Genomic DNA, 132,792 nt, shown 5'->3' with positions numbered 1-132,792 from the left:
ATAACCAAAACAGATTAGGAAAGCAAATTAAACGATTAAAAACGATTATCATTCCAAAAACCTGTTATTTAACTGTGACTGTACAGAGAATAAAATAATTTAAATGAGTTAAAGCGACGCCACAAAGTTTGTGACTCCCCCCTCCCCCTTGTCACATTTTCGTGACCCCCCCCCCCCCCTCCTAAACGTGTGACGTAATTAATGGATGACCCCTTAGTGGCGACTGTGCGATAATCGTCTTATTGCCCTTGAACCCTTTCAACGTCACGCCTATCGTGTGCGGCGCGTCATCCTGAACCTTGTCGCAATGCACGAAGGTTGATATTGGGCTGCAGCCGCGAGGGTTAGTTGACGTCTTTGGCGGTCAAAGGTTCAAAATTATAAGGTTCACAATTGGTCAGTAGAGTATGTTGTTACTAACCTGCAATAATATTTTACAGTCGCCGTCAGATATATCTGAGCGGCCGAAGTGCTCAAAAATACCTGAACACGCCTCTATTGTCAAGGAGCTAGAGTGCGTGTTCAGATATGAACACCTAGGCCGCTCCGATATATTTGATGGGGACTGTACAACGAAGGTACAGATATTTTTGCGGGCTTCGTTGTGTAATATGCTATTGAAGGTACTAGGAGGTCAGATGTTAAGGGCGTACTAAACCGTTAATGTTGTCCAGCTAATGTATTGTACCTAATAAACACGGCAATAACAATCTGTTTTATTATTTCTCTGTACCCTGTGTATAATTGATAGACTGGCCACGCTAACTATGCACAACTTGGCAATACCTAAGAATGGGTTGGAAGGTCAGATGGCAGTCGCTTTCGTAAAAACTAGTGCCCACGTCAATTCTTGGGATTGATCCCAGGCTCCCATGAGCCGAGGCAAAATGCCGGGACAACGCGAGGAAGACGATGATGGCATTAAATTTTTTCTAATTTTTTTATTTAAATTTCAGGCTCAAATTATACAAACAAAAGAATATTGACCAGGTTCGATTCCCGGTTATTTATTTAAGCTTTATTGCACAATATTTGAAGGTACAAAAGGCGGACCTAATGCCTTAAGGCATTCTCTACCAGTCAACCAATGGGTATAGGTGGGTATGGGTTATGTATGAAAGTTTAAAAATGTCATAATTATAAAATCAAAAATCGACGCCATGGTTCCTAAGAACAGATTTCGCTATCTCATAGTTTCTGACCTCCATACTGACCCATTTGGATTGATCATCCTGTATATTCATGTTACACAGACACATTTTGTAGACGAAGGTCTTGATACTCTTGATTGTGTAATTTAGGTACCCATGAACGACTTTTCCCGTTGTGTAACGAAAATTAATCTCATAATAATATGATTAAATTTCGTTACACAATTAAATTTTCACCTCAGCAGTGAGAGAAACCAAGGAGTGAAACAAAGGAGCTTTTTAATTTAGTGAAGGCCATGAACTGCCACTTCATACTTTAATTACAAGTTTTTTTTTTCCTGAATTAATCTCTGTAATTCGAAATAAATTTTAAACTTTAATATGTTCTCACTACTGAGGTAAAAATTATGTGTGCAACACGAGAGCAAAGTTATTTTACATCTCGTGTTTTTGAGTCCCTCGCTACGCTTAAGATTCTAACTTAGAATCACTCGCTTCGCTCATGATTCAATTATATAATCTTTCGCTTTCTCGGGACTCGAAATAAACACTCGCAAGAAAAACCAACTTTCCTCTCTTGTTGCACAAATAACTATTCATTGCTAAAAAATTAAAGCATTTATTATTTTTTTTTAAGAAAAACACTATTAACCTTCTCGACGCATTGTCAAACACAAAAGCTGTCACTCGGACGCCACACCACCGTAGTGTCAAACCTGAAATTGAACTTTATGCGAATGCACATAGGTCTATGTTGCTCTGTGGTCTGTGGCGGATTAATCGGTCTTTGGCGTTAGACCTGCGCTGCCGATATATCGGTCATTGGCGTCCAAAAGTCTATTTTGCCATCAAATAAAGGATGGATGGAAGGTTTGTCCGGTATATAATAAAAGTCCTTCATAATAACTGATCTCTTTACTCAATACATCCTCATTAAATAATGTACACACTCGTGTTCTAAGTCTAGTTGCGGGCGGCGATGGCGGCCAGGTCGGCGATGCAGCGGTCCAGGGTCGCCTTCTCCTGGTCGGGGGTGATGGCCTGCAAGGATATAACATTTGGATTAAGTATACACTCGGTTAGGTTATTTTTAAACCAGGGACTTTATTCTTTTATTATGAGCCTCATTGTACCTTTTTAATACTTTTAAATGATCCTAAGTGACCGTATACACGAGCGCTTTTTCAACGCGCGTTAAAAAAGAGCTTGAATCTGCCCGCACGCTAAATTCGATTTAAAGACCAAGGCTTAAAGTTGAAAATCCAACAGCGCTTTTTAGCGCTACCGCCATCGTGTGAATAAATACTCATGTTTCCATTTGTGTCATTCAAACGCGCGTTGAAAAAGCGCTCGTGAGAATGAGGCCTAAGTCGAAAGACTAATGGAGTTATCTATAAACGCGTTACTGGCCTAAATTAGCTATGAATCGTTTGTCTTTATCTGTCATTTTGACTTATGTATTTGTAAGAAAGGGATAAAACGTAATTTAACTAAATCAGACCCGTAAAGTTTTATGAATAAGGTGGTAACGCGCTGAATCAAAACGTCTGATGCAAAAATGCTCTCAATACAAAAGTTATGGCCTCTTCAAACGTCCCGATAATCGCATGCGATTTGCGATACATTGCGGCATTTGATCGATCGATTAAACTCGTTGCTCCTACAGTATGGCAAAAAAGAGTAGAAATTAAAAAGTGGCAACACTGTAGTGTCGTTCCTTTCAAATCAATCTAAGTAAAGCGGGACGACACTACAGTGTTGGCGCTTTTTAATTTCTACTCTGTTTTGCCAGACTGTACTTACGAGTAGCCAGCAATGAGGGCTACCGCGTTTAATTTCGCCGCTAGGGGCGCTAGTGTAGATGGAGGTATTTCAAAATGTCAAATGCATAGAAGTTTGGGGGGTTTCAAGCTTTTTTATCGGGAATTTTCACTCCTTATCCATAATTGTGGTAAATCTTTGTCCATCTTTGATTAATCATGGTAAACAATAGATATAACTCAATAAATGTTAGTGGTTTAAAAAAAGTGCCTAATAAAATATATGCAATATTAAACAGGTTGAAAAAATGACACATTTAGACGTTAAAATACCTTTGTATATATTAGAACATACTGATTTTATATAAATAAACATAGAAGAATTTTGAGATCTGTTTTTCTGGACATACATCTACAATGGCGCCAACTGGTGAGTGGTGAGCACAAAAACGGTAGCCCTCATTGTCTAAAACGCCAACATGCCATTTGTTGATTACCTATTAAGATGTTAGTCATGACACAGAATATATAATAGTACTAGGTACAGAAGGTTCACTCTCTAATAAAACGCGTCTATTACGACAGATATGACCGCTAGGTGGCGCAAGCACGAGCACGCGTCCGTTCCGTAGCGGTGCGCGGCAACCACTATGGCTAGACACCAAAATTGGTGTGGGCCGCATGTACTTGTAGCGACGCGACGAAATCGTGGAGTGAGACACGCCTGTTCATGATTATAGAAGTACCTTGGTAACGTTGCTTACGATCCAGTCAACCATGTGTTTCTGCGCCAGACGCCTCTCCACGTTGGACTTCTCCAGCTGATAGTCCAGACGACGTTTCACCTGGAATATTTAATATTATGAATGAATGAATGAATTATTCACAATGAACATATGGTAACATAAGATCTTAATTTATATACATTGTTTCCCATTATACATTCAGTCAAGATAGACATGTGAAAATATTTGTCAGTGATATATATATGTCACTCAGTCTGATAAAATTTGAATTAAATACAACTACACGATTAATTACAATTTGCCGCAAATATTTATAATAGTACATAATTAATTTAATAAGAAAATAATAGAGTGATGATGTTAGTTATCAACTGCAGATGTCATATTTGAAAGAAGTGACCAAGTCTTGAATAAAACAAATCTAAATCTATACAGTGTCCCAGAAGAACCACGGCACAATGACACCTAAGTACGTCAACTTAAGAGGAACCTAACCAGCCTAACATGACCCCAGTAAAAGTTGCACGGTTTTCGAGTTATTACCAAAAAAAAAGTTTTTGGCAAAAATTTTTTTTTTTTTTTTATGTATTTTTGGTACAAGCTATTAACGCTGACTGTACTTTTTTTCACAAAGGCAACTAATACTCATCGAGACAATTCTATAAAACCCCAAACACAATTAGGTTTTGTTTTATCACAGAGTTCCTATGACCACCTCCTGTCTCCATCATCAGATCAGCTCGATGGTACCATAATATTGCATTGTCACCCGACTTACATGCGTACGCAAATTTTCAGCTTCATCGGAAACCGGGAAGATGGTTAAGTTAATTACCTTAGATTCCATTACATAGTTACATACAGGTCGAGCTAATAAAAGCGTGTTAAAAAAAAGGCTCGTTTTCAGAAAACGCCATTCACGAGATCAGATGATAAACTGCTATACAATGAAGCTAAACTAGCAGCTAAACGCGCAGTTGCTCAAGCCAAAGCGTCTCCCAATCAGACTTTATACGACAGCCTCGAGAAAGCTAGTCAGGACTATGAAATATACAAAATGGCCGAAACAACGTCTATCCTCTTCCAAGGATTTTAAACTAGCGCACTGTTAAGCCTTATTCTCCTCGGCGATGGCCTTCTCTACTCAATGATGAACTCAGGGATGAAACTGTAGGCCACCTCAAGGTGAGGATGCCTTATAACATTTAAAACTTTCGCGTTTTGAACACATTTAAAATAGGGTCTATCGCGAATTTATTTTGTTACCTTTATTTACCGACGTTGCCACGCGACCATGACCAGTGAAACCTGTGTCGAAACGTCGGTAAATAAAGGTAACAAAATAAATTCGCGATAGACCCGATTTTAATGGGATTTAATATGAGGATGCCTTAACCGTCAGTGCCATATTCTTCAATATGGTCGCTGATACTAATGCAAAAGCTTTGGTAGCATAGCGGTAAAAGCGTGCGTCTTTCAATCTGAAGGGTTCAAACCAATGAGTTTTTCAAAACTTATACACGAAATATCATTTGATATTTACCAGTCGCTTTTCGGTGAAGGAAAACATCGTGAGGAAACCAGACTAATAACAATAAAAGGCCTAGTTTCCACTGGGTTGGAAGGTCAGATGGCAGTCACTTCCGTAAAAACTAGGGCTTATGCCAATTCTTGGGATCAGATGCCAAGCAGATGAGTCGTGGCAAAAACCCGGGACAGTGCTAGGAAGACGATGATGATTCGACCGGTCTGGCCTAGTTGGTAGTGACCCTGCCTGTGAAGCCGATGGTCCTGGGTTCGAATCCCGGTAAGGGCATTTATTTGTGTGATGAGCAGTTATTTGTTCCTGAGTCATGGGTGTTTTCTATGCATTTAAGTATTTATATATTATATATATCGTTGTCTGAGTACCCATAACACAAGCCTCCTTTGGCTTACCATGGGACTTAGAATGTCCTATAATATTTATTTATTTATTATTTATACTAGTGATACTGTACCTCGGAGTAGGCCTTCATGAGGCGCTCCCTGTAGGCTGCCTCCAGCTGAAGCAGCACATTCTCCTTCTTGGCTTGAACAAGTAGTTCCTGGCCCTCGGCGCGCCACTGGGCCTTCTTCTCCTCGGCAATGGCCTTCTCCAGGGACTCGATGGTCTGTGCTCGGCCCTCGTTCCAGTTTGACTCTATCGCCTGGAAAAATATTGTTTATGGCAATTGGAAACACATTTTTAGGATTCCGTACCCAAAGGGTAAAAACGGGACTCTATTACTAAGACTCTGCTGTCCGCTGTATCTCATGAACCGTGATAGCTATCAAACAGTTGAAATTTTCAAAGATGATGTACTTCTGTTGCCGCTATAACAACAAATAAGTACTAAAAAGTACGGAACCCTCGGTGGGCGAGTTCGAAAAGACCAATCGCTTGATTGTAAGCCAATACCGTCGCCCACGGACACCTGCAAGCCTACCGCGAAAACCGAAATTCGCAAATTGTGGGGATCTTTCTCTTTCACTCTCATAAAAACGTAATTAGAGTGACAGAGAAAAATGGTATAGCCCAGACGCGACGCAATTTTCTTGTAGGTTTGAAAGTCGTATTAGTCCGGATATAGGTGACATTTCATTTCACAGTTTGTGATGTTTTGTGTATTGTTATTATATTACTATTTTTCCACGGTTACTCGTCAAAACAACACGTCGTTGCTATTGAAAGAACATATCTATTACTACATTTACATTCTGCCCCTGCCGCTGCCTGCAATAATTCCCTAAATACTGCTGCAGCAGGATCGAGTTCGAGTGTGTGTTTACATACTGCCCTACCACTCACTTCTCAGTTGGGTTTCGGCAATGGCTGACGTCTCTCTCCTCCAGGCGCTCAGCGAGTACTGAGCGACGGACGGAGCAGAATGTGAACACGCCCTGCCGCTCGCGCTGCCTCAAACCGCCATTTTGGGGAGCGCCGGGCAGCGCGAGTGGCAATGGCAGTGGCATGAGAGGTACACACTCGTCCTGCTCACTTCGGCTGAATGTAAATGCGGCATTTCATATACAGTTTTTTTTTTTTTTAATCTTTATTAGAAAAAGGGTTTTTTCACAAATGAAAATGTCACCCTTATTGTGACATAGCAAGACAAATCAACTCTTATTATCTACGCTTAATACCTAAGTTAACAATTTCATATATTTTCATCGCCTTTTTTGATTGCGGGTTGGCCAAAATGAAGTTAACTTCACCTTCACCTTCATATACAGTTAAAGTAACTTACATCAACTTCCTTGTCCAAGTAAGCTCCAATAGAGGGTCCGAACTTCTTGGCAGCGACATAGACCATGACCACCAGAGATAGACCACTGTAGTACTCGTGTTCCATGACGTAGATCTCCTTGCTGCAGAGATATGTGGCCAGGCCGACGCCGAAGGTGTAGGGGCCGGTCACGCCAGTCTTTGAGTGGAATAATTGGAACCTGGAATAATATATTAGATTATGTAGTTGGAGTTAAGTTTTCAGGTCATAAAAAAACGAATTTCTCTACCATTGAGCTTATGGTGACCCAAAGAATAGGAATAACTACAGTAGTAACCATTTTCCCCCTTATTCATAAAACTTTACAAGCCTCAATTAGTTAATTTGTGTTTTATCTCTTTAGTCAAAATTACAGACAAATACAAACGATTAATAGCTAATTGAGGCTGCATGCATGTTTATAAATAATGCAATTTATCATGCACACCCAGAAGGAAAAGAAAAAACAAAAAGGAAAAGTCAAGCAAAGTTGTCAAAAAAATACATAATTTCAAAACTTGAATATGGCATTATACTTTGGGACACAGGTCAGCGAGCCATGGTTATTGAAGTACAATTGCAGCTCTTTAGAAAACTGAACATAAAAACAGAAACTGATAATATTTACTACTTTTAGTTATTTGACTTTGAGCCAGAGAACTCAAGGGTTTTTAAGAATTAAGAATGGTGCAAATAAAGAGCAAGGATAATTTTAGACTATTGAGCCAAGAACGAATACTAACCATTCCTCAGGGATGAATCCAAGGCGCACCTTGCCGGGCTCGCCACGGACAGGCCTGGGGAAGTTCTTCTCATCCCGTACGCCGGAAACGTCGGTGGCTGCGCTGCGGGCCACCAGCGCGGTGGACGCGGACTGTCGGGACGCCGCTGCAATTAGAAAAACATACGTTTACTTATTTGAGCTTTATTGAATTATGTTTAAAATTTGCAGCCTAATACATAATGAATTGATACACTAAGAGTCCCCGGCAAGCTCGGCCGAACTACACCTTTTCATACAAACTTTGCACATACAATGACATGAGGTATATTTAGGTCTGTAATTAGTTTAAATAACTCCAGTTTATAAAACAAACGAAATAGAGCAAAAATAAGTTTTTTATGAAAAAATTAAATTACTTGTATTTTTTTAACTATGGTATCTGAAGCTACATAAACTAATTACAGACATAAATATACCTTATCCTATTGTAAGTACAAAGTTTTAGAGCAATCTAGCTAGTTCTTTTAAAATGAGAGTGGAACTACGTTTGTATGGAGAACCGAGCTTGCTGGGGACCCTTAAAGCACAGACTTTTTTTTTTTTGATTGTGACATCCACTATCTCTACTACTATTATTGGCAAGTCAACTGTTTAGTCTAGCAATAATTAATTTATCAATTTGAAGACACTCAAATGTATGTGTGGTGTATGGATTCTAGTAATGGTTTAATGGCATTCATAATGATTATATTAATTTATACATAGCAGCGCGTGTACGTTATTTTGTATGAGGTTAAATACAGTTGAAGGAGACTTATAAGAATACAACCCTCGGTTGGGCATATAAGTAAGGTATAACCTATACATATAATTGTACTTAATTAACGACGTCGAAAACATTTCCCACCCAAGAACTACGGTAAAATGTCGCAAAATCAACCGAAGTGACTTTAAAAATCTCCGTTAAATAAGAATAAACAGGTAAAACCGATCGTCAATTGTCAAATCGGTGATTACATAAACGTCGTAACTTAGGGTTAAGGTTAAAATCATAGTTTCTTTTTATTACAAGGCGTGTCCAGAAATATATAATTGAAATGTACATACCTGAACGCAAAGCTACGCGTGATAGCATATTTAATAGCGTATTTATAAATTAATTTACAATTTTCGACAGTCCACCACGAAAAAGTACTTTGCGCTAGTGTTGCGAATTCATCGACATATCATGAGACAAGTGACAGGTCAAATAAGTGTGTGGGTATCGATAAATTTGTGTTTGGATTAAAGTATCAAATTTTATTTATCTTTTATCAATAATTTACTTTTTTTTCTATGCTTTTCTTTCCTACCTAAAAAAGTATAAATTTTATTCCATCGTTAGTATCAGACACAGTATAGTAGTTAGACATGAAACCTAGCGACCAGGGGTTAGAGAAAGACATATTCATGTATTGACAGGTTAATGTATAGCAGCATAATCCTTTTTCTCTTTCACTCTTATAAATTTCGGTATTTCGCCATCGCCTCCTACCTATGCCGCCATAACCCGACCATGAAAAAAAACCCGGTCGGTGATAAGGACAAAGCATGGCACTATTTTCTCTTTCCTCTTATAGGAATCGCAATAAGACTATCTTTTTCTATCAAAGAGTGTCAGGCCCTTGGTTAGTATCGATTACTTTGATAATCAAATCGACACGATACATCAAGAATATCGAGATATGAGATATCCGATTTAGGGCTTGTTGGAAATTTTTAATGTTTTATTTATTATTATGTACTTGGCACCACTTGGCACTCACTATTTTATATCTGAAAATCTTATTAACTCTTCTTGGAGCAGGGAGTTTAATTGGTGTTATTCGCAATCCAGCGACCTACTTTCAATATTTTGTTTGTTGGTCATATTTTGCTTTTATTGATCTGTTAGTTGGCTTATCAAACCGCATGTTCGCAGTTCGCTTTACGTGCAAATTATTTCTTTCAAACGCAAGATAGGCTTAGTCGCGACAACTTCGAAGCATAAAGTAATAAAGCATATTAGTGAAATGGCCAGTGTTCAGTCTATTTGGAAAAAAATGGTTAGTTTCTATAGCTTTTATGAAATTTTGAGCATTAAGATCCCATAATAAAAATATTGACATCGTTATCATTTCATTCATGATAATATGAACTAAGTGATAACAGTCTAGTTCTATTCTTTGGTTTCTAGTTGCTACTTATGCTTACTGCCTTTGGGCCATATTAAGTAATAGGCCAATAGCGACATAGACCAATAACGAATTTAAACGCGAATTAGTCAGACTACGTTTTAGGCACACCCGGACAGAAGGAAAAATTATAATCATAATATTAAGACCTAATTGTAACGTATTCTGGCAAATAAACATTTCTATTATAAAAAAAAAACACTGACCTTTGATGAGTGGCTCGGAGACAACATTGATATCTTGTGGGATCATATCCATAAGGCGGGCAATGTCAGTGGCCAGCATGTGGTCAACAACTTCTACTAGCTCGGGCTTGAGAGGGTGGAACTTTGTGAAATCGTAATTGGCTAGTTTGCTGCATCTTCTTAATATCTGTGAAGTCCGTGTCGAAGTTTGTGTCAATCGGGCAGCATTACCAGTTCCATAAGTTTCACTCACCACAACTGGAGGAGCCGGACTTCGATGCAAAGCCAATGACACTGCTCGTGGGATAATACTCAACCAGCAAGACGACATTCATAAAGTACCTGCTGGAGCGAGAGTTCCCTGGCATTCGCATTGGGCCCGAGCCCACCACAGACCGCTTCATCGCCGTCATGTACAAAGAGAAGGAAGGCGTGATCCGCGGCGGCAACACACTCGTCGTTGGCCTGAAGAAACAGTTCCGACCTCTCAAGCCCGAGCTACTAGAAGTAGTCAGCATTTGATCAACAACTTCTAGTAGCTCGGGCGTGAGAGGGCGGAACTTTATGAAGTCGTAATTGGATAGAGTTTCCTGCATCTTCTTAATATCGGGGAAGTCACCCGGTGAGATCCGCTGCTCACACTGGATGCTGTCATACAACTGTCCCAAGTTTTTGATTGAGTTCCTTCTTATAAATATACTGAATTAACCTTATAAAAATTATAAACATAATAATAAAGGGAAACATTTTTTCCATGACAAATACAATAAAAACAAGAAGAACGAAATTTGAATTCAAGAACCAAAGATTTTGCTTTTACTCTTAATTTATTCTATAAATCATAAAAAATATGCAAACCTTGAGGGCCCTCCACACTCGTGTGCGGATCACTCAGTTCGCAAATCAGCGAAATCGACTCCACACTCGCGTTGATTTTTGATTGATGATTAATGTTTTTTTTCTATTCCTGAACGTAATCGATCAATGTTTTGTTTCTAAACGAATCACTAACGTCAAGTGAATATTTATGTTGACGTTTTCTGATAAGGATAATTTATAATTTGGATTATCTTATCTTGTTGCTATTTTCTAAATAAATGCGGAATATTTATCCCTAAAATGGGAATATTTACATCCTGCTGTAAACCTCAAGCGGCAGACGTCTTGACTCCAGATGCAGTAAGTTAAATGCGGTTACTTTGTACTTTTTAGTCTATGCGATCGATTGCAAAACATTGGTGGGTTCAATAAGTTTGGCCTGGCTAAACATTCCAAAGAAGTTCCAAATACCTAACATTATTTCATTAGAATAGGTTCCCGGGTAATGAAATAAGTTTTTAAATGATGAGGTTACAGTCATTTATTTGTTGGATGTACAACTTATAGTGAAACTTAAAAACTCGTTATTGGTTTCTGAGTTTCACTATAAGTTGTACATCGTCATTCGCTCTAATGAGTCATTAAGATTCATCATAATTGGATTATTATTACTTTTATTACGTTTTATTACGTTTCGCACTTTATTCCTCAAAAGAGTAATACTATACTCAAATTAATAAAAAAAAAAAAAAGGAACTTATTCTTAGTCTTTGAATCTTCTTCATTATGATCCCTAATTTATTCTACATAATATTACTTATCTTAATGTACTGTACTAGGATACCAGACGCCGCCAGCTGGTGGAGGCGGCCGAGAAGCGACGACAGGAGGAGGCCTCCCGCGGAGTCAAGGACCCTGAGAAGGTGAAGCGCATGCAGCAGCGGTCTGAGGAGATGGAGAGACGAGAGGCTGAACTGGCTAAGGAGGGAGGATCCAACCTCAAGGTTTGTTAATTTCTACGTGACATTTTTTAAGAATTTTTAAAACATTGAATGTGTATGTTGGGGTTAAAAATAATATTTTTTAACTAACACAAATAAAATTAAGTAAGTCACTTCTGTATAGTCTCTTGTTATGACTCTGGCAGAGTTCCATAATTACTATAACTATGAAACATTGTCATAACGTGGGAAAAAGTATATGTATAGTATATATAAGAGTAAATTTTCATTTTTTCCATATTTCAAAGCTCCCATATAACGTAGTGGCAATGACGGATAGGAACCAGTGACTGTCACTTTTGTTTTTTATCCAAAAAAATAAGGGTGTGAAACAAATTTATGTATATGGCAACATTAAGAGATCATGGTTATATTAAGATATCGGTTTCTGATCCTCGTGTTCTTGGATAAAAGATGAAAGTGTCCGTCTGGTTATTGGTGCCACTATGTTACCCAAATATTCAGGAAAAAGGCAAATTTTAACTTCTCCCCCATTTTTCACAACTAACTTCAAACTCGTGTCTCTTAACTTCAAACTTGTTTAAATCCATCTGTCAGATTGTGCAATCTTCGTATTAAGAAAAGGTGATAGGGTAGATATTCGCTGAGAGGGTCGAATGGGTTTACCCAAGTTTGAAGTTAAGCAAAAGTATGACACATAGGACATAAAAAAATTAACTGTCTCTTTATGTTATAATGTCACTATTTCCCTAGACTTTTTTATTTACTCCAACATTTTCCTACAGTGGACGACAGGGTGAGGTCCGGAGCAAGGCGGAAGTAGTCAGGGCAGTAAGCCCGATCCGCCTGTACCCATTTCCAAAGAAGAGAAATATAGATACAAGAACTAAGGCCCCCCGCTGTATGTTACATTATATCTCTCTGTGGACTTAATATAAGTGAATTTAAACTGTTGTGAGACATACTAACATTAATAATTTCACGGTTTAGACTCACTTGTTTTAGTCACTCGCGCGACATGTTTCGGAGAGGCCTAGGTCTCCTTTCTCAAGCACTAATAGTGCGAGCAGCGTTAACTACACGTACGCAATACACGGTCGTCGTGAACGCTGCTCGCACTATTAGTGCTTGAGAAAGGAGACCTAGGCCTCTCCGAAACATGTCGCGCAAGTGAGTCTAAACCGTGAAATTATTTAATGTAAAGATATGTGTGATGTTGCTAATTTATTTTTGTTATTAGTGTTACAGTTGGCGCCCAACAGAGGTTTTTAATGTCATAACGAATTTTGTTTTGGCGCCTAAATTAATAAGCTAAATGAACAATTTTTTAAGTATAATTTTAAAGTATTATGTTTGACTTAAATTTACACAAAAATGCTATTGTATTTACTTCATCGAATATAGGTATTATTTTATTATTAAGAAATGTATAGTTGATTTATAATTAATGTGAAAAGTAATTGTATATACAATGAATGAGTTTTAATTGACCGAAACATGTTTAAGTTCAATAGATATTCAGTATTTTATGTCTTACTAAAATAAAATATGTAATATATTTTCATAAGAAATTTTATGGCAGAGCCTATTATATCAAAAAATAATTCTTGTGTAATTTTGCCCACGAAACGCTCGTTTCCCTTACATACTATAGTCAGATCCTCAAACCCATTCCATTAACTACGGAAATTTGGGACATTTCCTATGAAAAAGGACCTTATTGTCGATGGCGTTTACGCCGCACAGCGTCGCGCGGCATTGTTTTAATATCGGAGCATCGTTATTATTGGCGTAAGCGCCATCGACAATAAGATCCCTATTTATAGAAAATACCAAATTTGCGGATTAAAATTAAGTGTATCAGCCGTACTTGCTTGTACTTTATTACATTAAAGTCTTACACAATTGGATAAGTTTTTATGCACATGGCTGCTGATTTGCCGTCGGAAAGTTTCCAAAATTGCTAAATGTCCACGGAGTTTTTTCGGAAACTTCTTAATTTTGATAAGATCGAAATATTCCATTCCCAAAATGAAAGTTGCCTTTGTGTCCTGTAAAATTTTCTTGAGATTTCCGACAACTTTTCCAACTTTTTGGAAAGATTCAGTAACTTTCATACCCGTACACATGATACACACGGTTGTTATACAAGGTGTAACAAATATAGTGGAGATCCGTTTGACGTAAAACATTTTTGGCTGGACGACCTGCCCCATAGAAAAAAAAAATTTTTTTCGCGAGAAAAACATTTTCAACTTTTTCCTAATCAGAATACGATACCGAATATCTCCTTAAACGGATCATCACTATTTTTGTTACACCTTGTACGGTAAAACGGGGTGGCTTTAGGAAAATTTGAGGTTACTTTGATAGTTTTAAAATGGCTACAAAATTACCATTATTCATTATTTACTGAAACTGTTTCGTGTAACTAGTTAGATTAATATATATTGATGGGCACCTACTGTAAAAAATCCTGCATAAAAATATATTACGGCTTAAAAACTGAAATTTCAAAGTCGCCCCTACATTTCAAAGCCACCCCGCTTTACGATATTTAGCTTGCAAAAAAAATTGGAATGAGAGTAGTTAGCTAATTAAAAATATTTGAAGCTTGTTTTTTTAAAGTGTTTTTTTTTGCATGTAGCAATATTGCTTAGTGTGTTGTTATTAAAAATTGTAAACGAATATGATTGTATTTAAATGTGCTATTTAATCTTTGTATGTCTTTGTACATGAATGTATTTTTGTAACCCACTTACATAAACTATTATAATAAATGTTATATTATAATATTCTAGTCTTTTCAGATTCGTAGGATAGTTCCCAATTATCTTTTAAGAGTCCCCGGCAAGCTCGGCCGAATTTCACCTTCCCATACAAACGGAGTTTCGTTCTCATTTATCTTAATACTTCATAGCTTAACGTCCAATTCATATAAAAGCCAGTAAAATGCACATATCTAATAGAGTTGGCATATGACAATAACGGGTTTTGGCTGAATACGAAAGTTACGGTCTTGGACAGAGATTTGGCAAGGGCTGAGAAGATTATCATTCAGTTCGGTGCCAGCTTTGGGACCTGGGCTATAACCGCGAAAATCGAAGTTCGCAAATTGCGGGCATTTTTCTCTGTCACTCTAATTACGCCTGCATTGGAAAAAAAAAGAGAAAGATTCCCGCAATTTGCGAATTTCGGTTTTCGCGGTAGCTACTTAGACTTGGTTTTTATTTTGGTACGGTCTATATATTTTTCTTTTCAGGAGAAACTACAGAAGGAAGTACTTACAATAATAGCAAATAAGATACTGTTCAAAACATGTGCACCTACCTTCTAAAATAAACGTTTTTTACGCGTCCCAGCCCCAGTAGCATTTATACGTCATTATGACGTCAGCGACGACATTATGACGTAATAATGCCGTCATTAAGACGTCGCTGACGTCATTTTGATACCTGGGAGAGCACCTTAAATATATTTATAAATATTAAGGGGGTGTTGTTTTTATTTACACGAAACATATACTTATAGTGCGACATAAAAAAAGGAGAAATTAAATAAAATGGAACAAAAAATATCCATACTAAATTGCTGCTATGTTTTGGTATGTATAATTGTATATATGGTGGCGCCCTCAATTATTTTCTACAACTAGAAGCCTCAAACGCGTCACGCCGCCGCCAGCGCCAGCAACCATCTACCGCACGCCCCCGGCTGCCGACCTCTTCGACGACCTCGTTGCGGTCTTAAGCAGCCCGGACGGACCTGGAAGCCCCAAACATACATAACAACAGGGCCATACGAGCCCGCACAGAAGCCAGCCCACTTTTTGGGCCTCAAGAGACCCGTCCGTTGTAACGGGCGGCGCATAGAAACCGCCACCCCAGTAGCATTTACACGTCATTATGACGTCAGCGACGTCATTATGACGTAATAATGCCGTCATTATGACGTCGCTGACGTCATTTTGCTACCTGGGCAAAAATCCTAGAAAGGATGGAAAGGCAATTCGCCCCTCCATCGGAGGTGCGAAAGAAGCAACGATGGCTATTTTCTACAATTTGTTGTCGGACTATAAGATCCGGATGTTATTCCCAAATGGAGCTTGTCTCTATTTTAAGTTCTTCCTAAATTATTTTTAATCACGATATAATTTCGTTTTTTACGAATTCGCGTGGAACACTATAGATCGTGTCATTCACGAAGACACGTGCCTTGACTCGTATTGTCATGTTATTAAAGGCTAGATTTGATAAATCTGCGCGTTAATATCTTAAAATTACTCAACTATTTGCCGAATTCTTTATAATCATATAATCTCGTTTTACTACGAACTGTGCGTGTTTTATCCTAATTATCTTACTCGAAAATTATCACACAATAGTCTATTAGGTATCTTTAATCCAAAAAATATTAATATACCTACCTTTTAAAATCTCGTATCTTATATCACCGTAAAATCGACCTTGTGTTTATGTGAGAAGGTTGAATTTGGATTAAAATGAAACCCATCATACGTCCTCGCACGAGTTATCTCCAGATTAGCCTACTTACTGACACATTGGGGCTCTAGTTTACATTTTCTGATATCATTAGATTATCAAGACGGGTGTGTAGAAGACTTATTGATTGAATTAATGCAAATAATTTGTGTTTCATTTACTTAGTAATAAATGAATACTAAAATTATAAAGCAAAATCAGTGATTTTATGTGGTTTAAACAAATAAATTTTGAACATTTTAGGGGTACCAAACTGAACAGAACGCGTAGGAAGAAGAACATTCTACAAATTGTGTTTTAACTTATAAGTTAAGTTATGGAGAGTTCTAGTTTGTTGCCAGGAGGTAAGGGTTTAAGTTGTATCTAATGTCACACGTGTTGTAAAACTGTTGTTTGTTTGGCGGGCGGTCAACGCAACTTTAAATAATAGTAGATTTTTAACCAAGGGTTTAAAGTACTCCAAGATTCAAAAATACACGTGCTAATAAAATGAACTTATAAGTCTCTGCTCGTCACTGTCCCAATATCTACAAATCAGGGACGTTGCGGATGCCGATTTTTTGACATCCGCGGAGGCGGATGCGGATGTCGAGATTAGGCACATAAAAAAAGTCAAATATTACACTTTAGTAATTTAAAAAAAAAACGAAACTTTTAGTCTTTGAACAAGAATATAGGTGCCCCACTATCGCATTATACTAAAGTCCAAATAAATAAAGTCCAAATAAAGTCCAAATAAAGTCAAAATTAAACTTTTCACTTCTTGTCGCTGTCCGTCATAGGCTTAAAGTGCTCGAACGAGGAATCAGAAAAACGAAACGAGATTCCTATTGGCTAATGACGAAATTATCTAGCACTTACGCCGCCGCTGAGACGTTCCCGTACCTACCTGTTCCACATCCCACATCCGCATCCGCATCGATTTTATGTGGATGCGGATGTTGAAAATAATGCGGAAGTTCCGCGGTTGCGGATGCGGATGCGAATATTCGCAACATCCCTGCTACAAATTGTAGAAAATGTGTGAAAAAGTTTAAAGATGACATGTGGAATTGTAGACTACAATTCTACATGTCATCTTTAAACTTTTTTTTCTTTAAACTAAATTAGAATAATAAGCCATCCATTGACAATACAGGAAACAGCATAGTGTCATCTACTGGGCATTAGTATATCGAGCACTAGGACGTTTACCTTATTACGTTAATCTGCTGTTGAAATAATAAGGTATAAATAAACATCTGTTATAGTCGTTCGATTTGTAGCTGGCCCCGAACGGCTAATCCTTTGTCTATTGTTAAGTAAAACCGCACGTGCTACTACCTGTGGCCTATTTATTAAATCGCGCACGAAGGGTTCCGTACCATTACGCAAAATAACGGCAAAAAATCACGTTAGTTTTATGGGAGCCCCACTTAAATATTTATTTTATTCTGTTTTTAGTATTTGTTGTTATAGCGGCAACAGAAATATAGTTGGTCAAGCAAATCTTGTCAGTAAATAAGAACAACAAAACTATACTCATCCTTTTCTTTTGGGTGCTAGTACTTTTAGTGTAAGACAAAGATAGTATGATTCCCTCTGTCTATGTTTGAAATGAGACAGTCCTTTGACAAACTATACATCATCTGTGAAAATTTCAACTGTCTAGCTATCAGGGTTCCTGAGATACAGCCTGGCGACAGACGGACAGACAGACAGACAAACAGACAGCGTAGTCTTAGTAATAGGGTCCCGTTTTTGGCCTTTGGGTATGGAACCCTAAAAAAGGGTCGTATAATTCTAAATATTCTAATTGGCACCTGAGCGCGGGCTAGTCCAACGCTCAAAAAACTAGTGTAGGTGCACTCTCCAATAACGCGCCTTTGTTACGCATCTCGATAACACATTTTAGCCTGGTTCTATAGCTTTCGACTCGCCGGCACTCAGTAGCCGTGGAGGGACCACACACAGCGTCGCAGAATATTTTACCATTAATTAATTTTGAATCTTATTCCAATTACCATAGAGTCGTAATTCAATGGCCCAACCTTTCAGTGGCCGTTAAGCAGCACGTGCGGTTTTACTTAACAATAGACAAAGGATTAGCCGTTCGGGGCCAGCTACAAATCGAACGACTACACTTCACAGTTGCTCCACAAAAGTTATCTGCGGTGTGGATGCACCTTTAATCATAATACGAAATCTCATTGATTGCATGAAATACATAGAAATACATTGATAATGCTTTCTTATCAATTTATGAATGCATTAGTCACTACTATTCCGGTAATTGCGAATGTTTAGTAGGTGATAAAATCTGTATTATTTATGCGGAAATGTCATGAACGAGTGACACATTTGACACATAGAGTCAGATCAAGATAACTCTGCTTCGGTTTTATTGCACACGTGCAAGTGATATTTTAAACGTCAAACTGCTATGGAATTATGCCGTATATTTGCACGTCTATGCTATAAAATTCCTGCAGACTTATCCTTGGTCTTACTTGTGTCAAATCTAAAGCTAGGAAATCTAAAGCTAATTTTAACGCAGCACATTTACAGGCGGGAAACAATTTTACAGTACATATGGTGCTACTTTCTCGCACTAGTGCGTAAAGAGCACTTTTCGTGCATATGTCGAAAGTTTAAAGGGCCATATGTAACTGTAAAACGTTGTACGATACACGTGCGAATAGGTAATTCGCAACTCGTGTCGATTTAAAACACTCCCTGCGGTCGTGTTTTAATTTATCGCCACTCGTTTCGAATTTCCTCTTTTCCGCACGTGTATCGTAAATAACTATTTCAGTACTTGAGACTCAAATAAGTAAAACGGGATATTTATACCAGTCGTTAACTTTTATTGTATTGTCTACAGAAGTGACCTTTTTTAAAATGTGTTTGACCCTTTTGTAAGATTGTCCCCAAATAAAAAAAAATGCTTTCTTGTGCCACCAATAAGCCAATAACTATATGACGACCGGTCTGGCCTAGTGGGTATATAGTGATCCTGCATATGAAGCCGATGGTTCTGGGTTCAAATCCCGGTATGGGCATTTATTTGTGCGATGAGCATTTATTTGTTCCTGAATCTTGGATGCTTTCTATTATATGTATTTATGTATTTGTATATTATATATATATCTTTGTCTGAGTACCCGCAACACAAACCTTATAGAGCTTACCGTAGGACTTAGTCAATTTGTGTAAAAATGTCCTATAATATTTATTTATTTATCATTTTTATTTTATATTTGTTTTGGATTGCCAGTTCGCGAGCATGTACGAAAGTATTTCAACCCAGAGGGCTTCGACCCGTTGGCGTTTCGAGACATGGCCAAACTGGCGTTATTGGCACTGCTGCTGTCAGAGCTGGTGGTCTACATATTCCTGCAGCAGAGCGCTGACCTTGGAGAGCTGCCCCACAATATTACAGGTAACTTGGGTAGAGTCAAACCAAGCAAACTGCATGGCGTTTGCAATGAAAAAGTGGCAGGTTATCATGTAAGCTCAAATTAAATTACTATGAAAATATGACGTTTGGCACCATGTTTCGAATAAAGTGGAGTCCAGATAGGACGATCAAATCGACCGATTTGTTCAGAAATGAAATTGGCCGTCAATCTCCAATTTAATCACCAATTATAGATTTATGGTGATATTTTTGAGCCCTCTAAGTTAAAAAAATAATATGTAATATCGGTCATAATCGGCGAACCAAATTGGCGTTTGCGTCCGCACGGCCTGATTTGATCGGACAATTTAATCAGATTGGCGAAAAATTGTCCCATCTGGAAAGCACTTAACACAAATTGAAAATTTTAGAACACAAAAGAGATCTGCAATTGTCATTTACTGGTAAAAAGTGGCTGAATTTTGGGAACTTTCCAAAGTGCGCCATTTTCACATGGAAAAATGTTTCAGTCAAAGTTTATTCGCAAAAAATATTGTACAATAGGTGATAAAGTAATCATTCCAGTAGAAAAACATAGGTATTTTGCTTCAAAATAGCATGCAAAGTAATATTACAACTATACGATTAAAATTTGTATTAGAAACTTTTAAAAATGACCATAAAAATTAATACAAGAAATTTTCTCTTATCGCTTTCCCTTATACACTGTTCAATTAGCATTCACACTGTAAATGTTTTTAAATGTTGGATGGACTTAAATTGTTGAGCCATTTAGGGTTCACTTTACATTGGAGATGTCATAACGTTAGTATTGACAACCAAATTAGCTTGAACCGTAAATGGGTCAACAATTTAAGTCTGTAACAGTAACTAAGTTCCGAAAGCGAGTTTATCTTTACCTTCTAGATGCCATTATAATCGGCATATCCCTGCTGGAGTTCCTCGTGGTCCCGATAATCAGTGGGCTGGGCTCGGAGAGGAGAAAGAGCGTGCTAGTAGGATGGACCATCGCCGCTCTGGTAGTTACGGTACCTCTGTTCGCGTTGCCCAACCCGGATACTACTGTCGATGAGGGTAAGTAATATTTACCTTTTAGTCTTGTTGTTGATGTTGTTGTTGTTGTTGTGTTGTTGTTGTTGTTGTTTGTGTTGTTGGAGCTCTTGGTTGTTTCACCGGATGGTCTCATCGGAAGATCAGTGCTGGAAGGCGCCAGCAGCATGCTGAGATGCGACCATTTCGTGGCACTTTCTCCTTTTTATATGTTTTTCTGTTCTGTATATTTTTTTCTGTGCTGTGTTTGTGCGTACGAATAAATTATTTCTATTTAAATAAATATTATAGGGACATTCTTACACAAATTAGCTAAGTCCCACTGTAAGTATAATATGCAAATACTTATGAATGCATAGAAAATATTTGTTTCTATTATTTAGGTACAGGTACAACGTTAGGTACCTACACGACTAGAAGCGTTGTTAGCCTAGCGGTAAGTCTGACTTTCATTCCGGAGGTCGCGGGTTTTTCATAACGCGATATATAGATCATTATTTGATACTTGTATTTACCAGTCGCTTTTCGATGAAGGAACACATCGTGAGGAAACCGGTCTAATTCTTATAAGGCCTAGTTCCCCTCTGGGTTTGACGTTCAATACCGTACGGTACATGCTGAAAATATTTACATTGCAAGCTAAAATTAGAGTTATTTTCCGAAATTCAACAGTCAGTAAGCACGGACGCGCGTAAACCCCTTTTCTTTGTGGTTGCAGGTCTTTGCACAACCGCAGTTCCACTAGCTCCTCGGTCTTTCGCCACGGGTGTCTCCACGAAGGCTGCCTTCCGTCTGTCCATACTGCTCATATGTGGGGTTGTGAGCGCGCTCGGAAGAGCGGCCTTCTTTACGCATGGACTTGCGTATTTAGACGAACACAATCCTTCGTATAATCTGCATATGCATGTTGGTAGGTTATCCGACGGCACATCAATTTTAGACCTTACTTATCCGTTGGTGATATGAGTGTAACATTTGTAATACCATTTATCAATTTACTTGCCCTTAATTTCTCAGGCCTCTTCATCCTCTACCGCGTGCTAGTATACATCCTCGGCAGCTGCATGAGAACCATGACCTTGGACATGCCGTGGCTGCAGATCCTGATCATCGTCATCAAGTACCTGCTCACGCTGCTCCGACTGTACAGGTATCCTGAGGCTGTTCCGATGCCGGAAAAACAACGTCGAAGTGACAAAGGTACTACTACTTCGTGCTGTAGGTATACGTTGTAAGCAGCAACATAAGAAGCTTTGGAAACCTAATATGGAGAATCAGATGATAATTTCAAATCATAAATATTTAATAACCTTCATTTAGATTTGATTTGAAATGTTTACAGTTAATATTTTACGCGCGTTTGTGTGTTGAAAACTGTATGTGTTTTACTCGGTAGCAAAGATTGTTTAACCTTTGTGCCTCGGAAAACGCTTAAGATTAAAGAATTTTTCGCTTGTTGGGTATAAATAGTTAATCAACAACTTTTCCCCCTTGTAAAGCCAAAACACTGCCCATAGCTTTGTGAGCATTTTCTTCTGACTACAAATAAAATAAAACCAAGCTGTTATATTTTCAGGTCTATTTCGTAGCATGAGTCGCGTTCTTGGCAGCGGAGTGGGACTTCTGCAAATCCTGGCGATGGCCTTACTGGCAGCTGCTTGGCGGGGCTTCGGGCTGCATGAAGCAGCCTTTGTTCAGGTACAAGCAGTGGCGTAACTAGGGGGGGGCAGAGGGGGCAAGTGCCCCGAGTGCCATCCAAGGGGGGGCGCCAAAATGGGCAAAAGGCAGCAGCAGGGAAACTTTTGCCAGTCGTCATGGGCGCAAATTTGGTGACTGCCCCGGGCCCCATATCCTCTAGCTACGCCCCTGGGTACAAGTCTTGGACTAGCCAGTTTATACTTTTTTAAGTGTATTACGGAGAGTGGATTGCGTCGCCTTCTTTCTCGTTCCCTCACTGCTGAGGATCGCGGCCACATACAATTTGTCTCCATTTTGTGCGGTTATAAACCATGTGAACGGCACGGTCCAGACTGCCGACACCCGGCCTCTTCATAGCGTTCGACCATCTCATATACTGTGTAGTATTTTTTCCCAATTAAAATACTAATAACTAAACTAATTATTGCAGGTGAAATACTACGTGCGACCGGACAACGATTCACAAATGGGGATGATGAATATGAATGTTAAATTGATATCCGTCGTATTAGGAGTTATTGTAAGTTCTCTTTCAGTACGAAATGTCTGTTTTAACTTGAAAACATTGGTAGTTTACGGAAAAAAAGTAAATTTGTAATAGTTTCAATAGTCTTTATTTATTTAAACTTTATTGTACAAAATATATACAACAATGTACAAATGGCGGACTTAATGCCAAATGCCAGGACAAATTGTATTGTCTTTCGGTCAAACCAACATCATTTATTTTAAGGAATTATCAGTTCTATCCGGTTGCTAGGCGCTTTCAGCTGAGAGGGACAGGGAAAAGTATACGTAATTTCACTGTCGCTCTTAACAGCAAGATAGCAATGCAGATAGACAGTGTCTGGCGCCGGATAGACTGGACATGATGATAGCCCCTTAACCTTTTCGACGCCGTGTCCAACACAAAAACTGTCATCCAGACGCCACCGAAGTGTCAAAACTGAAATTGAACTTTATGCATATGCACGTAGGTCTTGCTCTGTGGTCTATGACCTATTAATCTGTCTTTGGCGTTGAACCTAATACTATGGAAGGTATAGAAAGGATCGCAATCTCTTATGGCAGAATTGTTGTAAAAGTGACCGCGTTAAGCTTTAAATAATAGTTCCTAATCTCTCCGGTGGCGCTAGTTAGGCTCTGGGACATGAGTATAACATGAACCATATAAGGCAACAAATAACCCAACCAAATTACGTAGGTTGTTTTTGGTAGTATTTCGGTGTATGGTGGCGCCGCCTAATTACTGTTTTTTGATGGACGCTTTTCATACATAGAGATTTGGCTCCTTTATACAGTCTCCATGCCTAATACGGTGCGTCATCCGTCATTGGCGTCCAAAAGGTTGTCTTCTTACTTATTTAATGATTGGTCCTTCGAACCGGATCGTAATTATAATTATGTACAGTTACATCTATTCGTCAGTATACAAATTTATTAGCAGGAGGGATCACGTATCTCTAGCTGACTGTACAATGTTCATTTAAGCTACTAACAGACGGGAGTACGTCTGTTAAGGATGCAGCTATAAGCGAGAAAGAGATATGCTGGCCGGACCATGGTCTCGGTTCGGTACACCCGTCTGTTATAGCTTTAATACAAAACACACAATAAAACATAATGAGTCGACTACACAAAAATAAATATACCATAGAAGACGCAAATGCATCTACTTCGCGTGTCCGAACCCCGAACAAGCGTCGAGGTTGACCGTCGCTCTTTACAGTCCACGCGCGTCAGTTGTTGCAGCCGGACGTCCGTGTAAACTTAAAAAATGCTTCGTTGCATGATAAATAACTGCAACAGCCCAAAAATTGCGAGCACCCAAAGGCAAGAACATAATATTTCCTATCACAAATAAGTAATTTTAAAATTATATGTGCAATTCTCAACCAAAAGGGTAATTATTGTCGGTCGTCAATAAGGCGCTATTTCCATATAGCTTCAATTTGAAATCAACCTCATCGACAGGCGACAATGTGGTACCTTTTGGTTGAAAACGTCACATATTAGGAGTAAATTTTGTATGAAAAAGTCGGCACGCTTGGTTTCAATACAAATCGTGGTATTTGCGTCATCTAGCGTATATATATATATATATATATTAAATCTGTGGTCGACTACTTTCAGCTAGCTGGATACATTTACACCGCGCCAGTCATGCAGAAGTTTAATCGTAAAGCAGCACTCGCCAGCGCCGCAAGGATGAGTTTCCTGGCCACCGTGTTATACGTCGTGATGACGGCGTTGCTGAGCTGCAATCGGAGTGGGATTGGAGGCTTGAACGACCTTAATTATACTCAGCCTGCTTGTGGACGAAGCTGCGGGTAGGTTTAGCTCTTGCTATCAAAAATATCTAAAGCATTGGTGGGTCAAACACAAAACTGTGTTCATCCGGTAGACATACCCAAAACTCAAAAGTTAAGGACTATAAAGATTAATGTTACTCCTTTTATTTGAATAAGTATCTCCACAAGCTGTTAACTATTCTGTTAGAAGTATTAGAACAAATTAAATTATTTACAGAAAATACTTTAATTGTAAAATGTAGAAACACTACTATATAAACTGAAATAAATGTCATATACTAAGAAAAATTACCAAGGCCTCCAGTGCCCCAGGCTGGAATCGAACCAGCGTCCTCTGCGAACAGGCACCTGCCGCGATAGCAGAGGATGCTGGTTCGATTCCAGCCTGGGGCACTGGAGGCCTTGGTCATTTTTTTTTAGTATATGACATTTATTTCTGTTAACTATTGTCCACGGGAGAGTAAACTGTACAGTTCGGACGAACACACAAGTTTTCTCTCCTGTGGACAATTATAATAGTTCAGCTTGTGATATGTGGCTAAATAAACCTTTTTTTTTAGTTGCGATAGACCATGGATGGAGTTTACTCCCATCTGCGTCTCTGAGCAGATGACGACGTATTTCTCTCCTTGCCACGCCGGCTGTGCTACAGCTGATACAGTTAATAGTATTGGGTAAATTATTTACTTTACCATAGTAACAACGGTTGCTTTTTTTAATTTCTAAAACTATATTTACTTACCGAGCACATTAGCACTTGCAACTCCGGGCCCTATACGCCTAACGCTAATATGGGGAAGTTGTCGTTCATAGTACAAAAAATATCGGATCCAAAATTGAACCTTGGGGAACGCCTCATCCTATATAAATTATATATGATTCACCGTTTCGCATTTATTTTCTATGTATTTAAATTGCAGAAATTATTTTCTATTTCTTAAATATGATTGATATGATACATTAATATTCGCCTTGCTGATATGCTGAAATGGGGCGCTCTAAGCGGCTCAGACGCCTAATCCGACTCCTCAATCAATGGAACATGCTATCTTGCCCAGCGTGCCCGCATGCCTGCTCTGAGCAGGATCTCCGTGATGCAACGGACAGGGCGATAAATGTCGCTACCTTTTGATCCCGCACAGTTTGAAAGTCTGAAACCATCGACACGAGAAGAAGCAGATATAATATTAACTTGCTGTTCAGGGTGTATTCGAACTGCTCATGCGCGCCGGGCGGGCGCGTCACCAGAGGCGCGTGCGATGACGGCTCTTGTGCCAGCATGTACAATTTACACCAAATGTTATACGTGGTGGTTTGCTTGGCCAGCAGTAAGTTCATTGACCGACTTCTTTACTTAAGTGCCGCCGCTGGCTTGCACGGGTGCACGGAGCGTCGGATCGCCTATTGAAAAATAGTAAGAGACGATAACTGGCGCCGACGCGTGCGACGGATTTTACCCGCGATGGTACCCGCTCGCTTGCACGCTCCGTCCCGTGCACCTGCGCAAGACAGCGGAGATTCATGTTTCCTTAGTTCTGAATGTCCCGTATTATTTAACCTATTATCTTTTAGTTTAAGTTGTTTCTTCGAGACTTGGGTTTTAATTTTCTCCGAGTTGTAACCTAGAAGGCGTACCAATAGAAGTGAAAATGCCTTTCTACTAAGCGCGATGACTTGACAGTATGTACCTCGACAATGGCAATGACAAATAAGCTTGCTATAATATAGCTTGTCAGACATTTCACAAGGCACACTGTGCAATTAATGTACTGAGAATGTTCGATGCTGGATCTTCATGTAATCTTCAACTATTCTTAAGCAAAGGTGACCCTTAATTACAATTGTTCTTCAGCTCTGGCGTTCATATGGCAGACTACCGTGTTGTTGGAGACAGTGGACAAGCGTGACGTCGCGACGGCGGTAGGCGTCGCGTCAAGCGTGGTGTCACTCGTCGCCTTCGTGGGGGCCCATGGGTTCTACATGGGGATTAGCTGTAAGTACAACCAGATTGGTAGAGTGGCAGATCTTATCTTTTTGCAAAAAGTTTCACGTAAGGAAAACTGTGTCATCAATGGTACCATTTTTACGTTGGAAAATTGAAGCGTACCACCCCTCCCCTGTGCGCGGTGATGTGATTATATCAGACTACTCATTAAACACCAGCGTTACCATCATGTGGTGTGTATGGCACGCTGCCGGATCTATTTGCGAATGCAACCGCGGGATCCTTGGTATCATGCCCATTATTGGTAGGTACCTACTATCAAGCCAAATGACATCATGTTCGGTAGCACCTCCCCAGCAATTCGTAAAACAAAATAATAGGATTACCCTTAATGATATATTGAAATATTATCTATCCCCAATGAGAAGTTGTGCTAAATCTCTTACCCCGTAGATTTGTTTCTCCACTGAGAAAATCCCACTAGGTATATCTGAAGGTACCACATACCTATTGGCAGTCCCACTTTATTCTGATTTCTTTCCAGTGTTCACTTGCGCGTTCACCCGCGGTTCCAAGTGTCTCCTCCAGAACGATCAGTTCGCACCCTGGGTGGGGTACTCCAGCGCGGTGCTAGCTGGTCTGGCTTTCATACTCACCATAATTTCCTGCGTCATACTGAGAAGACAGAAAGAGCCGAAAGACGGAGACGTGAACCTTGGATAGTGTATAGAAACTTTTAATTATAAATCCTGGGTTTACTCCAGCGCGGTGCTAGCTGGTCTGGCTTTCATACTCACCATAATTTCCTGCGTCATACTGAGAAGACAGAAAGAGCCGAAAGACGGAGGCGTGAACCTTGGATAGTGTATAGAAACTTTTAATTATAAATCCTGGGTTTACTCCAGCGCGGTGCTAGCTGGTCTGGCTTTCATACTCACCATAATTTCCTGCGTCATACTGAGAAGACAGAAAGAGCCGAAGGACGGAGACGTGAACCTTGGATAGTGTATAGAAACTTTTAATTATAAATCCTGGGTTGACTCCAGCGCGGTGCTAGCTGGTCTGGCTTTCATACTTACCATAATTTCCTGCGTCATACTGAGAAGACAGAAAGAGCCGAAGGACGGAGACGTGAACCTTGGATAGTGTATAGAAACTTTTAATTATAAATCCTGGGTTTACTCCAGCGCGGTGCTAGCTGGTCTGGCGTTCATACTCACCATAATCTCTTGCGTCATACTGAGAAGACAGAAAGAGCCGAAGGACGGAGACGTGAACCATGGATAGTGTATTGAAACTTTTAATTATAAATCCTGGGTTTACTCCAGCGCGGTGCTAGCTGGTCTGGCGTTCATACTCACCATAATCTCTTGCGTCATACTGAGAAGACAGAAAGAGCCGAAGGACGGAGACGTGAACCTTGGATAGTGTATAGAAACTTTTAATTATAAATCCTGGGTTTACTCCAGCGCGGTGCTAGCTGGTCTGGCTTTCATACTCACCATAATCTCTTGCGTCATACTGAGAAGACAGAAAGAGCCGAAGGACGGAGACGTGAACCATGGATAGTGTATAGAAACTTTTAATTATAAATCCTGGGTTTACTCCAGCGCGGTGCTAGCTGGTCTGGCTTTCATACTCACCATAATTTCCTGCGTCATACTGAGAAGACAGAAAGAGCCGAAGGACGGAGACGTGAACCTTGGATAGTGTATAGAAACTTTTAATTATAAATCCTGGGTTTACTCCAGCGCGGTGCTAGCTGGTCTGGCTTTCATACTCACCATAATCTCTTGCGTCATACTGAGAAGACAGAAAGAGCCGAAGGACGGAGACGTGAACCTTGGATAGTGTATAGAAACTTTTAATTATAAATCCTGGGTTTACTCCAGTGCGGTGCTAGCTGGTCTGACTTTCATACTCACCATAATCTCTTGCGTCATGCTGAGGAGACAGAAGGTGCCAAGGAAAAAGACGTGAACCTTGGATAGTGTATAGAAACTTAATTATAAATGAAGCAAATAATGGGGTTGGCCGGTCAAAGTATTTTACAGATGGCGCCAGCATAGGTTTATTTACCCGTCAAACCTACGGATAGTGTTAAGTTATAGCATGTTAAGACAAATCTGAAACTTATTCTGGCGCCAACTATAAAAACCTTTGAGAGTTGCCAACCATGGGGTTGGAGCATTGCGGCCTATAAAAGGAACAGGAAAAGAGCATATACGTTTCTCGAAATAGTAGATTTTGTATGATACAATTTGTGTGGGTAGTTATTAAGGAATTATCGAATAAATCACATTTTAAGCTTTGTCCTTATTTACCCCAGCCATCCCCATTCACCCCGGTTGACGATATAACTGAAAAAACCGGCCAAGTGCGAGTCAGACTCGCGTTCCAATGGTTCCGTACATTACACAATTTTTAACAATGTACCTATTTTTTATGTGAAACTATGGAATGTTGTGAAACGTAGGGAACTGTCAGACATACATTTTTACATTTTATTGCACAAAAGACAAGTTTTACAAGATGACAATTTATTACTACTAATATACTAATTACTAAGCTATTTATAATAAACCTTTCACTATCTAAATATTAAATCAAGTAGTACCTGTAGGAAATGTATAACAATATATAATATTTTGGTAATGGAAATATAAAATGAGAAAATTGCCAAACTTTACTGACGCCTACCATGACTAAATAAAACGCTCGCTGCGTTTCGTTTACCTATTTTGACTTTTGACAATCACCTGATTGTGTCACTGTCTGCTGTCAAGTGTCAAAAATCGTCGCGAAATTCGCGAAGCGCGCTCCGCGGTCCGCTCGGCGTGTTCGAACTGATAAAACACTCGTGTTTTTTAATATCCAGTGATAATGGCAGAAACGGAAGATATAAATAAGAAGGTAACTAACTACATAATACATGTTTATGATTACGTTCGTTGATAAGGCGTAATAACAGCGGCATTTATCTACTGTAACCTTGCCTCTGCTTAGAGGTCAACACTTGACGATTAGGCGCTCGGATCGGACACAAGCTATTCTTAAAACATAAATAAACAATTAAGCTGCAATTACTTGACTGATGCAGCGTCTTAGCATTGCTATTAGCTGAATGATATAGCGTTTTTATTACGATTATAGGCACATACCGGTTGTAAAGGAGTTTTAAAGTATACTTCGCTACAAAAAATAGCAGTTTTCTGTAAAGAGGCTTGGTTTTATAAGGGCTCGGTCACCTCATTTAAATTGACCATTTTGGAGCAAATAAGTTTCTCATTCATGTTCTTAAAATCTATAAGGAAAACATGCAGATTTTTGTGATTAAAATCATAAAAAAATAATAAAGCTTAAGTATAAGTAGGTATTTAATAATGAAAACTAATTACAAATTTGTTTAATGTCATGCAACTCAGTTTGCCTCTTGGCAAAGGCCTCCTCCATGAGATATCTACCCATTTTAGCTTTTCTATGTTTACTTATGATTTACAAATATATAAGTCAAAATGACAGATAAAGACAAACCATTCATACCTAATTCTGGCTTGTAATGCGTTAATAACATTTTAAACTCTTGCGTTTTGAACACATATTAATTATACAAACGGGTCTACCGCAATTTAATTTCATTGTTTTTACCTTCCGACATTTCAGCTGAGTTGCACCAGCTGTGGTCGCGGAAAGACTGACGTCCCAGCAAAATGCCAACGGGGATCTAAGTAAACAACACTAAACTACTCGGAATTAGTTTATAAAAAGAAACCCCGCGAATTGATTGTCGCGGTAGACACATTCGTATAATTCAATATTTGTAATGCGTTTATGAACAACGACATAACACAATAAGATCATGTAAATATATTTTTGGAACTTTGGCTGGTAATGATATTTAAACTTGACCGTACCTGCTCTATAAACAACTCAAAAATTACCTATTCAACACGTTCACTGTGGTTGGGTGTCTAAAGACCTCTTGCAAAGTATGGTTAATTACGAGCTACATTTTTTTTTTCCTATTCTCACTAAGTTTAGCAAGGTGGATTCTGCCAATGTCGAGGTGTGTAGACTTTTGACTTGTGAGACGAGAATGTTCGGTTAAATTTTGATCTTGTGGAAGGATAGGCTGGGAACCTACAACAAACAGACAAACACACAGATATTATGGACATCACAGACAAACAAATGACATGACACAATTCACATAGTACCAACATTAATGAAAAAGAGCGGAAGGCGGATGACACTGTTATGGCAAGCAACATAGCAGATGAAATGGAGGAAAAAACGTAGAAATGTGTTTTTACGAGCTACATTAATTACCACAGCAAATATATTGACACTGATAGTTTTGATTGGTTATTTCATTCAGTGTCTGGACTTTGCACCTTATTAAGTACTACATAAGGTTCACATTGAGTGAAATAAACAAACCATTGAATTAGTCCGACATTTCTAAAACTGCTATTGTTATTGGCTTGATTCACTCATTAATTGCATCTTCCAGGCTAATGACAACCGGCTGAGACCTGCGGTAAGACCTAACAGCCTTTTTAGCATGCTGGTAGACTAACTTATAGTTGTAACTTAGACAACCGGCTGAGACCTGCAGTAAGACCTAACAGCCTTTTTAACATGCTGGTAGACTAAGTTATAGTTATAACTTTATAGTTACATATTGGTAGCCTAACTTATAGTTATAACTTAGACAACCGGCTGAGACCTGCGGTAAGACCAAACAGCCTTTTTAGCATGCTGGTAGACTAACTTATATTATAACTTTATAGTTACATATTGGTAGACTAACTTATAATTATAACTTATAACTTTATATTAACCACCATTCATTCATACTCTACGTAGTGACTTTATAGGTCATACTGAACAACTTTTATTATGAGAGCAATGCCGAAATCGCGAAAAAAAATTGGCTGTTTCATACATTCCGGATTTTCCGGCTGATGTGATGCCGCTGATTTCTTTGTGACAGCCGAAAGTTTTTCGCGATTTCGGCATTAGTCCCATAATAAAAGTTGTTGAGTATGACCTATAAAGTCACTACGCAGAGTTTGAGCGGTGGTTAAAATTTCACCCTGTATAGATAGTCTGGCAAACCAATTTTGTCAGTAGGAAAAAAAGCGCGAAATTCAAATTTTGTATTGAAGACCCTTCGCGCCTACATTTTACAATTTGCTGTCTTTTTCTACTGCCGGTAATGGCTTGCCAATCTATAGTTACATATTGTGAAGATCTGGCGCATGAAACCATACTTTTAAGTTTTGGATCTTAAAGACATTTCACTCACTTTTCACATAAAAAATACATTGTTTGAACTGTGTAATGTACTGAACCTTTGGAACGCGAGTCCGACCCGCACTTAGCCGGTTTTCTTATTATTAAAACAAAAAAATCAAAAACACGATATCCGCGTTCCTAAGCACGCTTATCCATTCGCTCACGCTTAAACTCAGTGAGAGTGAGATAAGAACACGAAGTCACGAAGAGTGAGATTTCATGAGCGTAGCTAGAGGATATGGCGCCCGGGGCAGTCACCAAATTTGCGCCCCCTGACGACTGACAAAAGTTTCCCTGCTGCTGCCTTTTGCCCATTTTGCCCCCCCGTTGGATGGCTCCCGGGGCACTTGCCCCCTCTTCCCCCCCCTAGTTACACCACTGAGAGTGAGATAGTGCTACGTTATATTATGGCAAATAAATAATTAATACCTAGTTAGATAACGTCACAATAATACCTACTTAATGCCTACTCTTACACGTGTCTATTGCAAATGGTTTACGCCGTTTTACTTCTACGCCATAGATAAAAAAATATATGATTTCTTATAACTAAATACAGTTTCACATACCTGTCACCTATTAATTTACTCACAGAAAATATTATAAGGTTATTATTGCATTCCGTGAATTTAATCATAGGTTTTTACTGAACATCTTTTACTATACAACTAGAAAGCAAACTTTTTTTTATTAAAAATTTTGGTTGGCAGTGGGATACGTCATTACCAAACAAAAATAGAGATGACTGGATCGGTCGTGAGGGGTGGGGGGAAATGACCGAACGGGATAGTCTTATGTATCTTTTTTTTTTCATACCACGTCGGTGGCAATCAAGGCATCAAGCATACGGCCCGCCTGATGGTAAGCAGTTACCGTAGCCTGTGGACGCCTGCAACACCGGAGATATTACACGCGCGTTGCCGACCCTAACACTCCTCTCCCTCGTTGAGCTCTGGCAACCTTACTTACCGGCAGGAACACAACACTATGAGTAGGGTATAGTGTTATTTGGCTGCGGTTTTCTGTAAGGTGGAGGTACTTCCCCAGTTGGGCTCTGCTCTAGATCTGGAATGACATCCGCTGTCCTGTGCCCTACCACACAAAGCGAGATGTCATTCACAGTGCCCATACCTCTCTTTAGTGCCCATACCTCTCTTTCAGTAAGAGCAGAGAAAGCGCTGTTATTGTTTGTCCTTGTCACAGTCTCACATTTTTTTTAATTCCCCACCGTAAATTTAGTATGGTTTATAGTGGGCTACAAATCTTCTCGACCAATCATATTGTCGCATTGCGTATGTTTTGTCCCTCACGGGAGTCACGGGCACACGCGTATAGCTGATCTATGTAATGCTAGGTCTATGTGACCAAAGGTGGAAAAAATGTTAACTAGTTCGCTTTCGGATGAAGGAAGCGCCTGGCGCAGGGATTGGATACCGGTATTTTTTGTATGGGAACGAAAACGGTATTTTTTCGTTACTTGTTAATTTATTTATTTCATTTCTAATTGGGCAATCTGATTGGAGTATAAAATGAGTGTGTAGTCTCTCTTACGAAAATCGTTTTTTCCAGATCGCAATTTTTGCCTTTCGCAATTTTTACCATTTTATTTTTTCTCAATAGCTTCCTATCCCGAAAGCATTTCTAACCAATCGCATATTTTCCCATTAATTTTATTTTCCAGTAGGTACTTAGCTTATTTTCCTGTTACGTTTTAGTTCGTTGGGTGGATGACATTCAGAAAATTGCGGGTCCCTTTTGGATTTTGGATGGCGTACTCGAAGAGAGGCCTATGCTAAGCTATGGGCGATAAAGCAGTGGCTGATATGATGATGATCAGATGAGTGGGATATGGAAGCACTCATTATACCCTGACGAAGTCGTAGGCAGAAGTTAGTATTACTATCATCCATAATTCTCTAAATACTCATATCATTTTTACTGGTCAGAGACCTATGATAGCTTATCTACTCCAGTATCGGTTCGTCCTCTACGGCGCCATCATTATTGCGGCAGTTATTGTCCTGACAGTTGGCGCATAGACTAGACGTCTCCCGCCATAACTTTTAGTGCGTTTCGTTTCTGCTCGTGAATATGGATATACTTAGTAAGGTGCGTTTTTTTTTACGTTAAATTAGACTTTTTTTATTTTTATTTAATTACGAATGAATCGGTATCGCGGACGTATATTAATAATCCTGAAATGTGTTTCTTAAGTGGATTAATTGAAAATAATAAATGATGTTGATGGCCAATATCGACATTATTAACGAACTTTAATCAGAACTTTAATATAAGTTTTAGTACTAGGAATATTCTTCTATTTTCATTTTCCCGCGCAAATATCAAGTGATATTTATAGGAATGATAGGTATCTTGTAAATCCAAAATTCCAAATTCTAAACTATGAGGTAAATTTACTCCAAATCCATTCAGTATTTGCGCTATTAAATACTAAAAATGTCTTTAAACTTTAAATGCTACATATATCATTATATGTCGCTCCTAAGCAGTTTATGTCGCTCTTGGAGTCTTCGTAAAATATAAAGATAAGGTCATTAACATTCTGGTACAGACAAGTGCTATGTGATAACCTGGTGATAACCTTTACGTCACTGACGGCCAAAAGTCCAATTCTAAGTACAATTTTTTTTTTTTTTACAGCTGATCTCAGTAATAGACTAAAGCACTGTTCCATTCATTTATATGCCGACGCAAGTTTACTTATCGTTTGACCCACAAGAGACAGCACAGGCAGTAGAACCTAGCTACTGGCTAGTATCCGGCCACGAAATCGCGCGGCGGAGGCAGCGGCGAGCGGCGGCCATAGGTGGAAACGAAAGGTCAGATAGCTGTGTCTCGCTCCAAACTATGGCCGCTGCTCGCCGCTGCCGCCGCCGCGCGATGTCGTGGCCGGGCCGTAATGTCGGCGCTTCGTAACTGATAGCACAGGATTCGGCCTTGGTCCAATCAAAACAAATCATCTGTGTGCTCACTGCATTCAAATTTGACCTCTATGCTTTAGGCATTAGGTCGTACGTAGAGAAATATGCGGTCAAATAACTACGCGTGTCTTTTGGAGCAATTAGTTTTGGGTTATCTTAGACGAGGCCGTTCGATTTTCCGGCTAATGATGATTTAAATAAATAAAGAATGTAGATAGTAGGTTATATAAACTGTATAAAACCGTAATAATACTTACGCTAGAGTTTAACTGTGTAATTTATAGTTTTATTTAGTTATTTTAAAATAAATCTACATATTTCTGTAAAAAACAATATCCCGCATACATATCAATGTGGTTCAGTAAGGGGGTGGACTGAAAATCAGCGCGCTGGCGCAGCATATGCTGAGCCCGTTCCTTTTGTCGCGCATGCTAATTGTTAATGTTATTTTTAAACATATTCCTGTAATCTCTCTTTTTTTGTGTGGCAATAAATGTTTTCTTATTCTTATATTCAAATATAAATATAGTTAAATACAGGATGGACTGTCAGTTAACATTTTTTTTTATAATCTGGTTTTTATGGAGGCTTTGGACACTCTAGGTGAACATGTCAGCCTCATGGGTGCTATCATAGTTCCCTACTCAAGGGAGAGGTCAATAAAGTGGTGAACACTGATTGCTTTGTCCGGTATAGGCTCTGGCAGACCAACAATTGATCTGTCCATTGTGCATGGAGCCCAGACTACCAAAAATTATTTTTCTCAAGTCCGAATTCCGGACGCATTTCAACAACACGTGAGACAAGTCATCAGTCTTCTGACAGTTTGCACACAGTGGTGACGATTTAACACCCATCATGCACAGACAGTTAACATTTAAAATTACATTTTGAATAACAAAACATTTGCACAGGAAAAAACATTTATTTGTACCTAATGAAAGTAGACAAAATTGATATTTTTCAAAGCAATAGGTAAAATCCAAAACGTGACCGTTTCTCTTTCTGGCCCTCTTGGAATGCAACCTGAACTGAAAATTTTCGTTACTGCCTAAAAACATTAATTTGATTATTTTTTGCATTTCATCGCATTTTTTTCTTCAATGGATTTAGCTTTTCACTTTTATATTCATACATTTAATTTTTAACCTTATTTATATGTAGTGAAAACTTAGTGTTTGACAGCCTAATTAGGGTATTTGACTCTATTTAAAATAAATGATTTTACACAATGCATGAAATAAAGCACCAGAAAATTAAAGTTATTTATTTATTTATAAGATTAATTTACTGATTACTTTAATTTGTTTAGATAATATGTATGTACAGAATAACTAATAGTACTACCGCCTTTATTTCTGATGTTTCGACACATGTTTCACTGGACTGGACCACGAGGTCGGCCCGGGTATAAATAATATGTTTTAATACTTTTAATATGTGTTGAAAACTTGAAAGTTTTAAATGTTAGATAAATGCAAGTTATCACTTAATCAGTAAATTTAATTTTATTAACATACATAACAAATTACATATCTAAGCATAAAAAAAAATTAAGTGATAAAGGTAACAAAATAAATTTGCGATAGACCCGGGTATAAATAATAAATATGTTTCAATACACTTGTCTAGTTTCAATTCTGCCATTGTTGTGTACAAGCTAATAGACATCTAACCCTGGTGTGATTGTGATTAGTTGGATTACCTTATCAGTTTAGATTTAGGAGATAAAAATGAGTAAAAAAGCAATATACAAGATATGTCAATCCCTGCTATATAATATCATAAATGCGAAAGTAACTTTATCTGTGCGTCTGTTATATCTTCACACTTATATACGCCTGAAATAAACGATATATTATTTATTTATTTATATCGATTTAATAAAAAAATTGTATGGACTAAGTTCGAGTCCTGGAAAAGTAAATATATGGGATAATTTTTTGATTCGGTCAAGTTATGAACTCTTAAATTTTTGTTTTAAATTATGCGCGCGCTTTTTCATCTCAAAGCATAGAATTACCTGCAAGAAAAGAAATGCTAGATGTGGTGATGTAAATTGTAAATGATTCAGCAAGCCGTTTTTAAATTGCACAAGGTTTTCTGTACTAATATAACCATTATCAGATTTTAGGGTTCCGTACCCAAAGGGGAAAAACGGGACCCTATTACTAAGACTCCGCTGTCCGTCTGTCCGTCCGTCTGTCCGTCTGTCTGTCTGTCACCAGGCTGTATCTCATGAACCGTGATAGCTAGACAGTTGAAATTTTCACAGATCATGTATTTCTGTTGCCGCTATAACAACAAATACTAAAAACAGAATAAAATAAATATTTAAGTGGGGCTCCCATACAACAAACGTGATTTTTTTTGCCTTTTTTTGCGCAATGGTACGGAACCCTTCGTGCGCGAGCCCGACTCGCACTTGGCCGGTTATTATGACAATTTTGGGTCGTCGAAGACGGAAGAACACACAAAAATTGCTGATGAAAAAATCTGCATTATCATTCCGTCAATTTCAGAATAGTTACTGCTGTTTACTTAAATGATCGTTATCTGTATCAAATGGTTTTTTTATACTACGTCGGTGGCAAACAAGCATACGGCCCGCCTGATGTTAAGCAACCCCCGTAGCCTATGTACGCCTGCAATTCCAGAGGAGCACATGCGCGTTGCCGACCCTAACACCGCACCCTCGTTGAGCTAAATGCATCCTTTAAATTGCACACGGTTGACTTTATGACAATTATTATGACAATTATGGATCATTGAAATGAAAAAGACACAAATTTTGTAAGCTGATTAAAAAAGTCTTCTTTATCTCTGCTGCTGTTTTGTTTACTTTGATCTTTACTTTATCTTTATCCTTATTTATCACATTTAGCATTTATCAATGTATCAGACAAGGGGGTCCCTTTGTTTGACATAATTATTGAAAGTCATAATGTAATGATTGTCATATAATCAGTAGTCATAATTCTGAAACCGTTAACTTTTCAGGATTTTCCTCAGGTTATCCTATAGATAGGTTAGGTTAGGTTTGTTTTATGGCTATCCTGAAAAGTTACGCGTTTCTGAGAAAAACCAAATTATGACTAACGAAAATGTGGACAAACAATACATTATGACTTAAAACTATATGGGAAACAATATAGACCCATCAGACAAGATGTGGATGATATGACAGTGACGCAACAGCGGTGTCAGCATGGTTGCATTTTTATCACCTGTCACTATGCCTGTCACTTTCGCACTTACATACTTGTTAGAACGTGACAGGCATGGTGACAGGCGATAAAAATGCTACCGTGCTAAGCCCGCTTTTATTTGGTTCCGTTTTCAAGGTTTGAGGTAATTGGTGTGGCCGCGTTTACACCGTTCCCGGCCTGACATTAAAGTGTAGTGTACATTTGAATAAATACCTATTATAAGACACTCTTACACAAATCAACCTGTTACATCCAATAGTTAACTCAATTAGGCTTGTGTTGTTGACAGGGTGGAAAAAAATAATGGGGCCTGGAGGGAAAGTGCCTAAAAACCATAAGTTAGCACATTTTACTTAAAGGAAACATTCTTTTATTTTTAAAAAGAAACTTTGTTTGAAAGGGTATAAACACCTCACAATTAATCCAATTGTCATCAGGTCAGGACCCGATGATGATCCTGAAAATCTCGACGGGAAATTTCGACTTAAAGTGTAATATGTATCACGATTATGAAAATAGTGCTGCTCTGCTGCTTCAAGATTGGCAATTATCGAATAATAAGAACACGGTATAATATATTATGCAAGATCAAATTAAGCATTCGTAAAGTAGACGAATAGTGTTCACGACAAACGATTTTATCGAGTTACCCTTCCACTTAAACTTAGGTAGGTCAGACTTTACATTATTTTTTTAATAAAATTCGCAATAATATTCGTAGCCCGAAAAAATGCTGTTAACAGATTTTCATTAGATATTATTGCGTCACGGCCACACCCACATTACACCTGCATAAATAAAACAATAAGTTACATACTCGTACCAAAGAGGATATAATAGGATAAAGCGGTACTGTCATAGTAAATTTTGTGACCACAAAAAATTCACTGCCATCTATCGACACACTTTAAAACTAAAGATGAAGATTTATAAAAATACGATAAAACGCATTTAAATATGGAAAAAAGATTTTTATTATTTGCTATAATTATTTTTATATGATTTTGACCCATGTTCTTTCACTGATACGCGTTAAAATTGTTAAATAACAAACGAAACCGTCAACGCCCTCTATACGAGAGTAGGCGAAAGGTAGTGGCGCCATCCAGGGCTCGGAACCGGTATTTTTAAAAAACCCCGAAATAGCCCAATATTTTGAATTTTTTTATGCTCATTACGTAGGACTGAATATTTAGAAAACAATTTTGCATTATTAAAACGTCCCATTAAAAATGAAATTATAAACAAAAGAACGAAAAAGAACGTAATAATACCGGTATTTTTGTATGGAGCAAATACCGGTTTCCGACCCCTGGCGCCATCTGATCGAGAATCAAATTTTCGTGATTTTCGAGGCACGTTTTTTACTTAGACTGTATCCATCTATTACGGAGTTATATCTATCTTTGCTCGTACATAAATAAGAATACAGTTACGGTGTGACAGACGCCTGTGATACCAAACAGCGATCATACAAACTTATAAAGAAATTGTCGAGAACCTTATATCTAATCAATTATAAAGCTTATCTTCGCTTGTCGCAGCTACGATCTTTGCTGGTAGGGCTATCAGTATTAGTTCAACGTTCAGTCATCGCCAGGATATATAGAGGCGCACTTGTTTTTAGGACATAGTTAACTTAATTTTTTTTTTTGATTGAGTGTTTTGACCTTTTGAGATAATGCCGGGAGAAACTGAATTAGTGAGATCTCTGGTTAGTAATTATTTTATAAACATCAAATTGTCGATAAATATAAAAAAAGACACGTGGATACAATATTTAGTTGTGATTTGAAGATATGTTTTGTAAAATTTTCTTACGCAACATCGTACTCGTAAAATACGTTGTTTATGTTAATTTTACAGTTTAATATTTACACAATTTCGCATAATGAAGTACATTTTGTATCTAGATGTTTTATGTCTAAACGTTGTGGTTTCTTCTTAATATTTGGTGTTTCTGTGTGTGTATCTTTGTGCATGAGTGATAATAATAAAGGCTTCTCTTAATAATCGATTTTGTTAAACGCTGTTACTAAAATAAGCGTTCCAATCAAGGTAGGTATGTAAGTTTTAAATTGATATTCCAGATGATTTATAAAAAAAAAACACTCGGTAATACTAGACTTAAATTGACCGGGATATAGACCGTGATTACCTTTTGTATTATTTATGAGCTTCCGATATTTCGACGCAGTTATATGCATCATGTTCACAGGTGACTGAAGATAGCGGGTAGGTGTCAAAGTTGTGTAGACAGCGCTCGGTCTACCCTCATTCGCTGTCTAGCTGAGCGCTGACTACACAACTTTGACACCCACCCACTATCTTCAGCCACCCGTGAACATGATGCATATAACTGCGTCGAAATATCGGGAGCTCATAAACTATACAAAAGGTAATCACGGTCTATATCCCGGTTAATATAAGTCTAGTGAAACTAACCGTGAATCATTCAAAACTCACTCGGTAATAGTAACTCTTTTTAGCAACGTCAAATGATTGGCCACATTGGCCAGACAATCGAAAAACATGTAGTCACAAGTTTTTTTAATTTATTTCTACATGCCTTTTTAATGTGTTTTCAGATACCCTTAATCACGTGCACATATATTTATTGTATTGTATTGTATTCATTTAATTCAAGCAACATGGCTCATAACTGCACCCACCTTGACATTTTATCTGTTTGGCCCTATGGTTGAATGGTGGAGGATGCCACGAGGCATTAAGTCCGCCATTTGTACTTTTTTTTGAGGTGCAATAAAGTTTAAAATAAATACTTGTTTACTATATGTTAGACGTGAGTTTATTCAGATGTTAGCGATGAGGCAAACCTGATTATGATTAGTATCATAGAGTAACTTATACTAGAGCGGTACTGTCATAGTAAATTTTGTAACCCCAGTAAATTCACTGCCATCTGTTGACACTCTTTAAAACTAAAAATAAATATTTATAAAAATACGATAAAATGTATTTAAATATGGATAAATGTTTTTTTTTTATTTTCATTAATTATTTTTATGATTTTGACCCATTTTCTTTCACTGATATGCGTTAAAATTATAAATAACAAACGAAACCGTCAACGCCCTCTATACGAGTGTAGGCCAAAACTAGTGGCGCCCTCTGATCGAGAATCAAATTTTCGTGATTTTCGAGGCACGTTTTTTCCTTAGACTGTATCCATCTATTACGGAGTTATATCTATCTTTGTTAGTATTAAGGCGGTTCCCTGAGCCAGAAGGCGAAAAATCTCCTCATATGATCATGTTTTTCTAAGAGGCGTTGATATTCGTAGACGTGGAAAAAATATATGTAGTTCTTGACTATATTATCTTTAACAACATAGCTACACGAATACACGAATTATGACACTTCGCTCGATACAATTAATTCCCAAAGTAACCTCTCACTCGGACTTTTAATCCAGCTTTACTCGGTTATTTATTATGTGATACTATAAACAAAAAAAGAAGAAAAAACAATCTTAACTTAAATAGTAATTTCATAGCTTTCGAATTTCGATATTGTAAGGTAACGTTTTTAAAATAAATAAAAATCGACAAAATTCGATCAAAATTGACACTTGGCGCGCATGATCTTTCCCGTTCTTTCTTGCGAAATGTGACAGTGACAGCGGCAAACCGATGGAACGGCCTTAAGTTAACCCGCAGATATTGACGATATGGAGTATTTGATCATAAGCGAGAAACAGGAAATATGACGTATTTATTTATTCATGATATTCACGATAAATTACGTAGTTAGTTATACCTATTACATATTCTGCATAAAAAATACAGTTCAAGGTTTCCGTAGGTATAATGTAAATTTCTGTAAATTTGTATGGACGTGGGGTACCTTTTCTCTGCAGCTGACTGTACAGTCACAGTCAATCATATATATTAGAGCGGCCAAGGTGTTCACAAACATCTGAACAACAAAGCCTCTTTTATCAAGACGTTAAAGCGCATTTTTGAGCACCCCGACCGCTCCTATACACGGTGTTTCATGACCCACTGAAAACCTAAAAACAGTTTATTCAGAATCGATAGGAGAATCGATTGCGCTATATTTTAATGGGGGTAATTTTTTATTATTATTATTTTTACATGCTCAGTCTACAAGCATAGAGTAACTTATACTAGAGCGGTACTGTCATAGTAAATTTTGTAACCCCAGTAAATTCACTGCCATCTGTCGATACACTTTAAAACTAAAAATAAATATTTATAAAAATACGATAAAATGTATTTAAATATGGATAAATGATTTTTTTTATTTGCATTAATTATTTTTATGATTTTGACCCATGTTCTTTCACTGATATGCGTTAAAATTATTAAATAACAAACGAAACCGTCAACGCCAGTACGACAGTAAGCCAAAACTAGTAGCGCCCTCTAAACGAGAATCAAATTTTCTTGATTTTCGAGGCACGTTTTTTCCTTAGACTGTATACATCTATTACGGAGTTATATCTATCTTTGCTACAAGTTTGTAATGCAACAATATCATTAACTAGCATTTGACACGTTATTTGTCAATGAGCAACACCCTTAACTGGCCATTGGTAAAGCTTATCTCGTTGTAGTAAGGTATGCAAATGGTCAGTTAACACTGTTAACTTAACAGTGTTTACGATGGTAACTAGCAATTGTTTGATGTCATTAAAACGACGAAGTATCTTGTGTAGAATTACCAGTCGAATAAAATTGTTAAGAAAACTAAACAATAAATATTTTTTTTAATATTTATCGGATTAAAGAATCAATACTCAAGAGTGTAAAAGAAAAAAAATCTGTTGGGGTGTCTCTGGTTTTCTGTGCCTCAAGTAACACCGTATACATTGTAACATTTGTAACTAATGAGAGTGAGTGACCTCTTGTTTTGCCGAAAAACTTTTCATGGAATTGCTAGACTTATATTGACCGGGATATAGACCGTGATTACCTTTTGTTTTATATCGGGAGCTCACAAATAATACAAAAGGTAATCACGGTCTATATCCCGGTCAATATAAGTCTAGTGAAACTAACCGTGAATCATTCAAAACTCTTTTCATGGAATTGGTCGAAAACGTAATTCGAACTATTAAGTTTTTAGCGAATAAAAAAAAGTAAGTGCTTATACTGCTTATATTTTTTTATTTTTTTATTCCCTGACGGTAAATTTACAAAACGGTTTACAAAAGACATTTAAGACACTTAGCTTATATATACTTTGTTGTTATTGAATATCAAAAGAAATATCTATATCTAAAGGTAATCTCTCCCATAAATAATCGAGAAAAACATAGGTAGGTATAGCTTTTCTGGTGTTGGCGCGTGCCACGGCGCGTGCGGCGCTCACACACAAACGACCGCTAGCACAAAAGAGACAATGGCATTTGTTTAACAGATTACCGTTTTAAACGTAAAAAATATTTGAGATGAAGACTATAGCTATTGCTTACCTCTTTCGTACTATTAATTGTAGTTACGTGACGGTTAAAGTCGTCGTCAATAGAACTTGCAAACAGTGTAAACAAATATGACAGATTTTGTTAGCGTTTGACACATAACCTAACATATTTAGGAAGGTTATTTTCGCTGAAATATTAATAATTAACATTTAATTTAACAAAAAAATTATATAAATAAAATATTTAAGTATATAGACTGTTGATAAGGTCATAGTAAGAGCGAGATTACGAAGTAATGAGAGTAAAACGGTTTGTTTACATTGTTCGCAATTTACGTCGTTCTATTGACGACGACTTTAGTCGTATATCGTCCTTGCTACAATTTCAAACCCTACTCAGTCGACATAAGTGACATAACATATACGTAATATTTTATTACTACGAGTACTAACGGCATAACTGATCATTGATAGACTTTGTGTCTTAGGAGTTAGGATCTAGAATGGTTAGTGGAGTTTTAACGATGGTACGAACGACCTTCGGACATCGTTATTTATTCCCGAGCGGAATTGTAAACGTCATCCAGCGAGTCAATATAGCACAAGTATATGAGTCATTTTAATAAAGGTTAAAGTAGTCAATGGGCGATTTTATTTTCGTCACTTTTGATAAAATTTGATGAATAGATACATGAAGTAATAGGTAATAGTTCCCTATTCAGTAAAATATAAAAGCAATTTACCCATATGCTTTTAAAAATATTTCTCTCACGAAACCGTATGTAATTTTCGTGAATCACTGCAACAATCACTGCCGCCGCACGCCATTACTTTTGAACAATAATGCTTACAAATTACTAGTGCAACATTACAAATTAAAAAATGGCGACTATCTATTACAATCCTTTCAAGCTATAAAATTAATGCACTGTTTTGTACCTACAGTTTTTTATTGTTTAGGTAATGCCACACAAAATTCCGACAAGGTAGGTATATACTTACTCCACGAAAAATATTTATTAAAAATTTACTTTTCTTGAGAATGAGCAAAATTGTAAATACTTAGGTAGTTACTGAATTTATATTTTGTTCGAAGGACACCAGTTAGATTTAAAATGTACTTTTTATTTTGTAACTTTTGGTGACCTAAGCAAAGTTTGTCCTATACTGTTCACAAATTAAAAATTTCCTAACGGATTCGAATCCAGGACTTCGTAGCTATGGTCATCCATTTGGAAGGCTTGCGCGGAGCCGAAGCCAACAATCCAATAGGGGCCTCCTTTTGACACTTTAGTAAGGGAAGGAGTGGGGGTTTACACCGAGCGGATGCTGCCCTTGCCCGTGTCATGGGACGCACGCAGAGGCAGCACCCGCCGGGGTGTAAGGACTATTGGGAGTTGATAGAATCTAAAATGTACTAGGCTATTGGATTAAAGCAATTAATAAATCTTATTATTGTTAAGTTAATTTGTCATTATCGTGTTTACAGATCCGCAGTCACCAGCGAACCCCATCAGGCTCTCGCGACTTCAAAGAGGCAACCAAACGAGATGCCCTCGCACGTGTAGAAGTGGAACTAGAGAGGTTACTGGCAACATTACCCGAGGCCCGTAGACCGCTGGTCGTTAAGGAGTTCCAGGGGTTCAAGAATCTCTTCAGCCGATTCCTTGCTGAACGTAAGTGAGGCAGACATATCTCTCTCCCTTGCTCTTAAAGCTAGTGGAACTAGAGAGGTTACTGGCAACATTACTCGAGGCCCGCAGGCCGCTGGTCGTTAAGGAGTTCCAGGGGTTCAAAAATCTCTTCAGCCGGTTCCTTGCTGAACGTAAGTTAGACAGACATATCTCTCTCCCTTGCTCTTCAAGCTAGTGGAACTAGAGAGGTTACTGGCAACATTACTCGAGGCCCGCAGGCCGCTGGTCGTTAAGTAGTTCCAGGGGTTCAAGAATCTCTTCAGCCGGTTCCTTGCTGAACGTAAGATAGACAGATTAGCTCTCTTCCTTAAGCCCTCGCACAAGTATAAGTGGAACTAAAGAGATTACTGGCCACAATACCTGCATCCCGCTGACCGGAACCTCGGAAGGGAGTTCATTTCACAGCCGGAGCGTCCGCGGGAGGAAATTCCTCTTAAACCGCACAGTACGCGACCATTTAGATTCTAGGGTGTGAGGATGAACACCCTGCCGACGGCGAGCGGTGCGGTGATAGAAAGCGGCCGTTGGCATCATGTCAACCAATTCTTCAGAGCACATCAGCCCATTGTACAAGCGGTAGAAGACACACAAGGAGGCAAAGTCTCTCCTTTGACTTAAAGTAAATACTTACAAATTATTATGTCTCATTACAGAGGGCCCATCAGTAACATGGGAAAAGATCGAGAAACTCCCAGAGGGCGCTGTCATCGACTACGGCTCCCTCGAGACCCCAACCACAGACAACATTCACCACATGTTGGACAAGCTGGTGGTGGTCAAGTTAAATGGTGGTCTTGGGACCTCTATGGGTTGTAAGGGACCAAAGTCTGTAATACAAGTCAGGAATGAGTTGACCTTCCTGGATTTGACTGTGCAGCAGATTGAGGTTAGTATTTTTAACAACAGCAGGAATTTAAGAAAAGAAAATGCTTTCGCAGATTCCTTGGAAGAAACTAACAAGTAATAGAGGTGGCATACCTATTAAAGTTAATCAATATCTTTCTTCTTCTTCGTTGCACTCTTTACAGAGTGGTCGTGGCCATTATGTAATCTTTTGAGCGACTCGCTTAACATATACGTCGCCATACCTCCCGTAGAGCTGCTTTCCTGATTCACTTACTGTGGCCGACACACTGGCTTTGATTTGGTCGGTCCGAGATGGATGGATGGGATGGAATGAGATATTGGCGATCTTCCCCTACCCCTGACACCTCCCACTCTTCCTTGCACAACCAGAAGTTCTATGGATGTCCCGTCTCGCCGAGACACGTGTCCAAAGAAGTTGAGGATCCGAGTTTTGACCGTAGAAAGCAAACGCTCTTTTATGCCTAATTAAGTATCTTAACAAGCCTTAAAAAGCCTTCAGTCACCCGTTGACCACGAACGCTGTAAAGAGTTCGAAACGTCGGGATGTATTATAAATTCAATATACGCGATATAATCCGTTTTCATAGTTTTATTTCATAAGCCTTAAAAAGTTCAAAGTTCTAAACGACTTTTTGACGTTATCATTAGGACCTGACTGCCATCTGACATTCAAACCCAAAAAGAAATCTAGGTCTTATTATGACTAGTCCAATTTTCTCGTGTTGTTTTCCTTCACCGAAAAGCGACTTGTAAAGTTTCGAGAACACATTGGCACAGGGCGGACAAGCTATACATCAAAAATCACTTGCGTTTCTATGTGTGAAAACGGCCGTCAATCTGCTGTCGCGGGGCAAGGTAATTCGATTCGGGGCGGGTCGGGGTGAGACATTGGTGCCAGCCCAGGTTCGAACCTCCAGTAAGAAGGTCGCACACCTCACTGCTAGGCTACAATGCACATATATGTGACGTGTGTGTGTCTTTTGTATTCCAGCACCTGAACAAAACCTACAAATGCAACGTACCCCTCGTCCTCATGAACTCTTTCAACACCGACGAAGACACTCAGAAGGTCATTCGCAAATACAAGGGCTTAAAACTGGACATACACACATTCAACCAATCTTGTCATCCGCGTATCAACCGGGAGTCTTTGCTGCCAGTGGCTAAGGATGGTCTTGTACATAATGATATTGAAGCGTAAGTGTATTGTTATAAGGTTGCTTTTACGTTGGGTTTGACACTCGACATCATTCAACGACTTAGACATTAGCGTGATGCAGGTTCTCAACGATATTGAAACGTAATGGTATAGTTATAAAATCTATTTTGCATTGATTAGTGATCACACAGAAAGTCACCCTGAACTAATTGCCACTCGCTTGCATAGCAGGCTAATGTATAATGCACGCCTTGCGCAGGCATGTTGTATGATATTAATATACTTAGCTTAAACAATTTTAGTTAGTTAAAACAGTTTAAGAACAATGTCCAACTATTAGCTTTTCGCCTTCGATGTAGGTTTGTTAGTTACCTTTCGTGCCTCAGAGCGGAAATAGAAGCCCCGCGATAGCGGGGCTTCGTCGACTTTAAGGCAGATAGGACCCTAAGTTGGGAAGCGCTAAGGCTTGAAGTTGGATATACACACATTGAACCAATGCCCTCCACGTATTAACCGGGAGTGTCTTCTGCCAGTGGCAAAGGTTGCTTTCAAATTAGTACTGGCACTCGACATCATTCAATGACGTAGAGACGGCGTGCTGTCGGCGTGTTCCAAGCGATATTCAAGCGTAAGTTTATTGTTGTAAGGTTGCTTTTAGATTGGTCTCGACATAAAACACAGTGCTACAGGTTCCAATCGAAATCGAAGCGAAAGGATAAGGTAATAATGTCTAGTCTGCATTGATTTGTGAAGTGATTATAAAAAAACAAGTGCAAAATGCAAATACAATAAGGGCATAAGGGACGAGTCTCTTCTACCAGTGGCTAAAAATGGACATGTTCATAATGATATTCAAGCGTCAGTATATTGTTATAAGTTTGATTTTAGCTCCTCCACATCTAACTGCGTCATCTAGAGATACTATCGTACCGCTGGGCTTTCAACGATATTGAAGCGGAGGGGTATAGTATAGTAATAAAGTCGTCAACGCCAACTTTGCTTCGTGGCATGGGAAAAAAGCTTAGTTTATATTGTTCCTGTCTGTCGCATCAAGTAATTTAAAACCCTAGGACATTGCAATAGTGTCCAGTTTAGATTGACCACTAACCTTTTTTTTAGCTGGTACCCACCCGGTCACGGCGATTTCTACGAGTCCTTCCATAACTCCGGCCTTCTCCAGAAGTTCATCAAAGAAGGCCGTACCTACTGCTTCATCAGTAACATTGACAATTTGGGCGCCACTGTCGACCTCAACATTCTAAACTTGCTCCTCAACCCGAATCAACAGTCTATCAACGAGTTCGTTATGGAGGTAATGATAGTTTGTAAAAGGCACCTATGCTTCATCTGTTCAAATTTCAGATTCAGATATTTATTTATAAAATTAAGTATTTTACATGTCAATTGTAATTGTCTAATATTGACAATCTGGACACCACTGTCGACCTCAACATACTCAACCCAAACGAAGTCTTATCACCGTCACTTTTCTTCCGGGTCACCATTCATTCTTAAACACATTTTTTCAGGTCACCGACAAAACCAGAGCGGACGTCAAGGGAGGCACCCTCATCCAATACGAGGACAAATTGCGCCTCCTCGAAATCGCCCAAGTGCCCAAAGAGCACGTCGACGATTTCAAATCCGTCAGCCAGTTCAAATTCTTCAACACCAACAACTTATGGGCCAAACTCGACGCCATACAAAGAGTGGTCGAACAAGGCTCTCTTAACATGGAAATTATAGTCAATAACAAGCATTTAGGCGATGGCATAAACGTTATTCAACTTGAAACCGCTGTAGGCGCTGCCATGAAATGCTTTGAAGGAGGAATAGGCGTGAACGTACCTAGATCTAGATTTTTACCAGTCAAAAAGACGTCAGATTTGCTGCTAGTCATGTCTAACTTATACAGTCTTTCGCATGGTTCTTTAGTTATGTCTGAGCAGAGGATGTTCCCGTCTACGCCGCTTGTGAAGTTGGGAGACAACCATTTCGCGAAAGTGAAGGAGTATTTGAACAGGTTCGCGACGATACCTGATCTGATTGAGTTGGATCATTTGACGGTGTCTGGGGATGTTACTTTTGGAAGAGGAGTTTCTTTGAAGGTTGGTAGTACGTTTTTATTTGTGTGCTTATTTACGGAGCTTTATACGAGTATCCCTTACTAATATTATAAATGCGAAAATAACTGTCTGTCTGTTACCTCTTCACACTTACACTGCTGTTCTGAATTTCTGATTTAGATGAAATTTGGTATGGAGATAGTTTGAGACTCGTAAAAGAATAACTTACTTATTTACTTACTTCGCTGGCTCAGCGACCCGAAGTGGATCTTGGCCTCCGATACTAGATTTCGCCATTCGTTTCTATCCTGTGAGATCCGACGCCATTCAGCCGCTTGAATGTCACAGTGGTCTTTCTGGACCTCATAAAAAAAAGGATAAAATCTAACCAATGAGGATATAATAAGATAGAGCGGTACTGTCATAGTAAATTTTGTAACCACTGTAAATTCACTGCCATCTATCGACATACTTTAAAACTAAAAATGAAGATTTATAAAAATACGTTAAAATGTATTTAAATATGAATAAATGATTTTTTTATTTGCATTAATTATTTTTATATGATGTTGACCCATTTTCTTTCACTGGTATGCGTCTAAATTATAAATAACAAACGAGACAGTCAACGCCCTCTATACGAGAGTTGGCCAAAACTAGTGGCGCCATCTGATCGAGAATCAAATTTTCGTGATTTTCGAGGCATGTTTTTTCCTTAGACTGTATCCATCTATTACGGAGTTATATCTATCTTTGATCTAACTAATCTGATGATGGAGCCAGAAGATTAGTGGCTCATTGACGGCAGTCAGTACTGCCTTTTCTATACTATTTATCTATTATACACGGTGGCTAGCACTAACTGCATTCCCGTTGCCAGGGAGGTTTTGGGATTATACTGAGCAACTTTTACTATGGGACCAACCACGAAGTCGCAAAAAAAAAATTACCCTTCATTAGAAAATGGTCCAGCCAAAATGTATGAAACAGCCAAATTTTTTTTCGCGATTTCGTGGTTGGTCCCATAGTAAAAGTTGCTCAGTATAATTCCAAAACCGTATATACATCGTCGTTTAGTACTTACAACACAAGCCTTATTAAGCTCACTGTGGATTTGTGTAAGAATCTCCCACAATATTTATTTATTTATATGTTTCCTTACATCTTTTTTTTCAGGGCACGGTGATCATAATAGCGAACCACGGCGACCGTATCGACATACCATCCGGAGCTGTTCTTGAGAACAAGATCGTCTCTGGCAACCTTCGCATCCTGGACCACTAACTTATCGTACACACCTACTTTCCAAGACCAGAGACCAGTTAATGATATAAACTGTAGGTAACTTACAAGCATCGATATTTTGGAAAACAAAATCATCTGCAATCTGCGCATCCTAGACCAGTAAATGTTCGTATTTTTGCAACACTACTGACCAAAAGAAAAGTAATATGGATTATACTGTCAAGCCTTAAAGTACGTCTAGATATGTGCCATTTTCAACCAAAAGGGTACTTATTGTCCGCTTGTCAGTAAGGCGCTATTTCCATATAACTTTAATTAGAAATCAACCTTATCGACAAGCGACAATGTGGTACCTTTTGATAGAAAACGTCACATATGGCGAATGTACTGTGAACACCTCACCAAGGTTCAATAATTGCTTGCATTAAAACGATATGAAGCGCGGCTGCAGTGCGCGAACGATTTTCGAATAGCGTTAGCGGCATATTCGTTAGATCTGGACGCACTTTTAACTTTTTCGACCTTTTTTTATAACGCTAGTACATACTTAAAGCTTATGTAATGCAAGTAAGGATAATACCGTGTGTTATTTCAAACATTTGTTATAATAATTTTAAATTGTTGTATGTTTTAACTGAATAAGAACTTTGTTATACAATATTCATTTGGGGCGTTACATTTGCTTCCAAATGTGGTATATATATGTTTTTTTAGTCTCGACAGTATGTAAACACGGTCTTATCTCTTGTAGTAATATATTCCACATAACTATTAATGTGTTAGAAATTATTTAATATGTTTAAATACGATATACTTCATGTTTACAACTAGTCTACCTATAGGTGGGTGAATCAACTTTTTCTTGTCACTCGTTGCCATGGTTACGTTCTCCTGGGTCACTCTTAAAACCCCGATTTTATGGTAATTAAAATAACCAAACATGTATTTATAAATATAAGGCCTTTCCACTGAGCTACCACTAATAAGCACGTTTGTGGATCGTCATACAACATTCCGTCTAACAAACTGTGTCCCCTGGCTGACGGGACACAATAACAACAAGAAATAGTTGATTCACCCAGGTAACTAACTACGAAATCATGTGGATTCTGAATTATGTTAAGTGTTAAGTATTTATATAATATATCAATTATTTATATGAATTCTTTCTAATATTTGCTCAGTAAAACGGTATTTTGCAAGTTAGATTGGTATTTGATTATGTACCCCATATTTATGCTGATATAAATAGTATTTATACATATAATTTCAGACATAAGGTATTGCTGCTCTAAAATCGGTCAATGAAAAATCCAGGATACCTTATGTTGTAGAGAATAAGATACTTTTTTGTTGTTTATCTTTATTTTAAAGTCGATCTAATCGCATTATATTCTAAGCTTGCATAATATCTAATATCTATTGTAGTTATTGTAAATTGCCAAAAATAAATTTATTTTGCACGTTTTTATTAGCATTGTCAATTTTTACAATTTTCATCACAATAGTTTTAAACAAATGCTGTAGGTATTTATGGCTTGTGGAACGGGTCAGCAATGTTATTATGTTATTTTATTTTTATACTTATTTGTATTTGATATTAGCATTGTGTCATCAATTGTTCAATTGTTTTAGTAAACTGTAAAAAAAAAAGTTCGTTTAATATTTCCTTCCGATAGACATTCTAGCTCTCTCTCTGATAGGTCACTAGATGGCGTTATGTTTAAGCGGATCTCAAAACGAGAAACGTTACAACTAGAGATGTGTTGTCGTTATTATGATACTTGTCTCTGAATCAAAGTGGGATAATAGGTTAGTAAGAAAAATATAAATTATTTATATAGGGAAAGTTTTTCATATAATGTGTAAGTAATGAAATTAATATTGGATTGTTTTGCTATTATTTAAATTTATTTCTGACGATCACAATGTAGATTCTTATAAATTGACATTAATGTAATTTGTACTGTAATCATATGTTGTGAAATAAACATATCTAATCTAATCTATAAACTTAAAAATTACAATTCAAGACATTTGACATTCAGGACGAACGTAGTTTACAAAGTTGAGCAAAATTCCCTACTTTTATACCTATTGTCCTAAAATTCGCCGGAAAGGGAATTGGCGCGTGCGAGATTATGACGACCGGTCTGGCCTAGTGGGTAGTGACCCTGCCTGTGAAGCCGAAGGTCCTGGGTTCGAATCCCGGTAAAGGCATTTATTTGTGTGATGAACACAAATATTTGTTCCTAAGTCATGGATGTTTTCTATGTAATAAGTATGTATATCGTCGCCTAGTAGCCATAGTACAAGCTTTGCTTAGTTTGGGGCTAGGTTGATCTATGTAAGATGTCCCCTTATTAAAAAAAAGGAGCATGGGCGAATAATAATGATAACAGACATCATTTTATGTCAAAATATGTTTAAATTGGCCTCCTAAGCCACGAAATTATTTTCCGCTATGATATTGATCGAGCCAAACGACTTGTCAACAAACTTAGCGCTCCGGAGGCGGCAGAGAAGCCCGCGCTCAGAAGTGCCATAGACCAGAGAAACGGGAAGTGGAACAGGCAGCCTCCGTTAGCCGTGTATGCGCAGCTTAAGTCTGCAAAAAAAAGTTATTTAATGAGTTGGTCCCCCTCTGCCGAAACTCTTATGACCTATGGTCATACACATTGTATGGACTGACGTTTATGTGACATGGCTATTTTTACGTTACGTATACCTACGTGCCCCTCCCCCGCAAAAATCGGCAGACTGTTTTGTACAGAAAATTACAGAGAAGACGTCTCCATATTATATACTCAAAGCTTCAAGCGGTCCGTCTATGGCGGGCCTTATTGCCGACAGCACGGTGACACCGAAGCGTCGACTGCTTGAAGCTGTCGGCACTGACTGCTAGCAGTCCGTGTGGGGCCCGCCTAAGCGTCCCAGGTAGCAAAGTGACGTCAGCGACGTCAAGACTTAATTATGGCGAAATAATAGGTTTTATTTACATACAAGATATATACAGTGGTACTACGTAAACGAAATTAATAACTAGCTTAAATCTAAGATAGGCCCTTGAGGCATTGTACCAAGGATGCTGGCGGCATTTCCCTGCTGTATCGCAATGCTGATACGTTGTGCGAGAAAGTCGCCAGCTCTTCGGTCAGCAGTTACGTCAACCAGACGCTTCGCGATATCTGCAAACATGGCGTCATAATGACGTCGCTGACGTCTTAATGACGTATAAATGCTGTTAGGGGTTAAGCGTGTTGCTGTTGCTGTTGAAAAGGAACTGGTAGCATTACTCACGGCTGATCAGCATGTAAAGCATATATCCTGGTATGTGTGACAGGAGAGCTGTGACCGCGAACGACGTCCCCAGGGCCACGGCTTTGTCGTCTGTCAGCACGGAGCGGACGATCACCATACCCTGCATCAGGAGGGCGGCTCCTGTAATGTCAGATGGGGTCCCTTTGTTTGACATAATTATTGAAAGTCATAATGTAATGATTGTCATAGTAGTTCTGAAGCCGTTAACTTTTCAGGATTTTCCTCAAGTTATCCTATAGATAGGTTAGGTTAGCCAAGCCAAGGGTCTTGGGCTCGGTGCATGCTTATTGTGAATGGTGCTCTTCTTAATTCCATACGGTAGGTGAGAGAGAGGAGATTGAGTCCTTACCTGCCATGGACAGCACCAGCGCGAACAGCAACTGGTATATGTTGAAGACAAGCCCGCAGTCGGCAAGAGAGCACGCCCCGCGTGCCGCGCGGCCGCCACCGCACGAACACTCGGAGAACAATCTGTATGGAAGATCAACTTTTCATACCACGACGGAAACGCCACAAAATCAAATTAAATCAAAATGGCACTCATTAATTTTGTATTTTTTCATAAATTTTGTACTATGTCTACCCACAATCACGAGTTCTTTCGATCCTAATGGAATAAAACATGTTCCAAAGTTTTTTTCCTATTGTGTTACCATTTCCTCATATAGGTACTTTGTAGTAGTATTAGTAGTAGTAATAATCACTTTATTGTACACAACACAGGTTTACAAAAATAAATTACAGTAATGGAAGTACAAAGGCGAACTTATCCCTATAGGGGATCTCTTCCAGCTAACCTTCGAGTAGATGAGTGGAAAACTATAGCCAGGTCAGATAGACAAACCCGCTTTGTATGGCGGTAACAAAAAGAAAAGTTTCAAAAATGTATGGAAATTTTGGGTCACTTTTTTCTCCTATAAGGATGAAAAGGGCTCGTGATCCTGACTAGAAGTAACACGAAAGAGGCAAAAAAGGTCACATAAAAAAATGGCAAAAAAAGAAACGCTCACCAAGAGGAGTAAAAGAGAATCTTCAAAATACCCGAAGTTAAGGCATACTAGAGCTTAATTTCTGGATTGTGACTACCTACACAAACACAGCACACAACTGATCCTGATAAAATGTTAAAATTTAACAAAATGAGCCGATAAGCGAGGAAATACAACAATGTTAAATTTTGCAAGTTCTTACAAAAATCCGTTGAGATCCTCCACCTCTTTGCAGCCGGCGAGGCATGGGGAGAAGTACGTGGTGGTGGTGTTGATCGTGCACACCGGGCTGAAGCCGTAGCTGTCGGCTGAACACCTGCGAAATACACTTAGTTAGGACAGGGCTTTCTTGAACACACTGGATAGGGTTCTCGTAAGGCTTGCCCAAGCCACAGAATAAGTAATAGTATTATCATACCGAACAGCCGCGCACCGCCCCGCCCTGATTCGAATTACCTCGCCCCGCGACAGCAGATTGACGACCTTTTGCTGACCGTCACTAGGCGGTTTTCTGTGCTGACCGCTCAGGCCGCGTAGCCAACATGCCAATCGCTTACGCTCCGTAGCGATCGAAACGCAACTGTCACTGTCGCACTAATATGGAAGAGTGATAGAGAGAAACAAAGCGTTTCGTTGTCGAAGCGATAGCGATTGTCAACTTGGCTAGGCCGGCTGTACTGTTTAGCAACTTACACAATGACGCATGCCGTTTGCCGTTCACACATAGACGCAAGTAATTTTTGATGTAGGTCCCTGTGCCCAAGCTTAAAAATACCCTTAGATTTCTCGAGTGATCCCAGGTAGCAGTGACGTCAGCGACGTCATAATTATTATGGCGTCATAATAACGTCGCTGACGTCATTATGACGTATAAATGCTGTTAGAGACATACCCGCATTGCATGCTGCACACCGGCAGCCCGTACTCCGCATTGCTCCCGGCTATGTCGCCAATGTTGCAGACCAGCAGGCTGATGACTACCAAGGGCACAGCGGTTGCTATCGCCACGATACCGCCGACGCGCGCCGACGTCGTTGCCTTCACGCCGTCGCTCCGGCGGCCGGAGAAACGGGTGCGGAATATCTGGAAGCGTAGACACGTATTGACATACCCAAGACTTACCATACTATCAGTAAAACAAGCACTTACTTGGTGGTCCACCGTGTCAAAGGATTTAGAACGCGCTCAATTAAATCTCTCTCTAAATCCACAGACAACCCGACAGACGGTCCTGGCGCATGAGAACGAGGAGAGCCGACCACAAATAATGGAATAAAGGCAAAGATAAAGAGGAAGAAGACTATCAGTAAACCAAACTGAGGACCGAGGTCATATCACTATCTCTCACACTCTTGCCATGATCACGTATGCGTAAGTGAGAATTTTTTACGACTCAGTCGTCAGTTTGCGGATAGTATAAAATTAATAGTAATAGTATTTAATTAAAGCACACTTAAAGGAAACAGTGCTATTGGTTGACAGCAAACATGATAATGACCGCGTGGTAAAAATAGAATTCATCTTGAAAATTCAACAGATAATCTACATTGAAAAATTACTATCTATTAGTAATAAGGCGTTATTTTGCAAACAAAAAATATTTATATTACGTAAATATGGATGAAAAACCTCTGCAGTATAGAGGTGTGTGTATTGCAGCTACATCATCAACATACAACAAAAAAAACGTTAAATTAGCTGCTGATCAGCATGCGAATGAACTTACCATGACGAAAAAAACGATGACCAAAGTTCGGAAAATGTTGGTGACTTGGCGCGAAGCGCGTGGATCCTGTCGCTTGGTCTCAATGTGGAATTGAGCCTGAAAATATATTGATTTATTTTAGCTTACTTGAACGGTCGTCCAGAAATCATGTGATCGTTTAAAGGCGGGGTGGGGGTAAGAAAAATATCACGAATGATCACGATGGGGGAGGGGGGTCACGGGTAATTTTATTTTCAAAGCGGGAAAGTCAAAAAACAATTATTAAAAGTGCTATATACCTACATTACTCATGCTTTTCAACCACTGTCACAATTTGCGGGAGCTATGAGACGTTTTTCCTCAATGATCCGAAAACAACGGGCAAACTAAATAATTTATTTCGTGATAAACTTACATAATAGCATTACAAGGCCTATGGTTGACTGGTAGAGAATGCCTATAATGGCATTAAGTCCGCCTGTTTTACATTTGTTATGTGCAATAAAGTTTAAAATAAATAAATAAATAAATTGGCTCGCCTCAGCATAATGCCGACCTAAGTGTCAGCGCTCTACTCTGTTTTCTTCACTTTTTTGTTATGTAGCAGCAAACTAAGTGCCAAGCTCTGTGCTGTGTTTGTGAAATAGCGAGAGAACGATGACGATATTTTTATACAAGAAAAAATGGTTAGCACACCTCGACAAAGTCGTCATCAAATCGCACGAAGCCGAACACAGCGGCGGAGAGGAAGGCGAGCGCGACACTCTGGACCACAACAATCTTGTTGCGGAGCACGCGGCCCAGTGTTGAAAAGAATTCTGAAATGAGTTGACAGGGATCTTATTAACACATTATATAACATTTATTCTGGATTACATATTCTGCCCAAGGTCCGTTTTCTCACATTGCCTGTTTTAATTCGCATGGTTTTTGCCATTTTATTTTGTGAGTTCATGATAAGACAGTATTGACACGTAACCCTTGTAGTAAATATCATCATCATCATTAACTTAAGAGTTATTCTCTTGTCGGTGGAGTATCTTCCAGCTTTCCCTATCCTGCGCCAGCTCTTAGTGTAAGGCCTGAGTGGACGCTCGAAGCGGAGCGTTCGGCGGGGCGTGCAGCGTGGCGTCGGGCTCACAAGTGATTTGAGCAGCGTGCACTGAGGCCGCTCTTATACGTTTGCATTTGTTTAACATGCATGCCGCACGCCCTGCCCTGCTGCACGCCCAACTTGAGAGTCCACTCAGGCCTTACACTTTTGATACGACACGACCCCTACTTTTTCTTTCACTTAATCTAAAAAGCTGCGTCTGGGTTTTCCTCTACCCCGCTTGCTTCCTATCCGCCCCGCCAGGATAGTTTTAATGAAGTAGTCATGTCGTATTAAGTGTCCAATCATTTTCCCGCGTAGTAAATATACCACCAGCTAACCGACAAATTCTTTCTCTAGAATTCTTCCCACGTATAATTAATAACCCAAAAATTCTACAGGATATGTCAAAATCAATGTCGTTGTCCTAAACAATAGGGAATATTACGCGAAACACTGCGTAGGCCCCCCTACGGCCAGGGCGCCACTACCACAATCTGAGGGTCTATCGTGAATTAAGAAAATTTCTTTATCTAACATCTCTGTCACTCTTGCATATTCGAGCGATAAAGAGGCAGATGGCGAATTTCCGGATTCGCGTTTCCCGGTAGGTCCTCTGTAAGCAAACCGCCATGGAGACTGTATAAAGGAGCCAAATCTCTATGTATGAAAAGTGTCCATCAAAAAACAGTAATTAGGCGGCGCCACCATACACCGAAATACTACCAAAAACAACCTACGTAATTTGGTCAGGTTATTTGTTGCCTTATATGGTTCATGTTATACTCATGTCCCAGAGCCTAACTAGCGCCACCGGAGAGATTAGGAACTATTATTTAAAGCTTAACGCGGTCACTTTTACAACAATTCTGCCATAAGAGATTGCGATCCTTTCTATACCATCCATACAAACCGCCTTGATGCATCAATGTCATATTTTATTATCTCTGAAAACTTGTCAAAAACCTAATTAATGTCATTACCGGGTCTAACGCGATTAAATTTCATTATTTTACCTTTTGAAAAATTTCAACAGGGAAGACGGGTACAAATTATCGTCAACTTGGGGACCAGTGATTCAGATGTTCAAGGGATCTATCTTCGGACCAGTGCGCGGATATTGTTATTGCTGCGTGTCGTGCCGTGGACAATAAACATTAACAGAAACGGGTGATAAAATTAACTAATGTCGGGTAGTTTAGTGTTGTTTACCAATACCTCAATTGTCATTTGCTGGGACGTAAGTCTTCCGTGACCACAGCTAGTGCAACCTAGTTGAAACGTCGGAAAAAAGGTAAAATAATGAAATTTAATCGCTAATGCATAAGCTACTAAAGTTACTCTATGGTTTACTAAAAAGACTCTGGTGGCAGAACATTGCAGTAATGTCCCCTATTGATATTCCTATATAAACGAGTAATACTGTAGCAATTGGCATGCAGCAGTTTGCAGTTAGCATAGTATAAACAGGGCAAAGTATGTAACCTTCATACGAACGCACCGCGCGCGACTTGTATGTGTGCGCCATAGGTATCTATGCGTCGCAGCACACACTCAAAATTTCTACTGGCGCACTGAGAAACGGGTCCATGGTATAATAATATCAAGATTCTCTTCCGAGACTCGCGAACCACGTGACTGACAGAAGCCATCATGCTGTTCACAGGTTCACGATGACGTAGGCTGTCAGTCACGTGGTTCGCGAGTCTCGGAAGAGAGTACCAGGCGGAGTATATTATTATACGATTTAACGGGTCGAGATTTTGCTTGAGTGTGCGTGCGGCGACGCATAGATACTATGGCGCACACATACTTCAGTTAGCTTACCTTTGCTGACCATTTCACCGTCAGCCCCCTTATCCTGAACCTTGCGTCTCGGGAACAGAGTCAACAGTATGGCGAACATGATCATCAGCATACAGAGGGTGAGGTGAGAGTGCCACCAATCGTCTCGAGTGGCTGACGGGGTCAGCCAGTTGACGCCGTTCAAGCCCAGGGAGAGGCGGATTGTGATCAGTATTCCTGGGAAGCAAATAGATATTTTGATCTATGCTAGGAAGGAATACTTATATTGGTCAGCAATAAAGAAGATTAGTATTGTATTGTGTAGTACTTTAGGTGTTAGTTTGTTAATCCTACCGGCTGCGCCAGTAAAGTATTGGGAAATCCATACTAATATTATAAATGCGAAAGTCTGTCTGTCTGTCTGTCTTTCTGCCTGTGTGTTCCCTCTTCACGCTTAAACCGCTTAATCGATTTATATGATTTGGCATAGAGATACGAGTAGTTTGAGTCCCGGAGAAGGACAAAGAATAGTTTCATCCCAAAAATTATCCCATAAGAGGGTCGAAAGCCGGGTGGAATTGAAATAATTAACGAAGTGCCTGATAATTTGTGTACATAAGCAATTAAGAATATGCTCAAATTACATGATTGCTATAACACTTTATCCAGGCGCTATTCTTACTCTAGCTGTGGTTACTAAGGCCAAGCAGACAAAGTCGCGGGCAAAAGCTAGTGCATAATAAAACTACGATAGCTTGATTGTATACTGCTTTATTATTTTGTTGCATGATCATAATCTACCAACATAATAAATGCTGACAGACTAGGATTGTACAATTGAACTTATGGGTTTTTGAATTAGGTAGACTATGGTAGGGTAAATCAGGTAAGCTGGTTGGTGTAGATATAGGTACCAACATCGCAGTTTAATATCTGCTACATTTAATGGAATATCCAGAATAATATTGTACCTATTTAAAATATTAGGCAACCTAGAACCACATCAAGTTTAACTCACGTGGTACCTACTTGCTCTGTGAAATGAACGCTACATTAGGTTAAATTATTCCTCACGCAAAATAGGCACATTGGATGTCGATTTGCGGAAAATGCCCAGCAAAACTAACAAACTAGGTTAAATTACTAGTAAAAAGAAAAAGAAGGCAACGAGAAGCATGTTATATAACTAACCAGAACAAGAATAAATAAAGAACCGTACGGGTATTTCCCATATTTGGTTTTCTATAACGCGTGATCCATGATGAAGTGTCAGATGCCTCGACCCGATCCCGGGCCGTTGTAACGTGAGTCATTCTTTAAGCAATGTCAAAGCAGGGGCGTAGCTAGAGGATATGGCGCCCGGGGCAGTCACCAAATTTGCGCCCCCTGACGACTGACAAAAGTTTCCCTGCTGCTGTCTTTTACCCATTTTGGCGCCCCCCCTTGGATGGCGCCCGGGGCACTTCCCCCCCCCCCCCCCCCCCCTAGTTACGCCACTGTGTCAAAGTCAGTTTGTTTTGTTAAAAATACCCGCTCACCGTAATGATACGCTCCATGCTGAGGCTCATGATCGTCCACATAAACGAAGCCATGCGCGAACAGACTCAGACGCGCGAGGACGCAGAAGGCAGCAGTCATGCACAGCATGGCGACGCGAGGGACCCAGGGATCGTCTTCGGGGTTTCCAATGGTTTTGTAGTACGATGATATTTCCTCGCCGCCACATAGCTCTGTATAGAAGAATTAATATTAAAACCGCCTTTCTAGCTGTTCAAGCAACAGTTGATTCCTCGCCTACGTGTTAGTGCGTGCTACGTCCTACGTGCTAGTGTTTGACAGACTAGTTGTATACAGTTATAGAGCCCGTTTGTCACCACCAAGATTGAAGGTAATTTCAGATATTTGACGTGATGCCAAATAGCTGGAGATGGTTAAGACTGGAGAAGATTTAGCTCCTTAAATATCTTGAAATCAACAATTGCAGTCTATGTTCACTTCACCTTTGTTACTTTCGAAAGAATGCAAAAGGAAATCTGAGGTTTCTTATAACGGAAGGACAACATGTAAATAACGGCAGACATCCATCAAATTTCTGCATGCATCTAAAGGATGACTCACGTTAGACCGGGCCGTGTCCGGGCCGGAGCTTTCGGCGCTTACTTTTCTATGAAATGACAGGTGATCACGTGATGCTTTCCATAGAAAACGAAGCGCCGGAAGCTCCGGCCCGGACACGGTCCGGTCTAACGTGAGTCATCCTTAATCCCGTCAATCCGTAAACGTACTTTTTACTGAGATGAGTTAAACCATCGCAGATATAATATCAAAGATCAAGTAAAGATTAAAGATGAGGATTGCTCAATAGAAAAACATTAAACAACTTACCCACAGTGGAGTCAGGAGTGCCTTTAAAAGGAAAGGCTAGCACGAGCAAGCCGGCTGCAGCGGTCGCTGTGAGCCAAAAAGACAGGGCAAAGTTCTTCCTGGCTTGGCCACACCAAGCGATGAGCGCGCCAAAGCCGAACTCTACTAAGCCAGCGCCGATGGTTACCCAGTCTGAAAATACATCACTATGACTTCTTCTTCCTCGCGTTATCCCGGCATTTTGCCACGGCTCATGGGAGCCTGGGGTCCGCTTGACAACTAATCCTAAGAGTTGGCGTAGGCACTAGTTTTTACGAAAGCGACTGCCATCTGACCTTCTAACCCAGAAGGAACTAGGCCTTGTTAGGATTAGTCCGGTTTCCTCACGATGTTTTCCTTCACCGAAAAGCGTCTGGTAAATATCAAATGATATTTCGTACAAAAGTTCCGAAAAACTCATTGGTACGAGCCACGGTACGAGCCGGTGACGCGACCTCCGGATTGAAAGACGCTCTAACCGCTAGGCCACCAGCGCTTCACTACATATATTTAGTATAAAACAAAGTCGCTTCCTGCTGTCTGGATGGATGTCAGTCCCTATGTATGCTTAGATCTTTAAAACTACGCAACGGATGTTGATGCGGTTTTCTTTAATAGATAGAGTGATTCAAGAGGAAGGTTTATATGTATAATACATCAGCATTGCACCCGTGCGAAGCCGGGGCGGGTCGCTAGTAGATAAATAATTCAAGCATAGAGTAACTTATACTAGAGCGATACTGTCATAGTAAATTTTGTAACCCCAGTAAATTCACTGCCATCTGTCGACACACTTTAAAACTAAAAATAAATATTTATAAAAATACGATAAAATGTATTTAAATATGGATAAATGATTTTTTTTATTTGCATTAATTATTTTTATGATTTTGACCCATGTTCTTACACTGATATGCGTTAAAATTATAAATAACAAACGAAACCGTCAACGCCCTCATACGAGTGTAGGCCAAAACTAGTGGCGCCCTCTGATCGAGAATCAAATTTTCGTGATTTTCGAGGCACGTTTTTTCCTTAGACTGTATCCATCTATTACGGAGTTATATCTATCTTTGATTCAAGGAAATGTTTGTTCTAGAATGGAAAATGTGCTTTAGTCAAGTCTCCGCGCAGAGCGTTGTGTAAGTACGTTTTATTAATTTCGATCTTGCACTAATCAATGAGGATTCAAGGGTCTCGGTCGCGGTCTTCACATTGAATGCGCATCCGCACGCCGCTTGCGAGCGGGACATCGTGACGTGACATACGTGCAGCGCTGTGTGCGGTTTATTGTTCGGATTAAATAATCCCTGTCGCTTCTTTCCTACGCCCTACACGAGTACACGACAACATTTCCATCTTTACCACAGATGGTTGGCAGTCCTCAACTGTGCGTTTCTCCAAAAACGTCCTGCCTCGCACAGCTAAACTTTGGAAGAACTGCGGAATTCCCGGGCCGATACAACCTTAAAACCTTCAAAAAAAGAGCTTACTTCCATCCTAAAGGCCGGCAACGCAATCACAACCCCTGTGGTGTTGCGGGTGTCTATGAACGACGTTAATCGCTTACCATCAGGCTATTATATATTCGTCTGCTCGTTTACCTCCCATATCATAAAAACCGGCCAAGTGCGAGTCGTACTCGCGCATGAAGGGTTCCGTACCATTACGGAAAAAAACAGCAAAAAAATCACGTTTGTTGTATGGGAGCCCTATTTAAATATTTATATTATTCTGTTTTTAGTATTTGTTGTTATAGCGGCAACAGAAATACATCATCTGTGAAAATTGCAAATGTCTAGCTATCACCGTTCATGAGATACAGCCTGGTGACAGACAGACGGACAGTGGAGTCTTAGTAATAGGGTCCCGTTTTTACCCTTTGGGTACGGAAAATGAACCTTTCAGGAGCTGCCTTACCATGAGTACTCTCCGGCACATGGCCCAAGGCAGCCTCTCTTTTGAGCAACAGCGTGACATTGGTGTCCAGAAGCACAAGGATCAGCAAGGTACCCTGGAGACACAGGCCGAAAAACGGTGTCGTCAGGATGTATGTGCTGAGTAGGTGCCTTAGCTTGAGTAGCTGCTGCGGGACACCTGCAATTAGGGAATCTTTGAAAGAAATAAAATCCTGATTTAAACTTAACTTTTATTAACACATATACAGGGTGTCCTTAGCCATTGGACAAAGTCGAAATGTACATATGCATTAGGGTATTTAGAATCAGTATACCAAGCAAGTATCATAACAACCGGTGTAGCGGTTAAGAAGAAATTAACAAATTACGATTTTTTACTTTGGAGCAGCCTGTATGTGTAGCTCCTGAGGTAAGTAATAAATAGTATGAAACCTTCTTGATTATCTTTTTTATTTATGACATTAATAAGATTCTGATTTTAGACAAATGTCATCATTGCCGCACATTTTCGAACAAGTTGTCAAAAACACTGCCAATGATTAATACAGTATGTTTCATTTTGTTGTCGATCATTGGAATTAATTTTGTTAGAAATTTTATTTTTTTATCTTTTGTTCTAATTTAAAAAATATTAACGTTAGAGCATTCCTGAGAAGTAACCCTACGTGGGATTTCAGGGTTTGTCCAATGGCTAAGGTCATCCTGTATACGTACGCAGTTTTTTTGCGGAAATATTTGACGTGCAATGGTATTCTAATAAAATCAGGTAATTCAGGGTTAAAGTAGCGTATTTACTTAGATAGGTAAGTATCACGTGTTTGATAAACGGATTTTAGCTAATAAATAATAATTAGTTTTATATATTATTATCTTGTCACCGGGGGCAATTACCACGTGTTTCGTTGTGATATATGTAGTATGAATATATAATACGTAGCATCTACGTACGATTATGCTAAATAATACGGTGCATGTAAAATAAAACTATGAAAACGGATTATATCGCGTATATTGAATTTATAATACATCCCGACGTTTCACTCCCACACCCGTTGACCACGAACGCTGTAAAGTCAAACGCTGTGAAGGCTGTAAACGTCGGGATGTATTATAAATTCAATATACGCGATATAATCCGTTTTCATAATTTTATTTCATGAGTAACTATCGCGGTAACCGAAGACAATATTACGGTGCATGTAGCTGGAGTACCTAGGTCTAGGAGGATATAACCAAACGGAGCCGCCACGTCTGTAATTTGCTGTACAAAAAAGTCTGCCAATTTTTGCGGGGGAGGGGAACGTCAAATGTATACGTAACGTCAAAATAGCCATGTCAGATAAACGTCAGTCCATACATTGTGTATGACCATTGGCCGACTATTTTGCGATGCCTGTTAATGGCTACTCCGTTTGGTTATATCCTCCTAGACCTAAGTAAAAAACCGGACAAGTGCGAGTTGGACTCGCCCACCGTGGGTTCCGTACTCAACAGAAATACATATTCTGTGAAAATAAACTGTCTAGCTATCACAGTTCATAAGATACAGCCTGGTGACAGACAGACAGACGGACGGACGGAGTCTTAGTACCGAGGAGTTTTTACCCTTTGGGTACGGAACCCTAAAAAGTAATAGTAGAGTACTCTCTAGTACCTAAAATTAAGAACTCAGTTAGCCCTGCCAGTTTCTTAATTTAGGTACTTCTTGCATGTACTATGTTTTTGCCATGAATGAATCATTTATATGTGGTATTTTCTATAAAAAGGGACCTTATTGTCGATGGCGGTTACGCCATTAATAACGATGCTTCGATATAAATACATGCCGCGCGACGCTGTGCGGCGTAAGCGCCATCGACAATAAGGTCCTTTTTCATAGAAAATGCCCCATATTTCTATTTCTAAGACACGAGCTACATGGGCAAGGAGTACCTAATATAGTAATTATAGATACTCCTAATAAGGGGCGTAGCTAGAGGATATGGCGCCAGGGGCAGTCACCAAATTTGCGCCCCCTGACGACTGACAAAAGTTTCCCTGCTGCTGCCTTTTGCCCATTTTGGCGCCCCTCTTGGATGGCGCCCGGGGCACTTGCCCCCTCTGCCCCCCCCCCCTAGTTACGCCACTGCTCCTAATCTAACTGTTAATAGACAAGTTAAGTCCCCACGTCCCCAAATTTCACCTTCCCATACAAACGATTTTAAAACTATACGTGATGGATAATTGTAATGAAACGTTGCACATACAATGACGAGGTATATATAATATCTAGTCCTGTAATTAGTTTATATACCTCCAGTTTATAAAACAAACGAAATAAAGCAAAAACAAGTTTTGTATGAAAAACTTAAATTCGCTGTATTTTTTTAACTATGATATTCGAAGCTTAATTAACAATTATAGCTAACGTGTTGTTTTACAATTTTTCCATACAAAAGGTATAGTTTAGTGCTTCATAGAAAAAAATACACAAGTCGTAGGACAGTGATATTTAGCTCAAATATTTATTTTGGAAACACCCAACTACCTATCGTATCGAACATGCGGTCGTCATTTTCAGCTAAAAGCGCACAAGAAAAATGCCGTTAGGTTTTTTGGCCCGACTGGTGAAATTAGCCTATATCCTCCAAAAACATCAGGGAAAGTTACGAGTAGGTATGTGTATGTAAAACTGCTTTTCTTGGGATTACTTTGGACCTTTTGCTTTGTGTGTGTTAAAGGGCCCACTGACTATCAGTTCGCCGGACGATATCGGCCTGTCACGTAGAACAAAAATTTGACAGTTCCGAACAAATGACAGGCCGATATCGTCCGGCGAACTGATAGTCTGTGGGCCCCTTTAAGGATGAAGGTCCAGGCCCAGGCCGGGGCGTCCGACACTTCAGTTTTCTATAGAAAGCGTCACGTGATCAGCGTCACCTGTCATAGAAAAATAAGAGGCGGGCGCCCCGGCCCGGGCCCGGATCGTTGTAGCGTAAGTCATCCTTTATTTGTTTCACTAACTTTATAAACAAAGTAGATAACATTGTTCTACTTACCAGAAGTAACTGCCATAATAACCTAAAATGAACACCCCACTTCACTAGTTACAATCTAATTCCTATTTCACACTAGATTTTATCTAGTGTGGATAGAATTTACTTGTATACTACACATGAAAACTGTCACCGATCAAAACACATTCGTTTCCATGGACTTGCGTCGATGAAATGAGTATCGCTTATCACCATATCGGGAGATAGTGTCGATCGCTAACTAAATGTATGTTTCCGGGAAGTTTGTTTGTATTTTACACATTTTTACACACTTTTATTTAGCTTGACCCCGTATATCAAAATATTTAGATCAGTACGGTTTCACTCACTATTACCCCCCCCCCCGCCCCCCCGACACTTTTATTTAGCTTGACCCCGTATATCCAAACTATATTTGAACATATGTGTGCGTCAAATCTTAAATCTTGTAACTTAATTTTGAACTACTTGCCGGTGTCTGATTCAGTTGAAATTTGGAGTACATCCGTAATTCTGATGGCAATGCAATAATATGGGGCATTTTCTATGAAAAGGGACCTTATTGTCGATGGCACTTACGCCGCACAGCGTCGCGCGGCATTGTATTTATATCGGAGCATCGTTTATGGCGTAAGCGCCATCGACAATAAGGTCCCTTTTTATAGAAAATACCACATATGCTAACATGGAGCTGATCTGATGATGCAGTCGGAAGGCACCAAACGGAACTCTTCGATGGAAAAACACAAACACATCAAGTTTTCATTAGAAAGGTCTCAAGAAGTTCTTGATAGCAATAAGTCACAAAAAGAAAATTGACAGTAACTTCACAAACTCTAACTAATAAGGTTATATGGACAAACATCCTCTTAAAACCTTATAACAGAGGGAAAATGCTCACTTGCTACAACTCACTTCCATATTTCTATAATCTTACCAGGGGGCCTAGCCAAGGTGCCAATATTGCGCTACGACAACGAAACGCTATCTGTCTCTCTATCACTTTTCCATATTAGTGCTATAGCGTTTCGTTGCCATTATGGCTAGGCCCCCTGCTGCTACCTGATGCAAGTTTTATTCGACACATGAATAAGAAAGTATACATTTTCACATCACCAATTCGAAAAAGGGCTTTTTCTTCCCTGCTAGGAGGGATCAAAGTAACACAGTTCTGTTCTAGGACTCTGTTTTTACATTTTTTTGCGTATTATTTTTTTAGTTTAAATAATATTTTTAAACATTATAATTACCTCATAGGTGATGTGAAAAGCAATATGTGTCACATGGTAGCAAAATTATTTCCATCTTGGGCGTAAAACACTTGAATCCCTCACTAAGCTCAGGATTCTACTTTAGAATCCCTCGCTACTCTCGGGATTCTATTATAGAATCCTTCGCTTCGTTAGGATTCAATTGTACGCCCTCGCCGTAAATATGTCATTTTGCTCCCTTGTGACACAATCTACTATTAAATTAAATAAATTAAATTAAATATATCTTTATTTCAGACCCACAAGTCCATATATGGTTAGTTACATTAACTTAAAAGCTATGTTAGTTACCTACACTAAGTTTTTTTTTTGTATGCCTTAACAATGGAATGCGATCTATTTTATAAATTTAAAAACAAACATACATATGAATTATTATTATACTAACCGCAAGCATGATGATTAGTACAGAACTAAATAAAATTGTTTGTGAATAGGTAAAACGAGGAAATCTATTTTGAACAACACATTGATTTGATCGGTATGTGAGAAGATAAGATTATGGAACAATAAGAAGGTGCTTATAAATCAAAATACGGCCTTGTTTATAATATTAACTTTATTCTCACTGAGTGCATAAACAAAAATCCTGCTTTTATAAAAAAAAAACATTAATTAAAGCTTAATTTATATGCTTACTTAAAATAAATTATGGTACATAAAAAGAAATATAGTTATAATTTACAACAAACAACTAACGTATTGATTTACAATCAAATACTGCACAGAAATATTAATCTTTGATCTTATATTGTGAATAAAACTTAAAACATTTAAACATTTTTAATTTTTTATTTTCGCCGTGGCGAGGTGGCCTAGGGGTTCATAGCATTAGCCGCGATAGTTAAAGACGCCGGTTCGAATCCGGCCGTCATCACTGGAGGGCTTCGTCACTTTTTCTTTAATATATGACATCTATTACAGTTTAAAACATTTAAAAGGTATGAAGTAAATGATAGCATTTCTATTTTTATGTGTTGTACAGTCGCCATTAGATATATCGGAGCAGCCGAGGTGTTCACAATATCTGAACACGCACTTTAACGCCCTGACAATAGAGGCGTGTTCAGATATTTGTGAGCACCTTAGCCGCTCCGATATATCTGATGGCGACTGTACAAACAGCAACACCCTTAACTGTCGATCGGTGGACCTTATGCCTTTAGTAATAAGGTTTATGAACTGTCAGTTAACAGTGTGGGCGATGATATTAAATAATGGCCTTAATCTAATTGTGAGATTCCTCTTCACAAGTAATGAATCACAAGTTTAATAATATTATACATACACTCATGTGCACGACTCATAAAAAAAAACATATCTATTGTAACAACATGAGTGAGACTTGTTTGCTTAGCTTTTTTTCGTACCCCGGGAAGCGTGACGGGGGAACAGTCGGAGGTCGGGGGCTGTCAATTTGATTATCTATGATATTATTGACATTAAGGGACGATCGTTTTATACATAAAATCGAGGAAAGCACTATTAACAATCTATCTATCATAAGTTCATATACTTCCTTCAATACATAACTATTAAATTCAGCTTACACACCATACTACGTAGCAATTGTTGTGTCCAAATTGACATTATAGTTTACACTCATACATACATATTAACATAATTCTAAGCCATTTAGTTTTCGACTAACAGCGAGTAAAGGATAATGTATAAAGGGGCCTGAAAACCAGCGTTGTAGTAAATACACTGCAACATTATGCTGAGGCAAGCTCCTATTTAACACGCATGAATATTTCTCTCTTATATCTACAACTCAATTTCTTAGTTTTTAAGTCTAAATTTAAGGTTTATCTGTAAATAATGTATTACGCTGTCTGCCACTTTATGTGATGTTAAATAAAAATGTTCTATGTCTATGTCTAACAATCTAGTTTTTTAATAGCCTTCCCTATTCCGCCCTTTGTGAAGACACTTTACAAACATACCCACCCAACCTCTCTGCAGATGTAGCTCTTTACTTTCTGGTCAAAAATGTATCCCGAAAATATTCAACGAGTGTATATAGTTAATATTGCTAATTTCTACTTCCTATCAGCTCAATTATTCGCTACAGTCTCTTCTATCCAGGGCACGAAGTTGGTGACCCTAGTGTAAACGCCAGGGAAACCAGCCTCAGCACATTTCTTGCCGTAGGACACCACGCCGATCTGGTAGAAGAATGTGGTTCGAGTCTCGCTGTTGTACTGGAAAAGGAGAAGATTAGTTTTGTATTCATGGAGCGAAGATAAGTTAATGAAAAACTTATTTTTCATTTGTTGTTTTAAAAGGTGTGCAGAAAATGATACGTGTCTGTACTAGAGCATTTTACGTTCGAAGTACGATTTAAAAAAAAAAATTACGATTAGCAATTGAAATTTGAGTTTAAATGGATTTGTTGTACAATTTCCATTCTGATATTTGACTCTCCATTCCACTCACTCACTCACTGCGTTCGAGCGCCAAAATACCTCGGCAGAAATGAATGCCTTTCATCCCTTGGTTAACAATCTACTAAGTATATTCAGGTTCAGAAAAACTCAGTACTCTTCTTGATAACACACAGAAAGTTTGCGTAATTTACAAAAGATTGACTATACTTTGTCTTCTTTAAATGTGGATGCATGAAAAGTCACACGAAGCGGACTTTTTTGCAATTTGGCATCGTAGAAAAATATCTTTGTAGGTACTAGTCAGAGTAATTAAAGTGGTAGTTACAATAGGCTGCATGAGCGGCCCCCCACTGTCCCCCTGGCATGCATCCTTCCCCCCTTTCTTGAAGCCGGCACACAGCACCCGCTGGTCAATCACTTGCGCCTTATACGCTGAGTATGCTTGTACGCAGAAGTCGTTGCTGACTACTGGCAGTTGGAGCACTTGGAGGTGCGTGGCGGATGGGCCGCCTGAAAAAAAATTGTTGATAGATGTATGACAACTAATAAATTAACACATCAAAATCCAAAATTAGAGTAAAAACTAGCTAAATCTGTTTTTCCGGGGCTTTCAGGGGTTCGTACCCAAAGGGTAAAAACGGGATCCTATTACTAAGACTCCGCTGTCTGTCTGTCTGTCTGTCCGTCTGTCACTAGAACCGTGATAGCTAGACAGTTGAAATTTTCACAGATGATGTATTTCTGTTGCCGGCTATAACAACAAATACTAAAAACAGAATAAAATAAATATTTACGCCCTCATACCACAAACGTGATTTTTTTTTGCCGTTTTTTGCGTCATGGTACGGAACGGAACCTTTCGTGCGCAAGTCCGACTCGCACTTTGCCGGTTTTTTCGATTTAATCATATTTGAGAAGGAGTGAAAAAAGATCAGATTTATACCATAACGTATTTATTTCATTGTCAAGGTAACTTTACTTGCCTATTCCAGTTTACTAGACTTATATTGACCGGGATATAGACCGTGATTACCTTTTGTATCCACCCACCCGCTATCTTCAGTCACCCGTGAACATGATGCATGTAACTGCGTCGAAATATCGGGAGCTCACAAATAATACAAAAGGTAATCACGGTCTATATCCCGGTCAATATAAGTCTAGTGAAACTAACCGTGAATCATTCAAAACTCTTATTCTAGTTTATTCTAGATAGTAAGTGACCTAGTGGACATTAATGAAAGGAGCACTTTAAGTACTTAAGAATACATAATTACTATAATTAGATAGAGTGATAACATTTAGACAAAGGTTAAGGTTAATACTTGTATTTAACGATAAATCATTCTCGAATGTGTTTAAGTATTGAAGCACTAATAAGTATTAAACTAGTAGTATTTAATGGGGTCCCTTTGTTTGACATAATTATTGAAAGTTATAATGTAATGATTGACTGATTGTCATATTATCATTATTCATAATTCTGAAACGGCTAACTTTTCAGGAATTTCCTCAGGTTATCCTATAGATAGGTTAGGTTAGGTTAGGTTAGGTTTGTTTTATGGCAATCCTGAAAAGTTACGCGTTTCTGAGAATAACCAAATTATGACTAACGAAAATGTGGACAAACAATACATTATGATTTAAAACAATATGGGAAACAATAGAGACCCGTATTTAATATACAACACAACACGGTAACGGAAGCTCTACCAAAACATTCGTGCTATCAAGTAAAAGGTAAAACGTTTTAAAAGCCCCATCCGACCCGACTACCTATGTGCTTAAATTTTCCGTATCAGTCAAATAGTAGTCATTTTCATCCACTTCCGACCCATAAAGAAAATCATTCATCAATCATTTCATGAATCCATACTAATATTATAAATGCGAAAGTCTGTCTGTCTATCTGTGTGTTCCCTCTTCACGCTTAAACCGCTGAATCGATTTAGATAAAATTTGGCATAGAGATAGGTTGAGTCCCTGAGAAGGACATAGGATAGTTTTTATCCCGAAAATCATCCCTTAAGAAAGTAAAAAGCGGGGTGGAATTGAGATAATTAATGAAGTGTCTGCTAATTTGTGTGCATAATATGCTGAAATTGAATAATTGCTATAAGACTTTCTCCAGGCGCTATTCTTACTCTTGCTGGGGTTACTAAGTCCATGCAGACGAAGTTGCGGGCAAAAGCTAGTTAAAAATAAAATCTAAAATCCTATACACTGACTGCTAAAATCTTTTGAATTAAAACGGAATTTAAGAATAAGTATTTGTCCTGACCCTTGGGGTTAAAAGCAAAATAAAGGGTTATTAATTAAGGGTTTTTCTTTATTAATACTCACGGAATTCCGTGTCACCCCAGCCGGCGATGAGTGGCGTGTAGTTCTCATAGCTGCGCGAGCGCAGGTCGCCGCTGCGCGGGATGCAGATAGGCTGGATCAAATCTGAAACAAGTGGCAGACAGTTGGAAAGTTAAGTTCTTCGTTTAGTTCACGTTAACAAATCAGTGTTTATAAATCTGACTACTAACTGTGCCGCTAAAGCTAAATACCTTTCTTTAGAGCATTTTGGGTCAGAACAATGGGACTTACTTAGATACTTTAGGTAGCCTCATGTGCAGTGTGTGCAAGTGGAAAAATTACTGCCTTGGGTGAGACTTGAACTCACGGCCTCTGGATTGATACTCCAGCGCTCTGCCAACTGAGCCACCAAGACCTCATCCATAGTCAGCAAATCTTCCCACTATATGGGTCTAGGGGGTCTTGATGGCTCAGTTGGCAGAGCGCTGGAGTATCGATCCAGAGGCCGTGAGTTCAAGTCTCACCCAAGGCAGTAATTTTTCCACTTTTAAATTTATTCTAAGCTTGAAATAGAGGAAACAACAAAACACATTCTCTGGACTGCAAGCAGGTAGAATTACTTATATAGGAAAACCTTGCTAGGTTGTGTGGAGGAGGGGGTAGTTCTTTTAGTACCTGGTTTTTGACGCAGAATAGGCACAATGATTGTTGATTTGCGGAAAATGCCCAGTATAACTAACTAATTATGGCTCTTACTTGTAAACTGCACGTTGCGAGATAGAACGAGGATGCCGATGTCGTTGGTAAAGGACTTGGGGCTGTACTCCTGGTGTTTGATGAGGGTCTTGATGAGCACGTCCACGGGAGTCGCTCCCTCGTCGTCGCGGGCGAGGTCCAGCTCTCCCAGACGGACAAGGTAGCTGGGAATAAAAGAGATAGAATTGAGTAGGTATATGCATATGTCACCATAAATACCCGTTTAAAGTGAAAACGCGTAAGGCCTCGGTGAAAACTGGGTTTAACTGGGTTTTTTAGTAAAAAAATAGTTTTCGCATAGTCGGTGTCGGTGAAACTGAAAACTTTTGACTAAAGGATGACTCACGTTAGACCGGGCCGTGTCCGGGCCGGAGCTTCCGGCGCTTCGTTTTCTATGGAAAGCATCACGTGATCACCTGTCATGTCATAGAAAAGTAAGCGCCGGAAGCTCCGGCCCGGACACGGCCCGGTCTAACGTGAGTTATCCTTAATGGTTCAAAAAATATTGTGACGTGACCACGAGTCATGTTATGGGCATTATGGTCCATAGGTGGATTGTCTGTGTGCACAAAAAATTGACTCGAACAATTTTCTTTAATTATTCTTAAAACTGAATAAGTATTCATAGACGTGTGGTGAGGGCATGAGGGACTGCCATTTTTGTAATATTACTTATGTCCTTCCATAGGCTGGTACTTTATGGATGTGTGTGTGTCGGTTCTGTTACGTAACCAGCCACTTAACATATACGAACAAATAACCGTGTGCACCGTGTATTTACATATAAACCGGTCGAAGAATCTGCCGACGGGCCTTGGAGAGACAATAAAATTATATTATTTATTGTTGTACTTTTATGGTTTTGCAACAGAAGCTAGACTAGATTTCAACACGGTCCCCGGCAAGCTCGGCCGAATTGCACCTTCCCATATAAACGTAGTTCCGCTCTCATTTTAAAACTACGTGTTGGATTGTAATGAAACTTTGCACATACAATGACATGAGGTATATCTAGGTCTGTAACTAGTTTATATAGCTCCACACTCCAAACGAAATAGAGCAAAAACAAGTTTCGTATGAAAAACTTAAATTCGATGTATTCTTTTAACTATGGTATCTGAAGCTACATAAACTAATTACAGACATAGATATACCTTATCCTATTGTAAGTACAAAGTTTCAGAGCAATCTAGCTAGCAGTTTTAAAATGAGAGCGGAACTAAATTTGTATGTAGAAGCTTGCTACCCTTAATTCAAAACAATCCATGAAGGGAGGCAAACCCTTAACAACATCACAGATTAATAAATAGTAACATACCGCGTTAATGTTATCTTCATTAAATTTAATGTAACTGTACGGTCCGTACAAGGATTAACATTTCGCGCGTCAGCGCTTTCCGTCACTTAGCCTTAAACTGTATCATTATCAATAAATAGTTATTCCGGATTACTATCATTTCAAGACTGTACGAGGGGCACCCCATACAGCAACATTAGTTCCGGTTTATCCTTTCTGAATAAATCTATATGAAACTGATGCATTCGATATTATTCAATCTCACGCGAACCATAATTACTGTATCTCATTTAATGCCATTCATCACTAGAATCATTACATTTTATAATTTGACGGAACTGGAAAATTCCTTTATGACGATTTTTATTTGGTATTTAAGTTGTAATTTATACCCACCGTACTGCTTCCGTTTGCCCTTCAGAAGAAACGATTTGTAATACAATCACAATTGCAACTTATATCTAACATATGGTGAGGTAAATTGTTGTATACGTGCAGTGCAAAATTTTATTATTATTATAGATTACTGACTGAACAATGACTACACACTTATAAAACAATGTCGCTTTCCGCTCTGATCCGCTCCGCATGCTTAGATCTTTAAAACTAGGGATAGGATTTTGATGCGGTTTATTTTAATAGATAGAGTGATTCAAGAGGAAGGTTTATATGTATAATTTGTAAAGGTTTTGTGTAAATTTGTTGAACTACCTGTGCGAAGACGGGGCGGGTCGTTAGTATCCTATAAATACGTGAACTATCTGCTAATATGGGTTGTTTTGTCTTGGTCTCCATTACATTTTTCCTGAAAGTTTTAAGATATCAGTTCACCTGTCATCTACCGCGTAAATATCTTCTCTTTTCGGTGGTAATCATTAGTAAGTAATATTGTACATTTTATTGTAAATTTTGCTAAAATTTTAGACAATAATACAAATTTTTTACAGCCCGTTCAGCCGCTCGCCCACGGCGACTTTTTGTAGCGATGCTGTCGCGCGTTTTCGAAACGCGCGATGGCATCGGTACTACCGCGTGCTAGTCGCATTTCCAACGCGCTACAGAAGCGATGCCAACGCGCTACAGCATCGCTAGTAACACGCTACACACCACGCTACAGCATTGCTACTAACGCGCTACAGAATCACTACTAACGCGCGTTAGTCGTGCAACGCGCTACAGAAGCGATGCCAATACGCTACTAACGCGCTACAGGGTCTCTATTGTTTGACATAATTATTGAAAGTCATGATTGCCATATTATCATTAGTCATAATTTGGTTTTTCTCAGAAACGCGTAACTTTTCAGGATTGCCATAAAACAAACCTAACCTAACCTATCTATAGGATAACCCGAGGAAAATCCTGAAAAGTTAACGGTTTCAGAATTATGATTAATGATAATATGACAATCATTACATTATGACTTTCAATAATTATGTCAAACAATAAGTGATGGTCCCTTCCACCGCGCTACAGCATCGCGACTCTATCGATGCAAACGCGCAAACCTACCTACGGTTTTAGGTTTTTTTTAAACCAAACTAACTTTATATTTCAGTCGAAGGTTCATAGAAGTTCATGTTGAAAAGTAATAAGCCAATAAGTCATAGTTTTTGCATTTGGATTCATTCTCCGTGAATACACAATGGAGCTGTTTACATGCTAATGAGGCTTATTACGAAATCGCGGCAATTTTTTTCAAAAGTTGCGTATTTTATTAGTCACTGCGATGAACTCCGAATGACAAGCAACATTATTCGTTAGGTGCTAGTTCACAAGGTTGAATGTTTAACAAATTGATAAGTTTCGCTTTAGTACCCGTGGAAAATACTTCTAATAATAAAGTGATGTGTATATTTAATATTTATATAAATTCCTAAAAATAGACAAGAATTAGCTGCTTGTGACGTAGGTATTATGCTGTAATAAATTATATGATGATTCACACGTTTTTTACCTGTACATGTGTATTGAGCGATTTGAGCGAAAATGAAAAATAAACCCTGCCAAGTGCGCGTCGGGCCGCGCATAAAGGATGACTCACGTTAGACCGGGACGTGTCCGGGCCGGAGCTTCCGGCTCTTACTTTTCTATGACATGACAGGTGATCACGTGATGCTTTCCATAGAAAACGAAGCGCCGGAAGCTCCGGCCCGGACACGGCCCGGTCTAACGTGAGTCATCCTTAATGGAGGGGTTCCGTCTTCGTACGATATAAAAAGCCATACCAGCAAAAGGGTGTATATTTCCCTCACTAACGTCTTTATAATTTAAAAATAATATTTTTGGGAAAAGCATTCGGACTAGGTATATATTATTTATATGTTCATAATGGCGTCCATTTTCCTCCATTCTATACCTAATTTATAGGTATTTTTAAAGAGTTTGTTTTTAAAACGCGGTTTGACTCGTCTAGAATTGCAAGAGTCCATGTTGCATTTTAATTGCATACCATCAGGCGGGTCGTATTATTTACCACTCCACATACACAAAAAAAATACGGACAAGTGCGAGTGGGGCTCGCCCACCGAGGGTTCCGTACTTTTTAGTATTTGTTGTTGTAGCGGCAACAGAAATACATCAGCTAAAATTTCAACTGTCTAGCTATCACGGTTTATGAGCTACAGCCTGGTGACAGACAGACAGACAGACGGACAGCGGTCTTAGTAATAGGGTCCCGTTTTTACCCTTTGGGTACGGAACCCTAAAAAACACTTACAGATCATTTTCCCTGGCGGTCTTGGTATAGGGTCCTGTTTTTACCCTTTGGGTACGGAACCCTAAAAAACACTTACAGATCATTTTCCCTGGTGTGTATGCAATGGGCAGCAGTTAGAACGTGGCGGGAAGATATGAGCGATCCTCCGCAGAGCCAGCGTGCGCCGGCGCCGGCACGCCGCTCCTTGTAACCCAGCAGCGCCATCCAGGGGAAGTCACCTGGAACAAGAGAAGTGTCGAGGTGCTCAATGGTCAGAAAACATACATTAAAACCGGCTAAGTGGGGGTCGGACTCGCGCACGAAGGGTTCCGTACCATTACGGAAAAAAACAGCAAAAAAATCACGTTTATTGTATGGGAGCCCTATTATTCTATTTTTAGTATTCGTTGTTATAGCGGCACCAGAAATACATCATCTGTGAAAATTTCAATTGTCTAGCTATCACGGTTCATGAGATACAGCCTGGTGACAGACAGACAGACAGACGGACGGCCAGACGGACAGACGGACAGCGGAGTCTTAGTAATAGGGTCCCGTTTTTACCCTTTGAGTACGGAACTCTAAAAACTGATCATCGGCAGATTTGGGTAATAAGAGTTAATAAGAGTTATAATAAGTGTTCCAACCACACCAGGGGCCCGGTGTATAAAACCTTGTAACTATATGTCACAGAATAAGTAATAGTATTATCATACAGAACGTCCACGCACCGCCCCACCCTGTCTCGAATTACTTCGCCCCGCGACAGCAGATTGACGGCCGTTTGCCGGCCGCTCAGTACTATTTTTAAACAACTTACACTATGACGCATGCCGCGTGTACAGACGTCCCGTTCACACATAGAAACGCAAGTGATTTTTGATGTATAGCGTGTCCACCCTGTGACTATGTAGTAAACTGAAATAGATGTCATATACAAAAGAGTGACCAAGGACTCCAGTGCCCAGGGCTAGGATTGAACTAGCATCTTCTGCATTCGCGGCATATGCCTCAACCACTAGGCCACCCGAGTCATGGCGGTATGTGTCGATTTTTCACCTCTTTATACATTCTCTTCATCTTCATTTTACTTACCCAACTAAACAGCCGGGCTAGCAGATGATTGGCGCTAGAGTATCTCGCCGAGACATAGACTACCCGTCCTTCTTTAATTCTTACAGTTAGTAAAAGACGGGTAGTCTGTCTCGCGGCGAGATACTGCTGCGCCAATCATGTGCTCGGCCTACCGGAATGCCTCTAACAACTCTACTGATAGCACACCTCTGGTAACGACACAGCTTCTAACTGCGGTTCTAGTTCCTTCGACTTCTCGTCCATCTCCCACCATTAACTTACCAACTTTCTGAAGGATGTCTCAATACACTCTACCGAGGCCATAGTAAAGCCTAATTCTGATTAGTTCTATAGGTTCTTCAGGTTTATGGTCAATTGGTCAACCACAAACTTACCCAACTTAGCAGGAATGCCTCTAACAACTTTACTGAAGGACGCATTGCTGACTCCGCACACCTCTGGTAACGACACAGCTTCTAACTGCTGTTCTAGTTCCTTCGACTTCTCGTCCAGCTCCCACCATTAACTTACCAACTTTCTGAAGGATGTCTCAATACATTCTACTGTGGCCATATTAAAGCCTGATTCTAATTAGTTCTATAGGTTCTTTAGGTTTATGGTCAACTAGCTTTTGCCCGCGACTTCGTCTGCGTGGACTTAGTAACCCCAGCCAGGGACCGGCCCGCTATCCCTTATCGGGGTTTTATAAGGGTATTTCATAAGGCTTAACTCACCATACCCTTTGCCAGGCGAAACCCTTTGTTTTGCTTTTAAAAACCCTTATATAAAACTACCACATTTGAGTAATCGGTAGCCCAAATACCCTTACAAAACCCTTATCATCCGCTCACCAACACCTTGCATATTGCTTATAAGGGTTAGCCTTATAAAGGGCTTCCCTTTTAGCATATAAGCGTGCTAATTTAAGTCATCTACCTTGTTCATAAAGCACACATTACTTCGAATCCGAGCGATCGTCGGCGGCGACGGCGGCGTTCTTTGACTAGGCACGTATTTTCTTTCCTTTTCATACACTACCGTAGATATATACTAATCCTGTCTCGTTCACGCAAAGGGAAACCTTTATAAAAAGCGCTTAAGGATAAGGGTAACCCTTATTAAGAGCTAGCCTTATTTTTGGTTAGCTTTTCGGTAAGGGTTAGTCAAAGGTAAGGGTATGAATGGGCTTGCAGTTCAAAAGGGAAAGTCTTACAATGTGTTAGCCGTGTTCAAGTGTCGCCCATTGAAAGGGTTTTATCGCGGAAAGGGTTGTCCGGTCCCTGACCCCAGCTAGAGTAAGAATAGCGCCTGGAGAAAGTCTTATAGCAATCATTCAATTTGAGCATAATATGCACACAAATATTAGGCAACTCATTAATTATCTCAATTCCACCATGATTCCACCCCGCTTTTCACCCTCTTAAGGGATGATTTTCGGGATAAAAACTATCCTATGTCCTTCCCCGGGACTCAAACTATCTCTATGCCAAATTTCCACTAAATCGGTTCAGCGGTTTAAGCGTGAAGAGGTAACACACAGACAGACAGACAGACAGACAGACAGACAGACTTTCGCATTTATAATATTAGTATGGAGTATGGATTGGTCAACCACAAACTTACCCAACTTAGCAGGTATGCCGCCAACAACCCTACTGAAGGACGCATTGCTGACTCCGCACACCGGGGCCTCTGGTAACGACCCGGCTTCAAGCTGTGGCTCTAGCTCCTTAGGCTCCGGACCTGGAGTAGGCTCTGTCGCCTGGGTGGGCGCCGGAGTAGGCTCGGTGTGGGGAAGAGTGGGGGGTAGACCAGTGGGGATGCCAGGGCGAGGGCAGCAGACCTGCGGAAAAAAAATGTCATAGACCATCATTCCTATTTAGGGTTCAATAAAATATCTGATCACGGTCGATTTAATGATAATTATTTCTATAAATTGAGTATTCTCAGAAAAAAAATAGAATTGCATACGCACTCCTAGTTCTAGACTAGGTACGAGTTTTAATATATAAAAGACGGATATTAATAACATCAAAACTTGTTAGTACGTAGTATCCATATGTCTCCCACGACTTTTATGGACAATTTCGAGATGATACGCGGGCGTCTCTTCCCCCGGGCTGGGGAAGCCCATTGAGGAGGGGGGTGGTATGTGGGACTCGCTTCTCCCAAGGCTCCCTCTGCTAGACAGAGGGAGAGGAGGAGAATACCCACTAACATCCCCTGCGGCGTTTCCGTCACCTGCCGTTGACGGGAGGCGCCATGTGATCGCTAGCATTCTAACCACGACGCCTCCCTATACCTTTTTTTTTGTGACAGAGTGGTAAAATGCGTTACGCATTCCCCCGGCCTGGGGAGCCATTGGGGGATATGTGGGACTCCCTCCTGCAGCCATCCTCTCCTAAAGAGAGGAGGAGAGGAGGTATACCCACTAAAAGTCACTCCGGCGTCACCCGTCTTACCGTGTTGAAGGAGCCATCGGATGCCTGAGATTCTACCGTGACTCCTTCCGGCGGCCCTGGCTTATCTTGCGCCAGAGTACCCACACCGATGGACAGGAGAGTCAGGGACCCATACCTACCTCAAGATATGTGCCATCACTTAATTACACTTTCTAGATAAAATAATCGGTACTTATTACTAATGATTTAAGATTGCTGTTCATTAAGCCTTACCTAAGTGGACGCGGCTTTCGTTTTAATTTGACATTAGCGATTTTACCTTGGGATTATTTCCTTGGAAGCCACAGTGTGCTTGTCGCAACAGCCGCAACGCGTTAGGGTTGCTCCTCGACTCCTGAATCAGTTTCAGGTAGGGTTGGCAATCGGTGACCGAGATACAGCTGCCCACCTCATTTTCTACGGTAGTACAGGTTTCCTCTGCAAGTAAAATAAAGTGTTTAGCTATTGCCTGCTAACAGTAAGTAATAGCTACTTTTCATCTATCATGTAATTGTAAAGTTGTTTTTAATACTATGTACGGCGACTATGTATGTATGGTGTGTGTGTATGACCAGTGAAACCTGTCGAAACGTCGGTAAATAAAGGTAACAAAATAAATTCGCGATAGACCCGATTATAAATGTAATTTAATATCTGTTCAAAGCGCGAAGGTTTTAAATGTTATATGTATGTTTGTTTATGTTCTCACTACGTTCTCACTGATGAGGTAAAAAGTTATTTACATCTTGGACTTTTTTAAGTACTACGATTCTAAGTAGAAATTACTTGAAGAGAATCTTTCGCGAGTTTGGGACTCAAAATAAAGTGTGTTTTATAATTGTTATGGATCGCTTAAGTTTATAAAAGTAACGTAATCTATTTAATTTAAGTTAAACCCAAGCTTTGACCCATGCATGCACGTATTATACCTTCGGGTTAAGGATGATTCACGTTAGACCGGGCCGTGTCCGGGTCAGAGCTTCCGACGCTTCGTTTTCTATGGATAGCATCACGTGATCACCTGTCATGTCATAGAAAAGTAAGCGCCGGAAGCTCCGGCTCGGACACGGCCCGGTCTAACGTGAGTCATCCTTTAAGGTTAAACAGCCATCGCATATTAGTTAATGCTTAACCGCCACTTTATCCAAAGTAATAATATTATAGGTAGTTAAGGTACTTAATAATTTTAGATGCTTTACGTCAAGTGAAGTATCTAAACATAAATTAAAAATTGAAAATCTATATAGCCAGAGCGGGAATACGAAATACTACATTACAGGGGGTCTAGTCAAGATGACGATCTCTGATAGAAAACGCCAATTGATACGTAAATAATGCATCAAAATACACAGACATTTCGTAGCATCTGTCGTCCCGATTTTTAGGGTTCCGTACCCAAAGGGTAAAAACGGGACCCTATTACTAAGACTCCGCTGTCCGTCTGTCTGTCTGTAACCAGGCTGTATCTCATGAACCGTGATAGCTAGACAGTTGACATTTTCACAGATGATATATTTCTGTTGCCGCTATAACAACAAATACTAAAAACAGAATAATATAAATATTTAAATGGGGCTCCCATACAACAAACGTGATTTTTTTGCTGTTTTTTTCCGTATTGGTACGGAACCCTTCGTGCGCGAGTCCGACTCGCACTTGGCCGGTTTTTTTTATTTTCGTTTGGCTTTTGTCGATGATAATCATTTTGGCAAGGCTCCCTGGTGGCTACGTTCAGTTTTAATAACTGCAAATGATTAAACAGTCAAATCGTAGGACCTAAAACGAAGTAATTTGGCTCAAGTCACACTTGTTCACCTTGTTTGGCAGGTTTTTATTCGACGACATTTAAATATTTTAAGCGTTATCATATCATGGACTCAAATTGATGACAATGCCGTCCAAAATGTTACGATTAAGTCGCTATAAAACTCGTGTAAGATTAGACTTTTTAGATGTAGGTGCTCATTTTGATTGTTGTATTGAAGTTTTTCGAATGGTTAGGAGTATAATTGGGGCATTTTCTATGAAAAGGGACCTTATTGTCGATGGCACTTACGCCGCACAGCGTCGCGCGGCATTGTATTTATATCGGAGCATCGTTAATAATGGCGTAAGCGCCATCGACAATAAGGTCCCTTTTTATAGAAAATATAACTATTGAGAATAATGTTTTTTCGAAGGTTGTCTGAATGTTTAGAAGCGTATCAAATCTGATTAAACATATTGTATTTGTTCGATGTTAAATTATAAGTTATAAACTTAATATCATATCGCGTTTGGAATAAAACAGAAACACGTGAAGAGCGTCTGCACTCTGTTTCTGCTTTTTAAAGGATGACTCACGTTAGACCGGGCCGTGTCCGGGCCGGAGCTTCCGGCGCTTACTTTTCTATGACATGACAGGTGATCACGTGGTGCTTTCCATAGAAAACGAAGCGCCGGAAGCTCCGGCCCGGACACGGCCCGGTCTAACGTGAGTCATCCTCCCGTCTTAATCCCGGGGGTCAAATTTTCTGACCAAATAACGATTTTAAAGGCCTAGCCCAAGTGACATGATCGTTATAGAGAACACCATTCGAATATTAAACAATGGGAAATAGTCACATGACTCATAGCATTTGTCATAATTTTTCTTTTTCGGTTGGCGTTTGTCATGGTGGCTAGCCCCCTTGTTCGATATGGAGCAAGGGGCCAGCCATCACGACTGACCAGTCTGTCAACGACACTTATTATGTTTACAACATGGAGACTGTATAAAGGAGCCAAATCTCTATGTATGAAAAGTGTCCATCAAAAAACAGTAATTAGGCGGCGCCACCATACACCGAAATACTACCAAAAACAACCTACGTAATTTGGTCGGGTTGTTTGTTGCCTTATATGGTTCATGTTATACTCATGTCCCAGAGCCTAACTAGCGCCACCGGAGAGATTAGGAACTATTATTTAAAGCTTAACGCGGTCACTTTTACAACAATTCTGCCATAAGAGATTGCGATCCTTTCTATAGGTACCATCCATAGTTTACAAGTTATTGAGTAACGTAGCAACCTTGACCACGGCTCGTGAGGTCGCTCGGTCGTCAATGTCAACTCGCATCGACATACATCCTACTTTAATTGAACTTGTCGTGCATATTGTACTACCTACGAGGTAAGATAAGGACGTGAGACATATACATATTATGTAGTTCTATTTTAAATTTTCCCAAACTTTTAACTGTGTTTTTTATTCTAAAGTAAGTGGCTTACAAAGTTACAATAGGTAATTGCTGTTGTTAATTATAGTTCTCAGATTGACAATAAACTGAACATTTAGATAACTCGTAATACATATAAGAGAACAATCACTGATAATAATATTTACACATTAAACTTGTGTGTTTATCCGAACTGTAATGTTTTCTCTCCTGTGCCCAATAGTGGGCATGTAGGTAATGATTTTATCATACTTATCCAAATATAATATTAGCCTTTATAACCCTCAACTTTTGGGTATGTCCACAGGAAATACCTTGACATATGGTTTCAAGTTTGACCCATATTTAGGCGTCCGTTCAATTTTATTAAAGTAGGACGTAGGTACCTATATGTAATATAATATTGCACGTATAATTAGTTATATGAATTCAAGAAAAGATGCGTCGTAAAAATCGTCGAAGAAATGTTTCTAAATAATGAAATCATGACATAATAGCCACTCAATTTGATAAAGAGAACCAAAGATGATGATTATGAAAGCTGGATTACAGTTTTCCAATGGTACCATATGATCAAGAGGATTAAAATACTGCATAAATAAGAGTCATGCTGCTAAACAGGGTGTTAAATCTAAATGTGTCTGTAGCTAAGGAAAACGAGGGAAGTATAACAGATAGCGAAATTTGATCTAAGAAACTTAACCTACTTGTTAGCTATAGTTTGTCAAAGGACTGTCTTATTTCAAACATAGACAGAGAGAATCATATTATCTTTATCTTACACTAGTACTAGCACCCTAAAGAAAAGGATGAGTATAGTTTTTTTTTTGTTCTTATTTACTGCCAATTTGGTTTGACCAACTATATCTCTATAGATATATCTGATTTCCGTAACTGACTCATTTTGATTTAACACTCCTAGAAAATGCAATAACCCAGTGTTAGTTTCCCATTTAATAAAAAAAACATTACGGAAAATGCCGCTCGGTCCAAAGTTGAAATTGTTTCTTGAGTCCGCTGACACTGGAGTCAATGGCGGCAATGTCGTTGTTACTGACGCTGTAGTAGATTCAGTAGTCGAAGATTCTTCAGTAACTTTAGGAGTTTGCTCTGTAGCTTTAGTAAATCCAGGAGTTTTATCCTTCTGAGAATCAGGGAATGCTACAGCGTCACTAGGTCCATCTTCATTTGGTACTGTGTTCCCAGGTATAACAATGAGAGTATTTTCATTTTGTTTTGCTTCTTTTGATGCTGAATTATCGCTGTTTGGATTATCTTGAAAGCTGCTTCTATCAGGAAAGCCAACTAGGTTGGGTTCATTTTGAAAACTATTTTGGCTTGGCTGGTCTTGGAATCCATTTTGACTTGGTGGATTTTGAAAACTATTTTCATTGGTATTAGGGAATTCTTTCTTTGGTGGTGCTGTAGGAAATCCAATTTGACTGGAATCAGCGAAACCATTCTGGCTTGGCGGATTTTGGAATTCATTTTGGTTTGGTGGATTTTGAAAGCCATTTGCATTGGTATTAGGGAATTCGTTCTTTGGTGGTGCTGTAGGAAATCCAACCTGACTGGAATCAGGGAAACCATTCTGGCTTGGCGGATTTTGGAATTCATTTTGGCTTGGTGGATTTTGAAAGCCGTTTTCATTGGTATTAGGGAATTCATTCTTTGGTGGTGCTGTAGGAAATCCAGCTTGACTGGAATCAGGGAAACTATTCTGGCTTGGTGGATTTTGGAATTCATTTTGACTTGGGCGATTTTCAAACCCGTTTTCATTGGTATTAAGGAATTCGTTCTTTGGTGGTGTAGTAGGAAATCCAACCTGACTGGAATCAGGGAAACCATTCTGGCTTGGCGGATTTTGGAATTCATTTTGACTTGACGGATTCTGGAAGACATTATTACCATTGGTATTTGTATATTCACTTTGTGGAGGTGGAGTATTGAGCCCAATTGGGCGGGGTGTGTTTTGGAATTCATTCTGACTTTGCGGATATTGGAAATTGTTTGGATTTCCTGGATTCTGGAAACCATATTGGTTGGCCCCATTTTGATTATAGAACTGATTCTGGTTAGGTATCCCAAATTGATTAGGTCTACTGTATTCGTAATTTGGCCTGCCGTAATCGTAATTTGGTCGGCTGTAGTCAGATATGGGTCTGCCGTATTCGTCTGTGTAGCCATACGGATTGTTGTTGTGGTTCTGGGGCTGGATGTGTAGAATAGTTTGGATACTGTGCCTTATTCTGGAAGGGTCTAAGAGGCTCTGACTGAACCCTCGGTCGTCTCGCGATGGGAAGAATCCTAGATATAAGAATTCGGTACTTTAGATATGATTAAGAGGTTTCTTTTTTACAAAATAATGAAATTCGCTTCAAAGGTAAATGAACAGAGAACAACGAAAAAATATTAAATAGATAACCAAGGATATTATTGATTTTTATTAAAAAAAACAGGTTAAAAATGAGAATAATCTTGAAATATTAATCAACTGAATACTTAAGAAATACAGAATAATTAATATTGTGTCTAAGGTGTCTAATTTTGAAACAAATGAAGAATATCACAGCTTGGGTTAATGGCATAACCTCGTAGGGCCCAATGTGCATTACAATGAACACTCTCTTTCAATCTAATTTGAACCTTACACTAACTGAATTAAGTAGCATTTCTTTTGTTTCATTGTTTTCTAAAACAAACGAAATTCACCCTAATCTTCTATACAACAAGGTTCAAATTAAAAATAGGGAAACTTTGTATGGTGGGCCTTACGAGGATAAAGAAGACGAAGAAGATAGTGAAAATGGATCATTAATGACCAACAAACTCTTCTATTTTCATTAGGGAGGTCTTTATTTGCCGAAGTTATGTTTTTCTGCGGGGGTGCCCCGCTTAATGTAAAATCTACCACTAAAAAAAATTTAATTTTTTTTTGAATTTTTAACTATATTTTAGGCGTCGCAACCGCACTGAAATTTTTACCCTCCATATAAGATGAATTTTTGTACAAAAAAATATTGGAATATCTACTTTATCACCTTTTGTCATCTATCAAGGTCAGTTTAGGTTCATGTTATAAGTTTTGAGTATCTACCTACAGTCAAGGGCATAAATATATATACTTTCCAAAGTTTCAAAAATATGTGTACGCTCGTACACCTTAGACAATAAAGTCGTGTTCACATATTTTTGAGCCATCCGGATCCATATTTTTGCCTTCGACTGTACCTCGTTTTTCTTATGGCGTTGGTGGTGTTTGTATGTTTTTTTGCGGTAAGAAAACAACTAAAAATATCACCTTAGACAATAAAGTCGTGTTCACATATTTTTGAGCCATTTGTCCGTATCGATATTTTTGCCTTCGACTGTACCTAGTTTTTATTATGGCGTTGGTGGTGTTTGTATGTTTTTTTGCGGTAAGAAAACAACTAAAAATATCACCTTAGACAATAAAGTCGTGTTCACATATTTTTGAGCCATTTGTCCGGATCGATATTTTTACTTTCGACTGTACCTCGTTTTTTATGGCGTTGCTGGTGTTTCTATGTTTTTTCGCGGTAACAAAACAACTAAAAATATCACCTTAGACAATAAAGTCGTGTTCACATATTTTTGAGCCATTTGTCCGGATCGATATTTTTGCCTTCGACTGTACCTAGTTTTTATTATGGCGTTGGTGGTATTTGTATGCTTTTTGCGGTTACAAAGCAACTAATAATATCTGGTTTCTAGGCAGGCAATATTTAGCGAAATCTCGGTAACATTTATTTGACTAAAAGAACAAACAGCACATCGCATGGGTTTTTTGATGGTATTTTTTGCGCTGGTTCGAGTACCTACTACCGGATCATAATTGCACAGACGTTCGCGTAGATACCGGTATTTTCCTCAAATGCTTGTATACACACTATGACTGATGTTTGAACTAGTCTGACATAAAATAGTAGATTGTGTCACAAGGGAGCAAAACGACGTATTTACGGCGAGGGCGTACATTGAATCCTAAACGAAGCGAAGGATTCTATAATAGAATCCCTAGTAGCGAGGGATTCTAAAGTAGAATCCTTAGCGTAGTGAGGGATTTAAGTGTTTTACGCCCAAGATGGAAATAATTTTGCTACCATGTGACACATATTGCTTTTCACATCACCTATGAGGTAATCATAATGTTTAATAGTTATTTGTTATACAAGGGTGCAAAGTTGTATTTTACCCGCGAGTGTGGAATTGAAACACGAGAAGTAAAATACATTTGCACCCGTGTGTAACACAAAACTTTTCACCTCACTATAGCGAGGAAAGTGCAACATCCACAGGCGTTAGATCATCTTCATCACTGAAATCACTCATTTTTTTACGATATTGTAACAAAAAACTCTGGAAATTCTGTATTTTTACGTGAGAAGTTTTTAAGTAAAAATTGTGTTGACAATGTTGACATTTCTGACGTATGAAATGTCAATGATGCGTTTTGAAATTGCATCGACTCAACTTGTGCGTTTAGAATTATATTTAACATCGTTATTAAAAAACAAACGTTTCTTATGGAACTTTAAGGTTTATGACATAAAATCATTAAATAAAGCTAAATTTGGTATTTTTTATTATATAGATTCTCAAACCATTTGTTTAATGATAATTAATATCAAACGAATCATTATTATGAGCGTTTTGTTATCTGTCAAGCTACTCAAACACGCTCCATCCAAGGTCAAATTACTTTCCCCACTAGTGGATAAAATGCGTTTTTCCCCGCTTGTTTTAAAGGATAAAAGACAACTTTCCGAGCTAGTGAGGGGAAAAAATATTATTTAAGCTAAAAAAATAATACGCAAAAAAATGTAAAAATCGTGTCCTAGAACAGAAAAGTGTTGCTTTGATCCCTCCTAGCAGGGAAGAAAAGTGCCACTGATCCCTCCTAGCAGGGAAGAAAAAGCCCTTTTTTCGAATTGGTGATGTGAAAATAATATTACCTGCCTATCAATAGCTAGAGATCTTAGATCCCGTTTTCTAAGGGGACCTTGCATTTTTGAGACAAAGCAAACCGCTTGGAACAGGTGTTCCTGGGGGTGATCTGAGCTGATTTAGCCCGGTTGCCACGAGGTTCCCCCCAGCAGGTGGGCAGGGGAGGGGGGGGAAAAGTGCCTCCGGCGCGCCCCACTCTAAGCTTTATATCTGCATACATCTAGCAAATATATCAAGTTTGGTGTCTTTTTCGTATAATTCGAGGATGACGAATTCATTTCTGTGACTAAATTTTCACTCACCCATACAAAAAATACGAGAAATTCAAAATTCAAAAATTTTCTTTACACTTTTTTTTTCGAAAATCCTCTACAAAATTAAAACTATGGCGATTTGCTCTAGAAAAAAAATACCTGTGAATAGCCCAGTTATCCTTCTATATAAAATAGTAAACTTGTCAAACATTTTTCTTTTATAACTCTGTTAAAAAAATGTTTTGTGTCGCGCGGCGTACCCGTGTTGTAAGAGCGGTATGCAGCTTTTAGGATTTTTAAGTATGTTTAGATGATTTCTGATAAGTTGTTATTCTTCTGGTTGTAGATTACATTAATAAATTACTTCTGGATGTGATATATAGTTGGTCAAGCAAATCATGTCAGCAGAAAAAGGCGCGAAATTCAAATTTTATATGGGACGATATCCCTTCGCGCCTACATTTTATAAATTTGCCAGTAGTTTTTATAAATGTGATAAAATTAACATAGTTAGATGTTTGACAAAAATGCGGGTTAAAATTAGATATCTATTGTTCGCAATTGTCACTATATGCACATAGGTCCGTACATTTTAGTTTTTTTAACGCAGTTGCACCTCCTTGCTCATTTGTTTTGCAGCGGCAACGAATAATCTCCAAACAAGTAGCAGCCGCCGCAGGTCGGCTTGTCCATATGGGCTCCCAATAACCATTTTGTTTGGACCAGCCCCAGTCAGCAGGGCATGGTAGCTGTTGCTGAGAGAATATAATCTGTCCCCAAACCTCCTCCCCAAACTCCTCCTTGGTAAACTGCACGGAGAATATGTTTACGTAGGGCATCTTCTGTTGGAGGCAGATTCTCTAACTCACGGTTTCTTAAACTTTTTGCTGTCACGGACCATTTTCACAATTTAAACAATTCCACGGACCCCGGTTAAAATATATTTTAGAAAAATAATAAAAACCCTTATTTATATTTTAAAATTTACTTTTATTATAAGTTTCATTACACTTAGGTCTCGTCAAGTTTATTACAACATTTCCTAATAAGTATGTTTACAGTAGATATTTGACTTACTGCGGACCCCTGATAAACATGCTACGAACCCCTAAGGGGTCCGTGGACCCCACATTAAAAAACCCTGCTCTAACTGGAGATTTCTTATTGTATAAAGTACTCTTCGGCACTCATTTACACTCGTACCTCGTACTTGTACTGTACCTGATCTGAAATCAGTAACAAAATGCATAGTGTTAAAATACTGTCTAGGAATAAATTCACACCTCGTAATTCAAATCTGTCCAGACTTAAAAATGTAAGACTCTTACTTGTGATACAAGACCATAACAAATTTTTCCAATGTTGGCAAAATTTGGCAACGCCTGCTCAGTATTGCCTTGTTTGTCGTATTTAAATCCCTCTGTAACAGCAGAATATGCCCTCCAAGCTTGAAATACGCTTTTTTTCACCTTTCTACACAAAAAAGAAACAGTGTCGCAACCTGAAAAGGCGTGGAAGAATGCCAAGACTACTGTATTTTCTGGTCCTGTGAAATAAATTATATATCTATGCGTTACAAATAAAATCATATATTTAAAGAAAGTTTGCAGCACGTAACCAATTGCCCAGATGACCTGTCTCGTACTGCGGTGACATATTTATTTTATTTACAATTAATGGAGGAACTACAAAATTTACCTAATGAAGATGCAATAGCATGGCACGAGAGGAACTGGCCATTCTTTCCTGTGCCAATATGTACCCATAACTCCTGGAGCTCCGGCAATTGTGATATACATGCAACTGCGAGAACAACAACATCAGTATCCACTGTGCGTAGCATAATTTTTGTGTGACCTGTGGCTACAGCATCAGCCACATAATGGACCATCATGTGCGTGTCTGCTTCCTGTACGAGGGCAACTGGTCACGTGCTGCAAACTTTCTTTAAATATATGATTTTATTTGTAACGCATAGATATATAATTTATTTTACAGGACCAGAAAGGACAGAAGTCTTGCCATTCTTCCACGCCTTTTCAGGTTGCGACACTATTTCTTTTTTGTGTGGAAAGGGGACAAAAAGCATATTTCAAGCTTGGAGCGCATATCCTGCTGTAACGAAGGGATTTAAATTTGGCAAACAAGGCAATATAAAGCAGGCGTTGCCAATATTGGAAAAATTTCTTATTGTCTTATATGACAAGTAACTCAAGTAAGTCTTACAATATTAAGTCTGAACAAATTTGAATTACGCGAGGTGTCAACCCTAGACTTATTTTAACACTATGCATTTTGTTACTGATTTCTGATCAGGTACAAGTACGAGTGTAAATGAGTGCCGAAGAAATCTCCAGTTAGAGAATCTGCCTCCAACGGAAGATGCGCTAAGTAAACATTATTCTCCGTGCAGTATACCAAGGAGGCTATGTTTGGGGACATATTATAGCCCCTCAGCAACAGGTTATTGGGAGCCCATATGGACAAGCCTACCTGCGGCGGCTGTTGCTTGTTTAGAGCTTATTCGTTGCCGCTGCAAAACAAAATGCACAGGGAGGTGCAACTGCGTTAAAAAAAACTAAAATGCACTGACATATTTATGTGCATGTAGTGGCAATTGCGAACAATATATATCTTATTTCAACCCGCATTTTTTGTCAAACATCTAACTATGTTAATTTTATCACATCCATACTAATATTTTAAATGCGAAAGTGTGTCTTTCTGTCTGTCTGTTACCTCTTCACGCTTAAACCGCTGAACCGATTTACTTGAAATTCGGTGTAGAGATAGTTTGAGTCTCGGGGAAGGACATAGGATAGTTTTTATCTCAGAACTCACCCCTTAAGGGGGTGAAAAGGGGGGTGGAGGTTTATATGGGGAATCAATAAAAAGGAGATTGGATAAAAGTCGCGGGCAAGAACTAGTATTATATATGCGAAAGTGTGTCTGTCTGTCTGTCTGTCTATCTGTTACCTCTTCAGGCTTAAACCGCTGGACCGATTTAGTTGAAATTTGATATAGTTTGAGTCCCGGGGTGGTTTTTATATCAGAAATTATCCTTTAACGGGGTGAAAAGGGAGGTGGATGTTTGTATGGGAAATCGATAAAAAGCATATTGGATAAAAAATAAGCTACCCAAATTACAAACTCCACGCAGACGAAGTCGCGGGCAAAAGCTAGTTAATAGTAAAGTTTTCCCAGTCTTTATTTATATATTTGTATATATATCACGTCCAGAAGTAATTTATTAATGTAATCTACGAACAGAAGAATAACAACTCATCAGAAATCATCTAAACATACTTAAAAATCCTAAAAGCTGCATACCGCTCTTACAACGCGGGTACGCCGCGCGACACAAAACATTTTTTTAACAGAGTTATAAAAGAAAAATGTTTGACAAGTTTACTATTTTATATAGAAGGATAACTGGGCTATTCACAGGTATTTTTTTTCTAGAGAAAATCGCCATAGTTTTAATTTTGTAGAGGATTTTCGAAAAAAAAAGTGTATAGAAAATTTTTGAATTTTGAATTTCTCGTATTTTTTGTATGGGTGAGTGAAAATTTAGTCACAGAAATGAATTCTTCATCCTCGAATTATACGAAAAAGACACCAAACTTGATATATTTGCTAGATGTATGCAGATATAAAGCTTAGAGTGAGGCGCGCCGGAGCCACTTTTTCCCCCCCTCCCCTGCCCACCTGCTGGGGGGGACCTCGTGGCAACCGGGCTAAATCAGCTCAGATCACCCCCAGAAACAACTGTTCCAAACGGTTTGCTTTGTCTCAAAAATGCAAGGTGGTGGACCTAAGATCTGCCACTAGTGTGCCAATGTCATCTTTAATGTCAAATTTCTATGAAAATATGAAGTTTTATAATGTCACTACCTAACTTTGGTCTGTTGAAGTTGGAAATGAAATGAAATATATTTATTAATAACAATTGTTACATGTCGAGGTAGGTACAGTACAATATTGAGTGTACAATTGTGTATAACTATTAATGATTACAATTATTTTGTCGGCTAATAAATAGCTAACAAATAAAATTAATCTAATTACTATTATTCGCATTATAATTATGTCAATTCTGTTCTTGTTTATTCAAAATATCTTAATATGTCACAATATGTATAATTTTTGATAATCAATCGCCGATCAGTTTACAATAAAAATAAAAATAAAACAATTGGAAAAAGTTGGTGCAAAAAGTTAGTCCGTAGGTTATTCGGATACATTATAACATACAGTATATACTAGGTACGTTTGTAGGCGACACGCCGTCTAAGTTAATAAAAATTCCTTCCCCTCATTAAGAAAATATAACTTTTTCCACTTGATAAAAAGTGGATTCTACGAAAAGTCAGACGCTGGGAATCGAAGCCGCACACCGGTAATTTGCGTTTTTCTGCCGCTTTGTCTTGGCGCGCTTTTTGCGTGCTCCCTCGGGCTTAATGCTTTCACGATGGATGCAGCAGTCTTGATCGTTGGTTTGTCAACTTTGTCATACGTTTATATACATGTATACATCTAATTTTAACGATGAGTTTAATCTTATATGCTGTTTGTTTTAATTATTACTTCGCTACTTAAAAATAACAAAAATATGTTAATTAGGCGGTTCCCTGAGCCAGAAGGCGAAAAATCTCCTTACATGATCATGTTTTTCTAAGAGACGTTGATATTCGTAGACGTGGAAAAAATATATGTCGTTCTTGACTATATTATCTTTAATAACATAGCTTTCGATACACGAATTATGACACTTCGCTCGATACAATTAATTCCCAAAGTAACCTCTAACTCGGACTTTTAATCAAACTTTACTCGGTTGTTTATTATGTGATACTATAAACAAAAAAAGAAGAAAAAACAATCTTAACTTAAATAGTAATTTCATAGCTTTCGAATTTCAATATTGTAAGGTATCGTTTTTAAAATAAACAAATATCGACAAAATTCGATGAAAATTGACAGTTGGCGCGCATGATCTTTCCCGTTCTTTCTTACGAAATGTGACAGTGACAGCGGCAAACCGACGGAACAGCCTTAATCGATTACCTAAATTATGATATAAGTCACTTCTAATGGAGACGAATCTTATGTCAAGTTATTCAGCAGCAGGACTATAGAAAAAGGTACCTATACAAACATCCAAATATACCTAAATACATACATTACAAACACTTAATAAAATTATCCCAAGAAGAAAAACTCATTAGCTTTGAAATATTTTATTTAACATTAATCAAATATAGAATCATCTTTGTAGATGCTTTGTAGCATATTAACAAAATAATGTTGCCTAACCACTCGTTTTCTTTATGTAATAAGGCTCTATTTTATCTATAGATAGTCTCTGCTGTATTATTATGAAGCTGCAAAGATAGACGAAACACATAATCCTAATTTATCTATCCAGCCACAACTTCTAAGGAATCCATGGTTTGAGGACTCGTCCATGGGTCGACGCGAACTAGTTTTAGCATTTAGACTACGTTCCGGACACATCCCATTAAATAAATTTGCGTATCTAATGAAAAAGGTGCCGTCGCCAAACTGTGACGAATGTGACATTTTGGAGGATGCATACCATGTCATCATGGAGTGTGTCCGAAACGAAAGTGAGAGAAAGGATATGAACGTATTAACCTTATTTGAAGTTGGGGGTTGCAACCAAATTTTGGGGCATCCACTATCTGAGGATGCAAAATGTTTATACAAACTTGTTGCGCTTGGACTAAATAGAAGATAGTCACATTTTTGTATACGCACAGAGCGACATCGTCACAAAAGTGACAAAGCTCTTTAAACAAGGATTTAAAAAAAAAGGCTCTATTTTATCTATAGATAGTCTCTACTGTATTATCATGAAGCTGCAAAGATAGACGAAACACATAATCCTAATTTATCTTGCTCACCGTTTTTATACATAAAAATGCAATAATCCATCCCGTCGTGGATCAAAACCAGTCCCTGCTGCGACAAAAAACAAAAACCCGCCACTATGTTGTCTGTGGTCGGAAAAACCGTGGAAAACGCGGAAAAACTGCGCTCTCATTGTGCGCCGCAAAAACTGGCCGTCTTGGGAAATCTAGTAATGTAAACTGGTTTTAGAATGTGACATATAATACATAGAATGCTATGTGTATTTATGTTATATAACGGCGTATTTAACTCTCGTAAACTTATCTTCTTCTTCTTTTCGTATCGAGGTTCCTTTTCATACGATCGATGCCCAGTAGGCAGCGGTATTGACAGCCCTGGCTGTCGCGTCTCTCAGATCCAGCTCCGAGCAGTGATGTGGGTATGGATGGTATAGAAAGGATGCCAATCTCTTATGGCAGAATTGTTGCAAAAGTGACCGCTTTCAGCTTTAAATAATAGTTCCTAATCTCTCCGGTGGCGCTAGTTAGGCTCTGGGACATGAGTATAACATGAACCATATAAGGCAACAAATAACCCGACCAAATTACGTAGGTTGTTTTTGGTAGTATTTCGGTGTATGGTGGCGCCGCCTAATTACTGTTTTTTAATGGACACTTTTCATACATAGAGATTTGGCTCCTTTATATAGTCTCCATGGATGTGGGCATGCGGGGCACACCAGTAGATGTGCCATTGTTTGCGTTGCTGTGCCGCAGGTACATTGAGTTGAGGGGCTACGGAGCAGTCCCCATCTGGCCATGTTTTGCTTTTCGTAAACTTATGTAAGGTACTTACACCAGCTACAGGATATCCTAAATTACCACCGTAAAACGAAGATAATACTCTGGCAAGCCAACTTTGTCAGAAAAAAAGCGCAACATTCAAAATTTGTATGGGATACGGATCCTTCGCGCCTACATTTTTCAAATTTGCCGCATCACACAGCACCCAGGGATTTTGGTTATTTCGAAGATACAAGATGCGTCAACAGTATGTATTAATTCATGATTTGAATCCTTACGAAAAAGGTAAATACCTACCTACTGAAGGTTTCAGTCATTTCCTTATATAGTCGCTTTCTGAGACAGCCTGTAGGATGTATGTAGAGTCAAAATGCCCTTTTCAGGCGCTTAAATGTTTAGTACTCTAATACCTATATTATTTTTTAATAATTTATATAAGTAAATGACTACATATATCTTTTTTTTTTCTTACATATATCGATTCTGAACATATTGAAAGCCATAATCTTAATTAACTACGCTTTTCCTTCTTCTAAGATTTTATACTAGTTAGATATACTACTAAGGATGTATATTCTATACAGTACTTAAAGGGTACTATGCGTTGGCTTCGGATCTGCGCACGTCTCCCAAACCCCAAACTGTCTGGAACAGCCTTGTACCGTACAGGAAAGACATACAACTCATACAATTCCAACATTAAAACTGAAAATAACACAACACAAAAAAAACATCAAGTGAAGAGAAGAGAAGAGTTTTTGAAGTCCCTGCAATTTTGAAAGAAAACCCTACTTTCCGTATATGCTGCCGCGATGAAGCCTTTTTAGGCACGTCATACAGCACCGTATTTAAGTATATTTTTGCATAAACCACCCATTAACAGTCCGTAAGTATAAAAAGACCCTTAAGAATGCAAAAAACATAACATAACTGTGACATAATTAAGTCGAGCACGAGCTAAGTACTATTAAGTTCCTTGAAAGGGTATGAGATCAGATAATATCATAGATACATTCCAAAAAGCGCGTATTTGCTTATAGGTACTCATTTATCTTGGTTTCTTAGTCTTACATAGATACCTAAGTAGCAAAAAGTAGGTAAAGACATGTTGAAATTTGACGAGTATAAATAACCTATAGTCTGTGTTTGATAAGGATCCTGCTGACCATCATTTTTCTTTCATATTTTTTATTTTATGAAAACAACTTTTTCTGCTCTACACGGCACGACCGAGGTCTGTACCCACAATCTTAGACCACTACGCAAATACAAAATTTTAAATTACCGTCAGAAAAACCTTACATAATTTTGATTCGAAATGTTCATTCAGTTACCTGCTTACCTAGAAAAGTTATTCGCATAAAATACATTTCTGTTTTTAATAATATCTGTAAATCCCGTAATGCAGTGCGAGTTTTCGAACCGGATATGTATGATGGAAACTGGATTTTTCTTTTGGCACCGGCATGCCATACACAACCACCTTTTTACAGCCGAAATGCAATATAAAATGAAACATGCACATAATTAAATCCCCCTTAAATGCATATTCTCTTACAAAAACTACTTCTTAAGCCGCAACATGTGTAATCTACATATTATGGAGATTCGCGCCAATTTTTACACAACCTCAGCATAATATCATAATAAACCTACTTATATTATACATAGTTTAAGAAAATGTGCGCTATATTCTTGATGTACGGCCTCGGAAGCACTTCCTGTTTTCTTTTTAAAAATACTGGCTGTATGCAGGAAACACATGCGAGATGCTATGGAATAAAAATAAATGTAAGGTGTTTTTTAGAGTCGACAACGATCGCCCAGAGTAATTGAAGTTAAAAAAGTAAAAATAATGCAAATATGTATGATGGTATAAAACAGTTTTTCTTGCATTGTAATGACAAGAACCGCAATGTTATACCACAGGTTATACCTACTTATGTCGTTGATTTATATCTTCGACGGCCATGTGCAAGCATGCTGGAGATATCTTCATCGAAATAACGAGCTAGAGGTAAAAAAACTAGCAGACTAAAAATAAAAGCACATAATAATATAAACATCCAGACGTGCCGGAAAAACACTACAAAAGTAGTAAACCCCATCGAAATATATCATTTTGGTAGCGAAATAAATATGTCGACGATGGCTAGCGCTTATTATAAATAATTAATGATTCCACCCGCTCTTATGCACGATAAAATGCCATTACGGTTTTCATTGGGTCCACGCAAAAAACCGAAAACCGCCGTCGGCCGAGCGCGCCCAAAAAAATGTCTTTAAAAGCGCGCGGGCATCGCTGAAATTCCCGCGGTTTCTTACGGTCGGTCATTTGACTCTATCATTAACTCAAGAATTAAACTGAAAAAAAACAACGGGCCCAATAAAGGTATATCTTTTTTGTGACATAAATAAAGGGAATATGGAAAGGGCGCAAAGCCAGCCACCGCCTCGGCTTAATGGCGTCAACACGATAAATATTGCACTCATGAAAATTCAAGACGAGACGAGACGAACTAAAAACAAGTTGGCCTCATCCGACATTATCACCGCAGCGTGCAATAATTATTTATGGAGTTCATAATTTTACGATTTTTAGTGGGCGATATGATAGCCAAGAAGTTCTTAATTACAATTGGTACTCTAGTTACATTACTTTCTAATTTAATAAGTCCAATTACATCTTACGAAAGTTACGAATAGTTAGGCAGGCAGGTGGCTGGAGCCTTCTGGAGAAGACAGGCTCTGGACAGGGACTCGTGGAGGAATATGGGAGAGGCCTATGCCAAGGGCAACCAGATAAGACGTCTGCGGAGAAAGGCTAGCAGTAAGCAGTAAGTAAGGCATACTTAATTAAATAAGTACTTACTTATGAGTGTGGAGTCTGGAGGCGTTTGATGGCATGAAAAAACAATGAATTAAAGAAAGTTACTATGATTTATTTAACGTAATCTCAACTCGTTGTCAAAGTTTCCTACAGAAAAAATTGCCATATATTGCATTAAGTCACATTTAAGTCGTATAGTCGTCGTGCATCAATGGCAATACAGAAAACAAAGTAATTATACATACTAATTTTGACAGACTTAATTTTAAAATATCCGCCATTATCATGCTGTTAAATAAATGAATTATATTTCGTAAGGAACTGATAACATGATCATGAATTCTATTTTATTTTAATGATTAGCCTAGATTTACCTATTAAATTTTAACATCTTAATTATACTAAACAACTTTGACGACCGGTCTGGCCTAGTGGGTAGTGACCCTGCCTGTGAAGCCGATGGTCCTGGGTTCGAATCCCGGTAAGGGCATTTATTTGTGTGATGAGCACAGATTCTTGTTCCTGAGTCATGGGTGTTTTCTATGTATTTAAGTATTTATATATTATGTATATCGTTGTCTGATGTCTGAGTACCCATAACACAAGCCTCCTTGGGCTTACCGTGGGACTTAGTCAATCTGTGTGAGAATGTCCTATAATATTTATTTATTATTTATTTATTTACAATGAAATAAAATGTAATAAATACCAAACAAGTAAAACAACACCGATATACATAATTTAGGTGCGAGCGACAATGGCTGCAGATAAACCGTACGCGGTTTTCGCTCGCTGTTTTCAAATGTAAATATTATTTTAAGATTGTATTGGATAAAAAAGTACTTAGGTAATTTTTATTATTTATCTTAATGTAAATCAGCTCCATGCAGGATGCAGCTAAGCCTTCGACCAGTCCGTAGCTGACAATAATATCTTCCCACCATGTTCCCACCACCCACCTCAGTTAACGGGTTGGCCTATAATAGTTAGTTACCGTTTTATAATTTTATATTGTTAATATTACAGTAGCAGCGCATTATTATATATATAGAGTTAGACCAAGAAAAGTCTGCACTGTTTTTTTTTTTTTATTATAAACTGATCGGCGATTACACCAGAATCGATCGATCTCGAGGCCGAAGATATGAATGGAGAGAACAGACTGAAAAAAGCGCTGTTTTCGAACGCATCTTTGCGTAACCGCATTCTTTATTTGAATTGAATGTGAGCCGATTGTCTATTGTATGAGTGAGGCGAGGGAGTTGTGATTGTGGTTTATCATTTGTTTATAAACTGCCTTTTTTTTTAAAGTTTTTTTTTAAATATACGAACTGCTGTGTTCTCGTAAAACTTCGTATTTTGAAATAAACAACTTCAACTTTGTAAACATACCTAAATGTATGTTAGTTTTCAAAAAAGCTATGTAACGAAACGATATGATACTATTGTTTCAATAGAAACAATTTTAGATAATCTAATTTAAAAATGATTAATCAATTCTTACTGTTATTACGTAGTTTAGACTCAATACGTCACGCTATTTTATTTAGCAGGTTATTGCAATGTAAATCTTATTGAATTGTAATAAGACAGTTATTATTAATCGTAGCGAAATTATCAGGTTATAATTAAGTAATCTGAAAGAACGCTTACGCGCTTGAGCCACAGTATAATTATAGTACGCAGTATTTTAACAGTAGTTTATGTCTGTTTACTCGTGTGATATGTTTTTAGGGTTCCGTACCCAAAGGGTAAAAACGGGACCCTATTACTAAGACTCCGCTGTCCGTCTGTCTGTCTGTCACCAGGCTGTATCTCGTGAACCGTGATAGCTAGACAGTTGAAATTTTCACAGATGATGTATTTCTGTTGCCGCTATAATAACAAATACTAAAAAGTACGGAACCATCGGTGCGCGAGTCCGACTCGCACTTGGCCGGTTTTTTTTTAAATTAGAATCGTACAATACAATTTAAAGTACTGTACAGTAATACGTCAATTGGATTTCATGGTAAACTATTTTGAACAGTAATTTATAATGATTGAATTCCATAAATTCCATTCCATTTACATGTATAATCTGATGCGATCAGCTGATTTAGCTGAACTCATCAAATTACGATACAGAATTGCGAATCAGGATATAACATTATCTGGATCGAGTATTTACATATAAAACAAAGGCATAAGACATTGGAAACATAATATTACAATATTAAATATATTAATGAAAAAATAAAAAAATAAAAAATGAAAAATCGTTTATTGGTCACAATCATTGTGTTACAATTTGAGAAAGGGTTGGGACCTCCTAGTAAGTATTGCAATACTTGTGACAGGAGACCCCGCTCTTCCAGCAGCAAGTTAAGGGTACAACCAATACAATAATAGTTAATTATGTAGGTACAGAAAGTAACAAATTGAATTATAATTAAACTAAACTAAAGTTATAGTTAAGATAACAGTTCAATGCAATGCAATAATCTGAGAGTAGGTACAGAGGAAATAAGTATTTAAGTATAGTATATTAATAACGGGTCACTCACATATTTTAAGTCGAAAAACGCTCGACATGTCTCACTCCGTACCGAGGAGCTCCGTACCGCTCCATCAGGAGCTTGCGTTGACGGTTTTTCGACTTAAAATACGTGAGTGACCCGTTATTAATATAGTTAATATGTCTGTGACTCACGGAAGTTTTGTTATTATAATATTACAATATTTACAATGAATATCCCTACTAATATTATAAATGTCTGTCTGTATTCTTTGTTACTTCTTCACGCTAAAACCGCTGAACCGATTTAGATAAAATTTGGAGATACTATGAGGCCCGTGGAAGGATAAAGGACAGTTTTTATTAATCATCATCATCGTACCATGCAGGACGCAGACGAAGTCGCGGGCAATAGCTAGGACAAATATATAGGTCATATAAAACTCCCTTATAGTTGGTACTTTCATAAAAAATCAAATCAACCCTCAGAGTAATTTTATATTTTATTGCAATATTATTCAGATATCTTAAAATTTAAAAGTGAAATTTAAATGTTGGCCGTCACAAAAACCAACACAATAAATCAGTAAAATCAAAAATGACCATGAAAGTTAAGTCGACACCTGTCTTAAAGTCAAACATTCAATAAAATATCAATCTACATTCAATGCATATCAATGCAGGTCAATGACCTTTACACCAACCTAAATGACCGTTCATTGTAAAATTAACCTTTTGTTACATAACTTAAGATTTATTTTAACCGCAAATGTAAGATTGCTATAAGAAATTAACCAAAATTCAATAGCATCGTAAAAGTAACAAAAAGCACCCTAACGTCGTAGATATTACGTGTGTATTCAAGCGCAAAGTGATCTTTGTGATGTCCGGTAACATCTGCCAAGACAGCTGCCGAAGATTAGAATCAAACCCTTCGGTTTCCTGTCTTTGTCTGACATATGGGGTGCGATAGGGAGGGGCGAGGGTGTTCGAATCACGGTCAAAGTCAGAGCTTTGGTCAGGAAGCTGGGCATAGGTGGTTTTTAACAGACTTCAAAAAATGGAGGAGGTTATCAATTCGATCGTTTTTTTTACAAATAATGACAGGAGCAATAAAGGATTTTCGCCAGTCAGTCTATCAAAATGTCCTCCTAGCTTGATACTTTTTAGGGTTCCTTACCCAACGGGTAAAAACGGAACTCTATTACTAAGACTCCGCTGTCCGTCTGTCTGTCACCAGGCTGTATGTCATGAACCGTGATAGCTAGACAGTTGAAATTTTCACAGATGATGTATTTCTGTTGCCGCTATAACAACAAATACTAAAAAGTACGGAACCCTCGGTGCGCGAGTCCGACGGTTTTTTTATAGCACTCATTTGCCAAGGACCTAGGTAATACACCTACCCCTATCAAAAGTGAGTGGTTATATAGGTAGGTTAGGTACCTACTACATTACCTACTTGGTCCTCAATACCGAAATTCCGGAATACCAGATAATACTTAGCGGTGCGCATTCCTATCAGCAGCTTGGACAAGGCAAGACGGTTCGCCTCTCAGAATTGGTAGGTAACACAATTCAACCACCACTATGTAGTACAATCAGTTGAAAGACTTGGAAGGGAGCTAACCAACACGCCTACTCGCATTACAATTAGTCGACTAACACTTGTAGGCGGTTAATTCGGCACGCAACACGCCTACAAATGCAGTTATCGTTATGTTAGATCAAGTGCAAATCACCTACTGGTTTGTATTTTGTCGCAGATTTCTAGATGCCTTTATTGTATGCTTAACTCTTCGCGCCTTTCTGTGGCCATAGCAATGCAAAGTTAAGTTTTTTATGCTGCACTGCACCTCTTACAAGTGGGATACATAAGAAAAATGCGATATCTAACATGTACCCGGGTCGTTAATTTTATTGTATTGTCCACAGAAGAGACCTTTCTGAAATGTGTTTGACCCACAGACTGCAGTGACAGAGTGCAGGTTAGCCACCATAAACACCGAATTCTATGGTTTCACTTCCACAACTTGTCAATTCAAGGTCGGTGAAGAGTTAGCTTAGACGGTCGCTCAATCGGCGTGTAAAAATAGGTCAAAAATCATTTAAACTCGAACCACAGAAATAGTTAATATATGTAATTATCTTTTATCGGCAATGTTTGCAGTTCATTGTAAAAAAACTATGGCTTACACACAGTATCGCGCTATATTTGGCGTCGCAGCAAATTCAATAGACTATTAATCCTTACCCAATATAGTTTTAATACCCCCAAGCCATCAGACGTGGCAAAAAACCTTGCCTCTGTCGCCTGACCTACTAAGCGACATGCCCCGCCAAACAGCCGCCACGCGAATACAGACCCTATGTTTGTAGAAATATGGATGGCCGAAGCCGGATATAGGTCGTGTGATCATAGAGTTTGTTTGTTTTACGACTTTTTAATAAAGGAAATGTGACTTTGTGGTTTGTGGAGAAGCATATCTTTTTTTTAAGTTACAGGCTGTCAATTTTATAAAAATATTGCATACCTATAGTTGGTCAAGCAAATCTTGTCAGTAGAAATAGGCGCTAAATTCAAATTTTCTATGGGACGATAACCCTTCGCGCCTACATTTTTTAAATTTGCCGCCTTTTCCACTGGCAAGATTTGCTTGACCAACTATATATTTAAAGACGTCTAATAAAAATTACATTATTACAATAACAGAAACACGAATTAAACTTGTTTTATTTTTATAAAATATAAAAAAGTTCAAATGGAATGGTGTTATGAAATCAATATGTTAGGAAACCACAAGGGAAAGGGTTAACTTTCAATTTCATCCCTAAATTAATTAACGAATCTAACACATGTTAATATTTTGTCTGTTACTTTGTCACGCTTTCTCTAAGGAATAAGCATTAGTCACCATCTTAACCCTTTGCCACCTGTTAGAATAAAAAAAAATAAACGTCAGTTGTTTCCCGCCCGGCCAAAGAGATTTGTTTTATTTCTTTTTAATTGTTAATTTGAATGATTGCGGATGCCGCTGTTGTATTTTTAAAGGGTTCTGATTTTAGTGGCCAGCTTCGGATCGGAAGTAACATGTGTCTCTGGTCCGCCGTCAAATTTGATAGTCATTATTTTTAATTTTATTCCACGCTGTCGAGGCTTTTTTAGCTAGCTAACCTACTTACGTAGAATGGAAATAATAATAATCTAAGATATAAAATTAACATATGATGAAGAAAGGTAAGGCCGTTTTTGAACGGTAAACTACCTAGAGGCCCTGGAAACATTAGAATAACCTGTTTATAGTCCTTTAGTGACTGGTTTAAAAAAATTATATACGTGTAAACACTGATAAGACTAAATCAAAAATTATATTATTTAAATATAACTTGAAGAAGACAGACAAACTTGAAGTGTCAATGAATGGAGCTGCCATAGATGTAGTACACCAGGTAAAATGTCTCGGTGTGTGACTTGACTCCCATCTAAATTGGAAACGAGCTGGAGGTTGTCGAGAGCTCTATTGCATCAGCATGCTATGCCTTGCGCTGTCTTAGGGAGGTCATGGGAATCGATCAGCTCAAGACAGTCTATTACGCTTTGATAGAATCTAAGCTAAGATATAGCATTGAACTCTGGGGAAACATCTACCAGTATAATATTAACAGGGCTCTTATAATACAAAAGAGAGCAGTTCGTACTACGTTTCGCATACCTCCATGGGTTTCGTGTAGAATTTTTTTCAAAATTTGGAATTCTCACGGTACCCAGTTTGTATGTCTTGGTGCTGCTCACAAAGCTTCTTAAGAACAAGTCTTGTGAATGAAGAACAGTATGAACGCGCACTAAAAATATGAATTTTGTCCTAGACTCGATTGTTGCTGCGCATTCCGCTGGTCATCAAGTCATAAAGCCTTTATAACAGATTACCTATTACTGAACTAAAAATCATTACGGATCACTCGCTGTTTCATAGGGAATCGAAATTATTTTTATTGAGAGGTTGTTTTTACACCGTAGATGAAATTTTTGATAATTTTTAAGATTTAGGCAAGTTATACATATCTTATCTTTACATTTTATTAAGTTTTTAATAATTTTAGTTTTAATTCATGTATTTCAAACACAATACCTGTATTGTTTTTTGAATAAATATATGACTACGTAAATCCACAGATCATATAATACTAGTACCACACCGTAAATCTATGAATTGTCAGAAGAAAAATGCGGCAAATTTGAAAAATCGCGGGTTGTTTACATTGCTACTGACATATCCAGCTTGACAGACTATATTTTGAATTTTGAATCTCCTACCTATATTTGTCGCGTCGAATACTCTATGACACTCAATTTTTTTTATGGAGTACTAACCTGTCGCGTAAAATATTTGTTGACATTTTTTGGAAGTTTAGGAATTTGAATAATTTCTTCAATTATTTTCTAAATTTAGCCCAACTAAATGAGACTTAAAAGACCGGTCATAGGGCCCATCATTCAACGCGAGTGGTATAATCTGAATGTACTAGTACAAATTCTAATTAAGTCATGCACTCATAATAAGACCGCAGAAATGGCTCTGGAATTCTGGGACTTATTACATAAATTGGCTTGATAGAAAATCGATAAAAAACACCACAAATACACATATATTATATTGTAGCGACCCTAGGTATAGAGACTCTGTCTTTGTACGTTGTCTAGTTAATTAATTATCTATTGTTTATTGTTATGTTAGTGATAATACGTCATGTCTAAAACAATTTCTACGTGCAAATTGCAACTTTACTTCTTTAAACCTATTATGCTTTGATTCTTTATAAATCAAGAAACGGTTAAATGTAAATATTGAATTAAACTCTCATGGTATTCTCACACTGTTTTTCATTTTGTTTCGAAAAAAGGCGGGCTGTCACAAAAACGCGGGAACTCACATTGCTCTATAGTCTATAGTTAACGCTTCATAAGATTTTTTATACAGACACCTGTACTGGGAAGGTGAGGGAGAGGCATCAAGAGGGCGAGTAATAAAGGAGTGAAAAAGCATGATAAAAAACCTAATGATGCCAACGTGAGAATGCGTTTGTACTCTGTAGGCGACTTGTAACGCAATTAGTGTTTATTTCGTTCTTATTACATTCCTGGCTTGAAATGGCATTTCGAGAATAATTATCTATATTGTTTTCACGCTCTTTATTGTGGCTCTAACGCTTCCTCCCCTTTCACAAACTGTAAAGTGAGCTTCAGAAAAAGTGCGCAGAAGTTTCTATGTAGGGATGTATTACACTGCACTATTTTGCTATGTATGAGTGACAATTTAATGCATGTAATTTTGTATTTTCATGATAGGACTTGTACGCTATTCGTAATCTGTACACAAAATGTTTATTAAGTAGGTATGATATATATTTTTATACAATAGAGGCTTAACTGTAGGAAGCCCTTGTATTGCAAAGTTTATACAGTTTATAAATTGAATTGTACGACATGCCGTCTTAATATTACTACACATACTTGGTGACTTGAATAAGAGTCGTAAAAACTTATCCAACATTACACATTAACTAACCCTTATCTGCAATTTGATCAATAAGACTAAAAAGAATCGACCACCTTTTCTATTCAGATCAGATCAGAGGGTCTTTATCTCAGTAATAACTCACCAACTGTCCACTCGCCCCCTTCGTTTTTTCCTCCTCCTTACTCTATGGTCATGTTTGAAGTTCTCACGGAAGTACTCTATGGTTTGTCTATGGTTAAAAAACGCGGAAGGGTTTAAATTATTAGTTTGTTTTCGCTGGCCGTAAGGTGCAGGATCTGTGGGAATAAATGACCCCACTGACATGATTTTTTTATTTCCGGGAAGATGTTTTTGAATTTGGAAGATTCAAATGAGGGTCCGCTGGACCGCGGGTGTTGGGTTACTAGTCTGTTTTGTGTGGATAATGCACGTTATGTGGGGTAACCAGTTTGATCACTTTTGTGGCTAGAAAAGGGTGTCTGACCTCTTTCTTCCTAAGTTTTGGAGTACGTTACGAGAAGCAAGTTTTTATTGTACTGTTCGTAGAACACTGAGAAGTTTAAGTATACGCCATTAAGCTCCGGATAAAGTAAATAATAATATTAGTATAACCCTTTGAAAACATACGCGGGATTCCTTAGGGTCTAAACCTATCGTCGACTACTATGAGTAGTATGTCGTTGCTTTTCCTTTAATATAAAGATACTACGAAGTAGCTCACGATAATTGCTTCGAATGAAGTTTATTTTGAGTATCTTGAAATGTTCTCTGCCAATATGTACAAGCTTACCATACATCTAAGTACTAGATAAAACCATGCACCTGTAAGTAATGTAACTTTAATTATTATCTTAGCCAAAAATCTATATTAATGTAGTTAATGCTAAGTTATTAGTTATTTTTTTTTCTTTTTTTGAAATAAACAGTCATCGCACATCGAATTCGACGTCGACTATCAATTATCAAATAATTATGTGATAAATATGCAGCAAGTTCTGTACAAGTTCATTAGTATGTGCGAAGCGCATTTACGATAAAGTCAAACAGCGGTCCTTTTGGCGCGTATAAAAGATATTAAACCTGAGAAGTTGTTTGTATCTAATACGCAGATAACTCCGATCACCCACGGCTGATTCCAATAAAACCTTCGCCCTTAATCTCGCTAGAAAAAACGTATTCCACAATCCACATGACTTCCGACTCAAATCACAGCCAACAAAAAACAAAAGACAGTGACTAGTCGATTTACATACGAGATTAGACGAATAAAGAGTTTTTGTAAGTTTTTTCTTACGAAAGTGAGATTATGGCAGGTGCCTGTTTTTTAGTAATTAATCAGGTTTGCATCTGTTCTGTAATTACTGAAGGGTTAATCAAATATAATAAAGAAATTAGAACGCTGGCCGGCATGTGTTTTGTCTGATTCGGCCGTTTGATACAGCCAGTAATTATGGACTGAATTAAAATGCGTGTCATGTCAGATTGCCGAAAAAGCGATGGTGTATAAGAAGCTAAATGGACTCGGGTATTAATAAAACAGGGAGACATGAAGGCATAAAGGCTGGGTGCATTCTTTGCACTCATAATTAGGGTTTAAAAACAAAACAATAAAATTGCGTAGAAATTACGGCAACGTGCAACGTATGTCGTATCATTTCTTCATATCAGGAATTTATAGCCGAAAACGCCTAATTTTTTCTTACAAAAAATGACAGTTAAATATATTTAAAAAACAATTACCACAGACAAAATAAAAATTGAAAAGCCACAAATGCCCGAGGCGCCACTTAGGCCCTTTACACATGTTCCCATTAGACTGTCTAATTGATACCGCACCCTGCGGCTAGTTAGCACCTCACTTTCGATCCGATAGGTATTAAAAAATATCGAACGTATGTTGAGCAACCGTAATTTTTCAATTTTTAAGGGTTGGCCGAGTAAAAAAAATCGTTTAAATTGTTATTTCATCTATTCGTCAGGTTGGAGTATTTTTTAAACTACGGGCCAATTCAAACAATGATCTAGATGTCAACTAGATATCCACTAGATATGAAACAGAAACGATAACGAGATATTTAAGAAAGTCATGTCAAATTTGACATTTTCGCGATTCCGAATGTCCTCTTAAACGATCTCTTTAAGATTTGCTTAAGATATTACGTAGACATCCAATGGATATCTAATGGATATCCTAAAACGTCGCAATAATTGTAGCGTAAAATGACAATTGGTTTCTCGAATCGAACTGCAAAAGATAACTAGTTGATAACGTATCTATTAGATCTCGTATTGTTCTCGTATCTAGTAATTATCACGTTGTTCGAATTGACCGGTAACTTTCGACTAGTTTGGACTGGAACTGGATTGATACCTAATTTGTTTCTCCGTTTATAATATAGAATTTTATCTAGCTATCATTGAGGAACATATTAAAATTGAACATTTGGATCAAAACCCTTTTGTAAAGAAATTTATGTTAAAATTGTAAATTTAATTTTTATATTATTTATGGTTGGTATTGTGAATAATGATAATATTAATTAATATGAATTTTAAATGAGCGGCGAGTAAGGTTGCCAGAGCTCGAGGGAGAGGAGTGTTAGGATCGGCAACGCGCATGTAACTCCTCTGGAGTTGCAGGCGTACATAGGCTACGGAGACTGCTTAACATCAGGCGGGCCGTATGCTTGTTTGCCACCGACGTAGTATAAAAAAAAAAAGATTATTTGTATATCTCGTATTTGTTGTACAATATTTTATGACATTTGTAAAAACTGATTATGAGCCTTAGAGAGCTTGAAATAAATGTATTTTATATGTTTAGGTGTATTACACCTACTCGAAAAGGCATACGATCGAGTACCCCGAGAGGTTTTGTGGTGGGCTCTGAAAGAGAAATGCGTGCCTGGGAAGTATGTTGTACACGCGTCCGGTACACGATAACACGATAGACTTGTACCAGGGCTGTAACCTACCTCTTCCTGCTTATTATGGACGCTCTGTCGTCGGACATACAGTAGGAGGCACCTTGGTGTATGCTGTTTGCTGATGACATTGTGCTTGTGAGTGAAGACGGACTCGAGGTACAGAGCAGACTTGAGAAATGGCGGCGAAAACTGGAGAATGGGGGCCTGAAGATCAGCGGATCAGCGGAACATATGTTCTGCGATTTCGGCGGTCTCTCCAGTTTCGCTGCCATGGAACTCGATGGCGTTACATTGCCGTTCTGCTCCGATTTCAAGTACCTCGGTTCGCTCGTACAGTGCGATGGCGATATTGACCGTGACGTGAAAAACCAAAACCATCATAAGACCTGTCGTCATGTATGGATTAGAGTGTTAGGCCCTAAAGGTGACTGATGAAAAGATATTGCAGGTAGCGGAAATGAGAATGTTAAGATGGATGTGCGGTGTGACAAGAATTGATAGGATAAGGAATGAGTATATAAAAGGAAGCCTGAAAGTTGCACCCATAGTAGAAAAAGTAAGAGCGAATCGCCTAGCGTGGTACGGGCATGTGATGCAGAGGGATGAAAGTCATGTGACGAGAAAGGTATTTCGAATGAATGTGGAGGGAGGTACGAGGAGAGGACATCGAGGAAAAGGTGGATGGACTGTGATGATATGAAACGAACGCGAAAGAATGATGAAATGAGCGGCAAGAGAGAGGCATGGAAGTAAAAGATATGCTGCGTTGACCTCAAATGAATGGGATAAGGGCAAGCGAATGATGATAATGATATTAAACGTACTGTTTCTTAAAAACTGTACATATGAAAAAACCCTTTGTAAAATGTACTCAAATAAAAACTATTGTCCACAGAAACGACGCTTCTTTTCCCCCGTTTTTGACGCGATTTCCTAATGTTATTTACCTAAAATTACCCGCTACCGTTACTATACCGCCACAATACCTTCCTATTTGCTACTAATACATGTAATTTGATAGGTCATTGTATCCCGTTAATTATACGCTAATGTTGTCTCTCTGCCAAGTTGCTAACATATTTTCAGCAGAGTTTATACTCGTATTAATAAATAATTTTCTTGTCACCCATACAAGAAATATTCACCTACCTAATTAACTTGTCCTATATTCGAGGTATTTAAATGTCAGTAATAATTTTAATTATTTATATAATTACCAATTGCAGCCGCAAACGAATAACATCCATTAACTTTCCTTAATTCACTATTAAAAGTCCACAAAACAAATAAAACACGTAATTCAACAACCATAAAACGTCTTGTTCGATTTTTTATTCATCGCAACCCTGGACTAGCAACCATCTGTCAGTCAACGGTAGAGTTGGGTCAACCCTTCCCTCAAACACTAAATTATACACATCCGTTCTACAGCGCAATTTCTATCCTATTTATTATTAGTTAGGTTTGAATTTTAAATGGAATAGTGCTTCAGCTATTTGTGCGGTTGTAACTTTTTTCAATTTAAATTTCGAATGTGTTACATGCTTAAATGTTGACCACAGATACGAGTAGTACGTATATTTAAGTTCTACAATGGGGTTGGTTGATCGAAGCACTTTACATATGGCGTCAGCATTAGGTTTTTTCTGTCTCTAGTTTTGTTCTATGGGATTTATAATTTGACACAATTCACAGGTAAAACCTAATGCTGGCGCCATCTATAAAAACCTTTGCTAGTTGCCAACCACCTGGTTGGATTGGAATGGAATAGCGGCTTCCTATAGCTCACCAAACGAAAACCAAAAATTGCCAATCTGTACCGGCACAGCATTACAATTTATTCTTCCATCATGGTCGCGTTTTTGTCACTTGTCATATCATGCGTCACTTTCGCACTTACGTACTTGTTAGAGCGTGACAGGTATGTTGACAAATGATAGACAGCCGTCCAACTTAGCCGCGCTGGGGAAATAATACGTGTATAAGCGTATTTTGGCTTATCGAGCGTTTCTTTTTTTTTGTCATTTTTTTTATGTGACCTTTTTTGCCTCTTTCGTGTTACTTCTAGTCAGGATCACGAGCCCTTTTCATCCTTATAGGAGAAAAAAAGTGTCCAAACATTGCCATACTTTTCTTAAACATTCCTTTTTGTTACCGCCATACAAAGTATATAGGGAAATGGTAACACAATAGGAAAAAAAACCTTGGGACATTTTTAGGGTTCCGTACCCAAAGGGTAAAAACGGGACCCTATTAGTAAGACTCCGCTGTCCGTCTGTCCGTCTGTCCGCCTGTCTGTCACCAGGCTGTATCTCATGAACCGTGATAGCTAGACAGTTGAAATTTTCACAGATGATGTATTTCTGTTGCCGCTATAACAACAAATACTAAAAAGTACGGAACCCTCGGTGCGCGAGTCCGACTCGCACTTGGCCGGTTTTTTTCTATCCCGTTAGGATCGAAAAGCTCGTGATTCTGAGTAGAAATAATATAAAAATTATGAAAACATACAAAATTAATGAAAGTGGAATTTATTTAAGAACTTGTCAAAAACCTGTTAAAGGTACATTATGTATAAGTTACTCTATGGTTTACTAAAAAGGCTAGTGGTGCACTCTGGTGGCAGAATATTGCAGTAATATCCCCTATATTCAAGAAATTATGGTTGTCAAACTTTTAGGTGTGGGGTCAATGAACCCACATAGGTTCATTGACACCATAAGCGCGGTAGGTTGAAAGAGGGTGATAAAATAGGAGAGAAGGAAAGGAGAAAGCGATAACGAACGGGGTTTACTAATAGTTACCTCATGTAATTATGTAATTATTTGTAAGAAATGTAAAACGTCTAAACTTTCATAAAATAAATAAAAATAGGATATAAGGATAAAGTAATATGAAAGTAGAGGAATGAATACGACCATTTTTAATCAGTGCTTTTTTATTATTTATAGAGATATAATAGTTATTTGTGCAACAAGAGAGGAAAGTTGGTTTTTCTTGCTAAGTTAGAAACTTGAGCGTAGCGAGGGACTCAAAAACACGAGATGTAAAATAACTGCTCTCGTGTGACACATATAATTTTTCACCTCAGTAGTGAGAACATATTAATGGTTAAAATGTATTTCGAATTACACAGAATAATACAGAAAAAAACCGAATTTGTAATAGAAGTATGAAGTGGCAGTTCATGGTCTTCACTAAATTAAAAAGCTAATTTGTTTGTTTGGTCTCACTTTCTTTACTCCAGGGAGTGACGAAAGTAGGCTTGTTCGAGCTGCTGAGGTGAAAACATATTTACTTTAGTATAAGAGATCAATTAAGTATGTGTAGTTATTAGTGTGTGGCGATCAATACAAGATGATTTGGGAGCCTTAATGTGATTTAATACATCACAATACCACACACACTCTCTCACACACACACACACACACACACACACACACATTTACCTAATGCCTAATTAATCACAAATAGTGGTGAGACGAATAAAGTTTGAGCATCCCTGAGAATTAAATTATATATGTATATGTTTTGTAATTTTAAAATAAATAGTTAAGAAGTTATTAAAGAAAATAAACAGAAAATGACCACCCCCCCCCCTTATCTCCGAAACTACTGGGTCTAAAATTTTGAAAAAAATACACTAAATAGAAAACCATACACTAAATAGGAAACCAGAGACCAGATAGGAAAACGTATTAGGAATGTGCAGTCAAGCGTGGGTCGGTCTTAATTACTTAGTTTTTGATCCGACTCCTACGGGTTTTTTTATTTCAAGACATGTCACTCACGTTTCACCTAAAAATAATTGTTCCGTTTGTCAAAACAAAGTTTTGCACGGAACACTAAAAAAATACATTGTTAAAAATTGTGTTATGTACGGAACCCTCGGAACGCGAGTCCGACTCGCACTTGGCCAGTTTTTTTTGTAATTGGATTTCGCTTGGGGTCGCAAATATAAAAAAAACTAATTTTAAGTGTTACGTTTACGTATAACAAAACTTTCCGCTCAACTATGGCCCGCAAGTGTGGGACCACCATAATGAATAACAATGTTCGTTTTGGTTCCTATTATTTTGGTTTTTTTCTCCTATTTATGACAACATTTTGCCCCAGAGATGCGTCATTGAAATAATAATTACACCTAGGTACCTAAATTGAGATATTCGAGTTAATTATGGTTGGGAGATTTTGAGCTACAGTTAGGTGTTTTTATGGTTCTTTATATATTGACTCGCTTATGGTGTTTTTAAGTACACGTAACATAAGGAAAATAAAATTAATACTTGTTTGTTTTTAAAGTGTTCATGACAACAACATTATGTTAGGCTAGGATGTTAGATTATTTGCAATGCATTATTTAATGTTAATAAATTTTTCCTTTTTTTATTGTGGGACGTACCACATTATTACAATCTATCAGGTGGTCAAGGTTGTGAACCTTAATATGCAGATGTCGCTAGTGACGTCGTCACAGTTGCAATGATTAAATTCGCGTTGATTGATGGATGGTCAGCTGGCGCAATTGGTAACGCATTGGACCGGCAATCCAAGGATGTGGGTTCGAGTCCCACGTTGACCAGAGTTTGAACATCGTTGATTTTTTCATTGTAATTGACATATGTATACACAATTTATAGATTGCATTATTTAATGTTTTATTATCCAGATTAATGAGCAAAATATACTATGGAATTGACTAGATAATATGTAGCTAAGGATTCTCGACTCCGTTTTCCTAATAGTTAATATAAATTAACTATTTTTGATAAAGAAAGATCAAATAGCAAAATGGTTCAATACTTGTATTTTATTTTTAGGGTTCCGTACCTCAAAAGGAAAAAACTAAACCCTTATAGGGATCACTCATGCGTCTATCTGTCTGTCCGTCTGTCATAGCCTATTTTCTCCGAAACTACTGGACCAATTAAGTTGAAATTTGGTATACATATGTAAATTTGTGACCCAAACACGGACATGGAACGTAAACAAATGAATTTTAAACCTGGATGCCACTATTGGCGGGTAAATGAGAAAATTAAAAAATAAAGTTTTTCAAACTATATCATGTTACATATCAAATGAAAGAGCTCATTGTGAGAATCTCAGCTACATTTTTTTTATAATTTTAAGATAACCAATTTAGAAGTTATTCAAGAAAATAGACAAAAAATTACCATTACCCTTTATCTCCGAAACTACTGGGTCTAAAATTTTGTAAAAAAAACCCAAAATAGATCTTTACCTATAGATTACAGGAAAACGTATTAGAAATGTGCAGTCAAGCGTGAGTCGGACTTAATTACTTAGTTTTTGATGCGACCCCTACGGGATTTTTAAAGACATTTCACTTACGTAACTCACGTTTCACATAAAAAATACATTGTTTAAATTATGTAATGTACGGAACCCTTGGAACGCGAGTCCGACTCGCACTTGGCCGGTTTTTTAAAAGTAGGTACGACCTACAACCTAACAAAACCTAACAAAATTTATGGGATATCATTTTCACAAAATATATAAGGGGAATTAAGTACCTATTTAGTTAGATATAAGACCGCTAATTTACAATTTAATTTCATACTTATATTTCTTTATTATTTTTTGTTTTGTGAATAATAATAATTTGTCGAGCATGTGCATCGTGAAATTCCTTTGATTTAACATTATTTTATCAACTTTAAGTGCAGTCTTTAAACTTGAAAATAGAATTCTTAACCTGTGCAAAGACAAGACCTCTTCAATAGCGGTACTAAAAGTTCTAGGTGAAAGAACAGTTAGAAAGTTAGACTAATATTAGCTAAAAAACCTTCTCCCAATTTTTAAACCCTAGAAAACTCACCAAACTGACAATACACTAATTGCACACACATAAACACACACACATAGAGCAGCTTCGCCATCGTACACTCCGTCTGGAGGTCTCGCCTCAACTAACCGACACTTGATAAAAAGTTCTGTACAAAAACACGCACGCGTAACTTTGAACTTTAATTGTAGGTTATAAAGTTGATTTAAATTTTTATAGACAATTTGGTGTCTGTCAAGAATGTCAAGATGGTTTGATGGTCGTGGAGGTACTGAGGGACCGGAGGCTGGGTCGCGTATATATTGACCTATGGTCATTTTCGTATGACGCACTATGATAAAAGGTCTGCGGAGATTTGTGTTACGCGTCCGCTTGTGGTTGTAAATAGGTAGCCAAGACCCGGTTCTTAATATTGCCTACTTTGAAAATTTCATACTTTTATAAGTGTGAATGGGTTCAAATCTTACGTCCATGTAGGTATATACGCTAGTAGGTATACATAATAAAAATAACAATAACGATGGGCCTTCTTTGGTGCAGGTTACCTTAGGAGTCCCGGGCAAGCTCGGCAGAACTGCACCTTCCCATACAAACGTAGTTCCGCTCTCATTTTAAAACTACGTGTTGGATTGTAATGAAACTTTGCACATACAATGAAATGAGGTATATCTAGGTCTGAAATTAGTATATGCAGCTCCAGTTTATAAAACAAACGAAATAAAGCAAAAACAAGTTAAATTCGCTGTATTTTTTTAACTTTGGTATCTGAAGCTACATAAACTAATTACAGACATAGATATATACCTTATCCTTTTGTAAGTACAAAGTTTCAGAGCGATCTCGGGAGTCGTTTTTAAATGAGAGCGTAACTACGAAGAACCAAGCTTGCCGGAGACCCTTAGGTAAAAGCACTAATCATTGGCTAATTACACGAAAATTGGCGGCACTGCATACAAAACAAAGGAAGCATCTTCCTATTTCAGACATGAAGTTTCACAATTTTTTTCGTAACTTTTTAGGGTTCCGTACGGGACCCTATTACTGAGACTTCGCTGTCTGTATGTCCGTCTGTCAACAGGCTGTGTCTCATGAACAGTGATAGCTAGACAGTTGAAATTTTCACAGATTTCATATGTATTTCATTGTGTTGCCGCTTTGTCTTGTCTGTTGCCGCTATAACAACAAATACTAAAAAGTATGGAACCCTCGGTGCGCGAGTCCGACTCGCACTTGGCCGGTTTTTTACAGATTTTTACATTCATGTGTAAAATAAGGGTCCTATGTGTACAACCCAATAAGAGCGTAATAACAAATCTTTGTTGCTTAATCAGTCCGTGGCGTAGCGGCGCTCAGTGTCCTCAGACCCTAACTTCCGGAACAGATTGACAATGGTCGGAACTGAACGGGACGGAATCTCGGGCGAAATTCCGACAGTGACGTCATAGCTACAGGGCCATGGCCAATACCAAATTACTGCGTCACGTCGACACAATTCTTACTCAATGTAAGATAACGGAAACCAAGATACGACCCGTCTGATAGTTTTTAGGGTTCCGTACCCAACGTACTACGACTCCGCTGTCCGTCTGTCTGTCTGTCTGTCCGTCTGTCTGTCTGTCTGTCTGTCTGTCTGTCTGTCTGTCTGTCTGTCTGTCTGTCTGTCTGTCTGTCTGTCTGTCTGTCTGTCTGTCTGTCTGTCTGTCTGTCTGTCCGTCTGTCAACAGGCTGTATCTCATGAACCGTGATAGCTTAGACAGTTGAAATTTTCACAGATGATGTATTTTTGTTGCCACTATAACAAGAAATACTAAAAACAGAATTAAATAAATATTTAAGTGGGGCTCCCATACAACAAACGTCATTTTTTGCCGTTTTTTGCCTAATGGTACCTACACGCGGGGCCCGTGCCCAGGGCCCCCATCCTCTGGGGGCCCCGAACGACAGACAGTAACAGGATATTTGATTACCCATAATCTTAGAGACCAAACGGAGAGGCCTTGTCTGTAATTTTCTGTACAAAAGTCTGACGATTTTTGCGGGGGAGGGGAACGTCAAATGTATACGTAACGTAAAAATCGGCATGTCAGATAAACGTCAGTCCATACATTGTGTATGACCATTGGCCGACTATTTTCGACAGAGGGAACCCCTGTTAATGGCTACTCCGTTTGGTTATCCTCTAAGCCCATAATAGTCTAATTGGATTCACTAGAACTGATAAAATTAAAACAAACCTAACTTAAGGAAATAGCATAGGTACCTACCTCTATTTTAAATGATATTTATGGCATTATAATAATAAATTAGCATATTTACTGCAGTTTGAATTATAGGTGTGTACTGTTATATCTTTATTTACATTATAAGGATAACATAATACGATTATATATACAATAAATACATTAAGTATAAGTATATCTTTGCTTTTGCCGTTGATAACCTTTACTCTGACCGAGTTTCCGAAATCAAGGCCCCTTTGACTGCATAATAATTAATAATTATAAATATGACGTTCGTAAATATAAACCTTGAGGTTCAAATGCTTGATAAGCTACTATTTTGGGGGAATTATTACATCTACTACCTACCTACTTATCTTTTTGGACGCTTTCTGCTGAATCTCACAAATTATACCTCGTTTTTTTTTTACTAGCCTATTATGGTGTCCCACTGCTGGGCAAAGGCCTCTCCCCTTGTCTTCCACGACTCGTTTTTTTTAACATAAGAATAGACTACACGATCTGACGTGTCTTTTTATTGAAAAACGCTTTAAAAAAACCGGCCAAGTGCGAGTCGGACTCGCGCACGAAGGGTTCCGTACCATAACGGAAAAAAACGGCAAGTAATCACTTTTGTTGTATGGGAGCCGCATTTAAATATTCATATTATTCTGTTTTTAGTATTTGTTGTTATAGCGGCAACAGAAATACATCATCTGTGAAAATTTCAACTGTCTAGCTATCACGGTTCATGAGATACAGCCTGGTGACAGACAGACAGACGGACAGCGGAGTCTTAGTAATAGGGTCCCGTTTTTACCCTTTGGGTACAGAACCCTAAAAAGTACCTTATTATTACTTATGAAACTAAAAGAATGAAGAATTAAATTAACATTATATGCTTAATTGTTCATATTTGCTGTGATTTTTATTCAAAAGTGTTTTTCAATAACAGACAGAAAAGCTCCAGTAACCTAACTTTCGGGTACATTTTTCAGGCAACTTCATATACCTATAACTACCTAGGCGGTATCCAGGAGATTTGCCCAGGCTGGAGACTAACCATTGTTTAAAAAAGTAAATACAAAAAAAACTTACATAGCCATTTGTCATACATTGTTGTAGATAGATTGATAGATATATTTATTTCTAATTGGAAATTACATGTTATTTTCACTTAAAAATATCACAAATTCACAAAAAGTTCGTCAAATGTAAACAAAAATAATAATAAGCAACAAAACAAAAAATAGGAAAATCATACAAACCAATAATGTGAACAAAAATAAATAAAATTTATAGATAAAATAATCAAAATTCCGAATTTAAGTAATTTAAATATGAAATGTCAAATTTTGTATATAATACTAGGGCTTCCTAGTTAATCTAATGTCAGAAAGTCATAAAACAATGTCAAAAAATCAAATATAATACAATAATATGCAATACAATACAATAATACTTAGTTGAGTACTAAGATTATTTATTTAGTTGTGATAATATATATATATGTATATATATATATATATATATTTATAGGTATATATTTGTGTTTATATGGATATGTATTGTATATATATATATATGTTTATTTTATATTCTAGATTACAGGTTTTAATTATTTACGTTTGTAATAATTGAACCATAATTTACTTTCTGTTCATAGTGTTCGTTTGTCTATCTTGATCTGTTTATTGTTTCATTCTCAATTGCTCAAAGGTTGTCTGGAAGAGATCCCTTATAGGGATAAGTCCGCCTTTGTACATTGTACATATTTATGTTCTTTTATTGTGTTTGTAATCTGTCTTATGTACAATAAAGTGTTTACATACATACATACATACATACATACATACATACATACATAATATATAGTTAGGTGATATTGGAATGTTGATATAACAAATATTTTGTGTATGGCACTTTTTTTATTAAATTGGTTCAGGTCTCTCGGGCTTCCCCTACATATACAAAATAGTAATAATACTAGTTCATGAGACATCAAAAAACCTGCTATTAAATGTCCGAATGGCAGTCCCAATTAACACTGTAGTGCGAACAAGCCTTCACCTTCGTGACTCATTGTGTATAAAGTAGTTGACCGTGCCAAGTCAATCGTAGCAAGAATACGTCGGTCTTATAACCAGAGGGTCTAGGAACCGGTTTTTTTGAAAAAAGAAATAGCCACATATTTTTAATTATTGTATGCTCTTTACGTGGGACTGTCATTTATTTTAGTAAAATTTTCGTATCATTAGATTGTTTCATTAAAATTGAAATCATAAACTAAAGAACGAAAAATTACGTAATAATAACGGTTTTTTTATGAAGAATATACAGATTCTTCATTTAAAAAAAACCGTTATTATTACGTTCTTTTTCGTTTTGTTTTTTTTTATGAAGAATATACCGATAGAAGCGCTGGTGGCCTAGCGGTAAGAGCGTGCGAGTTGCAATCCGAAGGTCGCAGGTTCAATCCCTGGCTCGTACCAATGAGTTTTTCGGAACTTAATTATGTACGAAATATCATTTGATATTTACCAGTCGCTTTTCGGTGAAGGAAAACATCGTGAGGAAACCGGACTAATCTCAATAAGGCCTAGTTTCCCCTCTGGGTTGGAAGGTCAGATGGCAGTCGTTTTCGTAAAAACTAGTGCCTACGCCAATTTTTGGGATTAGTTGCCAAGCGGACCCCAGGCTCCCATGAGCCGTGGCAAAATGCCGGGACAACGCGAAGAAGATGATGAAGGATATACCGATTCCGTGCCTTGCCAGAGAGACACTCCTTTAAAGAGATTGAAACTCTGTAGAAAAAAAAAGCGTTCCTGTGAAACTGACGGTTGCCTACAAAAAACTATTAAATACGGAACCCTGAAAATAGGTAGCATTAGAAGTTCTCGAGATATTTAGCGATGTGACAGACAGACGAGCATAGTCAGATAGTCACACCATAAGAAGTAATTTTACCTCTTTGGTACGGATCCCTTAAAACGTGGAGAATACTATATGGTTTGCTACATAACGCAAAAACCGGCCAAGTGCGTCGGCCAGAAAGTATAATTAAATGGGTAATTAATATTATGCAGCCAAGGTACCAACACAACTCAATCTTAAAAAAAAATCCTTACCTTTCTCTGTTATGGCCGCCGATTTCCCCTTTCCTCTCTTATTCTTCCGTATCACGATCTTAGACTTGTGTTTCACGTTGTATATCTGGTTCGGAGCGTACACCTTCGTACCGTCATGACCATGGCTTTGGGGCTTCATTTTCAGCACATACGTCGGGTACTTGTGTCCATACCCGTGGCCACTTTGATCATATCCATGCCCATGCCCACTTAGTCCGTAACCATGCCCACTCTGACCATACCCATGCCCACTCTGACCATAACCATGGCCAGCATGACCATAATGTGGCTTTTGATAGCAAGGCTTGTGATTGTGGTAATATTTATGCACTGATTTCTTCCCGTATCCGTAATCACCGTGGTATTGATAGCCATGGCTATTGTCACAGCCGTGGTCATCGTGACCATGACTATGGTCGTTACCTTGCCCATATAAAGATTGAAATAGGGCGTCTAAAGCTTCGTAGTATTCTGGAGAATGGGTGGGGGAAGGAGGATGGTATATGAGGGGAGTTTTAAGACATCTGTTAGCGTTTTGAGCTAGGATAAGTAAAACTGGAAACGTTTGGATTACACTGCAAATTGTGTCGCCGCTAATTGTCATTTTATCACTTTAAGAGTCCAAAATTGTATCGAAGAATATAGTCATATATAGTTTAAAACGTGCAAGTTTTGTGCGGTATTGCCAATGAGTATCCAGTAGATATTATTTTAATAAAAATAAGTTAATAGTCCAAACAATTGTATGGTTTAAATATGACTGACCACTTGACCAGTGTTGGGTTCAAACAATAAACCCATTGTTGGAAATTGGGTTATCTATAAAATCGGCAATTTTCCGATTCATATAGAAATAATTTTATACTGTTAGGCAATGGGTAATTTTGGTAACAAACAAGTGTGATGCAACATAAATTCGGCCTATTTTCTAATAATGATATGTGCAATTTTCAACCAAAAGGGTACTTATTGTCGGTTGTCAATAAGGCGCTATTTCCATTTAGCTTCAATTCGAAATCAACCTCATCGACGAGCGACGATGTGGTACCTTTTGATTGAAAACGTCACATATAATTGTTTTAAGGTTAGAAATGTGTATCTACATTTCTACATTACAATAAAAATATCCGAATCCGCTGGAGAGACGAAGTGCAGAAAGACCTCAGCGAACTCGGTGCCGTCGACTGTACAGAAACGGGTTTGGACAGAGTAGCATGGCGGTCTTTGGTGTCGGAGGCCAAGATCCACTTCGGGTCGTCGCGCCACAGCAGTTACTTACTGCAAGTAAGTAATAAAAAAATATTTTAAAATTTTTTATCAAAGGAAAAAATGGAAAAAGTTACACTTCCAGCAGTAATTTGGAGTATCGCTCGCAGACGTATCTGCATGTTAAAAAATTTATTTTAAAATTTTCCTTGTTATTACAACTTTTTTATTAGTAAGCAAATCACGATTAGATGAAGATAGATAGATATGATAGATACCCTTTTAAAAATAAGTGCGACTAAAAACAAATTGTACGTAAGGGAAAGGCAGGCAGAACGAATCCGTTAGGTAAAGCGAACCTATACTATCGTGTAAATCAAGAGTGAATAGGCTGTTACTGAACCGGTGAGCTCCATCTTAGGCCCTGTCTTCACTTTCCATCAGGTGTGACTAGGGCCAATCGCCGATCAGTTTATAATAAAAAAAAAAATCTTTACAACTATAATATACTGGCTTAAGAAGGAAAATTAACAAGCGCCTATGATTCAAATGAATTATTGTATTTTAAAAATGACATTTACTTCTTTTGCGATATTTTATTTTTGTTTGACATTTAATGATGATTCTAGGGCTACAGGCTATCAGTCCGCCGGACGATATCGGCCTGTCAGTTGTTCGGAACTGTCAAATTTTTGTTCTAACTGACAGGCCGATATCGTCCGGCGAACTGATAGTCAGTGGGCCCCTATTGCTTAGATTGACATCCATTTTTGACATGTTTTTGTTTATACATACTTATATGACGATCCTTATTGGGAGAGAAAATTATTTTAATTAATTTTATAATTTTTTTAGTATGTAATGTTTGACGAACATGATAAGAAGATAAGCATCCCATATAACCATTCCGGTCGCAGAATCATCAAAGTAGTAACTAAATGTCAGATGTGTCGAAACGGTGTCGTATCCGTTACTACACTTTGCGACTGTGTTCAGTTTTGGTAACTTAGTGTGGTCGCCGTGTGCACACAATGTGGCCAGAATTGTTTCAGTAACTAAGTGTCGTCGCCGTGTGTACACTTTTCGGTAACAAGGTGTCGACACATTGTGTACACTTTGCGTTCAGTTTGTGACCAAATCTCTACACAATGTGTCGTAACGGTTACTGAAATGTTTCGAAACATTGTGACCGCAAATGACAATATAAAATACCTCTTGAAAACGAAGGTTTGTCAAACTGTCCATTAATAGCAGTGTTGCCAGATCGTCCCAAATAGGACGATTTTCCGTCCTTTTTAATGCCACACCGTCCCTTTGTCGTCCCTTCCGAACTACCGTCCCTTTTGGGCATCGAGCGTCCAGTATAAAAGATTTAATGCCATGTTGTCAATGATTGACGTTATGAAGTTCGGGTCTCTACCTTCGCTTAGCGCCTATCCTTTTGAAGGTATGCCTTACAGTATTAAAAACCTGTTACGAAAAGGGGACCAACCATTGGCGCAAGTAGCGAATCGCATACAAGAACTGTCGAAATTGAATAGACTACTTGCAACAAATCAGATCCCGCCCTCAAAAACGAAATTTTACTGGAAACTGGTGAAAAAGTTTTTAAGAGAGTCAGAATTAATAAAAAATACTCGATATCTAAAAACAATAAGTTAATTTTTAACAAGCAGAAACGTCTGCGATCGATGCTATTAAGCTTAGAATAAATTTAAAAGTGGAAATATTACTGCCTTGGTTGAGACTTGAACTCACGGCCTCTGGATAGATACTCCAGCGCTCTGCCGAGGCATCCAGAGGCCGTGAGTTCAAGTCTCACCCAAGGCAGTAATTTTTCCACTTTTAAATTTATTCTAAGCTTAAAAACAATAAGGACAAGTGGTTTCTAACTACTGACAAAAATTTAACAGAAATGCAATACGCTACTTGTGTAGAAGGAAAAATAAAAGTCTTCGGCGGGAATATAAAAAACAAATATATTTTTTTTGAGTTGCCATTTAAATCATCAAACATAAACATATATGCCACAGCGCTCATTTATGAAAATGAAGAATTGAGAGAATATAATTTAGACGACATTAAATGCAAAGTTTTTGCTATGGATTGCAATACCGAAATGGTATTCTTTCCAATATTATCAACGCTTCGATAAATAAACATTAATTATTAACATTCTCTAAGCATACTTTTTTTAACCCTTATCTTGGCAAGGCTCAAAATATTTTAAAGTTTAATATTTGTTCAGTGGTTGACCATACTAAACTATTATAAAATAACAAGAAAAAAACCAGGGTTTTCCACTTTACGAGTTTTCGCCCGGGAGGCTATTGGCCATTAAAATCGGTTCGTGGCTCGCAGTCTATATATTATATCACAACCATACGTTTGTACTTATTTAATACTTATTTAAAACTTAAACTACTAAAACGAATTGCTGAGATCATTATACAGGATAATTAAAAATTAACGACTTAATTATATTCGGTATTCTAGTGAGATCCTCATAGATAAAGAAAACATATTTAAAAAAATGCAAGAAATGTCACGGAACGCTCACTTTTTGTATGTACTTTATATGTAACAATGTGTGAAAAATAAAAACTTTTATAAAAAAAAACTTCTGGACACAATTTAAGAATCACCAATATAGTACCATGTTTTGTATGGAAAAAAAGCATTAAATGATCTAAAATGATTTCAAGAATAATATACTAGAAATTGATTTCGTCTAACTTACACTACTTCAGTCATAATAATAAAAATTTAGTCTGTAAAAGGTAGAGTACAGGATATGTGTAATACAAAATTACTATTTTTAGCAGTCTAAACTTTACGAAGTTTACAAATAAATATGAGCGACAAAATCAGTGCTTTACGCGCGCTAAACGTCCATCTGAAAAAAAAAAACATTACTAATTTAGAGTCTGTTTTCAAAAAATTGATCTGTAAAACTGCAAGATGAGAAGACGTGCTAATAGAAACCAGTACTTGTTATTTCTATTAAGTACGTATCAAAAGGTGTACAATTTCTGCGACTTAATCTAACAATTTTACATTTTTGCGACTAAAATCGATAACAGGCTCTTACTAAACTAAAACGACTTGCTGAGATCATTATAAATAATAATTAAAAATTGACGACTTAATTATATTAGGTATTCCACTTTACGAGTTTTCGCCCGGGAGGCTATTGGTCATTAAAATCGGTTCGTGGCTCGCAGTCTATATATTATATCACAACCATCCGTCTGTACTTATTTAATACTTATTTAAAACTTAAACTACTAAAACGAATTGCTGAGATCATTATACAGGATAATTAAAAATTAACGACTTAATTATATTAGGTATTCTAGTGAGATCCTCATAGATAAAGAATACATATTTAGAAAATGCAAGAAATGTCACGGAACGCTCACTTTTTGTATGTACTTTATATGTAACAATATGTGAAAAATAAACTTTTATGCCAAAAAAACTTCTGGACACAATTCAAGAATCACCAATATAGTACCATGTTTTGTATGAAAAAAAAGACCGTAATTACCTTTTGTATTGTTTTTGAGCTCCCGATATCCCCGATATGATATAATGAGGGTAGACAGAGCGCAGTCTACACAACTTTGACACCCACCCGATATCTTCAGTCACCCGTGAATAAGATGCATGTAACTGCGTCGAAATATCGGGAGCTCAAAAACAATACAAAAGGTAATCACGGTCTATATAGGTAGTGAAACTAGCCGTGAATCATTCAAAACTCTTATAAAAACTTTTATGACAAAAACAAAAAATCTGGACACAATTTAAGAATCACCCGATTGCGTCGAGGAATCATTTGTATTTGGTTGTTTTATTTCCTTCTTGCTTCTTTTCTTTGTCATTTGTATTCTGTAGCAATTGGTTAGATCTGAAAATAAAGATAACTTGCGGTCACGTTGGGCAAAAAACTATGTTTAGTTTGTTTTTCTCAGGGCAAAAGGAACAGTATTAATATGCAAAATAGTAAGGCACAGAAATACCAAAACAAAAAGTCACAAATTTTTACGCAAATAAATCGTACTTTTTTGGTCTGTCACTATTATTTCTACGCCATTATAGCATATTTTTGAACCGCTCATACGAAAAGTACGTAAAATCGTACTAAAATGTGCGGTTTAGCCAAAAAGTACGATTTTAGTACGGTTTTGGGCGGGGTACGTTTTAAGTACATATGCTATTCAAAAAGTACGTAAATAAAAGGTACGATCTGGCAACACTGATCTAAAAACAAATGAGTACAAGGAGCCATTTTGCAAATCCAGTAACTTTGTTACTACTTTTGACATATGTCTACACAGTGTCTACACAGAGTCTACATAGAGTCGTAACATTGCAACTACTTTGTGACTGGAATTTTTCTCAGCCTTAAACCATATTTTTACATCATAATTACCAAGTTTAGTAGTATGTAAAGCGTTATTTTTATTATTTAGGTATAGTATATGCATCGGAGCACTAAAATTGCATCAAATAATGTAGTTATGAACACATGCACTGAGAAGTAAATAATTTCATTTCTGGCTAAACTAAAATAATGAGGTGGCGCGTTGATAAAATTACACCTAGTTAATCAAATCACTCGAGCAGTTTAATTTCCCATAGTATTTAAAGCCATAATGTAATATAAATGCAAACAATAAATACGTACGTCTTGTAAATCCTTCTTAGCGATGGCGTTTGTCACTTATTTATTTTTATTTACGTATATTTCCATCTGACAGTTCCCATTTGAAACGAACAAAATGAACGAATGATTTTGGGATAACTAGTCGCAAACTGGTAACAATGTGTGCACACGGCGACGACACTTTGTGACTGAAATGTGTCTGTGTCGAGCCTTCTAGTCATACTTGTTATGAACAAAATGCTGCACTTCATGATAAAAGCAAGCCGCTCTGCACAGTGATAGTAGGGACCAAACTGAGCGATTTGACCCGCAGCAGCGGCAGTTTCACCCCTTAGGAACAGATATGGCGCCACATCTTTAAAAAATATTTCAAAAAATTCTACAAGGTAAACTAATGAACCGATTTAAATGTTTAATATCTCAAATAAAAGCTTATTATATACATTACTTTTAAAAAAATACCCCAAAAATATATACTGAATAATTTCGACAAAAAACGGCATCTTAAATTTTTATTTTTTACTCGATTGATAGTTTTTACTTGATTTCTCAAAAAAAATGTATGGAACATGAATAGTTTAATGCATGTATATATTACTGAATAAATAACAAGTGTTATAAAAAAAACCCGACACCGATATCTCTCATACTTCTCGAATTATGAAAGTTTGAATGTGAGTGTAAATTTCTTCAAGATATATTCCAAATAATTCTACAAGCTAAACTATTCGACCGATTTTAATGTTTAATATCTCAAATAAAAGCTCATTATATATACTACTTATAAAAAGATATTCAAAAAACATATACTGAATACTTTTGGCAAAAAACGGCATCTTAAGTTTTTTTTCTTACTCGATTGATAGTTTTTACTTGATTTCATAAAAAAAAATTATGGAACATGAATAGTTTAATAAATATATATATAGTACTGAGTATATAAAATTATTACAAAAAAACCCGACACCGATACCTTTCATTCTTCACGAAATATTTAAGTTCAATTATGCACGTTCTTACAAATAAATTCTTTAAAAGAAATCTTCAACCGCAGTAAGTGCACTGATTTTAATATGAAATGTGTCATATGAAAAGAAATCACCCAATTTATTTTAATAAATAAAAAAAAAAAAAAAAAAAACTGAATAAAGTTTTTTCCTGGTGCTGAATTACAAAAAAATATAACAAATCTAAAATTAGGAATTATTTTTATTTAAAGTGACTACATTTGTAAACAAAAAACTTAAATGTCCTCTTCGGGTTCACCGGTAGATGTAAAACTGAAAAAAAAGTCGTTTTAAGAAGTACTTGTACCATTTCAATACTACAAAATCACCGATCATACATGAACTGGTTGCTGTAGATTACTGTTGGATAATTTTTGTGCCTGTAGATTTACTGTTGAATTATTTTTGTGCCTAGTTGATTACCATTAAACCTATAATTTTGCGCCAGACCTATAATCAGTGGTCAGCATGCAAAATAACTCTGGATTGAAAATTACATTAACTTACTTTTGATTTGTACAGCCACCTTTGCATGATTTACACTGGGCTGTGCATGGTAAGCTGACGCGACGATACTCACAACGCATAGTTTCGCAGCCAGATTTGCAGCCAAAATGGTCCAAGAGGCTTAATTGCGACCAAATCGCTGTAACTGCCTACCATTCCGGAGTCCAACTCTCTTTTTCCTCAGTCCATCCCCAAGAAGATGGACATGGTATGGAAACTTCTGGTTTCATAGCTTTTCCCCATATATGGCCCTCTTGGTAAGCCGCTCGAAGTGCATGTTTACAGAGAGCAGCTGGTGTAGGTGGCAGGCTTGTCACAAGCTTGTTTTTTGAAGCAAACAAAGATTTGTGAACTTCATTTACGTTTATGTGTTCCGTTTGGCCAAACAATAACACAAATCTAGGGTAACTTTATACTAAAATTAAAATATGTAGTTACACACCTGACAACTGACAAAATCAAAAACTTAAAAGTTGACATACTCCTATTTTCCCGTCTTTTTATAGTGGCCAGAGAAAGGCAGCTTGATCTGAACGAATTCTTCCAGTACGAAAACCAAATTTGTCCACCTTCGTTGTCAGTCAATGGAGGGCGTCGTTCAGGGAACAAATCTGATTTGGCCGAGAAATTAGAACCTGCCAACCCTGCCACCTACATCAGCTGCTCTCTATAAACATGCACTTCGAGCAGCCTACCAAGAGGGCCATATATGGGGAAACGCTCTGAAACCAGAAGTTTCCATACCATGTACATCTTTTTGGGGATGGACTGAGGAAAAAGAGAGTTGGACTCCGGAATGGTCGGGCAGTTACCGCGATTTGGTCTCAATTAAGCCTCTTGGACCATTGTGGCTGCAAATCTGGCTGCGAAACTATGCATTGTGGGTGTCGTCGCGTCAGCTGGCCATGCACAGCCCAGTGTAAATCATGCAAATGTGGCTGTACAAATCAAAAGTAAGTTAATGTAATTTTCAATCCAGGGTTATTTTGCATGCTGACCACTAATTATAGGTCTGGCACAAAATTATAGGTTTAATGGTTATCAACTAGGCACAAAAATAATTCAACAGTAATCTACAGCAACCAGTTCATGTATGATCAGTGATTTTGTAGTATTGGAATGGTACGAGTACTTCAAAACGACTTTTCTTTTTCAGTTTTACATCTACCGGTGAACCATATAATTTGACTTAGAACGTAGTGATTATATGCTCTTTGACATCACCTAATAATAATTAGTTGCCCGTTTATTTTTGTATTTAATACACTGACAATTATCTGACAATTATCTGATTAAATTCGGCTTATATGTATAAAAACTACTAAATTGACAAATTGACCTACTTTTATATTATACACTTAGATTTAAGATTAGATCCTAAGTATGCATGTAATATTGCTATGCCCCAACGGGGTCCATGTGGAACTACCAAGAATTTGTAATACCTATAAAACCATGGTTGCAATAAATAAATATGAACCCGAAGAGGACATTTAAGTTTTTTGTTTACAAATATGTAGTCACTTTAAATAAAAAAATTTCCTAATTTTAGATTTGTTATATTTTTTTTGTAATTCACCACCAGGAAAAAACTTTATTCAGTTTTTATTTATAAATTTTTTATTTATTAAAATAAATTGAGTGATTTCTTTCCATATGACACATTTCATATTAAAATCAGTGCACTTACTGCGGTTGAAGATTTATTTTAAAGGATTTATTTGTAAGAACGTGCATAATTGAACTTAAATATTTCGTGAAGAATGAAAGGTATCGGTGTCGGGTTTTTTGTAATACTTTTATATACTCAGTACTATATATATATATATTTATTAAACTATCATGTTCCATAATATTTTTTTTAAGAAATCAAGTAAAAACTATCAATCGAGTAAGAAAAAAAAACTTAAGATGCCGTTTTTTGCCAAAAGGGTTCAGTATATGTTTTATGAGTATTTTTTATATAAGTAATGTATATAATGAGCTTTTATTTGAGATATTAAACATTGAAATCGGTCAAATAGTTAAGCTTGTAGAATTTTTTGAAATATATTTTGAAGAAATTTACACTCACATTCAAACTTTTATATTTCGTGAAGTATGCGAGGTATCGGTGTCGGGTTTTTTTTTATTATACTTGTTATTTATTCAGTAATATATACATGCATTAAGCTATTCATGTTCCATACATTTTTTTTGAGAAACCAAGTAAAAACTATCAATCGAGTAAAAAAAAAAAAACTTCAGATGCCGTTTTTTGTCGAAAGTAATCAGTATATATTTTTTGAGTATTTTTTTAAAAGTAATGTATATAATGAGCTTTCATTTGAGATATTAACCATTTAAATCGGTTCATTGGTTTAGCTTGTAGAATTTTTTGAAATATTTTTTAAAGAAGTGGCGCCATCTCTGTTCCTAAGGGGTGAAACTTGCGCTGCTGCGGGTCAAATCACTCAGTTTGGTCCCTACTAGCACTGTGCAAAGCGGCTTGCTTTTATCATGAAGTGCAGCATCCGGGCAAAAAATGGCCATAACAAGTATGACTATTCCCCATTTTGGTAACGACGACGTAACGGCGACCACACTGCGACCGTTTTGTGACCGGAAAAGACGGTGTCGACGCAAGATGTGTCTACACCGTGTCGTAACGGCGACCGAAAATGGTTGTTAGGGATGACTTTGACATTGATGCAAAGTTATAGTGTAATTTTTTATCCTGAAATAAATTAATCTAAATCTAAATCCTATAATACAGAATTGTGAGTTATTTATAACTGACTCTTACAGAGATGACTAAAGGAGTAAACTTGTCCGGGTGCCCTACATTATCAGACCCTGGGAGTTAAGTAATTAACATACTCGAACTCCATCAGTAGTTTCTCAGAAAACGTAAGGGAAAATAGTTTTAAGGTAAGTAATAAGTACCTGAGTAAGGTAAGTAATAAGTTCTGAGTATGAAGTAGTGGAGTGATGGCAGGTGGACCAAAATGTTGACGGATTAGTGGACAATTTCGGATGAAAGAAGCGCCTAGCGTCCGTTAGCTTGTTGGGTGGACGACATTAAGATGATCGCAGGCCACTTGGCGTCGTAGCACGGTACGCTTATCACCATACCTGTCACGTTCTAACAAGTATGTGAGTGCGAAAGTGACGGACTTAGTGATAGGGGAACCATGCTGCGCGGGCAGGATGAGACTAACCCAGGATCGGGATAAGCCTCATGGTATTAGATGTAGATGTAGAGACGCCCGGCCGGAAACAAGCGGGCTGTCGATCGCTTGTTGCGTTCATTCAGCCCTGTCCCTGGAGTAGAAACTGCAGGTTAGTGTTTCGGCGGCATTCCCACACTATTCTCCTCAAATCTTGTTTTCCTTCAGAACAGAAGGATATCTTTAAGTTCGAAGTCCTTTAGCGTGCTCTCTTTTATTGTGTCTCTACCGTATGTATTATAATAATATCATATATATTTACCTTTTTATTTTAAGTTATCCTGCGTTAGTAAACATAGTTTTATTTTTCTTTTTATTTTAAGTTATCCTGCGTTAGTAAACATAGTTTTATTTTTCTCTTTATTTTAAGTTATCCTGCGTTAGTAAACATAGTTTTATTTTTCTCTTTATTTTAAGTTATCCTGCGTTAGTAAACATAGTTTTATTTTTCTCTTTATTTTAAGTTATCCTGCGTTAGTAAACATAGTTTTATTTTTCTCTTTATTTTAAGTTATCCTGCGTTAGTAAACATAGTTTTATTTTTCTCTTTATTTTAAGTTATCCTGCGTTAGTAAACATAGTTTTATTTTTCTCTTTATTTTAAGTTATCCTGCGTTAGTAAACATAGTTTTATTTTTCTCTTTATTTTAAGTTATCCTGCGTTAGTAAACATAGTTTTATTTTTCTCTTTATTTTAAGTTATCCTGCGTTAGTAAACATAGTTTTATTTTTCTCTTTATTTTAAGTTATCCTGCGTTAGTAAACATAGTTTTATTTTTCTCTTTATTTTAAGTTATCCTGCGTTAGTAAACATAGTTTTATTTTTCTCTTTATTTTAAGTTATCCTGCGTTAGTAAACATAGTTTTATTTTTCTCTTTATTTTAAGTTATCCTGCGTTAGTAAACATAGTTTTATTTTTCTTTTTATTTTAAGTTATCCTGCGTTAGTAAACATAGTTTTATTTTTCTCTTTATTTTAAGTTATCCTGCGTTAGTAAACATAGTTTTATTTTTCTCTTTATTTTAAGTTATCCTGCGTTAGTAAACATAGTTTTATTTTT

General features: G+C 38.0%; 6 protein-coding genes and 2 non-coding genes across 17 annotated transcripts; 4 read left to right on the top strand and 4 right to left on the bottom strand.

Moving 5' to 3' along the window:
* Positions 1 to 2,051: 2,051 nt before the first annotated feature.
* Positions 2,052 to 8,911, bottom strand: LOC134753104 (ATP synthase subunit b, mitochondrial). Its single transcript, XM_063688909.1, has 6 exons — positions 8,776 to 8,911; positions 7,688 to 7,832; positions 6,927 to 7,125; positions 5,658 to 5,846; positions 3,658 to 3,756; positions 2,052 to 2,192 (listed from the first exon to the last, which is right to left on the bottom strand). The coding sequence occupies exons 1-6, from the start codon at positions 8,801 to 8,803 to the stop codon at positions 2,115 to 2,117; spliced, it is 738 nt and encodes a 245-aa protein (XP_063544979.1). The 5' UTR covers positions 8,804 to 8,911; the 3' UTR covers positions 2,052 to 2,114.
* Positions 8,912 to 9,627: 716 nt separating this feature from the next.
* LOC134746724 (small VCP/p97-interacting protein) lies at positions 9,628 to 12,807 on the top strand. Of its 2 annotated transcripts, none has more exons than XM_063681255.1 (3): positions 9,628 to 9,752; positions 11,725 to 11,889; positions 12,633 to 12,807. In XM_063681255.1, exons 1-3 carry the CDS (start codon positions 9,720 to 9,722, stop codon positions 12,645 to 12,647), a joined length of 213 nt encoding a protein of 70 aa, XP_063537325.1. In that variant the 5' UTR covers positions 9,628 to 9,719; the 3' UTR covers positions 12,648 to 12,807. The 2 variants fall into 2 exon arrangements, with proteins under 2 accessions (XP_063537325.1, XP_063537317.1); XM_063681247.1 differs by lacking the exon at positions 9,628 to 9,752 and adding an exon at positions 11,109 to 11,245 and having other exon boundaries at positions 12,633 to 12,799.
* Positions 12,808 to 19,609: 6,802 nt separating this feature from the next.
* On the top strand, positions 19,610 to 27,552 carry LOC134743640 (solute carrier organic anion transporter family member 2B1-like). Its single transcript, XM_063677262.1, has 11 exons — positions 19,610 to 19,770; positions 20,656 to 20,823; positions 21,518 to 21,709; positions 21,817 to 21,999; positions 22,376 to 22,497; positions 22,928 to 23,017; positions 24,631 to 24,827; positions 25,370 to 25,483; positions 26,013 to 26,137; positions 26,662 to 26,802; positions 27,299 to 27,552. Exons 1-11 carry the CDS (start codon positions 19,668 to 19,670, stop codon positions 27,475 to 27,477), a joined length of 1,614 nt encoding a protein of 537 aa, XP_063533332.1. The 5' UTR covers positions 19,610 to 19,667; the 3' UTR covers positions 27,478 to 27,552.
* Positions 27,553 to 29,527: 1,975 nt separating this feature from the next.
* Positions 29,528 to 51,733, top strand: LOC134748792 (UTP--glucose-1-phosphate uridylyltransferase). Of its 7 annotated transcripts, XM_063683694.1 has the most exons (9): positions 29,528 to 29,667; positions 31,268 to 31,294; positions 45,105 to 45,199; positions 45,349 to 45,440; positions 45,963 to 46,195; positions 47,168 to 47,373; positions 48,455 to 48,647; positions 48,865 to 49,443; positions 50,578 to 51,733. In XM_063683694.1, the coding sequence occupies exons 1-9, from the start codon at positions 29,638 to 29,640 to the stop codon at positions 50,683 to 50,685; spliced, it is 1,563 nt and encodes a 520-aa protein (XP_063539764.1). In that variant the 5' UTR covers positions 29,528 to 29,637; the 3' UTR covers positions 50,686 to 51,733. The 7 variants fall into 7 exon arrangements, with proteins under 7 accessions (XP_063539764.1, XP_063539686.1, XP_063540002.1 ...); XM_063683616.1 differs by lacking the exon at positions 45,349 to 45,440 and having other exon boundaries at positions 45,105 to 45,291; XM_063683932.1 differs by lacking the exon at positions 31,268 to 31,294 and having other exon boundaries at positions 29,546 to 29,667.
* Positions 51,734 to 52,754: 1,021 nt separating this feature from the next.
* Positions 52,755 to 67,796, bottom strand: LOC134748060 (solute carrier organic anion transporter family member 2B1-like). The gene is made up of 12 exons (XM_063682796.1): positions 67,791 to 67,796; positions 63,863 to 64,073; positions 61,925 to 62,095; positions 61,078 to 61,269; positions 59,582 to 59,776; positions 57,358 to 57,479; positions 56,683 to 56,778; positions 55,849 to 56,039; positions 55,159 to 55,272; positions 54,317 to 54,438; positions 53,947 to 54,087; positions 52,755 to 53,254 (listed from the first exon to the last, which is right to left on the bottom strand). Exons 1-12 carry the CDS (start codon positions 67,794 to 67,796, stop codon positions 53,109 to 53,111), a joined length of 1,707 nt encoding a protein of 568 aa, XP_063538866.1. The 3' UTR covers positions 52,755 to 53,108.
* A 2,362-nt stretch (positions 67,797 to 70,158) lies between these two features.
* LOC134747835 (venom protease-like) lies at positions 70,159 to 116,036 on the bottom strand. Of its 3 annotated transcripts, XM_063682591.1 has the most exons (10): positions 115,817 to 116,036; positions 86,350 to 86,609; positions 85,275 to 86,172; positions 81,384 to 81,541; positions 80,286 to 80,505; positions 77,686 to 77,827; positions 73,594 to 73,757; positions 72,880 to 72,981; positions 70,862 to 71,046; positions 70,159 to 70,350 (listed from the first exon to the last, which is right to left on the bottom strand). In XM_063682591.1, the coding sequence occupies exons 1-10, from the start codon at positions 115,875 to 115,877 to the stop codon at positions 70,204 to 70,206; spliced, it is 2,337 nt and encodes a 778-aa protein (XP_063538661.1). In that variant the 5' UTR covers positions 115,878 to 116,036; the 3' UTR covers positions 70,159 to 70,203. The 3 variants fall into 3 exon arrangements, with proteins under 3 accessions (XP_063538661.1, XP_063538591.1, XP_063538715.1); XM_063682521.1 differs by having other exon boundaries at positions 85,275 to 86,609; XM_063682645.1 differs by lacking the exons at positions 85,275 to 86,172; positions 86,350 to 86,609.
* On the bottom strand, positions 73,180 to 73,252 carry Trnad-auc (transfer RNA aspartic acid (anticodon AUC)). The gene has a single exon. It is a non-coding gene; the product is annotated as a tRNA-Asp (tRNA).
* On the top strand, positions 114,485 to 114,556 carry Trnaa-ggc (transfer RNA alanine (anticodon GGC)). Its single transcript has one exon. It is a non-coding gene; the product is annotated as a tRNA-Ala (tRNA).
* Positions 116,037 to 132,792: the final 16,756 nt, after the last annotated feature.

This window comes from Cydia strobilella, chromosome 1 (assembly GCF_947568885.1).
Source record: "Cydia strobilella chromosome 1, ilCydStro3.1, whole genome shotgun sequence".
Lineage (NCBI taxonomy): Eukaryota > Metazoa > Arthropoda > Insecta > Lepidoptera > Tortricidae > Cydia > Cydia strobilella.
Note: the sequence above shows the minus strand (reverse complement) of the source record. Positions and strands in the feature narration are given on the sequence as shown.

What these genes read in the sequence shown, in the direction of transcription:
- LOC134746724 (XM_063681247.1), top strand. Translation starts at nt 11,186, where the DNA reads ATGGGAATATTTACATCCTGCTGTAAACCTCAAGCGGCAGACGTCTTG. An exon ending in ACGTCTTGACTCCAGATGCA is followed by an intron (nt 11,246 to 11,724) that starts GTAAGTTAAATG and finishes GTACTGTACTAG; the next exon opens with GATACCAGACGCCGCCAGCT.
- LOC134748060 (XM_063682796.1), bottom strand. An exon ending in GCATGGAGCGTATCATTACG is followed by an intron (nt 59,777 to 61,077) that starts GTGAGCGGGTAT and finishes TTTGCTTCCCAG; the next exon opens with GAATACTGATCACAATCCGC. An exon ending in TTGATGACGACTTTGTCGAG is followed by an intron (nt 56,779 to 57,357) that starts GTGTGCTAACCA and finishes ATATATTTTCAG; the next exon opens with GCTCAATTCCACATTGAGAC.
- LOC134747835 (XM_063682521.1), bottom strand. Translation starts at nt 115,877, where the DNA reads ATGGCGAAGCTGCTCTATGTGTGTGTGTTTATGTGTGTGCAATTAGTG. An exon ending in TGGACCGAGCGGCATTTTCC is followed by an intron (nt 81,542 to 85,274) that starts GTAATGTTTTTT and finishes TTTTACTTGCAG; the next exon opens with AGGAAACCTGTACTACCGTA. An exon ending in GGCCGCTCATGCAGCCTATT is followed by an intron (nt 70,351 to 70,861) that starts GTAACTACCACT and finishes CTCCTTTTCCAG; the next exon opens with TACAACAGCGAGACTCGAAC.
- LOC134748792 (XM_063683694.1), top strand. Translation starts at nt 29,638, where the DNA reads ATGGCAGAAACGGAAGATATAAATAAGAAG. An exon ending in CGGAAGATATAAATAAGAAG is followed by an intron (nt 29,668 to 31,267) that starts GTAACTAACTAC and finishes TGCATCTTCCAG; the next exon opens with GCTAATGACAACCGGCTGAG. An exon ending in GTACATAATGATATTGAAGC is followed by an intron (nt 47,374 to 48,454) that starts GTAAGTGTATTG and finishes CCTTTTTTTTAG; the next exon opens with CTGGTACCCACCCGGTCACG.
- LOC134753104 (XM_063688909.1), bottom strand. Translation starts at nt 8,803, where the DNA reads ATGCTATCACGCGTAGCTTTGCGTTCAG. An exon ending in ACGCGTAGCTTTGCGTTCAG is followed by an intron (nt 7,833 to 8,775) that starts GTATGTACATTT and finishes TTCTAATTGCAG; the next exon opens with CGGCGTCCCGACAGTCCGCG. An exon ending in ACTTGGACAAGGAAGTTGAT is followed by an intron (nt 5,847 to 6,926) that starts GTAAGTTACTTT and finishes ATATTTTTCCAG; the next exon opens with GCGATAGAGTCAAACTGGAA.
- LOC134743640 (XM_063677262.1), top strand. Translation starts at nt 19,668, where the DNA reads ATGGCCAAACTGGCGTTATTGGCACTGCTGCTGTCAGAGCTGGTGGTC. An exon ending in GCTTGTGGACGAAGCTGCGG is followed by an intron (nt 24,828 to 25,369) that starts GTAGGTTTAGCT and finishes CTTTTTTTTTAG; the next exon opens with TTGCGATAGACCATGGATGG. An exon ending in GTTCTACATGGGGATTAGCT is followed by an intron (nt 26,803 to 27,298) that starts GTAAGTACAACC and finishes ATTTCTTTCCAG; the next exon opens with TGTTCACTTGCGCGTTCACC.